The sequence below is a fragment of the Mya arenaria genome, chromosome 6 (assembly GCF_026914265.1).
Source record: "Mya arenaria isolate MELC-2E11 chromosome 6, ASM2691426v1".
Lineage (NCBI taxonomy): Eukaryota > Metazoa > Mollusca > Bivalvia > Myida > Myidae > Mya > Mya arenaria.
Window position 1 is genome coordinate 62,437,044 of NC_069127.1, and position 111,773 is coordinate 62,548,816.

A 111,773-nucleotide genomic window follows, 5' to 3' on the forward strand; every position below is an offset into this window, starting at 1 on the left:
CGGATCACATGCACACTCGATTAACAGTATTCTTAAAGTTGCACTCTCACAGAATTCTAGTTTGACACTTTTTGTCTCAGAATCGGCTTATTTTGGCATTCTTTAAATTAAGACCTAATATATATATCACAAAGAAAACTTCTCCGAGCCAAAATATGATAAATGCAATCGAATCCTGTGTAAGTTGTCAAAGTGATCAATCTGTGAAAGTGCAGCTTTAACAGTGAAAAATAACTTCTGCTAATGCTATATATTTTAAAATATATTTGCCATTGCAATAAAGAGATATTCACCTACAATATCATACATAAACACCAAAGAAATATCAAAGATTTAGTAATGTTTGCAACACAACAATGTATTTAATAAATCTGATATTAAATATGCAACAACTGGTGTTATATTCCAGAACTGAAGCTAACATCATAGAGGTACATCCTTCCAAGAATCCATCAAAACAACATGCTGAACAACTTCAAGAACTCTCTTCAAAAGACCACACTTTCCTGAAATAAATAAAAGATGCCAATATTAAAATAAATCAGTTACATGTATTGTTAAATATTTTAATACTAGCTGTAAATGCTACTGCCTTTGATGTTTGCTTTCTACATGTATATCATAATGAAATATTGACAAGATAATAGCTAATGTTTTGTGGTTGTTGTTTTTCTCTGGACAAATAGTCCATTACTTTTGTACAGCAAAGTAAAACTAAATGTAATAAAAAGCTTTAAAATAGGTCCTACCGATTATTTGTAAAACTTGTCATCACTGGTTTTCTCTTCCGGTTGACATTGCCTGGACTGGCAAATATCGTGTGTGTGTGGGGGGGGGGGGCGGTTTCCGGTCTTATGCTAGGTCCCCTGTGGCGGTAGGCTTGTTGAAGACAATAATAAGGGGACTTCCTTATCTCCATCAATCAGAATACTTTAATGGTGTCAACGGTAAATAGCAGGAGACCCTCCACCAGCCTTAACCGGTAAATGGGGGGATGGTAGTGTGTGTGGGTTAGAACCAGCTGCCCGGTCAGCTTAGTTGGTTAGAGTGCCGGGCTAGTGTTCTGGTGGTTGTGAGTTCGAGCCCCACACCGGGGGCACTTTTCCTCCCAGGTCTACTTTTACAGCCAGTGTGTGAACATGTTCCACAATTTCTGTAAGAACAAAAATCAAAGCATGTGAATGTTTGAGCAATGCAAAAGTTACAGATTGGTATCACCCACGATTGTCACTTGTCAACTATTACATTATTATTCATAAGGGAGAGTGTTCAATCGCTTAGAACTGAAACTTTTTATGCATAACCCCAATAAACTATTTCTGCTCATACTATAGAATACAAGGTTATACTGTATAGCTGGCATGCGGTCGGTGGAATTACCGAAAACCCGAAAATCCCCGTAAATACCGAAAATCCCTTCCATTCTCTGAGGTATATAGCGTTTTCTTTAATACGCCCGGATTTATTACTTTATTGTGTTCGAATGTTGTATGCCGTAATTGTTGGAGGTTGGAGAGGGGTGGGGAAGCCTGGGGAGGGTGGGGATGGGGTCGTGGTGACTAAAACCCGGGACCCCCTTTCATTTTCAAAAGTTCGTACAAAAGAAGAGTATGCGAGGAGGTTCTTACGCCGTTCCTTCAAAACTGCATTGTGTTTTAGTGGGTTGTATGCTGTATATCTTGGTGGTTGGAGAGGGGTGGGGGAGTCGGAGTAGTTGGGGTGGGGCAGGGAGTGATTAAACCCCGGGAACCCCATTCATATTTCTAAGTACATACACAAGAGTATGCAGTATGGTTTATAACTGTATTGTGTTTAAGTGGGTTGTATGTCGTGGTTGAGGTTGGTTGGAGAGTGGTGGGGGAGTCGGAGGAGGGGGTGGTGGCTACGAAGAAGTCTCAAATACTACTTTCACATATCTCATTTCAAATTGTAGAGGTAAGGGAGGGTAGGGTCGTACCTTACCGTATACAAAAAAGTATGCGAGGGTGTGTACGCCGATATTTAATACTTCATTTTGGTCGTCCTGTGTGCCAAGGTTGTTGGTGGGTGGAGGGGGGTGTGGAAGTCGGACGAGGGGGATGGCTAAATCCCGGGATGTCCTTTTAATTTCATATATGTTAATGTTTTAACGACTAGTTCAATATCACATTTCATTGTGTTTGGTTGCTATTCGTATTTTAAGTATATCGTATATTGAATGTTTTAAAGGTGTATTATTTGTTATTGATATTTCCTGTAAAAAGTTATCCGTTTATTTCGTTGTAAAGCGCCTTTGAACGTGTGGTTAAAAATGGTGCTGTATAAGTTAATCGATAAATAATAATTGTGTATTGTGAACAAGTTGTGTGTCGAGAAAGGTGAATAATTGGTATCAAGCGGGAGTTGATTATATTCAAAGTCAAAGTCAAACACGGTTTATTCTCTCATACCATAAACATGGCAAATGAGGTCCTATACAAAACATATATACATTGCGGCAGATATAATGTAAATTTTAACTACAATTCATATGATACCCAATACGAGTATCGGACGGTCATTCACATGAAGCCAGAAAACATTATAGTCAAATCACAATGAATAAGGTTGTATCAATAGTAGAAATATTACCTTTGAATCACTTGTACATAAGAAAAAGAATATCTAACAATTGTGTGCCTAATTTATACAATTGTTCTTATGTGTATCATAACGATTTGTATGTGTCTCAACTGTTATGTGGAATCGCTTGGTATGTTTCATTGCACAATCTCGCGAAGAAAGAAATGCAAATTGCACAATTTCACATAAATACCATCACTGTACCTAAATAAGAATCATCAACATATTTTAACATTTGTCATGACAATGATAGGAAAGTGTATTTAATGAATAAAGGCTTAAAATAAGATTTAATATCATAAAGCATACTATTTAAATTCATACATGAAATATTCGTCTCAATATCGATATGGACATGTCATTGTGAGATATTGGTCCATGTCTGTTATCTATCAGTAATGACACCCCGCTGTGACAGATTCTTATCGTGCGGTCAGTACTTGGAACCATGCTGTCACTGATGACTATAATACGATGTGTATTGAACCCCAATGGCGGTCAGGTTCAAAACGGGATGCTCCTGTGAACCAGAAATTAAATCTTGTATTTACACAAAGGAGTATTTGAAGATAAACTTTAAATATTCACTAATAATTATAATAGTTTTGTTCATCCTCACCTGATGTGAATATTTTTTTGAATGTATTTATGAATCTATTTCATATTATGTATAACCTATGTCATACCATGTGTTTGTTTATTTATTATTCATTTGTGGTTAAGAAGATGATGTACGTTGTACAAGTCTTAATAAAATATCTGTTCTGTTCTATTTACACGAAGGTAACAAGTAAGAGTACGCGTGTATGAGAGAAACATCTGAAGTCGGAATATTTATTTCTTAATGCAATGCAGTTCAAGAGTACATTGAATGTCAGTGTTTCTATTTATATATATATATATGTATGTTTTATCAATTATATTCGTATTGTTCTTGGTATAATAATAGTACAATATAGATTTAGTGAATACATTTTAGGAAAAGCGTTGTAAGCATTTGCTTTTAAAAAGAAAGGCGAGGAATATTTGGGGAATAGTTGAAAGCGAATATGGATTTTAAAATTGGCTAATTAAAGTCGGAACACCTTGAGAACGTGATATGTTAAATTTCACGTGTTTGAAAAAAAGGGTGTGAATTCGCAGTACCTAATGAAAGCGCTTGTTGATATATCAAAGTTAGAACCGTGTAATGAGTGTTTGTAGCAGAATTAACACCTTGGCATGGCTTGAGCACAATCGTCAGATTGTCAGTATATATAAAGGTGTGTTCAAATATATTGCATGTATGTTGTGTTCATTCTTGTTATTAAAAATGAAGAAAGTTGCAATTTTCGGGGACAGTCACGTCTGGCGACTAGGCGCATTCTGCAATGAGGACCTCAAGGTGCGTTGTTTTTTCATGTTCACTCACTATGAGTAGTATAAAACTAGGTGGAGCGATCTTTATAAAATAAAGATTTGGCTCCTTTTGCTGGGGAGCGATCTTTGCTTTTTGCTATCGTATATGGTCTATGGGAAATAACTCGTACAATGGAGTAAATAGGTGTATACAAGAGTGATGTACCTGTGAACTATGGGTTCTCGGTTTAGTGTGTCATATGAAGATGGGGGGAGGGGCGTACTTTTGTCGAGAGCCGTTACGGGTGATATGATATGGTTTAGTCATTTTTTTTTTTATAAATGAAACGGTTGTTTATGTTTTGGCTTCATTGATGCCGAGTTTGATCTACCGTCAGTACTACGCGGTGTCAGTATAAACACAATAGTTGGTGTATGGGAAATAACTTTTACATACGAGTACATGTGTCTTGTTTTTAGAGCATTATTTTCACTTTACTTACTCATAAGAAGAGAAACATTATATAAGCTTTTAGTTTTTCAATTTTGTTTTTAATGAAATGCTTAGTTATACCTATTAATATGTGTGCATTATTGTGTTTTGTATATGTGCTTACATATGTTTTAAAAGGTTTGTATTTACTTAATAAAAACAGCTCAAACTAAACTTGTTTTGGTTATACAAGTGCGTGTTAGACATGACATACTTTTAAAAGTATATTCGACCTACTATTAAAATAATTTAAATATTATCTGATATTTCACACGTTTTCGGAAATGACTTGTATTATAAAATTAATTTATGAAATAGCGATACTGACATTCATAATAATTGTGGGTCATGTATCATTACTAATCTGAGTTCCAAATCAGAAATATATGTAAATTATATTACTGTTTATGAAAGCGTTATTATATCATTAAATAAAATTGTATAAGTTAAACATTATATGGTATAATTTAAACATTACATTACCATGAGAATTAAACATCTTCGTTAGATATGAAAGTATTACATTTTAACATACCATCATTTTGAAAAGTCACTATGATAACCCTTTTTTAATTGAAAAATAAAATTGTGTTATGATTACTGGATGTCTCACATTTATGATTGTTAACCTATATATTTTCATCAGTCTACATTTAACCTTTGTTAAGTGAGGATGGCTAACCAACATTTTAGCATTGTGTTAACACAGCTTTTAAAGTGCCAGGTGGAAAACAGCCTGCTTTGCCACAAGGTGTGTTTTTGTTGTTGTTTTTTACGATTTATCAACTTATTTATTATATTAGAATTAAAATATCGTTTACGTTATTTTTTTTTTTTAGGAAAGACAATTACTCAGTAAGCTAGTTTTAGTATACCTAATATGATGATATTAAATTTGTGGGAATTTTGATATGTTTATCTTTTTTTTTTTTATCCGATTTGGTATTTGGTGGTTTGCCTCTTTAAGTTGTAAGCTTTTTATTGTAACTTTTTTAGAATGCTGCCTTAGAAAGAGAGATTGGTTCTTTAAAAGAACAAAATGCTGTTTTACAACAGCAAGGAACAATAATTGAACAAGTAAGTTGATTTTGCTGTTATTGAACCGACTTTGTGATTATAATTTGCTTTACTGAATTATTTAACAATTTCAAGTTATTTTTATTTTACTTCATGTGTGACATTTGAAAACCCAATTTGTTATGTCAAGACAGAATTAAGCCATAATGCATTGAAATACACACATTGACCAATTTAAATTTACAAGTAGAAAATTGTTTTGCAAACCACAACCAGATTCTTAATGTTTATTGCTGTTGTTTTTCAGTTAGAAACCGTGAGATCTCAATTATTGGGGATTCAACAATATATGGAAACTCAAAGGGAAAAGGAGAGGTGGGTTTTTTAAATATTTTTATTAAGGATGATACCTTTAGGAAGTATAACATCTTTTTAAATACAACAACTTAAATCAAACTTAAAAACAGTCAACAAACATTAACGTGACAATAAACTTTTGTTTTAAAAAAATACCCTTTTATACCGAATAATACTGTTATTGATAGAAAATTGACAAAAATGGATGTGATTGATTTTAGAATTAATGAAAAAATATTTACATTGGTAAAGGATGTAAAATGAACATGACAATGTTATGAGGTAAAATGTTGACATGCAAAAAAATATATGATGGGATATATGAGGTAGAATATATACGACATACAAAATATATGAGGTAGTATATGAGATTATATTAAAAACAGAATAGATATGAAACCGCATAAAATAAGGTTATCAAAAGTAAAAATACCTATGATAATTATTTTTACATCCACAAATATAAAATACATGAAATGTGATTCTATTGCAGTATCCAGAAGAACAAAACCCGAAATGTCTATCCGGTATGTAACATCATGTTATATTGAAAATAGAAGTTCAAAATTAGTTTTCAGTTAAAAAAAATTAAAAAAAAATGGATCATACATGAATACAAGATTAAATCAAGAGCAAGTTAGAACTAACACTGTAACTATGCATATGTATAACAACAGAAATAACACTAATGAAAAAAACTATCAATAGGAACAAAATAATACAACAAATAATTTTAGTTTTTAAACCTAAATAAGCGATCACGAAAGGTAACTGACTAGAGAAGCAGTCAATAGTTACATTGGCGTTTGATTTGAATTGACAATTTCCTACTGAGTGATATCCCTTTTCGAGCAGAGAAAATCTGTGACACCGCGTAAGACAACTAACTTGAATTGAGCTTATTATCGGTTTATTTTTGATAAATAAACATGTTGCGTGCATTAATGTAATATTGTACTTAAGTTTTACGAAATAACTTTTTACATTTAATAAATGTATCAGAAAATTTACTGTCTGTTTCTGTGATTTTCAATTAATCTTAATATGCAAATCATTTTGCAGTTTTAGCTCTTGTCCTTTTACTTATAGGTTCTTGTTTGTTTTTTCAGAGTCTTCTTCCACCCTATCAATGCGTATGTACCTCAAATACAACAGGAGACAGGAGGGATTGACGAGGACTTAGGAGGTATGGAGGAGTGACGAGGAGGCTTTAATGAGTTTCTAGTAGTGTTTTCCAAGCATTTGAGAAACGTGAGGGTTGCATTGTGCCCATTCCTTTAACAAATATACTTGTGTCGAATTAAAGTCAGTGTACGGCGAAATACCGTTGACAGATCTGCATTTATAATGGAACCAAACGAGAACGAAATTCGTCTATATTCGTGCCTTAAATGTAGGTACTTTTTCTTTTCCAGGAGGAATCTGTTGCACCATTTACGAGTATGGCATACCTGCGCGTATTATTCCTACACATGTATATGCTGCGAGCAAACGTTTCAGGATCGGAAAATATTTTTGTTGCATTTGAAGAAAAGACTTGGTACAAACCCGCGCGGTTAATGATGCTACTATAAAATCAAGTGTCATGAAGTTTTCAACCTCAGTGAGTGTTTGGATGACAAGTAGTCAAGTCGTACATTATTGGTAAAAAAATGGATCTATTGGATACACGAAAATATAAGATGAGGAGTAAATTAAAAAGCAGTGCCTCTCGAAACAGACATGAGCCTCTCTCCAAAATGTATATACGGATGGTTCTCCCGGCTGAACAGACGACAGCTATCGCCAAAAGCATGATTGACCGTCAGTCGAAACCTAAAGGGACTTGGATTGACTTGGAATTACAAAGAATGAAAGAAGCCAGCAAAAAACGAAAGGGCAAAGTGCTCAGTGCGGGTGTTATCGGTAATAAGGGCAACAAGAAACCTAGAAAGGTGGCACCATCTAGACAGAAAACGCCTAGACAAACTTCAGAAAAGTCCGAAAACATCGTTACCATCGGGCAGGTATAAAGCTGAATGTTTCACTCACTCTCCTCCTCATTAGCGCTTAAGGATTTTGTTGCGATGCACCAGTGTGATATTTGTTTGAAAAGTTTCGGAAGACGCGATAATATGTTGCGACATAAAAGGTCTGTGCATTCAAACGAAGATTCGGATGAAGACGCTATGTCTGACGTTACTGACCAAGAGGATATTTTTGGATCTGTTGATGAAAACGAGTCTGAAAACAGCGACGACGACATGTCTGTAACCTCGGAGAACTCTTCGGGTATTGATCCTTGGCAAGAGGTTGTCCATGAGGCTTTTCAAGAGTGTCAATCGCAGTACGAGGAGGAAGTGCGTGAACTTATGCAGGATGATACCGACCTTAGTGAAAGCGAAGCCAAGAAGGATGTCTTTGAGAATATGCGAGGTACTTACAGAAAGGCCCTGATGAATAGTCTTGGGGCAAAGCTGATGTGGTTTGACTCTATCAAGCGAGATACCATCTATAAAACCATAAAGAAAACAGTTAATCAACTTAAAGACACCGAGGACTACGACGAACAGGAAGCCGTAAAGTACGCCATCCTTAAGCGGAGATTTCTGTTCGATAAGGTCTTGGACAGTTACGACGTTCCTCAGTTGGATGCAGAGCAAGAGGAAGAAACAAAACAGTGAAAATCATTTAAAGATACTTTCGTTCGGACTAGAGTGCTTTGGGAATTTATTTGTTTTCAATCCTTACACAATGCAGAATACAGACGCCATTTAATTCCATAACACAATTGTATCTGATAGTTTTGCAACACTTACTTGTTTTGAAGTAAAATAAATGTCTTTAATGATGTAAAATAAAATGTCTTATAATACGAAACGGAGTTGTTGTTGTGTGTTTTAGTTGTAGTTTTATTTATGTTTTAAGCGTTTTCCATATAGAAACAAGCCAAATGTTGATGCTGGGTATCAACGACGCCGCCAGATCAGTTAAAAATAATAATGATTGCATTAAAATATTATGTTGATATTGTATTCAGTCATATAGTTTGTAAAAAGGTGTGCTTAAAATTAAACATCTCAACTGTCCAAATAATGAACTCATTTCATTGTACCGAGCATTAGGTTTAAAACTACAATTACTACCAAATTTAATCAAGTAAGTTTTTTATCTGGTTACAATTCATACATATTACATAAGTAATATTCTCGATGACATTTTATTACCCAGCTTGTATGTCTAAAGGACTGGTTACGTTCTATTTTTATGCCTATGTTATATGCGTTTACTAACACATTCATTGTGTATGTCATCTGCAACAGTGCAAATCCATCTTCGCCTTTGATATCTGCAACACTATATCTATAATATGCGTTTAAGTCTGCGCCCGTAACCAGACTGCTGTAAATGTGCCTTTTCGACTGGTGTTTCGAGTTCTTTTTCAATCCTAGTTTGACTATTGTTATCAATTTTAAAATAAAGCGAACTGTGCTGATTATATCCTTGTACAACATTGCTTGCCATTTTTTGGTGAAAAATATAGAGAGCCAATAGCGAGAAATGTCTATAATACTTCCGACCATCGTGAATTAAAACTCTGCTAGCAATCAAGCGATCTCCGTCTGATTGTTTCAATCGAACACATCCATGCTATTTGATAAACTCAACGCTCACATATTTTTGTTGTATTTTATACCTGTTTTTATAATACTGATACTGCATATTTTCTTAGTTCTTACTTGAAGATAAAAAATATCAAGTTACCTTCTGTTTTGGTTTTCTGATTTTCCTAAAGGTATAGAATGGACACGTCTAAAGAAAAGGGTAAACCAATCAGGTCTCGCTTACAGATCACATAACCCTACATGGGGGGGGGGGGTTACCTAAATGTAAAGAATGGAGAAGCCTAAAAAAGAGGTCAACCAATAAGGTCTCGCTTACAGTTAACATGATCCTACATGTTCCCATATGAAATTTTCGTCGGCCCGGAACTACGTTGACTAATTACATGTAAATTGAATCCAATGAATAATTAAGAAAATAGAATGTATGCAATTTAAGTTAAATATGTTGTGCTGCTCTAACGAGGTCATCCTTACAGACATATTGATATAAATATATAGTGCTTAAAGATAGATTTAGGGTTCTTCAATACATGTTTCGTGGAATGCATACGTATGACAATACGAAACATCAAGTCTGTTACACGCTTCACGTTTTATATAGTTCAATATAGCGTATTATAGTCAGGTGTGGCTATACAGAAAAGATGCGCTCTGTTGAACCCTTCTTTATCTTTATAAGTCCGCCATCTTTATTTATTTCCTTCCAACGGGAAACGAGGCTCTCCCCGAACACTTAAACAAGATCCTGACTCCTTCCTCCATCACTCAGAGGGCCTCCTGACCCCCTCCACAAACTTCCTTAGTCACTCCATGGGGCCTCCTGATACCCTCCTCAAACCTCCGGAGTCACTCCGAGGGCCTCCTAATACCCTCCTCAAACCTCCGGAGTCACTCCGAGGACCGTCTTACCCTTCCTTGAGCCTCGTTTCCCGTTGGAAGGAAATAAATAAAGATGGCGGACTTATAAAGATAAAGAAGGGTTCAACAGAGCGCATCTTTTCTGTATAGCCACACCTGACTATAATACGCTATATTGAACTATATAAAACGTGAAGCGTGTAACAGACTTGATGTTTCGTATTGTCATACGTATGCATTCCACGAAACATGTATTGAAGAACCCTAAATCTATCTTTAAGCACTATATATTTATATCAATATGTCTGTAAGGATGACCTCGTTAGAGCAGCACAACATATTTAACTTAAATTGCATACATTCTATTTTCTTAATTATTCATTGGATTCAATTTACATGTAATTAGTCAACGTAGTTCCGGGCCGACGAAAATTTCATATGGGAACATGTAGGATCATGTTAACTGTAAGCGAGACCTTATTGGTTGACCTCTTTTTTAGGCTTCTCCATTCTTTACATTTAGGTAACCCCCCCCCCCATGTAGGGTTATGTGATCTGTAAGCGAGACCTGATTGGTTTACCCTTTTCTTTAGACGTGTCCATTCTATACCTTTAGGAAAATCAGAAAACCAAAACAGAAGGTAACTTGATATTTTTTATCTTCAAGTAAGAACTAAGAAAATATGCAGTATCAGTATTATAAAAACAGGTATAAAATACAACAAAAATATGTGAGCGTTGAGTTTATCAAATAGCATGGATGTGTTCGATTGAAACAATCAGACGGAGATCGCTTGATTGCTAGCAGAGTTTTAATTCACGATGGTCGGAAGTATTATAGACATTTCTCGCTATTGGCTCTCTATATTTTTCACCAAAAAATGGCAAGCAATGTTGTACAAGGATATAATCAGCACAGTTCGCTTTATTTTAAAATTGATAACAATAGTCAAACTAGGATTGAAAAAGAACTCGAAACACCAGTCGAAAAGGCACATTTACAGCAGTCTGGTTACGGGCGCAGACTTAAACGCATATTATAGATATAGTGTTGCAGATATCAAAGGCGAAGATGGATTTGCACTGTTGCAGATGACATACACAATGAATGTGTTAGTAAACGCATATAACATAGGCATAAAAATAGAACGTAACCAGTCCTTTAGACATACAAGCTGGGTAATAAAATGTCATCGAGAATATTACTTATGTAATATGTATGAATTGTAACCAGATAAAAAACTTACTTGATTAAATTTGGTAGTAATTGTAGTTTTAAACCTAATGCTCGGTACAATGAAATGAGTTCATTATTTGGACAGTTGAGATGTTTAATTTTAAGCACACCTTTTTACAAACTATATGACTGAATACAATATCAACATAATATTTTAATGCAATCATTATTATTTTTAACTGATCTGGCGGCGTCGTTGATACCCAGCATCAACATTTGGCTTGTTTCTATATGGAAAACGCTTAAAACATAAATAAAACTACAACTAAAACACACAACAACAACTCCGTTTCGTATTATAAGACATTTTATTTTACATCATTAAAGACATTTATTTTACTTAAAAACAAGTAAGTGTTGCAAAACTATCAGATACAATTGTGTTATGGAATTAAATGGCGTCTGTATTCTGCATTGTGTAAGGATTGAAAACAAATAAATTCCCAAAGCACTCTAGTCCGAACGAAAGTATCTTTAAATGATTTTCACTGTTTTGTTTCTTCCTCTTGCTCTGCATCCAACTGAGGAACGTCGTAACTGTCCAAGACCTTATCGAACAGAAATCTCCGCTTAAGGATGGCGTACTTTACGGCTTCCTGTTCGTCGTAGTCCTCGGTGTATTTAAGTTGATTAACTGTTTTCTTTATGGTTTTATAGATGGTATCTCGCTTGATAGAGTCAAACCACATCAGCTTTGCCCCAAGACTATTCATCAGGGCCTTTCTGTAAGTACCTCGCATATTCTCAAAGACATCCTTCTTGGCTTCGCTTTCACTAAGGTCGGTATCATCCTGCATAAGTTCACGCACTTCCTCCTCGTACTGCGATTGACACTCTTGAAAAGCCTCATGGACAACCTCTTGCCAAGGATCAATACCCGAAGAGTTCTCCGAGGTTACAGACATGTCGTCGTCGCTGTTTTCAGACTCGTTTTCATCAACAGATCCAAAAATATCCTCTTGGTCAGTAACGTCAGACATAGCGTCTTCATCCGAATCTTCGTTTGAATGCACAGACCTTTTATGTCGCAACATATTATCGCGTCTTCCGAAACTTTTCAAACAAATATCACACTGGTGCATCGCAACAAAATCCTTAAGCGCTAATGAGGAGGAGAGTGAGTGAAACATTCAGCTTTATACCTGCCCGATGGTAACGATGTTTTCGGACTTTTCTGAAGTTTGTCTAGGCGTTTTCTGTCTAGATGGTGCCACCTTTCTAGGTTTCTTGTTGCCCTTATTACCGATAACACCCGCACTGAGCACTTTGCCCTTTCGTTTTTTGCTGGCTTCTTTCATTCTTTGTAATTCCAAGTCAATCCAAGTCCCTTTAGGTTTCGACTGACGGTCAAGCATGCTTTTGGCGATAGCTGTCGTCTGTTCAGCCGGGAGAACCATCCGTATATACATTTTGGAGAGAGGCTCATGTCTGTTTCGAGAGGCACTGCTTTTTAATTTACTCCTCATCTTATATTTTCGTGTATCCAATAGATCCATTTTTTTACCAATAATGTACGACTTGACTACTTGTCATCCAAACACTCACTGAGGTTGAAAACTTCATGACACTTGATTTTATAGTAGCATCATTAACCGCGCGGGTTTGTACCAAGTCTTTTCTTCAAATGCAACAAAAATATTTTCCGATCCTGAAACGTTTGCTCGCAGCATATACATGTGTAGGAATAATACGCGCAGGTATGCCATACTCGTAAATGGTGCAACAGATTCCTCCTGGAAAAGAAAAAGTACCTACATTTAAGGCACGAATATAGACGAATTTCGTTCTCGTTTGGTTCCATTATAAATGCAGATCTGTCAACGGTATTTCGCCGTACACTGACTTTAATTCGACACAAGTATATTTGTTAAAGGAATGGGCACAATGCAACCCTCACGTTTCTCAAATGCTTGGAAAACACTACTAGAAACTCATTAAAGCCTCCTCGTCACTCCTCCATACCTCCTAAGTCCTCGTCAATCCCTCCTGTCTCCTGTTGTATTTGAGGTACATACGCATTGATAGGGTGGAAGAAGACTCTGAAAAAACAAACAAGAACCTATAAGTAAAAGGACAAGAGCTAAAACTGCAAAATGATTTGCATATTAAGATTAATTGAAAATCACAGAAACAGACAGTAAATTTTCTGATACATTTATTAAATGTAAAAAGTTATTTCGTAAAACTTAAGTACAATATTACATTAATGCACGCAACATGTTTATTTATCAAAAATAAACCGATAATAAGCTCAATTCAAGTTAGTTGTCTTACGCGGTGTCACAGATTTTCTCTGCTCGAAAAGGGATATCACTCAGTAGGAAATTGTCAATTCAAATCAAACGCCAATGTAACTATTGACTGCTTCTCTAGTCAGTTACCTTTCGTGATCGCTTATTTAGGTTTAAAAACTAAAATTATTTGTTGTATTATTTTGTTCCTATTGATAGTTTTTTTCATTAGTGTTATTTCTGTTGTTATACATATGCATAGTTACAGTGTTAGTTCTAACTTGCTCTTGATTTAATCTTGTATTCATGTATGATCCATTTTTTTTTAATTTTTTTTAACTGAAAACTAATTTTGAACTTCTATTTTCAATATAACATGATGTTACATACCGGATAGACATTTCGGGTTTTGTTCTTCTGGATACTGCAATAGAATCACATTTCATGTATTTTATATTTGTGGATGTAAAAATAATTATCATAGGTATTTTTACTTTTGATAACCTTATTTTATGCGGTTTCATATCTATTCTGTTTTTAATATAATCTCATATACTACCTCATATATTTTGTATGTCGTATATATTCTACCTCATATATCCCATCATATATTTTTTTGCATGTCAACATTTTACCTCATAACATTGTCATGTTCATTTTACATCCTTTACCAATGTAAATATTTTTTCATTAATTCTAAAATCAATCACATCCATTTTTGTCAATTTTCTATCAATAACAGTATTATTCGGTATAAAAGGGTATTTTTTTAAAACAAAAGTTTATTGTCACGTTAATGTTTGTTGACTGTTTTTAAGTTTGATTTAAGTTGTTGTATTTAAAAAGATGTTATACTTCCTAAAGGTATCATCCTTAATAAAAATATTTAAAAAACCCACCTCTCCTTTTCCCTTTGAGTTTCCATATATTGTTGAATCCCCAATAATTGAGATCTCACGGTTTCTAACTGAAAAACAACAGCAATAAACATTAAGAATCTGGTTGTGGTTTGCAAAACAATTTTCTACTTGTAAATTTAAATTGGTCAATGTGTGTATTTCAATGCATTATGGCTTAATTCTGTCTTGACATAACAAATTGGGTTTTCAAATGTCACACATGAAGTAAAATAAAAATAACTTGAAATTGTTAAATAATTCAGTAAAGCAAATTATAATCACAAAGTCGGTTCAATAACAGCAAAATCAACTTACTTGTTCAATTATTGTTCCTTGCTGTTGTAAAACAGCATTTTGTTCTTTTAAAGAACCAATCTCTCTTTCTAAGGCAGCATTCTAAAAAAGTTACAATAAAAAGCTTACAACTTAAAGAGGCAAACCACCAAATACCAAATCGGATAAAAAAAAAAAGATAAACATATCAAAATTCCCACAAATTTAATATCATCATATTAGGTATACTAAAACTAGCTTACTGAGTAATTGTCTTTCCTAAAAAAAAAAAAATAACGTAAACGATATTTTAATTCTAATATAATAAATAAGTTGATAAATCGTAAAAAACAACAACAAAAACACACCTTGTGGCAAAGCAGGCTGTTTTCCACCTGGCACTTTAAAAGCTGTGTTAACACAATGCTAAAATGTTGGTTAGCCATCCTCACTTAACAAAGGTTAAATGTAGACTGATGAAAATATATAGGTTAACAATCATAAATGTGAGACATCCAGTAATCATAACACAATTTTATTTTTCAATTAAAAAAGGGTTATCATAGTGACTTTTCAAAATGATGGTATGTTAAAATGTAATACTTTCATATCTAACGAAGATGTTTAATTCTCATGGTAATGTAATGTTTAAATTATACCATATAATGTTTAACTTATACAATTTTATTTAATGATATAATAACGCTTTCATTAACAGTAATATAATTTACATATATTTCTGATTTGGAACTCAGATTAGTAATGATACATGACCCACAATTATTATGAATGTCAGTATCGCTATTTCATAAATTAATTTTATAATACAAGTCATTTCCGAAAACGTGTGAAATATCAGATAATATTTAAATTATTTTAATAGTAGGTCGAATATACTTTTAAAAGTATGTCATGTCTAACACGCACTTGTATAACCAAAACAAGTTTAGTTTGAGCTGTTTTTATTAAGTAAATACAAACCTTTTAAAACATATGTAAGCACATATACAAAACACAATAATGCACACATATTAATAGGTATAACTAAGCATTTCATTAAAAACAAAATTGAAAAACTAAAAGCTTATATAATGTTTCTCTTCTTATGAGTAAGTAAAGTGAAAATAATGCTCTAAAAACAAGACACATGTACTCGTATGTAAAAGTTATTTCCCATACACCAACTATTGTGTTTATACTGACACCGCGTAGTACTGACGGTAGATCAAACTCGGCATCAATGAAGCCAAAACATAAACAACCGTTTCATTTATAAAAAAACAATGACTAAACCATATCATATCACCCGTAACGGCTCTCGACAAAAGTACGCCCCTCCCCCCATCTTCATATGACACACTAAACCGAGAACCCATAGTTCACAGGTACATCACTCTTGTATACACCTATGTACTCCATTGTACGAGTTATTTCCCATAGACCATATACGATAGCAAAAAGCAAAGATCGCTCCCCAGCAAAAGGAGCCAAATCTTTATTTTATAAAGATCGCTCCACCTAGTTTTATACTACTCATAGTGAGTGAACATGAAAAAACAACGCACCTTGAGGTCCTCATTGCAGAATGCGCCTAGTCGCCAGACGTGACTGTCCCCGAAAATTGCAACTTTCTTCATTTTTAATAACAAGAATGAACACAACATACATGCAATATATTTGAACACACCTTTATATATACTGACAATCTGACGATTGTGCTCAAGCCATGCCAAGGTGTTAATTCTGCTACAAACACTCATTACACGGTTCTAACTTTGATATATCAACAAGCGCTTTCATTAGGTACTGCGAATTCACACCCTTTTTTTCAAACACGTGAAATTTAACATATCACGTTCTCAAGGTGTTCCGACTTTAATTAGCCAATTTTAAAATCCATATTCGCTTTCAACTATTCCCCAAATATTCCTCGCCTTTCTTTTTAAAAGCAAATGCTTACAACGCTTTTCCTAAAATGTATTCACTAAATCTATATTGTACTATTATTATACCAAGAACAATACGAATATAATTGATAAAACATACATATATATATATATAAATAGAAACACTGACATTCAATGTACTCTTGAACTGCATTGCATTAAGAAATAAATATTCCGACTTCAGATGTTTCTCTCATACACGCGTACTCTTACTTGTTACCTTCGTGTAAATAGAACAGAACAGATATTTTATTAAGACTTGTACAACGTACATCATCTTCTTAACCACAAATGAATAATAAATAAACAAACACATGGTATGACATAGGTTATACATAATATGAAATAGAATCATAAATACATTCAAAAAAATATTCACATCAGGTGAGGATGAACAAAACTATTATAATTATTAGTGAATATTTAAAGTTTATCTTCAAATACTCCTTTGTGTAAATACAAGATTTAATTTCTGGTTCACAGGAGCATCCCGTTTTGAACCTGACCGCCATTGGGGTTCAATACACATCGTATTATAGTCATCAGTGACAGCATGGTTCCAAGTACTGACCGCACGATAAGAATCTGTCACAGCGGGGTGTCATTACTGATAGATAACAGACATGGACCAATATCTCACAATGACATGTCCATATCGATATTGAGACGAATATTTCATGTATGAATTTAAATAGTATGCTTTATGATATTAAATCTTATTTTAAGCCTTTATTCATTAAATACACTTTCCTATCATTGTCATGACAAATGTTAAAATATGTTGATGATTCTTATTTAGGTACAGTGATGGTATTTATGTGAAATTGTGCAATTTGCATTTCTTTCTTCGCGAGATTGTGCAATGAAACATACCAAGCGATTCCACATAACAGTTGAGACACATACAAATCGTTATGATACACATAAGAACAATTGTATAAATTAGGCACACAATTGTTAGATATTCTTTTTCTTATGTACAAGTGATTCAAAGGTAATATTTCTACTATTGATACAACCTTATTCATTGTGATTTGACTATAATGTTTTCTGGCTTCATGTGAATGACCGTCCGATACTCGTATTGGGTATCATATGAATTGTAGTTAAAATTTACATTATATCTGCCGCAATGTATATATGTTTTGTATAGGACCTCATTTGCCATGTTTATGGTATGAGAGAATAAACCGTGTTTGACTTTGACTTTGAATATAATCAACTCCCGCTTGATACCAATTATTCACCTTTCTCGACACACAACTTGTTCACAATACACAATTATTATTTATCGATTAACTTATACAGCACCATTTTTAACCACACGTTCAAAGGCGCTTTACAACGAAATAAACGGATAACTTTTTACAGGAAATATCAATAACAAATAATACACCTTTAAAACATTCAATATACGATATACTTAAAATACGAATAGCAACCAAACACAATGAAATGTGATATTGAACTAGTCGTTAAAACATTAACATATATGAAATTAAAAGGACATCCCGGGATTTAGCCATCCCCCTCGTCCGACTTCCACACCCCCCTCCACCCACCAACAACCTTGGCACACAGGACGACCAAAATGAAGTATTAAATATCGGCGTACACACCCTCGCATACTTTTTTGTATACGGTAAGGTACGACCCTACCCTCCCTTACCTCTACAATTTGAAATGAGATATGTGAAAGTAGTATTTGAGACTTCTTCGTAGCCACCACCCCCTCCTCCGACTCCCCCACCACTCTCCAACCAACCTCAACCACGACATACAACCCACTTAAACACAATACAGTTATAAACCATACTGCATACTCTTGTGTATGTACTTAGAAATATGAATGGGGTTCCCGGGGTTTAATCACTCCCTGCCCCACCCCAACTACTCCGACTCCCCCACCCCTCTCCAACCACCAAGATATACAGCATACAACCCACTAAAACACAATGCAGTTTTGAAGGAACGGCGTAAGAACCTCCTCGCATACTCTTCTTTTGTACGAACTTTTGAAAATGAAAGGGGGTCCCGGGTTTTAGTCACCACGACCCCATCCCCACCCTCCCCAGGCTTCCCCACCCCTCTCCAACCTCCAACAATTACGGCATACAACATTCGAACACAATAAAGTAATAAATCCGGGCGTATTAAAGAAAACGCTATATACCTCAGAGAATGGAAGGGATTTTCGGTATTTACGGGGATTTTCGGGTTTTCGGTAATTCCACCGACCGGTGTTACGCGCATCATCAAGTCGTAAAAATTAAATACAGTATGGATTTTGATAAACGACAGTGTGGATTTAGGCAGGTGCGTGTTTACACAATTACGTCATTGACATCTGTGTAAAACACATGAGTACACCACAGCGAACAAAATTGCTGGTTTGTAAAACCTTGGAAGAGGCTTTAAGGAAAATCCAGGAGCTGGAAATGCAAGATAATTTGTGCCTGACTCTAGTACGAAGAATTTTGGGAAGACGGTATTAAATATTTCCATAATTTTATGCATTATTTAACTATTGATGCTTGCAAATCATTTTTTTCAGCAAAGCACACAGTGATTTGGTGGGAATGAGCTGAATTTTGACCTTTACAAAATTTATTGACATTTAACCTAAACTAACCTAAACAAGTTAAACAAATGACAATTGGCTTTATAATGGTAGTCCTAGTTGGGCCTCATGTTCTACAGCACTGTAGTTTATCAAATGACCATATATCTTTATACTGGTAGTCATAGCTGGGGGACACGTTCTAAAGCACTGTAGTTTATCAAATCACCATATATCTTTACACAGGTGGTAATAGCTTTGGGACACTTTCTAAAGTACTGTAGTTTATCAAATGACCATATATCTTTTAACAGGTAGTCTTAGCTAGGGGACACGTTCTAAAGCACTGTAGTTTATCAAATGACCATATATCTTTATACAGGTAGTCATAGCTCGGGGACACGTTCTAAAGCACTGTAGTTTATCAAATGACCATATATCTTTCTACTGGTAGTAATAGTATTGGGACACATTCTAAAGCACTGTAGTTTATCAAATGACCATATATCTTTATATAGGAAGTCATAGCTCGAGGACACGTTCTAAAGCACTGTAGTTTATCAAATGATCATATATCGTTATACTGGTAGTAATAGCTTTGGGACACGTTCTAAAGCACTGTAGTTTATCAAATGACAATATATCTTTATACTGGTGATCATAGGTGGGGGACACATTCTAAAGCACTGTAGTTTATCAAATGACCATATATCTTTATATAGGAAGTCATAGCTCGAGGACACGTTCTAAAGCACTGTAGTTTATCAAATGATCATATATCGTTATACTGGTAGTAATAGCTTTGGGACACGTTCTAAAGCACTGTAGTTTATCAAATGACAATATATCTTTATACTGGTGATCATAGGTGGGGGACACATTCTAAAGCACTGTAGATTATCAAATGACCATATATCTTTATACTGGTAGTAATAGCTTTGGGATACGTTCTAAAGCACTGTAGTTTATCAAATGACCATATATCTTGATACTGGTAGTCATAGCTGGGGGACACGTTCTAAAGCACTGTAGTTTATCAAATGACCATATATCTTTATACAGGTATTCATAGCTGTGGGACACGTTCTAAAGCACTGTAGTTTATCAAATGACCATATATCTTTATACTAGTAGTCATAGCTGGGGGACACGTTCTAAAGCACTGTAGTTTATCAAATGACCATATATCTTTATACAGGTAGTAATAGCTTTGGGACACGTTCTAAAGCACTGTAGTTTATCAAATGACCAAATATCTTTCAACAGGTAGTCATAGCTGGGGGACACGTTCTAAAGCACTGTAGTTTATAAAATGACCATATATCTTTATACAGGTAGTCATAGCTCGGGGACACGTTCTAAAGCACTGTAGTTTATCAAATGACCATATATCTTTAAACTGGTAGTCATAGCTGGGGGACACGTTCTAAAGCACTGTAGTTTATCAAATGACCATATATCTTTATACAGGTAGTCATAGCTGGGGGACACGTTCTAAAGCACTGTAGTTTATCAAATGACCATATATCTTTATACTGGTAGTCATAGCTCGGGAACACGTTCTAAAGCACTGTAGTTTATCAAATGACCATATATCTTTATACTGGTAGTAAAAGCTTTGGGACACGTTCTAAAGCACTGTAGTTTATCAAATCACCATATATCTTTATACGGGTAGACATAGCTGGAGGACACGTTCTAAAGCACTGTAGTTTATCAAATGACCATATATCTTTATACAGGTAGTCATAGCTGGGGGACACGTTCTAAAGCACTGTAGTTTATCAAATCACCATATATCTTTATACTGGTAGTCATAGCTGGGGGACACGTTCTAAAGCACTGTAGTTTATCAAATCACCATATATCGTTATACTGGTAGTCATAGCTGGGGGACACGTTCTAAAGCACTGTAGTTTATCAAATGACCATATATCTCTATGCTGGTGGTCATAGCTGGGGGACACGTTCTAAAGCACTGTAGTTTATCAAATGACCATATATCTTTATACTGGTAGTCATAGCTTTGGGACACGTTCTAAAGCACTGTAGTTTATCAAATGACCATATATCTTTATACTGGTAGTAATAGCTGGGGGACACGTTCTAAAGCACTGTAGTTTATCAAATGACCATATATTGTTATACTGGTAGTCATAGCTTTGGGACACGTTCTAAAGCACTGTAGTTTATCAAATGACCATATATCTTTATACTGGTAGTCATAGCTGGGAGACACGTTCTAAAGCACTGTAGTTTATCAAATGACCATATATCTTTATACTGGTAGTCATAGCTGGAGAACATGTTCTAAAGCACTGTAGTTTATCAAATCACCATATATCTTTATACAGGTAGTCATAGCTGGGGGACACGTTCTAAAGCACTGTAGTTTATCAAATCACCATATATCTTTATACAGGTAGTCATAGCTGGGAGACACATTCTAAAGCACTGTAGTTTATCAAATCACCATATATCTTTATACAGGTAGTCATAGCTGGGGGACACGTTCTAAAGCACTGTAGTTTATCAAATGACCATATATCTCTATACTAGTTATCATAGCTTTGGGACACGTTCTAAAGCACTGTAGTTTAACAGATGACTGTATATACTCCGGTACATATCTATACCTAACACTGGTTTATATGGCAGGAAGTATATTGTCTTCAGCTGTGTTCTTATTCCACTGACCATACACATTTATATTAGAGATTTTGACTGGACTTTACCTTAAAAGCTCTGTTTTTTTATTAAATTCTCTTACCATATAACTCTATAAAGGTGACTTTCTCATGCACTGTAGGTCAATTGACAGATGTTCATTTTTTTTAGATTTGGCCTAAAAAGACCTGTAGCAGTTAACAAGCTATTAGATGCACAATAGCACAAAATGACCACCACCACTATCACCCTAAAGTGTGTGCTTGGTGTCTGTCTACACATGCTTGCTTCTGGAATGTTGAAGAACAAACTGTGTTGAAACGCCAACTGGTAAGACTGTGCTTTGTGTTTGTAATTTTGTATGATAAGACATTTATTGTTTCCGCCAGGCCTAAAGGAAATGTCTATGAACAAGTACAGGTCTATACACAAGTACAGGATTGAAATATAAACAACGATTTAAAGAGTATTGAGTTGATGAGTGAGAACAAAAATGATATACCCATGTACATTTACATGTTCAATAAATAGTGCATCTCATACTCTGAATAATAATTCATTTTGCTATTAGGAGTTGGTTATGGACCTTTGCCGCCCTTCATCCAGAGCCTTCCACAGAGATGGCAGATATATCGCTGCCTGGACCAACAGTTGACCATGCCGTTGAGTCCATGATATCAGTAGCAGCCATGAAAACATCTACAGAATTACATCTGCGGCCGTGGCTATTAATGGATACATTCTGCACCACTTCCATGTGTAAGAATAGAACTTTCCAAGACCTCAGCATAAGCATTTCTGTATTTAAAACGAAAAATAATTAAAAATAAACAAATAAAGTTTTAAATAATTATATACAGGCAAAGTAAATTATATAATTTGTTTCATGAATGTGTTGTTTTTTTAATTGCTGTTAAAGCAACAGTGTGCACCAGATGATCAAATTGCAAGTTTATTAAGTTTAGCAGTTATTTCATATTTTTCCATTCAAAAAGATTACTGGGTATGTCTACCTAGTAGAATTAATTTCTTATGCGTGATTGGCTAGTCGATGTTATCACATGATATAACCAAGTTAGGTGTATAGCTTTAATATACCACTTGATTGAAGTAAGCCTTCGTAGCACAGTTGATACAACACTGGACTTCAATTTCGGTGACACATTTTTTTTTACATGTTTGTACTTTTTTTACAATTATGACATAAAAGCGTAACACATTCTATTAAATAATTGTCCTGAGATATGTTACAGAAAAAAAAACTTTTTTAGTTCCAATCTGGTGTACAGTCCCTTTAAGGCCTTATACCGTACTTGTAGACTTATTGTTTATGATAGTCTGTTTAATCATTTTATTGTATATGGGCAACATTTTATGTAACATCACTTTATGTAAAAAGTAAGCCTTCGTAGTACAGTTGATACAACACTGGACTTCAATTTTGGTGACACATTTTTTTTTACATGTTTGTACTTTTTTTACAATTATGACATAAAAGCGTAACACATTCTATTAAATAATTGTCCTGAGATATGTTACAGAAAAAAAACTTTTTTAGTGCCAGTCTGGTGTACAGTCCCTTTAAGGCCTTATACCGTACTTGTAGACTTATTGTTTATGATAGTCTGTTTAATCATTTTATTGTATATGGGCAACATTTTATGTAACATCACTTTATGTATTTTTTTTTATAAAAAGTCACTGTGAATATAAACAGTTTTCAAATATGTACATTAAAATTGCAGGCTGTCAGTTTGAAACGTCTCTACTCTGACAGAAGGAAGGGAATGAATACCCAGGATTGTTCCTCAGGAAAATCTCTTCAACAGGCTGTTGTCAGTTTGCATGCTCTTTGGATGGAATTACTCTACCTTGGCTTGCAGAGAATCTGTGATATAAAAGACCTCTTTTGTGCTGCATTGTGTCATTAATTTATTGTATTTTATATGTATTATGCCACTATTGTAAAAACAAATGGGCATATGTTTTAGCGTATGTTTTCAAACAGACACATTTATATTTCAAACAGACACATTTATATTTTTGAATAATTTGAAAATACATTTTGTAGGTTGACTTCAATCCATGAAACATTAATGGTAGGTTATATTTGACCAGAACATGACAAGTATTGTTTTCGGAGTTTTTTGGTCGAAGGTGAAGGTAATGGCTAACAGTGGTTATTCTGCACAATGAACCTTGAATTCTTTGACCTAGGACCATTAATATTTAGTGATTGATATATCAGTCCAACTCATATGTGAAAGGGACATGATGAAATTGAGCAAGAGCTTATTAGCATTGCAAATTATTATTTGTTCATTTTTAGCTCGACTATATGAAGAATAGGTGGGCTATACTATCATTAACAATTCTGCGTTAAAGTTTTCATTTTATGTAATAAAATCAAGAGTGTTTATCCAATGGTAATCAAACTTGGTCAGACTATTTGTCGGCATGTTATCTTGAAGATGTATGAATATGGGTCATCCCTGGTCAAATTCTAGGTCACTAGGTCACATCTTAGAGAAAATATTTCCATGTCATAAATTCAACATTTTTTTCATATCTTTATGAAACTTGGTCAGAATTTTTGTCTGCATACTATCTTGAAAGTTTTTTAATATGGGTCATCCCGGGTCAAATTCTAGGTCACTAGGTCAAATCTTAGGAAAATCATTCCACATCATAAATTGAACAATTTTTGTCAAATCTTTATGAAACTTGGTCAGAATATTTGTCTGCATAATATCTTAAAAGCTCTATAATATGGGTCATCCCCGGTCAAAACCTAGGTCACAAGGTCAAATTTTAGAAGAAAGAATCCCACAGTCATAAAAATTCATTAATTTTAGTCAAATCTTTTTTAAACTTGGTCAGAATATTTGTCTACATGTTGTCTTAATCATTTGTGAATATAGGTCACCTCAGATCAAAAACTAGGTCACTAGGTCAAATCTTAGGAAATACTTTCCTGATGTCATAAAAAAAATCCATGCTTACCAAAGCTATCCATATCAGTTAATAACTAAATTCAGTTGTTATTTTATAAACACACATCCCAATCATGAATTTCAGATCTAACCATATTTTTCAAAAATTTAAATTTTAATTAACTTTAAAAATATTTGTGTACATGAAATCTTAGATGATAAAGTGTGTCATCTAGGGTCAAAAACTAGGTCTCTGGGACAGATCTTTTTGGAAAAGCTGATGTATTTATAAAATGTTCGTTTTTCCTCACACAAATGGAATAGTTTCTGTTGATCAGGTTATTTGTATGAATGATATCTCCGATAAATATAAATATGGGTCTTTTTGGTTAAAAATACTAGGTCATTAGCTCAAATCCTAGGTTTGCAAAATTGCATTGTCAAATAGAAAATCAAGCTTTGCCGCGTTGGCGTCTTGTTATTTTTTTTATTTTGACAGGCACATTTTTATAATCTTAACCAAATCAAACCTTGTTTTGTCACATTGTGATTCTTATTCACTTTTTTTATTTAATTGTTTTATTGCTTTTTACAGGCACATCACACTATTATTGTATTTACGTCCAATTCCAAGAGGCGTAGTAGAGCGCACTGTTTTACGACAGCTCTTGTTAACCTGTAAAGTGAAACCTGGTTATAAAAATGACATGACTGTGTCATTGTGTTGGCAGGCCAGGAGGAGGGCAGCATCAAATACATCTACAAACTTAGTATACAAAGTATTATAGAATTGCTTTCGGGGCCCATAGGATCAAGGTCACTAAAACAAAAAAATATTGAAACTTAATCGCACAACAAAGGCTTAATTAATTAGGTTTGTCTGTCAATCATTGAAAACTTGTTGTTTTTTTTGCATTGCAGCATTTCATGCTTAATTTTTATTTTGTCTCTTTATTGCATATTACCTTTATCATTATTGTATTCATTTCTAAGACAAAGCAGCATATAGTTGAGGGCACTGCCCCATGACAGCTCTTGTATATCCTAAAAAGAATACAATAGTGATATACCCTGATATAGGTAGTTTTGGTACATTATCACGGTTTTAATTTTAGCTTTACTGGCCAAAGATCAGAATATCTGATGTGATGGTAATGTGTACGTAGTATGTGCTTCCTAGCGCCTGTAAACAATTGCTTGTGAACACCATACAGTCTTTAGTTATGATTGTATCTCAATAAAACAGTATTTAGATATCCAATAGAGCTCGGTTCCTTTCGAAAACCAGTCAGATCTGCCCATGCATGCCTAGATTATAGGCCTTGAACGTCTGTGCGACTGTAAACAATTGCTTGTGAACATGGTACAGTCTTCAGTTTTAATTGTATATAGATGAAACTTGCACAGTATTAAGATATCAATTAGAGCTTGGTTCCTTTCGAAAACCAGATCTGCCCATGCATACCTAGATTATGGGCCTCAAAAGTAAAAAAAAATGCTATTTTTAGCCAAGTCTACATGAGCGAAGTCTATTTTTAGACAAGTTTACATGTAAAGTCACAAATTCATGTGAAAAATTGTTCAAATTAGGCCCCTGGGGTCATTATTGGCCACGCCACTGGGTTCACCGGTTTGGTATACTAAATTGGGAAATGTTTGAAAATCTTTATGTCTGAAACAACTATGCAGACCCTTGTTATTTTGAATAAGGATTATTTTATTGGTCTGCTACCATGGTTGTTCAAATTATGCCCCTAGGGTCAAAACTGGCACTGCCCCCAGGGGTCACAAGTTTTTTAAGAAATATTTTCAAAATCTTCTTGTTTCAAACCACAAGGCTCATATCTTTGATATTTGTTGTGGAGCATTATATGTAGACCGTCTAGCAAAACAGTTGAAATTATGTGCCCTGGGCCGGGCCACCATCCATTTTGTCCTTTTAAAGCTACAAAAATGAAAATTTGACCAATAGTACAGTTTTGTAGCAAATTTTATTCTCCTCAGATGACCTTTACTTGGCACATATTAGAATACTAGTAGTTCATGCAACTAATCTGCTTACAACACTTTCTGTTCTCAGATGTTAAATGTGCAACGTTTTAAGCTAACTCAAACACAAAACGTGAACAATATGTTTGTTGGCTATTATACATACATGCTCTGGATCAAAAATAACCACATGAGCCATGCCACTAGAGCATAGGCACTCATGGGCCTCTTGTTTTTTTTAGAAAAAAAGCATACTGATCAACCCTATTTATTTTAGAAGTTAGCTGAAACTAAGAACTTTTTTTTACCTTACTTTTATATTAGATTGTGTATTGCTAAGATTTTTGCTTAAAGCTCCATTTAAGGTAACTGTTCATCTCAAATGTAACAGCTTTTGCCTTCAAACTTTTAAAATTTCATTGAACCAGTGGGTTCATCATGATGCACATCTGTAAATGTTTCTCCCTAATATGGGCTTTTATGTTTGCAAACAGAACATTGAACAATTGGCTTTCTGTGTAAAGTAAACCCTGTCCAGAACATTTGTCAAATTGCTGTGTCAGCACTTGTTTGAATGGATTTATTTTATTTTCATATTATGATTTCAAATAAAGTATTTAAAAATGTTGATTTATTGTATGAAGTGATTACTATAATCCTTATAAGGTCAACAGGAAGCTTGAAAAAGTATCTGTTACATGTATTAAGGCATGATTAAAATCATTTTTCCATTTTGCAAAAAGCAGATGGTTAATTTATACCACCTTCAGGTAGTCATGATGAACTCTTCAAAGATATCCCAGGTAAAGGTAGTCACGATAAACTCTTTCAAGTTATCCCAGGTATGCATGGTCACCTCTTAAAAGATATCCCAGGTATTCATGATCACCTCTTCAAAGATATCCCAGTTATTCATGATCACCTCTTCAAAGATATCCCAGTTATTCATGATCACCTCTTCAAAGATATCTATCCCAGGTAGTCATGATCACCTCTTCAAAGATATCTATCCCAGATAGTCATGATCACCTCTTCACAAAGATATCCCAGGCAGTCATGATCACCTCTTTAAAGATATCCTAGGTAGTCATGATCAACTCTTTAAAAATATCCCAGATATTCATGATCATCACCTCTTCAAAAATATCTCAGGTATTCATGATCACCCCTTCAAAGATATCCTAGGTAGTCATGATCAACTCTTTAAAAATATCCCAGATATTCATGATCACCTCTTCAAAGATATCCCAGGTAGTCATGATCACCTCTTCAAAGATATCCCAGGTAGTCATGATCAACTATTAAAAGATACCCAGATATTCATGATCACCTCTAAAAGATATCCCAGGTAGTCATGATCCCCTCTTCACAGATATCCCAGGTAGACATGATCAACTCTTAAAAAATATCCCAGATATTCATGATCCCCTCTTCAAAGATATCCCAGGTAGTACGGTAATGATCAACTCTTAAAAGATAACCCAGGTAGTCATGATCAACTCTTTAAAGATTTCCCTTTGTAACCATGCAGTTGTTGCAAGCATACTTTAAAGCCCTGGTGAAGGGGAGATCAATGCAAACTGAACATGGATGGTTTGTGTGGAAATGAGCCCACTTTTTTGGTAGAAAGTTCTATGTGATTAGTTAAACAACAGGTCAAATTGCAGATGATGTTAGCAAAATGATGCATGAAGTTAAATGACAGGCCATAGCTGTCAGACTTGAAAGGAAATTCACTTGGTGGTTTAAGCGTGAACAAAAGCCAAGATCAATCAATGCTTCAGACCCTTGATCTATGTATTCCAGGGTGATTTGCAAACGAAAGTGTATAATAGTTACTGTGTACTTTCAGGAGAATTAATTTGTGGCACAGTTCACATAAGTTCCGCTTATGTTGATTTTTCCATGCAGATAAGTAACCATACTTGTATGAAAAATTATTTCTCAATTTCACCAAGCATAGAAAACTACCAACAATGGAAGTGTTTTTTGTCACAGACTCAATCATGTCATCTAAAATCCACACAATTCTTTCATATTTTTTCAATATTTTCTTCAACTTTGGCCCATTTCAGATGAACTTTTTTCAAAGCACAGTAAAAAAGACCTTTATCATATAGTTTCTTGTAATTCCTCAGGTGAATCCAAATCTGTTTAACTAGTAGTTGCTTCACATAATCCAACCTATTTTTGTATATCTTCTTAATCCAATGTTCTTGTAACTCCTCAGGTGAATCCAATTGTTGAGCTAGTAGTTTTCTTCACATAAACCTATTCTTGTAGATCACTTTCTTAATCCAATGTGACCTTTTTTCTCTAATTCCATGTCTTCATTAAACCAAAAGTTACCTATTTCTTAACACATCCAGTGAAGACTTTCTTTTAAGTCTTTACTGATTCTAACCACATTTCTTACACTTGTATAGATCCTGAGTTTTATCTGTAGACTTCAAATCAAACAACTTTTTTTTCATAGTTTTCCAAACATAACATGACCTCTTTGCTCCTCAAGTGTATCCAGGTGAACATCCAATTTCAAGTCATGATTCCAGGTGATCAGTTGATAAACTGCATTGCTTAAGATTTAGAACTTCACATCAGCTGTCACCGCCATAACTACTCATATGAAGCATTGAAGGCTGGGGCGTAGCCAGCATTATGCACTTACGCATGTGTGTAACATCAATTTGAAAAATGAAAAAAATAAATATGGGAAAAAATGGCATCAAATTCAAGGGCTAAGCTAAATATTGATATCAGAATAAAGGGAAGATCAGCTATAGTAAGCATTTTTTCTCTGTGTTGGATAGCTTACTGAGCCTAAATCAATCACTTGGTTACTACAAGGTCGGCGGCCCCGAACCTATAAATCCCTCCAAATACACATCAGTGCCCAACATGTTAGTTCTATATTTCATTTTTTTTCCTTGGGGAGCCCCCCTACAGCTACAGGGATATTCCTCCTTCAACACCATCCCCCTTTCGTGCGTAACATTCAGTAAAGCCTGACTACGCATCTGGAAGGCATATACCAAGTAAACTGAATGCAGTACTTAAAAGTGACTCGCTTTTGTTTTTGGACCAAATATTAGTTTTCCCGGTAATGCATCCCACGCCAGGAAAAACCAAAGTGAACAGTAAAAAAAACAGCCGGCTAGTCAACACAGCCACCGGGACTTTAACAAAAATGGTGGATATGTTGGCCCCTTATGGAAACATTCATTATATCACATGATACATTGTCAATCAACCAATCAAACAACACATCAGCCGTAATTAATTTTGAATACACGTTTGAAATTGTGGTCTTCAACATTATTTTGCTAAAGGGTTCCAGCTTTTGCTATTTTTGTTTTAACACTCCTTTCCTTATGATTTAACACTTAACAAATTACGTGTCCCCCAGCTATGACTACCAGTATAAAGATATATGGTCATTTGATAAACTACAATGCTTTAGAACGTGTCCCCCAGCTATGACCACCAGCATAGAGATATATGGTCATTTGATAAACTACAGTGCTTTAGAACGTGTCCCAAAGCTATTACTACCAGTATAAAGATATATGGTCATTTGATAAACTACAGTGCTTTAGAACGTGTTCCCCAGCTATGATCACCAGTATAGAGATATATGGTCATTTGATAAACTACAGTGCTTTAGAACGTGTCCCCGAGCTATTACTACCAGTATAAAGATATATGGTCATTTGATAAACTACAGTGCTTTAGAACGTGTCCCCCAGCTATGATCACCTGTATAGAGATATATGGTCATTTGATAAACTACAGTGCTTTAGAACGTGTCCCCCAGCTATGATCACCAGTATAAAGATATATGGTCATTTGATAAACTACAGTGCTTTAGAATGTGTCCCCCAGCTATGATCACCAGTATAAAGATATATGGTCATTTGATAAACTACAGTGCTTTAGAATGTGTCCCCGAGCTATGACTACCTGTATAAAGATATATGGTCATTTGATAAACTACAGTGCTTTAGAACGTGTCCCCCAGCTATGATCACCTGTATAAAGATATATGGTCATTTGATAAACTACAGTGCTTTAGAACGTGTCCCCTAGCTATGACCACCAGTATAAAGATATATGGTCATTTGATAAACTACAGTGCTTTAGAACGTGTAACCCAGCTATGACCACCAGCATAAAGATATATGGTCATTTGATAAACTACAGTGCTTTAGAACGTGTCCCCCAGCTATGACCACCAGCAAAGAGATATATGGTCATTTGATAAACTACAGTGCTTTAGAACGTGTCCCAAAGCTATTACTACCAGTATAAAGATATATGGCCATTTGATAAACTACAGTGCTTTAGAACGTGTTCCCCAGCTATGATCACCAGTATAGAGATATATGGTCATTTGATAAACTACAGTGCTTTAGAACGTGTCCCCGAGCTATTACTACCAGTATAAAGATATATGGTCATTTGATAAACTACAGTGCTTTAGAATGTGTCCCCCAGCTATGACCACCAGCATAGAGATATATGGTCATTTGATAAACTACAGTGCTTTAGGATGTGTCCCCCAGCTATGACTACCAGTATAAAGATATATGGTCATTTGATAAACTACAGTGCTTTAGAACGTGTCCCCCAGCTATGACCACCAGCATAGAGATATATGGTCATTTGATAAACTACAGTGCTTTAGAACGTGTCCCAAAGCTATTACTACCAGTATAAAGATATATGGTCATTTGATAAACTACAGTGCTTTAGAACGTGTTCCCCAGCTATGATCACCAGTATAGAGATATATGGTCATTTGATAAACTACAGTGCTTTAGAACGTGTCCCCGAGCTATTACTACCAGTATAAAGATATATGGTCATTTGATAAACTACAGTGCTTTAGAATGTGTCCCCCAGCTATGATCACCAGTATAAAGATATATGGTCATTTGATAAACTACAGTGCTTTAGAATGTGTCCCCGAGCTATGACTACCTGTATAAAGATATATGGTCATTTGATAAACTACAGTGCTTTAGAACGTGTCCCCCAGCTATGATCACCTGTATAAAGATATATGGTCATTTGATAAACTACAGTGCTTTAGAACGTGTCCCACAGCTATGACCACCAGTATAAAGATATATGGTCATTTGATAAACTACAGTGCTTTAGAACGTGTAACCCAGCTATGACCACCAGCATAAAGATATATGGTCATTTGATAAACTACAGTGCTTTAGAACGTGTCCCCCAGCTATGACCACCAGCAAAGAGATATATGGTCATTTGATAAACTACAGTGCTTTAGAACGTGTCCCAAAGCTATTACTACCAGTATAAAGATATATGGCCATTTGATAAACTACAGTGCTTTAGAACGTGTTCCCCAGCTATGATCACCAGTATAGAGATATATGGTCATTTGATAAACTACAGTGCTTTAGAACGTGTCCCCGAGCTATTACTACCAGTATAAAGATATATGGTCATTTGATAAACTACAGTGCTTTAGAATGTGTCCCCCAGCTATGATCACCAGTATAAAGATATATGGTCATTTGATAAACTACAGTGCTTTAGAACGTGTCCCCGAGCTATGACTACCTGTATAAAGATATATGGTCATTTGATAAACTACAGTGCTTTAGAACGTGTCCCCCAGCTATGATCACCTGTATAAAGATATATGGTCATTTGATAAACTACAGTGCTTTAGAACGTGTCCCCCAGCTATGACCACCAGTATAAAGACATATGGTCATTTGATAAACTACAGTGCTTTAGAACGTATCCCCCAGCTATGATCACCAGTATAAAGATATATGGTCAACTGTTAAACTACAGTGCTTTAGAACGTGTCCCCCAGCTATGACCACCAGCATAGAGATATATGGTCATTTGATAAACTACAGTGCTTTTGAACGTGTTCCAAAGCAATGATAGCTACAGTCATATGATTTACAGTCAAAATACTTCAAAACGTAATGGATGTCTTAAATTTCAGTGTCAAAGTTGGATGCTTTTCATGATGAACATAAATAAAGGATTGATAGGTATTAAAATTAAAGGCATGGACCTTTGTTTACACCTTCTAAAATACTAGGCACAATAATGCGATTATAGGGAACTTTCGCCTATTCAAAAACCGTTAAAGACTCAGAAGCAGCTGTTTATATGGAGTACTAAAATACTAAATTATACTGTATTAGCTAAATCTAAATCAAAGATAAAGTACAGTGTAGATCTTCCTTTATTTCTTAATTGTTTGATTTACCCAAATTATTTCATAAAATAATCATGGGAAAATGTGGCAACTACTTACATTATTATTTTATATAAACACAATCAAAATTGAGTTCATTTTGACAAGAGAAATTTATGATAAACATTGTCAACCTTAATACTTTGCTGCAAAGGCAAATTTTTCTATTTACACAAATATCTATGACGTAACTAGACCATCCAAGCACCTGCTGAAATCCGTACTGTCGTTTATCTGGCAATACTACAATCCGTACTGTACCTTAGGCTAACCTCATCAAGTGAGTGAAACATCTTTTTTCAATTGTTAGTTAACTTTATAACAATATTTTATCGTAAAATATATGTTTAAAGGTGTTATCTTATCAGTATGATACGGTCATGACCAGACGTTGTTTACTTCGATTGATTTTTGAGAGTGTCATATGTTTTCGCAATGTCTGACCCGGAAACGGAAAATTTCATTAAAATGAAGATACAGTGATGGTTTCTACAATTATGATGTGCCCATTAGCTGTTTATATAAGAAACTATATACTTTTCTTTAAATAGAAATTTATTTCATTTTTTATGCTAATTTAAAGAATTATTATATGTCAACACGACGAGTTTTCGGAGACATTCAGTGTATCCTTGTAAAAATGAACAAAACAAGATTTATGTTGGTCAGCTGTTATGTTTAGTCTAAAATAATAGACGTGTTATACGGGATTCTTCCAATCCCTAACGTCTAAACGGGAATGTGCAAAAAACGGGGGTGTTTTAAAAATATTGAAATTGTTTTAAGTGAAGTATTTTATGGTTGAAATTGATCATAAAGAGTTAAATTCATATTTTACCATGTAAGTGAAATGTTATTTTGCACTAAACAAGCATTTAATGCATTAAAACAAGTTGTTTACCTTTCCAATAAAACGAAAGTTGACTGACACAGAAAACAATTATGCGAAGGGGAACAACTCCATACAATCGTAATAACTCGGCCTCCTCCGACAAAGCTTCGAGATAGACCTCGTTATACAATCGTAACAACTCGGCCATGGCCGAAATGTTCCTAGCGATTTAAAACTGTGCCCTGAAGCCTTGCAGGTGCCCTTCATGTATATATCGTTATGTTTTGACAGAATGAAATGAAAAAAAAAGCCGTCAAACTCATAATTATAAGTTGGATATTTATTTTTTGTGTACGGAACTAATATAAAATAACATTATCTGGTAATATTTCTTGTTTTTATGATATTTTATAGACTCTATATGCTTTAACCCGGAATCCTGATCGGAACAACTACCCACTTTTGATACTAAACAATTTGTACGTGAAGGATTTGCCATATCAAAAATCTAAAAAAAATCCGCCAACGTACAATTATTTGGACTACTGTTATGTTTAAACACCAGCTATTCGCCAGTTGTTATTTTTTAATGGTTTAATTTATTAAAGCTTATGTATCTACAAAAGCAGTGCATAAAAGCATTATGCTTAGCATACATCTTAGTCCAAATAATTGTACGTTGATGAATGTTAGCTTCAGTCTTCAGAGACGGTTTTTATTTGGCGACTCTAAGCGTCCATGTCCCACCTGTTGGTTTTCCTAGCCAAGAATGACAGAGCCCAGCGCTAAGTTTATTGAGCGGAAAGATAAAGGGCACCTGCTAGGTAGTTTAAATTGGTGATGCTTTGTTGACAGATCAATATGAATTAGCAACCCCTGCATTGGAAAAATGTCTTCCGGGCTTGTTAATATTCTGAATTTTATATAGCAGGGCTTGTTAAAAAAATTGATGCCAAGCAAAAGTTTAAGAATTCAGGCTTGTTCATCCAAAAGTCTAATATCGACGACTGGTTTCATGAAACACTTATGCACCAGCCAATTGTAACCACGTCCCCCCGGTCCAAGGGAATAACCGGGACTTTGACTTTCAAACCAGCAAACCCCGGGTATAATCCCCGCCTTGTGGGGACGAACTGATTGTTAAACGCCGGCCAAATGCCCCCGCACCCCAGAGACTCTATATAAGGCCCAATCTCCGCTAAATTTGGCGTTATGACTAAACTATCGCGATCACCCGGCCCTGCGGGGGCACCTGGAAAATAAAAACACAGCCCTTTTCCCCGGCTATCCCCGGTATACCCCGGGGGGCCGAGGTTACAATTGACTGGTGCATTAAGTGTAATAAGAGAAAGGTATTGTCTAAAAATAATTCAAGTGTAACCTTTGTGGTTTAATTTAACAATGCATTGTTGTTAAGCTTTGCATAATTGTAGTCTGTGTTAGTCAAGTTTCGTTTTATTGCAATTTTATGCTTTTTTGTGCAAAATATATTTGCACTTACATGGTAAAATATGAATATAAACCTTTATTACCTATTTCAAACATAAAATTCTTCTCGAAATAAAATTTCAATACGTTTCAAAAACCCCCTGTTTTTGCACAAACCCGTTTAGACGTTAGGTATTGGAAGAATCCTGTATAACACGTCTATTTTTTTAGACTAGCATACAATCATGCTTGTAGCTAACAACCATGCATGAACTTCATCAAACACGTGATTACAAGAGCCGTCGTACCAACACAAACTAGTACTACTATGAAGTCTCACCATATATATAGAGAAGTCGCCCCGCATATGGATTATATACGGTAGTACATATTATTTCTGTCAAATTTTACAATATTTATTGGCTATCTTTTTTAAAGGTATTTTATTGATTAAGAATTTATGATGGTAAATTAATATAAAGTCTATATGACAAGCTACTTATATGAATCTACCCATACCGCCTATATAATACATATGTGAGGCGACCTGTCCGTATATTGCACGACTCTGCACGACTCGTATTGGTGCGAGTTTGTGTTGGTACGACTTCTGTTAGCAAACTTATAGCCCTCTGAAAAATAAACTACAATATGATTTGAATAGGTTTTCAAGACAACCAAACCCTACCGACAAAGAATCCTGACCCGATTATGTATTTTTTATGTCAGGTGACTGTGAATGCAAAATTATTCTGTTTAGGGTACAGTGACTAATCTTAACTTTCTAATGTTAATGTTTAAGTCAAGTGTGGTCATTAGGAATTAAAACAATCAAAATCAAAAATAATATAGATCTATATGTCCAAAATTTACTGTCGCTTATGCTCAGAAGTTGTATGTGAACTGATGTGATGTTAAACACTTATCTTTAAGATACATGGTTGTTTTGCAGTCAGATTTATTGTTAATGTAGCAGAAGTCCAAAACAATATCATATTTAACGGCGTACATTTTGTTTAATTTCATCTTTATAAAAAAACTCCAAATACGATTGAATGTTACCACTAGCCGGTTGAAAGCAAGATATGATATAATGTATATTCTTTATTTCTTTTCAAAAACAATCTAAGAGTCTAAATCAGTCTTTACCATGTATATCCGATAAAATACATAAAATTCAACTTAGAGTGACTTACTGTTATATATAACAGTTAAACAGTATATAAAGAGCAACAGCTTTACAAGTACAGCCAATATCTAATCAATTGATTGTAACCAATAATTGACTGTAAAATAGAATACTGTTTAAAACAAGGAAGCATAAAGGAAGCATAATTAAAAAAAAAATGCAAAATATAACTATTATCAAAGTAGAAATGAATGTAAGTGATGATGTGCCATATAAACATTTGCATTCACATATTCTAGTGGAGGCATAATTAATTATTTTATTGCAGACAAAGTTTTTTTCTTGGCCAATTCTTACCTGATTTCTATCAAATGTTTTTTCATAAATAGGACAATCTAAAGGAAAATATTGTCGCACAATTTGGGGAAAATACATACTCACCTATTTTACATGTATAACAGGACATAACTTTGTTGGCAGAAAGTTATAGTTCAGGCCCCAGCATAAGGTGTTAACCAATGATTTTTTAGCTTGACTATTCAAAGAATAAGGAGAGCTATCATAGTCACCCAAGCGTCGGCAGCAGCGTCGGCGTAACCACTTATATTAAAGTTTGTGTACCACCTCAAATATTTTCAAACACCATTGAGGTAACTTTATCAAGCATTTTGAGAAAATTATGCCCCTTTTTCATCATAGAATTTACGTTAAAGATTACGTACCACCTCAAATATTTTCAAAGTCCATTGACATCTGGCTTTGAAACTTTGCATGCTTGTTACATGTTTTGTTTACAATTAAAATTACTAGAAAGTTTTTATTTGCCGTCAGTGCAATTGGTAAACTCCAAGGTTGCTCTGTTAAATTGTATTGAATTGTCCCCTGGTTTGAGAAAGCATAAGTGATTGAAGATTTTTGTTGTCTATGATACGCTTGAAATATGGTGTGTTTTTCTTAACTAGGAGTTGCAAAGTGTTATAATATTGGTTGTCAGTGGGTGTGCTATAAAGAACTTCCAGTAAACTTGCCTCAAGTTTTATGAGACAAAACTGGTTGAAGTGCCTAGCTTAAATGAAATTTTATACCAGAGATATTTAAGAAATAGTTTTATATGTGTTGTTCAAGGGTAATAACTTGTCCTCAATTGGAGGTGTTTGTGCTAGAATTGTCCTCAGTTGGAGGTCATTCACACTGCACTGTATTCAGTAGTTTTTTTCCCATGTTAAATACCATAATGTATAGTCTTGTTCTGTTTTTGATGCTTCTGTCACTTTCAGTGATGTGATGTTTTTGTATTGCAGATGGTCAGTGCCATGATGTGAATACTGATGATGTGGATGCTGATGATGTGGATGATGATTATGTGGATGCCTCCGGATTGAAATAGGTACTTTAATCTTTCTTATAATATAAGATGAATGGGTGCCTGTTATTGGAGTAATATTTCAATTATTTTTTGTTCTAGTATAAGCCTAGAGGAATATAGTTTTTTTCTTAACTAGAAGTTGCAGTGTTTTGATATTAGTCTTCAGTGGGGTTTCTATCAAATACTTTCAGTAGAGGTCCCTCCTATCTAATGAGACAGAACTGTTTGAAGTGCCTAGAGTTAAAGGAATTAGATACTAGAGACTTATACGAAATAGTTTTATGTGTTGTCCAAAGGTAATAACTTGTCCTGAATTGGAGGCGTTTGTGCTAGAATTGTCCGCTAGAATTGTCCTCAGTTGGAGGTCATTTACACTGCACTGTATTCAGTAGTTTTTCTTCTATGGTAAATACCATAATGTATAATCTTGCTCTGTTTTTGATGCTTTTGTCACTTTTCAGTGATGTGATTTTTATACCCCCCAAAACAAAGTTTGGGGGGGGTATACTGGAATCGGGTTGTCCGTCTGTCCGTCTGTCTGTCTGTCTGTCCGTCCGTTTTTTTTTGTCCGGGATTCATCTTTGTCGTTATTGAACAAATCTTTTTCAGACTTTCAAATATTAATGACCATGATGTAAACCTGTGCCTCCGTGGATTTGGTCAGAGTCGCATGATCCTGAGTGGAGTTGTGGCCCCTTAATGAGTTAAATTGGGCAAAATTAGCTTTGTCCAGGATTCTTCTTTGAAGCTATTGAGCAAATCTTTTTCAAACTTTCAAATATTAATGGCCATGATGTAAACCTTTGCCTCCATGAATTTGGTGGGAGTCACATGATCCTGAGTGGAGTTGTGGCCCCTTAATGAGTTAAATTGGGTAAAATTAGTTTTGTTCGTCCTACTCCTTCGTCATTTTTGAATGAATCTTTTTCAAACTTTTAGCCATGGTGAGAACATTTGCCCCTGTGATTGTGGTTGGAATCACATGATCATGTCTCCAGTTATGGCCCCTGAATAAGTTAAAATAGGCAAAAATTATACAGCTTTGTCTAGCCTAATCCTTGGTCATTTTTTCTCATTTTTTCTATAAATCTTTTTCAAACTTTCAGATGTCAATGACCATGATATGAACTGTTGAATATGTGATTTGGTGCACCTGTATTAATCAGAATGTTTGCATGGCCTTAAAAAGACCTTTAATTGATTTTGTCCTTAAAAAGACCATCAAAAGTCCTGAAGTTAGGTGCATACAGGCCTTAAATTTGTTACAATATTCGCTTTGGTGGCCTACTCCTTTGTCATTTTTCAATATATTTTTCTCAAACTTTCAGCTATCCATGACCATGATGTGAACCTTTGTATATGTGATTTTGTGCACCTGTATTATTTCCTTGGTACTCATGTGTGGGGGGGAGGTGGTGGGGGTGGGTAAACAGAAATTGGGTTGGCAGACTGTCAAATTCACCCGTCCACCTTCATTTTGGAATATCATGTCAGGAGTCATGACCCCTTTATGGTGAAAATGAGAGAAACAGGTTTGTTATCTCCCCTGAGGTGGGTGGGAGTGGGGTAATATTCGCTTTGGTGGCCTACTCCTTTGTCATTTTTCATCATGACCCCTTTATGGTGAAAATGAGAGAAACAGGTTTGTTATCTCCCCTGAGGTGGGTGGGAGTGGGGTAATATTCGCTTTGGTGGCCTACTCCTTTGTCATTTTTCAATGTAATAGGTATTCTAAATAAACTAAATAAATGTATTGCCTTGTGCTTTCTAATGATACCATAACTAAGGCCAGGGCAAACAACCTAGACAGGGAAGGGTTGGGGGTATTCGTTAGCCTTTGGCTTACAGTTCTAGTTTGTATTGCAGCTGGACAGTGCCATGATGTGGATACTGTTGATACTGATGATGTGGATACTGTTCATACTGATGATATAATGCTGATAATGTGGATATTGATGATGTAGATGCCCCGGATGATCAACCAGGGACTAATAGATGTACGCTTTTTCACATACCTTTCTCTTATATGTGATGAATGGTTGCCTGATATTTAAGTAAAATTGCAATTTAATTTTGTTCCATTATAAGCCTTGAAATTTAGTTTTTTTCTTAAAGGTCTAACGGTTGCAAAGTGTTAAATATTGGTCGTCAGTGGGTTTGCTATAAAACACTTTAAGTAGAGGTGTCTCCAGTCTTATGAAACGGAACTGACTTTGAAGTTCTTAGCATAAAAGGAATTAAATGCTAGAGATATTTATGAAATAGTTTTATGTGTTGTTCAAAGGTATTAACTTGTCCTCAATTGGAGGTGTTTGTGCTAGAATTGTCCTCAGTTGGAGGTCATTCACACTGCACTGTATTCAGTAGTTTTTCTTCCATGATAAATACCATAACGTATAATCTTGTTCTGTTTTTGATGCTTTTGTCACTTTTCAGTGATGTGATGTTTTTGTATTGCAGCTGGACAGTGCCATGATGTGAATACTGATGATACTGATGATGTGGATACTGATGATGTGGATGATGATGATGTGGATGATGATGATGATGTGGATGCCTCCGTTGATCAACCAGGGACTGAAATAGGTACACTTATTTTCTTATAATATGAGATGAATTTGTGCCTGATATTTGAGCAAAATTGCAAAAAATATTGTTTTATGATAAGCCTTGGAATACAGTTTTTAGCTCGATTATTCGAAGAATTAGGAGGGCTATACTACTCACCCCAGCGTCAGCGTCCGGTTAGAAATTGCAATTTAGGGCAAGTTGGGATTTTCACTTAGAAGTCCAATGCATTCATTCAATTGACTTAATACTTAACATAGTTGTTCATGACCATCACTCCTTTGAGGTTACATAACTCCATATTATCCTTAATACAAGTTATGGCCCCTGATTGACTATTGAACTTCGGTTTAAGATTTAGGACAGGTTGGGATATTTATTAATAACTTCTATACCCTTTGTTCAATTGACTTAATACTTCACACAGTTGTTCAGGACCATCACTCCTTTGAGGTTACATAACTCCATATTATCCTTAATACAAGTTATGGCCCCTGATTGACTTGGGTTAAACTTTTAGGGCAGGTTAAAGTTTTAGGGCAAGTTGGGATTTTCACTAATTAGTCCAATACTCTTCATTCAATTGACTTAATACTTCACACAATTGTTTATGACCGTCACACAATGAGGTTACATAACTCCATATTATCCTTAATACAAGTTATGGCCCCTGATTGACTTAGGTTAAAGTTTTAGGGCAGGTTAAAGTTAAAGGGCAGGTTAAAGTTGTAGGGCAAGTTGGGATTTTAATAAGAAAACGTCTATACCCTTCATTCAATGCCCTTAATACTTTGCATAATTATTGACGACCATCTTAGAACAAGGAACATAACTCCATTTTAACCCTTAATACAAATTATGGGAATTTTTTTTTTTTCAATTTTTCTTTTTATATCCTTTGAAAGGCACATTTTTATATATATTCTTAACCACATTTTCATAAAGGGAAAACCAGTTATTTGAATGTCGACTTGCGTCATTGTTCGGGCGGCTGGTGGGAGGCAGCGTCAAAGTCACCTTATGAATGGAATAATTTTAGCTAGGTTTGAAATAAATAGACCAAACTTGGTATATAGGAAGAGTTTATAGAGACCTTTTTTGAGATTGTGTTTTGGGCCCCTAGAGTCATGGTCTAGGTCAATGTCACTGTTTCTAAAAATAGAAATATGCTTATACTGAATAACTCAAGTAAAGGTTGACATAGTGTGACCAAACTTGGTATATAGGACAAGTTTATGCAGAGCTTTCATGGATTGCCTTTCGCCCCCCTAGGGTCAATGTCACTGTTACTAAAAATAGATTACTGTGTAACCGAACCTCAACAAGTGGTAGTAAGCCGCACGGGCGGTTACAAGAACCCTCAGGTTCGACACAGGGCAAAGGCAGGGAGGTTGGGTGTGAAGAACAACTGAGATGTTTGCATTTTTTTATACAATCTATTCAAGAATTCAAGTTCATTAATTAAATTCAAATGGAAGTAACACTGTAAAAACCAAACTAACTATGAAACTAATAAATGCCTTAGACATACCTAGCTGCTCAGGCAAGCCACAATGCAACTTTAGGCTGTAAGTTTGAAACAATTCTGTCAAGTGTCAAAAATTGACAAACACAGTATAAAAAATAAACTCCAAGTAATTTATTTCTAACTGTCAAAAATCAGAGAAATTTAACATCTCAGGTACAATAATCAAGTTTTTAAATTGGAAAACCTATATGAAAAAATGTGAGTGGCCCACAGGGAATCCACGCCTTACCTTACAGAGCCCAGGAAAGTAAAAATGGTGAAGGTACCGTCAGAGGACAGATAACTTACTGAAACTAATTCAGTCGGTCTTTAAGCAGTAAGAAAAACCAATCCAAATAAAAGTAATGAACTTCAGTAGCACAGGAAAATGTAGTAACAGTTATGGTTGACATACTTTGACCAAACTTAATATGTAGGAAGAGTTTATAGAGGACTTCCATTGGATTGTGTTTGGGGCCAATCGAATCAAGGTCACTGCTACTAAAAATAAAAATATGCTAAGTACTGAATATCTCAAGTAAGGGTTGACATAGTGTGACCAAACTTGGTATATAGGACAAGTTTATGCAGAGCTTTCATGGATTGCCTTTCGGCCCCCTTGGGTCAAAGTCACTGTTTCTAAAAATAGATTACTGTTTCAGTTATGGTTGACATACTTTGACCAAACTTAATATGTAGGAAGAGTTTATGGAGGACTTCCATTGGATTGTGTTTGGGGCCCATGGAATCAAGGTCACTGCTACTAAAAATAGAAATATGCTAAGTACCGGTACTGAATATCTCAAGTAAGGGTTGACATAGTGTGACCAAACTTGGAATATAGGACAATATGCAGAGCTTTGATGGATTGCCTTTCAGCCCTCTTGGGTCAAAGTCACTGTTACTAAAATTAGATTACTGTTTCAGTTATGTTTGACATACTGTGACCAAACTTAATATGTAGGAAGAGTTTATGGAGGACTTCCATGGGATTGTGTTTGGGGCCCATGGCATCAAGGTCACTGCTACTAAAGATAGAAGAAAGCAGTTGAAACTGAATCTCTTCTGCCAATCATTAAACACCTGGTTTTGTCACATCCCGCTTCTTGTTCACTTTTTTAATTTGATTGTTTTATTGTGTTTGATAGGCACATATAACATTGTTATTGTTTTCACTTCTAAGTCAAAGCGGCGTAGTCAAGCGCGCTGTCTTATAACAGCTCTTGTTTCTTAACTAGAAGTTGCAGAAGTTTTTTTTATATTGGTTGTCAGTGGGTTTTCTTTAAAATACTTTCTTTAAACGTGCCTCTTAAAGACTAAATTGTTTGAAGTGCCTAGAGTAGGATGATATTTGAAACAAGAGATATTTATGAAATAGTTTTATGTATTGTCCAAGGGTAATAACTTGTCCTCAATTGGAGGTGTTTGTGCTAGAATTGTCCTCAGTTGGAGGTCATTCACACTGCACTGTATTCAGTAGTTTTTCTTCTATGGTAAATACCATAATGTATAATCTTGTTCTGTTTTTGATGCTTTTGTCACTTTTCAGTGATGTGATGTTTTTGTATTGCAGCTGAACATTGCCATGATGTGAATACTGATGATACTGATGATGTGGATGCTGATGATGTGGATGTTGATAATGTTGATGCCTCCGTTGATCAACTAGGGACTGAAATAGGTACACTTATCGTTTTTATAATATAAGATGAACGGGTGCCTGATATTTGATGTTTTCATGTATAGATTTGCCCTTGTTGTAAAAGAATTAGCTTTGGAATGTAGTTTTCATAATGGGTTCAAAGTGATTGGAATGAAGTGTCTTCATTTGGACATCAATGGGTGTTCGACCAAATTCATTGTCTTTTGAGGTGATGACTACATGTAGAAATTTGCTTAACAAATAAGAAATTCAAACCACCAGAGATATTAAAATCAGTTTGACATCATTCAAGTCGTAGGTTGAAGGTCATTTCACAATCTTGGTTGTACATCATTGTATGTAAATAACATTATCATTAACCGAAATGTTTAATATATGTACCTGTATGTGCTTACAATTAGTAAAGCTGAATACTTTTTTTCAGTATTATGCTTACCACAGAACATAATCAAAATACCAGAGGTTCAAAAGACAAAATACTATGTCATTTTGTTGCAACATGTCTCTTTTAGCCTAGTTGTGTAGAGATAGTTGTGTGTGTGTGTTTGAGATAAATTATCTCCTGTATTAAAAACACTACACCTTCAATATTTCATAACCTGTACTGCATTTTAAATAATAGGCATCAAGGAAATTTGAAATACCTGAGATCTCAATACAGGCATGGTGTCTAATAAAAGTAACTGGCCTCCATTGGAGGTGATATTTTTAGAAGTCCTCAGAAAGAGGTTTTGTTAATGTCCATCAATTTCATTCAAATAATACTCGTCGAGAGACACCTGTTTCATTATTATAAATAGCATTAATTGTTAGCGTTAAGAAACATAGCAGACCTATTTGCGTATATAATATATATATTTTTGTCTCCATAGGTCAACTCGAAGCAGTCGTAAATGCTGGGATTGGCACAAACCATGTAAGAATCATATTGAAATTTGTAGCAATTAGAAATTTCTATTCTTAAAGCAAATTTGATTTAAAAAGTGTTGTTTCTGTAAAGGAGTAAGTGCACTTTTGTGATCAGGCTTTTCTGTTGTCTTTCTTAGTATACATTTAATTTTGTGTAACAACCATACTTGTAATCTTAAAAAAAAACTATTTAGTGTTTAAATTACCAGAATGTGTGTCATGTTACTGATCAGTGTAAAAAGTTACAGTGAAAATATCTAATTGTATTTAACAGAAAGGCCTTGAATTGAATTTCTACATATCAAATAAAATCCTGAAGTCAAACATATTTAACATGGACAACAATGTATATTATATAGCACTGTAAGACTGTTGCTCAGGTCAGTGCTACAGAAAAATGAGTTTGCTTACCGTGCCCATTTTATTGTACAAATTCAGAAATCAAATAATATAAAGGTTATCAGTGAAAACACATCATCTTGAATACAGGTCATATTTATATATTGACTTGCAGAGGCACTGTTGCTAATTCCTAGACAACTTCAATTGATAAAACATGTTTTAATGTAGGATTATATGTTTTATGGTTATTTGTCCTATAGAGGACTATCAAGAAAACACTTTCATATTTTAGTGCTCAACATAGATGAAAATATAGTGATTTTTTTGTCTATAAAATAGCCTTATTTCTGTGTTTTAGGAAAAACGAACAGCCACAGTCAGAACACCTTGGAGCTAGGCTGAAGAAGACGTGGTAGAAAATGGCCTTAAAAAGTGTTTTAAGCTTAATACTCTTGACAAAAATAATTTAGAATGTCTTGAACTTATAAAGAAGTATCCAATTCTTGCCAGGCGATCAAGGACAATGGTGAAAGGGTACATTAGAAAAATGCAACTGGCCTTGCAATAGGCTCATCAAAAAGCAAACAATTAAACAAATAGATACTTTAAATTATAGAATAGACTAGATTGCATTTTGATTTAAGCTTTATATCTGAATACCATCAGTGATTGACATGTTCTTTGGATATTGTTCTATTATTATTTATTTTTTAACAATTAAAATTTTGAAATTGAATATGGTAATAACTTGTCCTCAATTGGAGGTGATTTTGCTAGAATTGTCCATGATGTTTGTGGTCATTTACACTGCAGTGTATTCAATTGTTTTTTTTTGTTCCATGGTAAATAATGGTGTGTGGTATTGTTTTGTATTGAATGCTTCTGTCATTCAGTGATGTGATGTTTTTTGTGTTGTTGGATAAATTGATGAAATGCAAATGAAATATCATCATGTATGAACATGTCAAACAAAAATGTATTAACTTTCTTCTGTTTGCTATCAAAACGTTAAGTATTTGTTTGGCTGAATTGTATCTAGAGTCAATGAATGAAGATTTGTTTATTACTGAAAATTGATATGCATTATTTTTTGTAAAAGAAAATTTTTCAGAAAAAAGTATCTTGGTATTGTGATATGCCTTGGCACCTGTCAGGGCTGTGGGCATCATGCAGTCTTTTACCTAGGACAGTAACTAAATCTTTTCATATTTAAATAAAACTTGGTTAGGATGTTGCCAGGGACAATATGCATGTGTACATCAAGGAGCATAACTCTGGCTTTAGTTTGTATTGAGTTATGCCTCATTTTCGAAGGAGAAAAAAACAGACGAGCGCTGGTGTTTTCTTCATGGCGCTCTTGTTGACCTTGGCGAGATCAAGGTTCAATGTTGAAATAAGATATGCCTTGTAAGTTATTTTAACTAACAGGGGAAAGTCTGACAATCAAGTTTAGACTTTAATAGCTTTAATAGTGATTGTTGTGTAAAGTGGACTTTCAACATATTTTATCATATAAATAGAAGTATGAATTCTGCTCTTTGGAGCTAAAAATTATCTACTTTCCGGCTATTGATAATTATGTACTTATTTCACATATCCGAGCATGTTATGTATCCATTTGTCTACATTATACTGATTACTTAGTATTGATATATTCGTATTTAATACCTGTCTTGTAATGATCAGCTATATAAATATATCCATCCATCTGAAGTTTCTGTTAATTGACACTTAACTATTACAGTATTACAATCGGACCAATAAAATACTTCTGAAAACTTTACTGACTTGCTGACATTATCCTTGATGTATATGCAAACAGATATTAGTGTCACATCCTTAAAGTGCAAAGGAGTCATTTTAGTTCCACAAGATGATGCGTTGTTCGCATTACATTATAATATTAGTCCCATGTAACACACTGGGTGATTCAGTTTTTTCAACGCAGTCGTTATCGCACGCTGAAATAGCCATTGAAATTAAGGGCAGTTAGTATGACTATCTGTTTTACTTCCATATAAGAGTTACAATATGCAGAGGTGTCATTTTTTTAGAAAAGAAACAGTGAGAAAGATTTTACCAGCTTGACCTATAAACGCACCGACAACATTTCTGTTCTGTAGTACCGTACGAATTCGCTGGATTGATACCCTTCGGCGTCGCTAAATTAGGCATTTTTCATGCATCAAAAATGCAAAAAGTATGGTCTGATCATATATTCAATGAATAGCAACAACAACATAATAAAAGCATTTCACAAATACATTCAAACACCCTTTCCAAGTTCCATCCATTTGAAGGCAGCCAGAGCCTACTCGCCGAAGACAAAAAATATTTCAAGCAGCAAAGAGCCTCAACATTGCTTAACACTGGTGGATAGAATTTCGTTTATGGACCAGAACTAAGATACATGACGGGCTCCGCGTGGTGGAAATTAACTGACGAGTCCGGATGGAAGGGCGTGGTGGGGGGGGGGGGTTGAGTAGGGGCCGAACAAATCAATCCATGTGTTCTTCTTACGATCATATCTAGGAACAAAAATAGAAATGAAGTTTACAGTTAGGAAGATACCAAGCGGGGTACCTTTCGAAACAAACACATCAGGCGCAAAGGACTTCAAATGACATTTGGTCCGCGGAAGGGTTGGGCTCGTGTCACGCCCGTGTGTCCCCTCCGGTCGATATTTTTTTTCAATTGTAAGCATTGAAAGACTCGATTTCCAGTGAGTTCAGGTTTTGTTTTCATGTTTTTTTCTCTAAACCTTTTTACGTTTCAAATAGTTGTGAAATCTAAAACTAATATCGTTTGGTAACATTTATTCACTGAGAAAAAATTGCTAATATGATAAAACAGTAATACACATGTTATGGACACGTTTGTAAGCACACATTTAATACTAGTATTTTCTATTTCTGTACCAAATACAAACAGTCACAAATTAATAAATCACACACATTAAATTCATTTTAATCAATTAGAGTAATCATGCCATGGTGACCTGTATATTCAATATCGTGTCAGACATGTATTAATCTATATGCGCGTAACTTCATTTGAAATACAATTTAAAAAAAAAAATTGGTATCAAATTTTGCGGCCCAATTGCCGTTACTAGCTAGAATATTGGGACCGCGGCTGAACAAACTGAGAAAATCTCGAACAAACATTACATGATTTTTCGAATAAGTGTAGAGCACTCGAACAATGGATTTTTGAAAGTAAAAAATGGGTTATTTATCTGCCTATAGTCGAGGCTGATATTTCTTAGCATTAAAGCGTCTGCAACCCTGCTATTATAATGAAGAGAACTGGTTATTAATTTGCATTATTTTAATAATCATACATAATTATATGCATGAATTTACATTACATGCACCCTGACGATGATTTACCAAGATATCGCTCCATTAAATAAAGTAACCCTTTGCCATGACACTGATATACATTGGAGGATTGTACATAGTTTTATTATACATTTATGCCTGGGTTCACCATAAGTAGAACACTGAAGTATTTTAGGCTTCAGATAATGTCAAAGATTCTAATGCTGGAATTTCTGATGTTTTAAAGCACAGAATCTACGGTTTTGGGTCACAAAGGGTAAATTTTGGTAATAAAAATAATAACTTAAAAAAGATTTGCCGTCAAACATACCCTTTTTTAAAGATGCACTCTTATACCCATGTAAGATTTACCATAACTAATACGATTGTTTAAAAATACCAAAAAGGATGAATAAATGTCAAAACAATGGTTCTTATGAAGGATACCGAGTTATATTTGAAAGAAAGTTGCAGAAAACACGGTATTCCAACCTGATACGACTATTGTTAATCACAGGAAATCTTTTAGCATTCACCAATCATTTAATATTTTTTTGCGTTTTTAACCATTAAATACACGATAACAATCGTGCTATCAGTAAGTTATACTTTCCATATATGTATTATTTAGTAAGTAGTTAAAGATTTATCGCTTAAAATGTATGTTTCTTATACATGGGTATGAGTTGATTTTGAATAAGAGTGTCACTTTAAGGCAGGTGACCGGAGAAAGAGCCTGTTTGCCTACCTAAAACTTATACCTTTTAAGTTATTATTATGGTGTAAATATTTGCAATAAATACACATGTATCGACTTCGTATATAAACACAAATCAATCGCGGTACTCGATAAATATGGTATAAGCCAACCATCACAAATTTCGTGCAACGCAACCTATTACAGTAATCAATCGGAACACCTCGGCCGTCGTTTTATGGCGGAGATGGTCAGGGTGTTCCGATTGTAAACTAGTGTAAAATGCGGCCCAAGTAAGGCCCTATGATATTTGTATACGGAAAACACGGCCCTTTCGGGGATCCTGTATAATGTTAATTATTTTTTAATTCATTGTTAAATTTCGTTCGAGCATTCCGACTGTAAACTTATTTGGTAATAGTGTGAATAACTGTATAGGGTAAAACACCGCCCTATTGGGTGATATACGACTCTATAGATATATTGAAAAAAATCTTTATTCATTGAAGTTCGGCTTATGAAAAAGAAAACAAAATGCATAAGAAATTCCCTACCAATACAGCTATCAAAGTACAGTATTAAAATGCTTTAAAATATGCAAGTTTGAAAAATGACCGTAGATTTCACAGTCTTTGGCGACAAAGTTTTTCAAATGAATATCCCATGGTCCTATTTGTTTTATCTAAATTTATTTTCGAAATTAAGAAAAAGTTAAGGAAATATATTATTCAAAATCGTAGAATGCTGGCGAAGTCAACCATAAAGAAGAATATTTATAAAGTTGTCATGGATCACGGCTATATTTATGCTAGCTATTCTTATGCCTTGGCCTAAAATGATAATGTTTCTATTTGTGTGAATCAATTCCTAATCACCCACTATTTAGGAATTAACTTTATGATTGCCTTTGTGTCGTTCTATTTTCGGCATTAAATTTAATATCTTGTATTTCTTTCCCGCTGTGCACTTTTTTATGATATTGCTTATTATGATGTCAAACGTGTTGGAAAATAGCTCATTTGTTAATACACGTGTATTACAAATAAACATTTCTTGCCTTGTTCTGGTGATGCAAAGGAAAGTGCCGGTGCTTTAAAGAACCAAGCGGTTGCATGCTTCGCACACGGATCTCTTGTCACGGATCACTCTGTTTCTTCAAATGTTCATATAAATTGACTGAGAAGTGCAGTCACTGCTATCTCATCTTACTAAGTTCATTAACCACAACACATGTAGTGATAGCATCATGGCAGTTCAAAGTCATAATGCAGCTAATGATTACGGGCAGAACTTGATTAAATAAAAATAAACATAAGCGAAATCTAGCGAAATTCCATTGAACTGTTTGATTTATATACGTACAACGCCTTATCTGGTCAATTACCTAATTGATTTACTAAGAATAAGTGTCCGCCCAGTGTTATCTTGTATATTGACAGCATAGTCTGACCAAGCGCTTCAAAGACCACGACCCCAACCAGTGATACAGCTCTTCAACGACCAAGTCTGTCTTCACACGACCAGGCGCTGGAACGAACATGACTCAAACCTCGCTAGCCTATGTTTCAACGACCATGACTCCAATCCCGCGACCTAGCGCTGCAACAACGTCACTCATCACACGACCAAACGTTTCCACGACCATGACTACATTTCCGGATCCTAGCGCTCCAACGACCACGTCTCTCATCACACGACCCGGCGTTTCAACGACCATGACTACAATCCCGCGATCTTATGTTTTAAAGACAATGTCTCTCTTCACACGACCCAGCATTTCAACGACCATGACTCCATTCCCACGTCCTAGCGCTCCAACGACCACGTCTCTCATTACACGATCCATTGTTTCAACGACCATGACTCCAATTTCGCAACCTAGCGCTCTAACGACCACGTCTTCCATCACACGACCCGGCGTTTCAACAACCATGACTCCATTCCAGTGTCCTAGCGCTCCAACGACCACGTCTCTAAATGCACGACCCAGCGTTTCAACGACCATGACTCCATTCCCGCGACCTAGCGCTCTAACGACCACGTCTCTCATCACACGACTCAGCGTTTCAACAACCATGACTCCATTCCCGCGACCTAGCGCTCTAACGACCACGTCTCTCAATGCACGACCCAGCATTTCAACGACCATGACACCATTCCCGCGACCTAGCGCTCTAACGACCACGTCTCTCAATGCACAACACAGCATTTGAACGACCATGACTCCATTCCCGCGACCTAGCGCTCTAACGACCACGTCTATCATCACACGACTCAGCGTTTCAACAACCATGACTTCATTCCCGCGACCTAGCGCTCTAACGAACACGTGTCTCATCACAAGCCGATGGTTTCAACGACATTGACTCCTATCCCGCGACCTAGCGCTCTAATGACCACGTCTCTCATCAAACAACCCAGCGCTGTAACGACTCTGACTCTAACCCCGCAACCTAGCGCTCAAACGACTACGTGTCTCGTCACGCGACCCAGCGCCGGAACTACCATGACTCCAAGCCCGCGAGCCTGTGTTTCAACGTCCATTACACCAACTCTGCAATCTAGCGCTCCAACGGCCACGAAACGAGTCCCATGGACCAGTGAAAAAAAAACACAACGGAGAAACAATGTCGACTTTGACAGAATAATGAAATCGAAATTGAAGGTCCATCTAGAATGAACATACTTGATAATGTGCATCCTGAACAGATTCTGGGATTTAGAAGTTGTTATTTGTCATAAACAAAGAATATCGAGGGATATATGTGGATCAAGGAAGCAAACATGTAAGAATGACAGACGGAATCTGTTAAAAAACGCCATGCAGAATGTTAAACAAATGAACCAATGAGGTCGGTGTGACCCCCGTTGGGTTCTTCGTTGTCCGAGTATATTTTTTTTCTTAAATGAGGGTTTACAGTCAAATCACACAACGAACAGGTTGACGTATAACGTTTCCCGAACAACCGCTTTGTTTTTTTTTTTCAAATTTGCCTGGTAATAAATTGTCCTCATTTGGAGGTCGGAGGCAGAATGTCCTTGGTTGGAGGTGTTTCGTTCGCATTTTTTGGGTGTGTCAATGTCCCTGGTTGGCGGTGTTTTGTTAAAAAATGTTTACGTATTTAAACCTCTACCCAGATAGCTTTAAGTCCGTTTAACACATTGACGTAATTATTTTTCAAAATTACACCCTGGAAAATGGTGTCCTCATTTGGATGTGAAATGTTGCGTGTCCTCAGTTGGCGGTGCTTGCAAGTATGCGTGTGTGTGTGTGTGTGTGTGTGTGCGTGTGCGTGTGGTGTGTGTGTGGTGTGTGTGTGTGTGTGTGTGTGTGTGTGTGTGTGTGCTTCGTCTACCTTTTATTCCTTTGTATGTTATCTGCCTCCTTTTATCTGTGTGTGAGTGGGTGTGTATATAAGCACATGTGCGTGCGTGATCTCCCTCTAAATCAGTGTGTGTACATGCTTGTTCTACCGCTATATTTCTCTTTGTGTTTCTTTGCCTGTGCTTATGCATGCTTCTTCTACCTCTCTAACTGGAGGTGTATGTTCTATTCCTCTGTTGTCCTTCTTAGTGTGTCTGTTCTATCTATTTCTATTCGTTCATCTTTTTTTCTCCCTCTATCTTCCTCTGTCTCGTGTTGCCATTCACAGTCTATCATATATGTTATAACTTGATACCTGATTGTATAAATATTATGTATAAAACCAATAAAATGATATAACGTTGTACCATTTGCAATTGTATTTCATCACTTGGCCATTTGCATAAGATTTAAGGTTCATGATTGCTTCTTGGTTGTCACCAAAAAGAGCAATATAAGGGAACATTTAGCCTCCCTACTTGGAGTTAAGGTGTACACCATTTCACCACATTAAAAACGTATACATGTAAGTACGGACCCATGAACAGCATCATTTTAAACAAAAATGATAAGGCCCTTTTAAGGGATATGAAGTGATGGTAATACTACAGTTGCTGATAGACAGACGGACAAAATGTTAATAGAATAATGCCATACATTTATTGACACCACACTCAATTACCACATTGTAAGAACAAATGTCCTCGGTAAACCTCTTAAATATCGAGTCAAAGATGAGCCTATCTAGACCTGCCTACTGCTTGTCGCCTTATTGAAAGCATAATAGAGACATTCTAGTCTTTGTATATGTAATGACCTCAGTCTTCTGGCTCTCTCCTGAGAAGAAATTAATGCGGACGATCTAGTCTCGAACTGAACAAATAATAACATCCGTCTACTGTGTCCCCCTAATAGGCATAGGTACATTTAAGGGAAATACTAGACGTGAGCTGATCATAAAGTGACATCCACCTGCAGGTTGAAGCCATAGGAGACATACTTTTATAATGACATACCAGACCTCAGCTGAACATATTGTGACATCCGCCAATTGGTTGTCGCCTTGCACAATACATTAAAGAGACATTCCAGGCTTAAACTGTAAATATAATGTCGCATGGGAAGACTCTAATACGGAAGCTATAGTCTTTAACTAATTTCACAATGACCTCCGCCTACTGGTTTTCGTCCTAATAGGCTCATAATATGGACATACGAGACTTCAGCTAAACAATGACCTCCGCCTTCTGGTTGTCTTCCTAACAGGCTCATTATATGGGCATACGAGACTTCAGCTGAACAATGACCTCCGCCTTCTGGTTGTCTTTCTAATAGGCTCATTATATAGACATACGAGACCTCAGCTGAACACTGACCTCCGTCTACTGGTTGTCGTCCTAATGGGCTCATAATATGGACATACGAGACCTCAGCTGAACAATGACCTCCGCTTACTGGTTGTCTTCCTAATAGGCTCATAATATGGACATACGAGACCTCAGCTGAACAATGACCTCCGCCTACTGGTTGTCATCCCAATAGGCTCATTATATGGACATACGAGACCTCAGCTGAACAATGACCTCCGCCTACTGGTTGTCATCCCAATAGGCTCATTATATGGACATACGAGACCTCAGCTAAACAATGACCGCCTACTGGTTGTCGTCCTAATAGGCACATAATATGTACATACGAGACCTCAGCTGAACAATGACCTCCGCCTACTGGTTGTCGCCCTAATAGGCACATAATAAGGACATACGATACCACAGCTGAACAATGACCGCCTACTGGTTGTCTTTCTTATAGGTATAGAGGACAATGACCTCCGCCTTCTGGTTGTCGTCCTAATAGGCTCATAATATGGACATACGAGACCTCAGCTGACCAATGACCTCCGCTTACTGGTTGTCTTCCTAATATGCTCATAATATTAATAAGGACATACGAGACCTCAGCTGAACATTGACCTCCGTCTACTGGTTGCCACCCCAATAGACAAATAATAATGACATACTATCCCTCGGCCGAACAAAAAGTGATCTTCGCCTTCTGGTTGTCGCCTTATACAATATATTAAATGGATATTATAGTCTAAAACTGTATATCTAACGGCCTCCGTTTACTAGTTATCGCCTTAAACAATACATAATATGGACATTCTAGACTTCAACTGTATATTTAATGACCTCCGTAAAACGGTTGTCGACAAAATAGGCACATAATATGGACATAATAGACATCGGCTGAACATATAGTTACTGTCTACTGGCTGTCGCCTTCTACAATACATTAAAGGGGCATTCTAGTCTTGAACTGTATATTTATTGTCCTCCGTCTACTGGTCGTCAAATTGGAAGATCCTTATACGAACGTTCTTGTCTTGAATTACGGACACTACGGACCATGGACATTACGGACCAGATTTAGGGACACTACGGACCAGATTTAGGGACATTACGGAGCAGATTTAGGGACATTACGGACCATCTTCGGAATCTTACGGACCATGATTTAAACATATTTTTTTTAAATATTCACTCATTAGTTTTTAATTTGTTAATAAATACATGAATATAAGTGCTCAGTATGACATTATATATTCCATAAAACTGTGAAAAATCCCGTGAAGTTCGAATAGAGCATTGGTACAATATAAAATCTTGTGAAAGGTGTTAAAGACCTATGCATTTATAACAATTATGTGAACAATAATGAACGAAATTTGAATGATCGGCAGTTAAATCAGTTAAAAGCAACAGAAGAAATATTTTCCAAAAATGTTTATTTTCCAAAATAAATCGAGCAGAAATATTTTCCAAAACAGTTTATTTACCAAAATAAATCGTACTCGTCCCTGAAAAAGAATTACACATTTTTAATGTCCGCGATTCCGTTTTATATAACTATTACATACATAACAACATTTACTACTACTTGTAACCTTTTATGTAATTCCATTTGAAGGGTTTTATGGCTATTCTTTTTATAACTATTACATAAATAAAAACATATAACCTTAACTACTACTTGTAACCTTTTTATGGAAATTATATCCCGAAAATAAAAGTAAAGGACCATACTCTTGCTTTATATTAAATAAACCATGTGTGTTTGTTGCAATTCTTGCAAACTGATGTTTAAAACTGGCAATTTCTGTTGCCGTAATTAATGTTTATTAGTTATAATTGTACCCGTAATTATCGGCGGTATATTACAGAAGAAACAACCTTTCAATTAAAATAGATGAAACGGAAAACAATCAAATATGACGATTCAAAGTTTATTTCAGAAAGCAATCGATCACATATGAAAACATTAATATTCACATTTACAATTATAAGATAAACACATATTTCGTTCATTATTATTCAAATTATTATAATATTTTATTAAAAATACATTGATGTTTAACATTGGAATTTCCTGGGATTTTTTAGTTACATTATAGATAATTTTCATACTGAGCACTATTATTCAAGTATTTATTGACAAATTTAAGACCAATGAGTGAATGAATTAAAAAAACAACAAATGTTTAAAAACATTATAAATGATGGTCCGTAAGTTTCTGAAAATGGTCCGTAATGTCCCTAAATCTGGTCCGTAGTGTCCCTAAATCTGGTCCTTAATTAATGTCTGGTCCGTAATGTCCATGGTCCGTAGTGTCCGTGACCCCTTGTCTTGAGCTGAACACATAATAACCTCCGTCTACTGGTTGTCGCCATAAAAGACACAGGGACATACTAGACTTCAGCTGAACATAATGTTACCTCCGTTTACTGGTTGTCGCCTTGAAAGACCCTAATACGGACGTTATATAGTCTTGAACTGAACACATAATGACATCCGACTTCTGGTTATCGCCTTGGCGGACCCTTATACGGACGTTCTAGTCTTGAACGGAACTCATAATGACCTCCGTTTACTGGTTATCGCCTTAGATATATAAATAGTGACCGCCGCCTACTGGTTGTTGCTTTATAAAATACATCATACGGACGTTATAGTCTTGAACTGAACGCACACATAATGTCCTCAGTCTACTGGTTGTCTTCATTTTACGGACCTACATTTTAGGGACATTAAATTATTGAATTGTATATTAAATGACCTCCGCCTACTGGTTGTCACCTAAGGAGACACAAACATGGGGAACAAAGCCTGAGCTGAACATATAGTGACCTCCGCCTACTGATTGTCGCTTTAAGAGACTTTTTGAGGGACATTTAAGGCCTGCGCTGAACATAATTATTATGACCTCAGCCTAATGGTTATCGACTTAAGAGAAAACACTTGGACATATTAGGCCTGAGCTGAATATAAAAAAACCTCGACCTGCTGATTGTTACCTTCGGAGACACTATAGGTTTGAGCTGAGCCTATATTGACCTCCTTCTACCGGTTGTTGTAACGTGTAATGGTTGTCCTTCTATACGACACTATAGGGGATACGATGACGAATATTGTTTTTCTACAGTATTGACAAAAAATCACGGTGACATTTTGTTATTTTACCTAGAATGCATTTTTTTAAATAAAGATGTTACGGGTTGCGAAATACAACGTAAATGGACTTTCTACGTTTAGCTATACGTCTATATGGTTATATTCTAATAAGGCCTATATGTACGCACAAGGGGCCGTATCTAAATTGGTACAGTACCTAAATATGGAACACCCATTATAAAAGTGTTTTTCCGATCGAGATCAGTTTATTTACAATTTCAATCAATAAAGAACATGATTAATAACACTTTCTAACATCAGGCCAAGAACAGTAACTATGACAAAAGTTGAGTAGACATTTGCTACGTAGTTTTATAGTTGAGAATAACCTAACCACAATACAGTACGGCATCGCTTTTTCACAATTTTTTTTTAATATTCATAGCTCCGCCCAAACTACATATATATATGTACTGGATGTCGGATAGCACTGGCCAGACCGGAATGGCGACGAAATTAACATGCCTGATTGCAGTAAATGTATACCCTTGCACTCATTGTGCATTGGGATTCAAAGAAATAAAGTGTGTAGAACAAGGACAACCGATAAAATACCTTATCGATGAGTTACATGGCAGATAAGAAGATGTTGACTGCCAGGGAAAAAAAACAAAAAAACAAAAAAAAAAACAAAAAAACAAAAAAACCTACCTACCGACCCAATATTTTTTGGGCATGTAACCAGAAACAAACCATTTCTTTTTTTAGGCCTAAACATTCTTGAAAAACATTCCTCTATGCCATCAATTGAACCTATATCAATTGTGTTGTCAATAATGTTTAGCCTTGCTGGAGAATGGTTGAAGATGCAATGTTCGTTTATATTTACAATAAACGTTGTTTTCTCAATTGTTTGAACATGTGCCATAAAAATGAAGGATATGTTCATAACATAAAATGTACTATCGTCTCTCCCTGATTTTAATATAGCTAAGCTGTGTGCTTTATTTGAGAAATACATAAGTTTTTTTGCTTTTTTATAACTCAGATTGAAATCACCGCCCATAATTACTGGAATGTTGTATTTTTTAAACCAGTTGTCCAGGATTTGCAATAATCCTTCCAGCAATTCTTTTTTTTCATTCAGTTTAGCTTGTGTATAGGGACCATGCCATGATATACAGACAAAAGCTGGTGGAAGTTTAGGATCTCTTCTAAGGTTTGCCATTTGTGATATGCAAAAACGATGTTTAGCTATGACAGGGCATCCCGTAATGTATTCGCTAACTGAATACATTATCTCTGCAAATTCACCGTTGACAAACATACCTTTAGATTTTATTTTTTTTTGTCCGTTTTTAAAATATAAACTTAAAGGACAAAATAAGCTCAGCGTGTCATAAAATTGGCTTGCACTCTTTGGAGACTCCCCTATATTTTTATAGTTTTGAAATTCCTCCTGAAAGTCCTGGTCTGGTATGAAATTTTGGAAGAGGATAAGATGAGGCCTTTCTCCGTTCAGAAGAGTTCTGATGGCCTCTTTTCTCTTAGTTGCTACATCGAGAAGATCAGGCTGGTGTTTTCCACTGGCATTCATTGTTATTATTGTTATGGGTCTTATTGCAGCCATTTTGATCTGAAAATGAATCATTGTAAACTTCACTTTTAAGCTTATCGGTGCACAAAGGGTTTAAGGATGTCTTAAAAGGGGACTGTCTGTTTACTTTCATATATTATATAGTCTGTTATCTGTTGTCAACATTTTCCTTCAAATAACTCCTTTAAACAAATTCTCCTCCTAAACCACAAGGTCAATTGCAATCAAATTGCTGAGAAATGTTCCTTAGATGGCCCTTTCTCAAATGCCGTAGACCACGTAACAGGTTGGTTAGTAAAAAACTTGGTGGACTAGGGTAGTGCTTAGTTTTCATGATTAGCTCGACTATTCGAATAATAAGGAGAGCTATCCTAGTCACCCGAGCATCGGCGTTGGCATCGGCGTAACCACTTGATAAAATTTGCATACCACCTCAAATATTTTCAAATTACATTGACATCTGGCGTTGAAACTTTGCATGCTTGTTCACAATCATGCCTCCAACCTGTACACAGGAGAAGGTCACTGTATCACGCATTTTGACAGAATTACCAACATGTACACAGGAGGAGCCTTTTGACAGAATTATGCCCCTTTTTAGACTTAGAATTTACATTAAAGTTTGCGTACCACCTCAGATAATTCAGTATTTTATATTGTCAATCACTGAGAATAGTCGAGCGCTCTGTCTATTGACAGCTCTTGTATGACTATATGGAAAACTTTAATCTTCTCCTCAATTACCATTTAAAATTTCAAAATAATTTCACAGATATGTTGCTAACATGGTGCTTTATCATAGAACTTCAAGTCATTATGGTTTATGAAAACAAACATTGACGAAAGAGGGCACGTGTTGTTTCCACCATATGACTATTTGCCTAAACGACTCATTTTTTCCTCACGAGCCACTGGCATGATTTCAAAATATGTTTTTTGTAGATGGCCCTTTTAAAATTCCTTTATGCCTATTGCTTCCTAATAATACATGGCTGCCACGGGTGGGGATTGTTTTGACTGACTCATATGTAAGAGAAACTTTCAAATCTCCAAAACCATAAGACCTTGGTCCTTTTTAAAAAAAATATATATCAAAAAAATGAAAAATATACCTTTTGGTGTTTTTTTTTTCAGACCTCTTCCAACCGACCGTTGCCGCTAGCAGTACCAGCTGATGTTCTTGATGTACTAATCGAGAACCTGTATACAGATGATGCCACAATTATTGCAGGTACCATAATTATTCTATATTGTTTGGGAACTTTCAACAGGTACCATCTTTGTTCTAGTATATATGTACTATTCTCTTGCTTGAGCACTTAAAGTTCTTCTAGTCTAAGAGAAGCTTTACACAGATGATGCCAATATTATTACAGGTACCATATTTATTCTACACATTGGAACACTTTCATATTAGAGCATACAATTTTGCCACATTAAGTTCTACTAGAGTATAAACAGATGATGCCAAAATTAATGCAGGTATGGTATTTGTTTTAGTTTTGGGTAAAGGACCTTGGCCACATATAAATTTACCAATCATAATTCATAGAATGGGACGTATTATAGTTATACCCCCGACTAATGAACTATGATTGGAGGCTCATGTATATTGGAGTCACCCTGTGGTTGATTGGTTCGTTGCAATTTTTCTTGTCCAGAAAATTATTTGAAAACTTTTGGATGGAATCAAATTAAACTAAATACAAGATAGAACATAAGGAGTGGATTGTATAGTGTACATAATCAGAATTCACCATAGCTCTGTTTTAGCAAATAACAGAGTTATTACCCTTAGAACTCTATTTTTCTTGTCCGCAGCATTACTTGAAAACTACCAATTGAATCTACTTAAACTAAATACAATGATAAGGTACAGAGAGAGGAAATAAAGTGTACAAGAACCATTACTTTATTCTAGAAAACTATAGAGTTATTGCCATTTGTTTTTGTTTTTTTGTCAAAGTTTGTCTGGACAATAACTTGAAAACAGCTAGATGGATTTAATTGAATCTTCATACAATTATAAAGCTAAAAGAGAGGAACTGCAGTGAAAACGAACCATCACTATAATTTAGCAAATTACAGAGTTATTGCCCTTGTTAATTTCTTCTTGTCCGGAGTGTAACTTGAAAATAACTATATGGAATTTACTTTATTATAACTTCATACAATGGTAAAGCACAATTAGATGAAATGCAGTGTACATCAACCATAACTCTATTTCAGCTTATTACTGAGTAATTGCCCTTTGTTACTTTTTTGTTTTCCCCAATAACTTAAAAAACTACTGGATTTAATTTAATTAAACTTCATACCATGATAAGGCACATTTGGAAGTAGTGCAGTGTTCAACAACCATAACTATATTCTAGTGAATTACAGAGTAATTGCCCATTGTTACTTTTTATTGTCTAGAGCCGTGTACAAAGACCATATGTCTGTTTTAGTTAATAACATATTTTTTTCCTTTTTAATATGAACTTACTGCGATTAAAAAACATGTAACAATTTGTAGTGGCAATAAGCAGTAAGATGAATGAAAATAAACTAACACTGAACAACTCAAAAAGGTTTATAATGTTTGGCAGTAGATCACATTTAAATAAATGTTGTGCTAACAAAATAGACATAGCTGGTGACTTTTGGGAGTTTGGTCATTCAGTATTATAAGCTGGTGACAAAGTTTGGTCATTCAGTGTTATATGTGTTACTTAGGTGCTTGCTTTGCTAAATTATCTTAGCATTGAGGGTATTCATGTGCTTTTTTAGTCATTTTGAACTTGGATTACTGCATTACTATACTTTTTGGCAAAAAAAATAATTTAGTAAACAAACAATTTTGGCAACTTTGCAAACATCTGGATGACACAAAGGGCTATCATGGTGCATTTAATGAAGGGGCCATAAATTCAGGTTTTCCAGTTAGCTTAGTAGTTAGCACTTTCACTTTTCACTAAGGCATTAGATGATCAAGTTAATTCCCTGCCTGGGCGCATAAGAGTTTGGTTTGCGGTCACAAGACAAGTGGGTTTGCTCCCAGTAGAACTCCAGCAATACAAGACTACAGGCTCGCATAACTTCCAGCCAATGAAAGTGACTAATATAAGGTTGTAATATTTTAGTTCACAATCATTTTAATGTAAAGAACAATTTCTTGAGTAAGATCCTTTCAATAATTTTGAAAATGAAAGGGTGTTGGAAAAGTTTTTAACAGTCACAAACTTCAGGAATGATTGACATGATAATCCGTGTTGTATTTTCAGAATGTGCAGATGCTGAGAAGCTGTGTAACATTTTGGTAGTTGCCGACCAAATGCTCAGTGTGAGGCTTAAACAGATGTGTGAGGTTGCAATTGTAGCTTTAGGTAAATTATGATTGTTCAAAAAAATTGCAGTTTTGTAATAAAAGATTTACTGTTGAAAATGTTTGTGAATAAAAGTAAAAATTAAGTCAAGGCAGTTTGATGTGCCTGCTCATAACGAAATTAAATAATCTCAATTTAAACTCATTGTGAAAGACTTGTAATCAACATGAAATTAGTGAGAGAGTCCCCCTTTAAGAAAATCCTTTTCCATAATTCGTCCCAAATACTGGATACAACTGCCATAAACAAGTCTTATTTCTCTGAAATGCTTAGAAAATCTATTTCACATATTAAGATGTCAGATAACTTTTGAAAGGTGCTGTATTAAATGCTATTCTTCTTGCAGTGAGTATGAAGAATGTGGGGGAGTTACTGGAATTTTCAAGTACATACAATGCCGGTCAGCTTAAAGCTACATGTCAGCAGTTCATCTCCCTCAATTTAGCGTCACTTTTGGAAGGAAGGTTAGACTCTAGTAAACGTAATGCCGGTTAGCTTAAAGTTACATTCCAACAGTTCATCTCCCTCAATTTAGCGTCCCTTTTGGACGGAAGGTTAGACTCTAGTATATTTAATGCCAATCAGCTTAAAACCACCAGCTAACAGTTCATCTCCGTCAATTTAGCATCACTTTTGGAAGGAAGGTTAGACTCTAGTAAACTTAATGCTGGTTAGCTTAAAGTTGAATGCCAACAGTTTTTCTCCCTCAATTTAGCGTCGTTTTTGTAAGGAAGGTTAGACTCTAGTATACTTAATGCCAGTCAGCTTTAAGCATTTATGTTCATAATATATCCAACTCAATAAAGCATCACTATTGGAAGGAAGGTTAGACTCTAGTACATTTTATGTTGATCAGCTTTAAGCTACATGCCAACAAGTTATCTTCCTCAGTTTAAATGTAGCTTCACTTTTGGATCTTGTGCATTTAATGCCGGTCATCTGAATCTAGCTACTCTTTTTGGAGGAGGGTTAGACTCTAGTTTGTGTCTGAGGTTTTGTTTTTGTGCAAATACTTTAACCTTGACCATAAAACCCAAAATACAATTAAACTTTCAAGACATTTAAATGAAAATTGGTTCAAATATTGCAGTATAATTTTGATACACACATTAATAGCAATACATTGTCTGTAAATAATTGTTAAATACTATACTATTAGATATGTTTATTTGAAAAATATACTCTTTGTTTTCCAGGTATTTAGATGTTTTAAAGCGATGAAGTGATAGCTGATTTAACACAGTATTACAGACAAGCAGTAAGTCAATGGGTATTGTTAATTTGTTACATTAATATAAAATTATTAAAAATATATATGCATCATATAACTGGTAGGTCCCTTATACACTAAGTTTTGCATTTCACTAACAGACAGACATTTTAACAGATTTATGTTAAAAGGAGGCACAAATTTCAGTAATATATCAAAATAAGTATCCAAGAGTTACAAGTTTTGGGTTATACACTTCACCAAGAATTTAAAAATGTTAAGTCTATTTGCAATATGAATTGCTATCTGCATACATTCAGTTATTGAGACAATTTTCTAAACAGAAGTACTTGAATCGGAACTTATATCCAGAGTGAGGATGCCCATAACACACTACTCTCACATAATGTATAGTTTGAGGTAAAAATAAAGGATTCTTGTCACATGACTCTCATTTGATGCCAATGCGTCTATGATAACACCAGTTATTGCAACCTGGATTCTTTCTATCTTATCATATTAAGAAATGCAGCTTTTTTATGGTTTTAGAACATATTTTTGCAGAACTTATTATAAATGTAAAATACGGTTAAAATGTTTTGCATTTTTTTAATTAAATATAAATCTTGAAATCAATTTCCTTTGAATTTATTCATAGACTTCTTTAGTCAGGTAGAGTTTATTCTATTGACCAAAATAGTAATTCAATCCTATGCACTAATATTTTTTGATCAGTGCCACAAAACTTTAAAAATATATCATATTTACATAAATCTCTCCGCTAGTCAATCATCGATTATAGATTGCAGCTAAGGTTACTGTATACAATACCCGTATGTTTCAATGAATAAAACTTTGGTCCCCTAATGTTCAAATATCTTGAGCATAGAAATGTAAAGTAAGCGGTATATTTTCATTCCTTAAACTTGATTTTATAATATGAAGTTGTTCATGATCATTGGTAAAATAATTGCCTTTAAAAAAAACCTTCCCTGGGGGAAGGCACTTTTAAATTATGCCATCCCCCTACAGAAGCCTATTTATTGCAATACATCTTAAGACGGGTGAGGCATTTTTTAATAAATTGTGAGACTGTCTCTACAAATTGTTGTAAACTGCATAATATTGTAATATGGACACAGAATTGTGTTGTATACTGCATTATATTGTGACGTGGACACAGAATTGTGTTGCATACTGCATTATATTCTGACAAGGACACAGAATTTTGTTGTATACTGCATTATATTGTGACGTGGACACAGAATTGTGTTGTATACTGCATTATATTGTGATGTGGACACAGAATTTTGTTGTATACTGCATTATATTGTGATGTGGACACAGAATTGTGTTGTATACTGCAATATATTGTGATGTGGACACAGAATTTTGTTGTATACTGCATTATATTGTGATATGGGCACAGAATTTTGTTGTATACTGCAATATATTGTGATATGGACACAGAATTTTGTTGTATACTGCATTATATTGTGACGTGGACACAGAATTTTGTTGCATACTGCAATATATTGTGATATGGACACAGAATTTTGTTGTATACTGCATTATATTGTGATATGGACACAGAATTTTGTTGTATACTGCATTATATTGTGACGTGGACACAGAATTTTGTTGCATACTGCATTATATTGTGACATGGGCACAGAATTATATTGTGACGTGGACACAGAATTGTGTTGCATACTGCATTATATTGTGACGTGGACACAGAATTGTGTTGCATACTGCAATATATTGTGACGTGGACACAGAATTGTGTTGCATACTGCAATATATTGTGATGTGGACACAGAATTGTGTTGCATACTGCATTATATTGTGACGTGGACACAGAATTGTGTTGCATACTGCAATATATTGTGACGTGGACACAGAATTGTGTTGCATACTGCATTATATTGTGACGTGGACACAGAATTGTGTTGCATACTGCATTATATTGTGACGTGGACACAGAATTGTGTTGCATACTGCATTTTATTGTGACGTGGACACAGAATTGTGTTGTATACTGCATTATATTGTGATGTGGACACAGAATTGTATACTGCATTATATTGTGATATGGACACAGAATTGTGTTGTATACTGCAATATATTCTGATATGGACACAGAATTGTGTTGTATACTGCATTATATTGTGATATGGACACAGAATTGTGTTGTATACTGCATAATATTGTGATATGGACACAGAATTGTGTTGTATACTGCAATATATTGTGATATGGACACAGAATTGTGTTGTATACTGCAATATATTGTGAGACAGACACAGAATTTGGTTATATATTGAAATACGGCACCATACACCCATTAAGGAACTTCATACATAATCATTTCTAAGGGGCAGCCCAATACACCCATAAAGGAACTCCATACATAATCGTTTCTAAGGGGCAGCCTCATACACTCATAAAGGAACTCCATACATGAACATTTCTAAGGAACAGCCCCTTACACCCATAAAGGAACTTCATACATAATCATTTCTAAGGGGCAGCCCCATACACCCATAAAGGAACTCCATACATAATCGTTTCTAAGGGGCAGCCTCATACATTCATAAAGGAACTCCATACATGAACATTTCTAAGGAACAGCCCCTTACACCCATAAAGGAACTCCATACATAATCGTTTCTAAGGGGCAGCCTCATACACTCATAAAGGAACTCCATACATAATCGTTTATTAGGGGCAGTCTCATACACTCATAAAGGAACATCATACATGAACATTTCTAAAGGCCAGCCCCTTACACTCATAAAGGAACATCATACATGAACATTTCTAAGGAACAGCCCCTTACACTCATAAAGGAACATCATACATGAACATTTCTAAAGAACAGCCCCATACACTCATAAAGGAACATCATACATTAACATTTCTAAAGAACAGCCCCATACACTCATAAAGGAACATCATACATGAACATTTCTAAGGAACAGCCCCTTACACTCATAAAGGAACTCCATACATGAACATTTCTAAGGAACAGGCCCATACACTCATAAAGGAACTCCATACATGAACATTTCTAAGGAACAGCCCCATATACTCTTAAAGGAACTCCATACATGAACATTTCTAAGGAACAGCCCCATACACTTATAAAGGAACATCATACATGAACATTTCTAAAGAACAGCCCCATACACCCATAAAGGAACTCCATGCATAATCGTTTCTATGGGGCAGCCTCATACACTCGTAAAGGAACTCCATACATGAACATTCCTAAGGGGCAGCCTCATATACTCATAAAGGAACATCATACATAAACATTCCTAAGGAACAGCCCCATACACTCATAAAGGAACTCCATACATGAACATTTCTAAGGAACAGCCCCATACACTCAAAAAGGAACTCCATACATGAACATTTCTAAGGGGCAGCCTCATACACTCATAAAGGAACATCATACATTAACATTTCTAAAGAACAGCCCCATACACTCATAAAGGAACATCATACATGAACATTTCTAAGGAACAGCCCCTTACACTCATAAAGGAACTCCATACATGAACATTTCTAAGGAACAGCCCTATACACTCATAAAGGAACTCCATACATGAACATTTCTAAGGGGCAGCCTCATACACTCATAAAGGAACTCCATACATGAACATTTCTAAGGGGCAGCCCCATACACTCATAAAGGAACTCCATACATGAACATTTCTAAGGGGCAGCCTCATAAACTCATAAAGGAACTCCATACATGAACATTTCTAAGGTACAGCCCCATACACTCATAAAGGAACTCCATACATGAACATTTCTAAGGAACAGCCCCATACACCCATAAAGGAACTCCAAACATAATCATTTCTAAGGGGCAGCCTACACCCATAAAGGAACTCCAGACATGAACATTTCTAAGTAACAGCCCCATACACCCATAAAGGAACTCCATACATAATCATTATTAAGGGGCAGCCTCATACACTCATAAAGGAACTCCATACATGAACATTTCTAAGAAACAGCCCCATACACTCATAAAGGAACATCCATACATGAACATTTCTAAGGAACAGCCCCATACACTCATAAAGGAACTCCATACATGAACATTTCTAAGGGGCAGCCCCATACACCCATAAAGGAACTCCATACATGAACATTTCTAAAGAACAGCCCCATACACTCATAAAGGAACATCATACATGAACATTTCTAAGGAACAGCCCCTTACACTCATAAAGGAACTCCATACATGAACATTTCTAAGGAACAGGCCCATACACTCATAAAGGAACTCCATACATGAACATTTCTAAGGAACAGCCCCATATACTCTTAAAGGAACTCCATACATGAACATTTCTAAGGAACAGCCCCATACACTTATAAAGGAACTCCATACATGAACATTTCTAAGGAACAGCCCCATATACTCTTAAAGGAACTCCATACATGAACATTTCTAAGGAACAGCCCCATACACCCATAAAGGAACTCCATGCATAATCGTTTCTATGGGGCAGCCTCATACACTCGTAAAGGAACTCCATACATGAACATTCCTAAGGGGCAGCCTCATATACTCATAAAGGAACATCATACATAAACATTCCTAAGGAACAGCCCCATACACTCATAAAGGAACTCCATACATGAACATTTCTAAGGAACAGCCCCATACACTCAAAAAGGAACTCCATACATGAACATTTCTAAGGGGCAGCCTCATACACTCATAAAGGAACTCCATACATGAACATTCCTAAGGGGCAGCCTCATATACTCATAAAGGAACATCATACATAAACATTCCTAAGGAACAGCCCCATACACTCATAAAGGAACTCCATACATGAACATTTCTAAGGAACAGCCCTATACACTCATAAAGGAACTCCATACATGAACATTTCTAAGGGGCAGCCTCATACACTCATAAAGGATCTCCATACATGAACATTTCTAAGGGGCAGCCCCATACACTCATAAAGGAACTCCATACATGAACATTTCTAAGGGGCAGCCTCATAAACTCATAAAGGAACTCCATACATGAACATTTCTAAGGTACAGCCCCATACACTCATAAAGGAACTCCATACATGAACATTTCTAAGGAACAGCCCCATACACCCATAAAGGAACTCCAAACATAATCATTTCTAAGGGGCAGCCTACACCCATAAAGGAACTCCAGACATGAACATTTCTAAGTAACAGCCCCATACACCCATAAAGGAACTCCATACATAATCATTATTAAGGGGCAGCCTCATACACTCATAAAGGAACTCCATACATGAACATTTCTAAGAAACAGCCCCATACACTCATAAAGGAACATCCATACATGAACATTTCTAAGGAACAGCCCCATACACTCATAAAGGAACTCCATACATGAACATTTCTAAGGAACAGCCCTATACACTCATAAAGGAACTCCATACATGAACATTTCTAAGGGGCAGCCTCATACACTCATAAAGGATCTCCATACATGAACATTTCTAAGGGGCAGCCCCATACACTCATAAAGGAACTCCATACATGAACATTTCTAAGGGGCAGCCTCATAAACTCATAAAGGAACTCCATACATGAACATTTCTAAGGTACAGCCCCATACACTCATAAAGGAACTCCATACATGAACATTTCTAAGGAACAGCCCCATACACCCATAAAGGAACTCCAAACATAATCATTTCTAAGGGGCAGCCTACACCCATAAAGGAACTCCAGACATGAACATTTCTAAGTAACAGCCCCATACACCCATAAAGGAACTCCATACATAATCATTATTAAGGGGCAGCCTCATACACTCATAAAGGAACTCCATACATGAACATTTCTAAGAAACAGCCCCATACACTCATAAAGGAACATCCATACATGAACATTTCTAAGGAACAGCCCCATACACTCATAAAGGAACTCCATACATGAACATTTCTAAGGGGCAGCCCCATACACTCATAAAGGAACTCCATACATGAACATTTCTAAGGGGCAGCCCCATACACTCATAAAGGAACTCCATACATGAACATTTCTAAGGGGCAGCCCCATACACTCATAAAGGAACTCCATACATGAACATTTCTAAGGGGCAGCCTCATACACTCATAAAGGAACTCCATACATGAACATTTCTAAGGAACAGCCCCATACACTCATAAAGGAACTCCATACATGAACATTTCTAAGGAACAGCCCCATACACTCATAAAGGAACATCCATACATGAACATTTCTAAGGAACAGCCCCATAAACTCATAAAGGAACTCCATACATGAACATTTCTAAGGGGCAGCCTCATACGCCCATAAAGGAACTCCATACATAATCATTTCTAAGGGGCAGCCTCATATGCCCATAAAGGAACTCCATACATAATCATTTCTAAGGGGCAGCCTCATACACTCATAAAGGAATTCCATACATGAACATTTCTAAGGGGCAGCCTCATACACTCAAGGAACTCCATACATGAACATTTCTAAGGGGCAGCCTCATACACTCATAAAGGAACTCCATACATGAACATTTCTAAGGGGCAGCCTCATACACCCATAAAGGAACTCCATACATGAACATTTCTAAGGGGCGGCCACATACACTCATAAAGGAACTCCATACATGAACATTTCTAAGGGGCAGCCTCATACACTCGTAAAGGAACTCCATACATGAACATTTCTAAGGAACAGCCCCATACACCCATAAAGGAACTCCATACATGAACATTTCTAAGGGGCGGCCCCATACACTCATAAAGGAACTCCATACATGAACATTCCTAAGGGGCAGCCTCATACACTCGTAAAGGAACTCCATACATGAACATTTCTAAGGAACAGCCCCATACACCCATAAAGGAACTCCATACATGAACATTTTTAAGGGGCAGCCCCATACACTCATAAAGGAACTCCATACATGAACATTTCTAAGGGGCGGCCCCATACACTCATAAAGGAACTCCATACATGAACATTCCTAAGGGGCAGCCTCATACACTCGTAAAGGAACTCCATACATGAACATTCCTAAGGGGCAGCCTCATATACTCATAAAGGAACATCATACATAAACATTCCTAAGGAACAGCCCCATACACTCATAAAGGAACTCCATACATGAACATTTCTAAGGAACAGCCCTATACACTCATAAAGGAACTCCATACATGAACATTTCTAAGGGGCAGCCTCATACACTCATAAAGGATCTCCATACATGAACATTTCTAAGGGGCAGCCCCATACACTCATAAAGGAACTCCATACATGAACATTTCTAAGGGGCAGCCTCATAAACTCATAAAGGAACTCCATACATGAACATTTCTAAGGTACAGCCCCATACACTCATAAAGGAACTCCATACATGAACATTTCTAAGGAACAGCCCCATACACCCATAAAGGAACTCCAAACATAATCATTTCTAAGGGGCAGCCTACACCCATAAAGGAACTCCAGACATGAACATTTCTAAGTAACAGCCCCATACACCCATAAAGGAACTCCATACATAATCATTATTAAGGGGCAGCCTCATACACTCATAAAGGAACTCCATACATGAACATTTCTAAGAAACAGCCCCATACACTCATAAAGGAACATCCATACATGAACATTTCTAAGGAACAGCCCCATACACTCATAAAGGAACTCCATACATGAACATTTCTAAGGGGCAGCCCCATACACCCATAAAGGAACTCCATACATGAACATTTCTAAGGGGCAGCCCCATACACTCATAAAGGAACTCCATACATGAACATTTCTAAGGGGCAGCCCCATACACTCATAAAGGAACTCCATACATGAACATTTCTAAGGGGCAGCCTCATACACTCATAAAGGAACTCCATACATGAACATTTCTAAGGAACAGCCCCATACACTCATAAAGGAACTCCATACATGAACATTTCTAAGGGGCAGCCCCATACACTCATAAAGGAACATCCATACATGAACATTTCTAAGGAACAGCCCCATAAACTCATAAAGGAACTCCATACATGAACATTTCTAAGGGGCAGCCTCATACGCCCATAAAGGAACTCCATACATAATCATTTCTAAGGGGCAGCCTCATATGCCCATAAAGGAACTCCATACATAATCATTTCTAAGGGGCAGCCTCATACACTCATAAAGGAATTCCATACATGAACATTTCTAAGGGGCAGCCTCATACACTCAAGGAACTCCATACATGAACATTTCTAAGGGGCAGCCTCATACACTCATAAAGAAACTCCATACATGAACATTTCTAAGGGGCAGCCTCATACACCCATAAAGGAACTCCATACATGAACATTTCTAAGGGGCGGCCACATACACTCATAAAGGAACTCCATACATGAACATTTCTAAGGGGCAGCCTCATACACTCGTAAAGGAACTCCATACATGAACATTTCTAAGGAACAGCCCCATACACCCATAAAGGAACTCCATACATGAACATTTCTAAGGGGCGGCCCCATACACTCATAAAGGAACTCCATACATGAACATTCCTAAGGGGCAGCCTCATACACTCGTAAAGGAACTCCATACATGAACATTTCTAAGGAACAGCCCCATACACCCATAAAGGAACTCCATACATGAACATTTTTAAGGGGCAGCCCCATACACTCATAAAGGAACTCCATACATGAACATTTCTAAGGGGCAGCCTCATACACTCATAAAGGAACTCCATACATGAACATATCTAAGGAACAGCCCCATATACTCATAAAGGAACTCCATACATGAACATTTCTAAGGGGCAGCCCCATACAACCATAAAGGAACTCCATACATGAACATTTCTAAGGAACAGCCCCATACTCTCATAAAGGAACTCCATACATGACCATTTCTAAGGGGCAGCCTCATACACTCATGTAGGAACTCCATACATGAACATTCTAAGGTACAGCCCCATATACTCATAAAGGAACTCCATACATGAACATTTCTAAGGGGCAGCCCCATACACTCATAAAGGAACTCCATACATAATCATTATTAAGGGGCAGCCCCATACACTCATAAAACTCCATACATGCACATTTTGGTTGATTTCACATGCACATGAATGTCTTTTTTTTTTCAAACAGATACCAAACATGTCAAGAAGGATGATTACTCCTTTTGATGAGAGTCCAGACAGGGATTTTCTGGAAAAGCTTGGCAATGAGCTAGGTATAGACTCTGAAAGCACCCCACATGGGGCCCCAAGTGAACCAAAAAAATCCAAGTCCAAAAGAAGAAGAAATAGGACTAAAAGCTCTGCCGAAGACGGGGAAAAATATGGAGACAGAGGTCTGAGGAATTTGTCCGAATCCGACAGAGGTGTGGTTGATGCTATAGCAGAAAGACAGTTGGAAGCTGAATTAACATCACAAGACAAAAGTTTAATTGAACAGCTAGATGTTGTAGAACCTTTAAAGGAAGGCACCCAAAAAGTGAAGGTAAGTACTTGATGAATAAGAGTAAATCACTTGCAGTACACTCAACGAGTAAAACCCACTTTCCGTTTCCCTCCGCAGATTTTTGCTATCGCGGCCAACACAATGATTTTATGGACTGTCCCCGTTCCTCGGAGTTTGAATTTAAGGCCCTCGGAGGGTGATCAGTCAACCGAAGAATAACGAACTCGGCGTTCCTCGAAGGGGTTAACTCCGCCAAACTCTGTGGACACTAGATAAGAATCTACGCTAGTTATATTTATTTTATTAAAATTTTCAACCGATTCAGCGGCTCCAGTAAATTGCTATTATTCTTTTTCCTCTGCCTGTATTGCATGAAGTTAGCTTACCATAAGAATGCAGTCGTATTTCACTAGTTGCACATGCATCTTATAAACGTGTTTTTGCTAATGACTGATAAACACATTTCTTCCGAGAAATTCTAGGTTACACATTTTCGGAAAGACAGGAGGTCAAACACGCGTTCAAAGTTCACAGCGCATGGTTTTGAAGGCCTTCTTGCCTCGTTTTCTGTGGAAAATTCCATGAAACGTCATAGCTATTTTTAACCACCAATAATAAATAGCATATTCAACATTGTATTGATCACGCGCTTGACGTCAGAGGTCATGGTTCAGAATCGTGTAAATAGTCGGCTGCTTTAGGATGCAATAACTTAGTGGATATACTTTAATGATTCAATGTTTATAAGTTAAGACAATATTCAATTGGCGTTTACGGACATAAATACAAATTAAACGTTGGTACATGTAAGAATCTTTTACGCTTAACAATGTGCATAAGCATAAAAATAAATAACTTCTAAACAAGAATGATTTCTTGCTTATCTGATTAGACTCGGAGTTCCGCCACGGGATCATAAAATCGGACGATTCTCAACGCTATCGTTCATATTAAACTCGGCGGTAAGCCAGCCACTCGGAGAAACTGGGGGGGATTTTAGCGAGGGCAACAAGTTTACCCTGGGAGGAAACCCGCGAACATCGACTTTATCCCTCGGAGTGAGCGAGGAAAGTGGGTCTAACTCATTGAGTGTACTGTACGAAGCTATGTTTTGCCCAACAGTGGGTAGTGAGGGGGGTAGGGGATATTTTGTTTGAGTTTGAGTGCTATTCCTGGCATTTTAGCGAGATTAAAAGGCCTGGTAAGATGGCCATCTGAGAAAAGATTTTGTTCAATGAACTTTCAATTCCTCCATTATCTCTGACCCCAGACATTTTGACAAAATTGCTTCGCTCCAGGATTGGAATTTGACATAAAAAATTAGTATGTCATATTGCTTAAGATTTACTGTTGGAAGAGCTTAACATCCAATTGAAGAATGTTTAAGGATGAATTCAAAATATTGGAGTTAATATGCCATTATAACAATTATTAGAATACAACCTATATTTTCAGCCAATGAAATTGCACGTAATTTAGTACAAGGCTTAATGAGTAGGAATTTCAACTAAGGTGTTTAAACGCTCCCCTACTGCCACTCATCCGATACACACTACCTGCATCAGATTTTGCATTTAAAATTTGTCAGCTAATGAGGTAGTACTCTTAAGACAGTTAGATGACCTGAATATTTTTTTTTAAATGATTAAGAAGGGCTCATTCACTATGCTCACTCCACCCATTCTTAATCACTTAAATGTTACTTCATGTCATTTAAATATGACATTATACTAAAAATTAATAAAAGTAAACTATAAACTTCTGCTACTAATTCTACAGTTGTTTTTTTCAAACCAATTTGGGGCCGAAATTCAGCGCTTTTCCCAAAGCTAAAACATTTACCTTTTTCTCCAAATGAGAAAATGAAATTCACATTTGATCTTTTAAAAAATCACCCTAGTTTTAGTTAAAATGTCGAATATTTCCAATTAGAATGGCCTGGCCCCATGCTTAAATGGTTGAGAAAGAAACACTGTGCTTACTAATAATGCCACTGCTACTACTACTGCTTCTGATAATGATACTGTTATGATAAGAATAACAATAGTAAAATAATGATGAAAATAATAATAATTTAATTTTATATATATTACCTCTAAGCATTTATATCTCAAATAAATAGTATGAAAATTAATTTCTACTCACAATTCACGAAAGCAAACTGCGTCTTGTCAGGATCAGCAAAGTTTTTCAAGTGATCAATCTGATCGATCGCCTGAATATAAAGCTTTATGTACATTGAACAAAGTAATTGATTGGTCTTCATACATTGGGGGAGTTTCAGTTATGATTCCGATAATCGAACTATTCAAATTGTCATTCTGGCTCCTCATATTTCATTTCTTCTGTTACTGAAAAGAAATATATCAAAGGAAACGAGGTACCATTGCGGGTATATCAGATAATTTATTAATCCTTTAGAATATATCTACTCTTTGAAAATGCTGGTTAGATAAACTTGAAAGTTGTTAAAGTCTGTATAACTTATATGGACATGTTTTTGTGATTAATGTTTAAGATATTACCATGCTTGTCTTGCTTATAAATTATTCTGTGTGGGAAATTTTTCAACTTAAAATAAGACTAAATTAACAGAAACATTAATCACAAAAAGTATACTTTATTCAAAATATTGGACTCAAAATTCACTTAAGCAAAAAACAATAACACAAAGAAACACTTAACAAGTAATTCTAGCACAATTAAAACAAAGTAAAGATATTAATGAGAGATTAATGCAGTCAGAGGCACTCAAGTCAGAGATACACACAAGTCAGAGACACGCAAGTCAGAGATACACAAGCCAGTGACACACACAAGCCAGTGACACACACAAATTAGAGACACACACAAGTTAGAGACACACACAAGTCAGTGATACACAAGCTAGAGATACACAAGCCAGTGACACACACAAGCCAGTGACACACACAAGCCAGTGACACACACAAGCCAGTGACACACACAAGCCAGTGACACGCACAAATTAGAGACACACACAAGTTAGAGACACACACAAGTCAGTGATACACAAGCTAGAGATACACAAGCCAGTGACACACACAAGCCAGTGACACACACAAATAAGAGAAACTCACAAGTTAAAGACACACACAAGTTAAAGACACACACAAGTCAGAGACACACAAGTCAGAGACACACAAGTCAGAAACACACAAGTCAGAGACACACAAGTCAAAAGTACACAAGTCAATGACGCACAAGTCAGAGACACACAGCTTGGAGACACACAAGTCAGAGACACACAAGTCAGAGACACACAAGACATAGACTCAGAGACACACGAGTCAGAGACACACGAGCCAGGGACACACAAGTCGGAGACACACAAGTCAGGAGCACACAAGTCAGAGACACACAAGAGTCAGAGACGCACACCAGTCAGAGACACACAATTCAAAGATACACAAGTCAGAGACACACAACTTGGAGACACACAACTTGGGGACACACAAGTCAGGGATGCACAAGTCAGAGACACACAAGTCAATGACGCACAAATCAGATATACACAAGTCAGAGACACACAAGTCAGAGACACATAAGTCAGAGACACACAACTTGGAGACACACAACTTGGAGACACACCAGTCAGAGATACACGAGTCAATGACACACAAGTCAGAGACACAACAGTCAGAGATACACGAGTCAATGACGCACAAGTCAGAGACACACAAGTCAGAGACACACAAGTCAGAGATACACAAGCCAGTGACACACACAAGCCAGTGACACACACAAATTAGAGACACACACAAGTTAGAGACACACACAAGTCAGAGATACACAAGCTAGAGATACACAAGCCAGTGACACACACAAGCCAGTGACACACACAAGCCTGTGACACGCAAAAATTAGAGACACACACAAGTTAGAGACACACACAAGTCAGAGACACTTAAGTCAGAGACACACACAAGTCAGAGACACTCAAGTCAGAAATACACAAGCCAGTGACACACACAAGCCAGTGACACGCACAAATTAGAGACACACACAAGTTAGAGACACACACAAGTCAGTGATACACAAGCCAGTGACACACACAAGCCAGTGACACGCACAAATTAGAGACACACACAAGTTAGAGACACACACAAGTTAAAGACACACACAAGTCAGTGATACACAAGCTAGAGATACACAAGCCAGTGACACACACAAGCCAGTGACACACACAAATTAGAGAAACTCACAAGTTAAAGACACACACAAGTTAAAGACACACACAAGTCAGAGACACACAAGTCAGAGACACACAAGTCAGAAACACACAAGTCAGAGACACACAAGTCAAAAGTACACAAGTCAATGACGCACAAGTCAGAGACACACAGCTTGGAGACACACAAGTCAGAGACACACAAGTCAGAGACACACAAGACATAGACACACAAGTCAGAGACACACGAGTCAGGGACACACAAGTCAGAGACACACAAGTCAGGAGCACACAAGTCAGAGACACACAAGAGTCAGAGACGCACACGAGTCAGAGACACACAATTCAAAGATACACAAGTCAGAGACACACAACTTGGAGACACACAACTTGGGGACACACAAGTCAGGGATGCACAAGTCAGAGACACACAAGTCAATGACGCACAAATCAGATATACACAAGTCAGAGACACACAAGTCAGAGACACATAAGTCAGAGACACACAACTTGGAGACACACAACTTGGAGACACACCAGTCAGAGATACACGAGTCAATGACACACAAGTCAGAGACACAACAGTCAGAGATACACGAGTCAATGACGCACAAGTCAGAGACACACAAGTCAGAGACACACAAGTCAGAGATACACAAGCCAGTGACACACACAAACCAGTGACACACACAAATTAGAGACACACACAAGTTAGAGACACACACAAGTCAGAGATACACAAGCTAGAGATACACAAGCCAGTGACACACACAAGCCAGTGACACACACAAGCCAGTGACACGCAAAAATTAGAGACACACACAAGTTAGAGACACACACAAGTCAGAGACACTTAAGTCAGAGACACACACAAGTCAGAGACACTCAAGTCAGAAATACACAAGCCAGTGACACACACAAGCCAGTGACACGCACAAATTAGAGACACACACAAGTTAGAGACACACACAAGTCAGTGATACACAAGCTAGAGATACACAAGCCAGTGACACGCACAAATTAGAGACACACACAAGTTAGAGACACACACAAGTTAAAGACACACACAAGTCAGTGATACACAAGCTAGAGATACACAAGCCAGTGACACACACAAGCCAGTGACACACACAAATTAGAGAAACTCACAAGTTAAAGACACACACAAGTTAAAGACACACACAAGTCAGAGACACACAAGTCAGAGACACACAAGTCAGAAACACACAAGTCAGAGACACACAAGTCAAAAGTACACAAGTCAATGACGCACAAGTCAGAGACACACAGCTTGGAGACACACAAGTCAGAGACACACAAGTCAGAGACACACAAGACATAGACACACAAGTCAGAGACACACGAGTCAGGGACACACAAGTTGGAGACACACAAGTCAGGAGCACACAAGTCAGAGACACACAAGAGTCAGAGACGCACATGAGTCAGAGACACACAATTCAAAGATACACAAGTCAGAGACACACAACTTGGAGACACACAACTTGGGGACACACAAGTCAGGGATGCACAAGTCAGAGACACACAAGTCAATGACGCACAAATCAGATATACACAAGTCAGAGACACACAAGTCAGAGACACATAAGTCAGAGACACACAACTTGGAGACACACAACTTGGAGACACACCAGTCAGAGATACACGAGTCAATGACACACAAGTCAGAGACACAACAGTCAGAGAAACACGAGTCAATGACGCACAAGTCAGAGACACACAAGTCAGAGACACACAAGTCAGAGACACACAAGTCAGATATACACAAGTCAGAGACACATAAGTCAGAGACACACATCTTGGAGACACACAACTTGGAAACACACAAGTTAGATATACACATGTCAGAGACACACAAGTCAGAGATACACAAGTCAAAGACACACAAGTCAGATATACACAAGTCAGAGACACACAAGTCAGAGACACACGAGTCAGAGATACACAAGCCAGAGATACACGTGTCAGTGACCAGGCGTCAGTGACACATGCGTCTATGATGCACGCCTCAATGAAGAATGAGTCAGAGACGCACATGTCAGAGACACACAAGCCAGAAACACATAAGTCAGAGACACACATCTTGGAGACACACAACTTGGAAACACACAAGTTAGATATACACATGTCAGAGACACACAAGTCAGAGATACACAAGTCAAAGACACACAAGTCAGATATACACAAGTCAGAGACACACAAGTCAGAGACACACGAGTCAGAGATACACAAGAGATACACAAGCCAGAGATACACGTGTCAGTGACCAGGCGTCAGTGACACATGCGTCTATGATGCACGCCTCAATGAAGAATGAGTCAGAGACGCACATGTCAGAGACACACAAGCCAGAAACACATAAGCCAGGCACACACAAGTCAGAGACACAAGTCAAACACACTCAGGTCGGAGACACACAAGTCAACACACAAGTCACAAAGACAGACTACACATACCAGTATTAAGACATTTTAAGACTCGACTTATGTCTCATGACCATAAAAGTTAACATTTGCTGATACATGCACTTTTATGTTTAAGAACTTTTAAGTTAAAGAATAATTAATGTCAATTTTAGACCTTTATACATTGGTCTGGTTTTATGGAATGTGCGGTATTAGTTAATTTCCCCTCCCGCTGTGTTTTCTCTGCGGGGGCATGACATGCAATAGGACATTTAAAGTAATATAATTATGATATTTGGACCAATTTTCGTGGATTTTCGTAAGTAATTATGCTTGATTGTAAACTTTCACTCAGGCTGTTCATAATCATTACCCCCCATTACTAAAATAGGGTAAAATTACAATGCCAGTCACTTAAATACAGGCTTATCTACTAGTAATGGAATTTGATACATCAATACCTTATGTTTGCCTATATTTCAGATCCATATTTTTGAAAGGTATGCTCACAGAACAAGAGGATCGTGTTTTGTAGATTTTCTAAAACTCTATAGAATAAATAGAACATTCCAGAACATCTAAACATATCGTGATAAATGTATTCTTAAAGCTGCACTCTCACAGATATACCTTTTTTATGACTTTTTTAGTTTTTGTCATGGAAAGAGCAAATTTTTGCGTAAATATCTGCAAACTGTGAATGATAAAAAGTTGCTGACAAAAAATCAGATCGCAGATTTGCATATTTCCATTTGAAAATAAATGTTTTATGGCTTGGAAAAATGCATAAAACATTAAAATTTGAACTTTAATACATAAATCTCAATCTAATTTTTTGTCAGCCCTCTAACATAACTGGTTTGTTCCAAGACAAAAATTAAAAAAGTTGTCAAAAGTTCCTTCTGTGAGATTGCAGCTTTAAAATGTTAATGGGGAAAAGCATAGTTTAATGAATCAAGGTCACGTAAGAATGAGCCAAGATTATTAAACCAGAAAAATTTAAATTTAAATATATATATATACCTAACACTATCCTATTTTTAGTGCCCGATTTACCCTAACCAACAATCTGAATCGAAATGTCCGGTTAAAATAAAATGAGTTGACCAATAGAGAAAGTGTGAAAAAGGGTTTTCCATGCCAAATTCCATGTTATTTTAATTTCAATTCAATATATATGCATGTTTCCTATGTTTTGATCTGAAACATTATACAACTATCTGTCAGGTGGCAAAATTTTAGCTACAAGCTATGCTTTCCATGCTTGTTTAAGGTTGTTAACACTCGAAAGAAAACAGCTTCAGCTATGCCACCCAATGAGATATTCACTAACATGATATGGTTTACCAGGAATAGTGACAGAAACATGTGTGACAGACAAGTACTAACATGATATGCTTTACCTAGTCGAATAGTTACAGAGACATGTGTGACAGACAACACAACATTAAATCAAGTGGTTTTCAAGAACTTGGATAGCTCTTTTTTAGCTTACCTGAGCATGAAGTGCTCAAGGTGAGCTATTGTGATCGCCCTGTGTCCGTCGTCAACAATTTGACTGTAAACACACTAGAGGTCACAATTTGGGCACAATCTTAATGAAACTTGGTCAGAATGTTACCCTCAATAAAATCTTGGACGAGTTCGATATTGGGTCATCTGGGGTTCAAAACTAGGTCACCAGGTCAAATTAAAGGGAAAGCTTGTTAACACTATAGAGGTCACATTTATGACTGTATCTTCAGGAAAATTGGTCAGAATGTTTATATTTATAATCTTTAAGTAAAGTTTGAATGCAGGTCATGTGCGGTCAAAAACTAGGTCACCAGATCAAATCATAGGAAAAGCTTGTTAGCACTTCATGAAACTTACCGTAAATGACTGGGTATTAGACGCGTTTTTTTCCCTCAGATTCCGATGCAAAAAATGCCTGCGTACTGGTTGACGGTACATTTCCGAACAGGGCACAAATCTCGAACACCGGCTAAAACACGCATTTGTTTACCGTGATTGATCATTTGATGATCTAGATCAATACAGAGGCTTGCCTTGGTCACACTTGCGAAGTTTCATCTTGTTTTGTTAAGTATTTTTCTAAAAAATGCCATACAATGTTTATACGCTTAAAGATCAAAATGTAGCACATGGGGGGATGACGTCAGAGGGCGCATGTGCATCTTTAGGTTTTGCAGTTATGTTGACCTACATTCAAGATATTTATAAATAGAAATCAAGGTTTACATTTGGAGCGAATGTTTTAAAAAAACCTTGGAAACAATAAATCAGCTAAGTGTTTATATAATATAGCATACTTTTTAATTATAATTGTATGACCATGTATTTTCGCTTTTCAAGTGTTCGGTATTTGTGCCCTCCTTAGCATAATTTGAAGGGTGAATTACTGTCCATAAAATGAACGATTTTCGACATAAAATTGACGAGGTCGTGAATCTGTACTTTGACAGCTGTTTTCACATGAACCAAAGATGTTTCATACGAAAGTTTAACTTACTACAACATAAACTCTCCAAGATAATTGTAAAAAACTTCAAAAAGTGTTCGGATTTGTGACCTTAGCCAGTATAATACCCAGTAACAATTTTTTGAACTTTTTTCTGAGGTTGATTTCAAGCCAAGAGTTTGTTTAGATTTATGTAGAAAGGGATGTTACTGGCGTCATATTGATTGATTATATACGGGTTAAAACGACAGTTGAAGATCGCTATACGGTATATCGTAAGACGTTTATAATTTGAACAAAAATATTTTTCGATTAAATATTTTGTTGATTAAAGTTATTCAATATTATTTTTAATAATAAATTGAATTGAACAATAATTATGCCCCCCTTCGAAGAAGAGGGGTATATTGCTTTGCACAGGCATGTTGGTATGTCGGTCGGTCGGCCAAAGCTTGTCCGAGTGATAACTCAACAACTCCTGGACGTATGGTCATCAAACTTGACATGAAGGTTGGGCCTGACCAGTAGATGACCCCTATTGATTTTAGGGCTCATCGGGTTAAAGGTCAAGGTCACAGTGACCTTTAATGGTAAAATAATTTTAAAGCTTGTCCGAGTGATAACTCAACAATGCCTTGACCTATGGTCATCAAGCTTGATATGGAAGTTGGGCCTGACCGTTAGATGACCCCTATTGTTTTTGGGGGTCATCGGGCCAAAGGTCAAGGTCACAGTCACCTTGAATGGTAAAAGGATGTCCGAGTGATAACTCGACAATGCCTGCACCCTTGGCCCTCATTCTTGACTTGGAGGTTGGGCCTGACCAGTAGCTGACCCCTATTGTTTTTGGGGCTCATCGGGTCAAAGATCAAGGTCATAGTGACATTGAATGGTAAAAGGTTGTCCGAGTGATAACTCAACAATGCCTGCACCCATGGCCCTCATAATTGACTTGGAGGTTGGGCCTGACCAGTAGATGAACCCGATTGTTTTTGGGGGTCATCGGGCCAAAGGTCAAGGTCACAGTGACCTTAAATGGTAAAAGGTTGTCCATGTGATAACTCGACAATGCCTACACCCATGGCCCTCAAACTTGACTTGGAGGTTGGGCCAGACCAGTAGATGACCCCTATTGTTTTTGGGGGTCATCGGGCCAAAGGTCAAGGTCACAGTGACCTTGAATGGTAAAAGGTTGTCCGTGTCATTACTCGACAATGCCTGCACCTATGGCCCTCAAACTTGACCTGGAGGTTGGGCCTGACCAGTAGATGACCCCTATTGTTTTTGGGGGTCATTGAACCAAAGGTCAAGGTCACAGTGACCTTGAATGGTAAAAGGTTGTCTGAGTTATAACTCGACAATGCCTGCACCCACGGCCATCAAACTTGAATTGGAGGTTGGGCCTGACCAGTAGATGGCGCCTATTGATTTTAGGGGTCATTGGGCAAAGGTCAAGGTAACTGACTTTGAACGATAAAAGGTTGCCCAAGTGATAACTCAACAATGCCTGCGCCCATGGCCCACAAACTTGACTTGGAGGTTGGGCCTGACCAGTAGATGACCCCTATTGATTTAAGGGGTCAGAGGTCAAGGTCACAGTGACCTTGAGAGCAAACTCGACAATTCCTGGACCTATGGTCATCAAACTTGACATGAAGGTTTGGTCTGACCAGTAGATGACCCCTCTTGACTTTGGGGGTCATCAGGCCAAGGTCAAGGTCACAGTAACCTTTAACGCAAAAAAGTTAACAAATCTTCTCCCAGTGATATCTCAACAATGCCTGAATCTATGATCATCAAACTTGACATGTAAGTTGGGCCTGACCAGGAGATGACCCTCATTGATTTTAGGAGTCACTGAGTCAAAGGTCAGGTTCACAGTGACCTTGAATGCAAAATGTTTCAAGTGATAATTGGACAATGCCTGCACCCATGGCCCTCAAACTTGACTTGGAGTTGTGTCTGACCTGTAGATGACCCCTTATGATTTAACCCTTTAGCACATAGACAAGTGGCCAGATTACACCTCCCAGTCAATAACCATCTTACTGATAAGCAGTCCTTATCTGTATAGGTACTTTTCAGGATATTTGAAAATGAGCAAATGAATACAGCAGTATGACCTTAAAATCCAAATAATTGTTTCCAAATCTTTTTTATGTGAATACATTTTTTATAGGTAATTAATTTATCTAATAAATGGTGTCAATGATGAAATATAAAATTCTTTTATTTCATCTGTGAATGCATTTCCAAGATGGAATTGTAACATTTCTTTGAAATGTCATAATTGCATTAAATCAAAGGGTAATAATATGCTGGGATCGATCTAAATTTTATTACCCCTATCATAAAAAAGACACATCTGGATTAAAAAGCCGACAATTGATGTTCTTGTGTACAATACACAGAAATGTGGCAGGAATATCCGGTGTCATCCAGCTGAGAGATCCAGTCCAGAGTGTCTGTTTAACTTTATTACCCCCTCATAAAATTCTTTACAAAAGGAAAGCCGATAAATGTTTTCCAAGTAATGAATAAAAAGATCTAAATCATCAAACGCTTGCACAAATGTTGTTTACTTGACCTATTTTACGACCGGAACCATGCTGGCCATCGATTAGCTCAGCAGAAAATTTACTCATCATTTTCTCAGCTACTTATTGTTTCTATTGTTTGTAACACAAAATATTATCTACAAATAATTATTATCTTTATTGATTTCAATGGTAAATTAAACTGACATAATAATTTCATTGATTTACGCATCAATATTTTGGGGGAAATTCCATACTGTACAGTACTGCCATTCCTCGAGGTTTTATTACGTCACAGTAGGATCTCACACCTGTGATTGGCAGTATAAATAATGACCTTCAAGTTTTAGCAGACAACATTTTCGAGGGCAAATCAATACACAAAAGGTTAATCTTCAGCTTTATAAACATCCAGGATATTGTTTACAAAAAGAAAGATGCAATATTGAAGTATTGAAATGACCCTATTGAAATATGCGGGAGATGCGTTTACATCCAGTAGTGTATAGGGTCGGCCAGATGCGTTTACATCTGCTAATGAGCTATGTCGGCCTTTCTCGTATACATGCCCTAAAGGGTTAAGGGGTCATTGTATCAAAGGTCAAGGTTACTTTGACCTTGAACGAAAAATGCTTGTCTGTGTGATAACTTGTCAATGCCTGCACCCATGGCCCTCAAACTTAAGATTTAGATTTTTGGTGACCAGCTGATGACTACTATGGATTTTGAGGTCATAGAGTCAAAGGTCATGGTCATAACACACTCTATCCTCAAACTTTGAATGGTCATAATCTTAAAACTGCCTCAACGGCATACAATGTTAGCGACAAATCAGCTGTCATTTCAGTCCATGCATATTTCATTCAATTGTCCATATAATCCTGACAACATGGCGCTCGGGGGGGGGGGGGGGGGGGGGGGGGGCATAATGTTTGACAAACATCTCTTGTTAAACTTGCATATAAGAAAGCAAAGTTGGTTGGGCACTGTAAAAATATTTTTTGTCAGTTGTATGATAAGGTGTGAAAAACTCACATTGCCTTTTGTTCTGTTTAACATACCAATATTACAAATTGATGCGATAATGGTCTTGTTTTTTTCACACATTTACGCCAACTTTATTCTTTTCTGTAGGTGTTGACATTTTGAGAACAAACCCGCACAATATAAGGTTTACAGTATGCATAACTTAACTTCATTCTCGACAGGTTATCGTTTACGATATACTGTCAAAAAGAAATCTTACATATTTTCATAAAAAGCACCTTTAAATGCTATCCAGAAACAAATGGTCACAATCAGTTCTTTTAAGTGCCTTTCCTAACATAAAACGAATTAAAATGAAACACATTTTGCATTATCATTGTATGGTTTTAAAGATAACCATCGCCATTTTCACGAAAAAAAATATTTTTCGTCACTGTCAACAAACATGGTGGCCGAAATTGATAGACGTTTTTGACATATTTTCTATGTGTCTTTTAACCAAAAACATAGATTAAAAGTTTTTTTTCTCTGACTTTTCACAGAATTTTTTTCCTGCGTCTAATACCCCCTATCGTCTTATAATCAGTCGTTTGCGGTAGTCAGAATGTATATATTGATTAGCTCTAGGCCATGTTCTAATCTGGGTCATGTGGAGTCAAAAACTAGGTCACCAGGTTGAATTTAAGGAAAAGCTTGTTAACACTCTAGAGGTCACATTTATGACTGTATCTTCATGAAAGTTGGTCAGAATGTTTATATAAATAATCTTTAAGTCAAGTTTAAATCTGGGTCATGAGCAGTCAAAAACTTGCTCACCAGGTCAAATCATAGGAAAAGCTTGTTAGCACTCTAGAGGTCACATTTATAACTGTATGTTTATGAATCTTAGTCAGAATGTTTATATTCATTAGCTCTAAGCCATGTTCTAATCTGGGTCATGTGCGGTCAAAAACTAGGTCACCAGGTCAAATTTAAGGAAAAGCTTGTTAACACTCACTAGAGGTCACATTTATGACTGTATCTTCATGAAAGTTTGTCAGAATGTTTATATTAATAATCTCTTCATCAAGTTTGAATGCTGGTCATGTGTTGTCAAAAACCATGTTAACACTCTAGATGCCACATTTATAACCATATGATCATGGAACTTGATCAGAATGGTATTCTTGATGACCTTTAGGTAGAGTTTGAAACTTAATCAGAGGTAAAAAACCAGGCCACTAGGTCAAATCATAGAAAAACTTGAATTGGATCAGGTGAGCGATAAAGGGCCTTCAGGGCCCTCTTGTTTCATAAAATTTGAATTGGATCAGGTGAGCGATACAGGGCCTTTAGAGCCCTCTTGTTCCATAAATTTGTCATGTGTAATAATATGCTAATGAATTTTACAATTCCTCAATGCCCCAACATGATCAACTATATTGTATATGCATATCTGCAGCTTTCCATAATGATTAACCTCCAAGTGTGACCTTAAACTTTGAGGTAGGGCTGTGGGTCTTGCACGCGATACATAATCCGTATGTACCAAAAAAAACATGTTTGGTACATAAAGATGACGTGTCAGATGCAATACATGTGTCCCTACCTTTTATGGAATCACTCCTCCACACTTGACGTCAACCACCATGGAGGCTGGCATATGCTTAAAGTTTGTGATAGCTCTTACTGAATGTAGACGTATTAGTTATTGCATAAACCATTGAACTGGAACTGGATGGCTCCACCGTGGCATTTGTCATTTACTGTGACAGCTTTAATTTATACCTAATTTTGTTACCTTTATATTGTAGGTAAACAGAACATCACCTCCTGGCAGACATGAAGACACTCGAGCATGCGTTGATACCATTATCAAGAACAGTGGAGGTAACAACAGCAAATCCAGTGATACCACCTGTACAGAATCAAGTGGCAACAGCAACAACTTAGGCATCAGCAAATACAATAACAACACCAACCATAATAGAATAAATAACAGCAATAGCAGCAGCAGCAACAACAACAGCAGCAGTTACAGTGTTGAGGGTGGGATAAGCACAAGTAGAAGCCTGCGTGATATAATCCTGGAAGAGGAAGCTAGGTCAAATAAGAAATTGTCCAAGCAGTCTACCAACAGGTAGCTAACTTAATAGTGCATTGATTTAAACATGCGAAACACAGTGGAGCATTTTCTGGACTCAATTTTAGTTATTGCTTTACATGTCCTAGTATATTCATTTATTGGGCTGCAACATATTACTTAATTATCTACTTACCAGAGTCCCACTAATAATCATTGAGACTATAAGCTGATTGTAATGGTTAATGTATTAGACATTAAACAAAATTTAAAACAAGAATCTGTTGCCCCCTTTGAATAAATTTGTTTGATTTATGATACATGAGCTATATACTAAAGACCCTGTTTTGTGTCCAATGACGTCAAAATCAGATGAAGGCAGCTCTTCCTAATAAGGGAATTCATCTATTGAAAAATATATTTAATCCACGTCTGTGTATTTTGGTTTATTTAAGTTTGTCATAGTACATCTTTGCACTATGAAGTGCTGAAATTAGCATACAAAAACATATATTTTGCTGCTGAAGTAATGCATATTTATTTTTTTGTTCAGTAAAATGATTGAAATTAATATTTTTCCTTTTGATAATGGCTGGATTTCCAGTAATTTAACTTGCCTTCCCTTCAGGAACAGAGGATATAATTAAGGTAATTTATAATTTGCTCAAGTGCTCATATGTGATACTCCTTTATTCCAGTGAAATGAAAGCCAAATTTTCCTGGCGGGATGTAAAGAAACAGCAACAGAACAGACAGAAAGGTCAAGGTCAGGAAGAGGTCACCCATGAAGGTCAAAGGTCATCCAATGAAGGAGGTCAACCTTTACAGAAGTTTTGTCCTTGGTAAGAGTTATACAGTGTATTTGAATTGCAAATATTTTGTAAGAAGCTGTCACTCAGTGTGTGACCATGAGTTTTGGACATTGTTGGAGTTTTTTTAGTGAAAAACAAGTGGAAGTTAATTAACTATGATGAAGTAATTAGCTCCTCTGTTCATCTGTATTTAGAAGTTAAAACACTGATGTATTATAATAGCCTTGGTGTCACAGCTGGTTGCATTTAAGTACAAATACTTCTAAGGCCATATAAAAAAATCCATAATAATAAAAAATCCATAATATTATTATTTAACGCTTGGTACACATGTTGCCAGAGCCAATAACTAAAACGCACAGCCAATAACTATAACCCACAGCCAATAACTATAACCCACAGCCAATAACTATAACCCACAGCCAATAACTATAACGCACAGCCTATCACTATAACGCACAGCCAATAACTAGAATGCACAGCCAATAACTATAACCCACAGCCAATAACTATAACGCACAGCCAATCACTATAACGCACAGCCAATAACTAGAATGCACAGCCAATAACTATAACGCACAGCCAATAACTATAACCCACAGCCTATCACTATAACGCACAGCCAATAACTAGAATGCACAGCCAATAACTATAACCCACAGCCAATCACTATAACCCACAGCCTATCGCTATAACGCACAACCTATCACTATAACGCACAGCCAATCACTAGAACGCACAGCCTATCACTATAACGCACAGCCAATCACTATAACGCACAGCCAATAACTATAACACACAACCTATCACTATAACGCACAGCCAATAACTAGAATGCACAGCCAATCACTATAACGCACAGCCAATCACTATAACGCACAGCCAATAACTATAACGCACAGCCAATAACTAGAATGCACAGCCAATAACTATAACGCACAGCCAATAACTATAACGCACAGCCAATCACTATAACGCACAGCCAATAACTATAACGCACAGCCTATCACTATAACGCACAGCCAATAACTAGAATGCACAGCCAATAACTAGAATGCACAGCTATTACTATAACGCACAGCCAATCACTATAACGCACAGCCTATCACTATAACGCACAGCCAATAACTATAACGCACAGCCAATAACTATAGCGCACAGCCTATCACTATAACGCACAGCCAATAACTAGAATGCACAGCCAATAACTATAACCCACAGCCAATAACTATAACCCACAGCCTATCACTATAACGCACAGCCTATCACTATAACGCACAGCCAATCACTATAACGCACAGCCAATCACTATAACGCACAGCCAATAACTATAACGCACAGCCTATCACTATAACGCACAGCCAATAACTAGAATGCACAGCCAATAACTATAACCCACAGCCTATCACTATAACGCACAGCCTATCACTATAACGCACAGCCAATCACTATAACGCACAGCCAATCACTATAACGCACAGCCAATAACTATAACGCACAGCCTATCACTATAACGCACAGCCAATAACTAGAATGCACAGCCAATAACTATAACCCACAGCCAATAACTATAACGCACAGCCAATAACTATAACGCACAGCCAATAACTATAACGCACAGCCTATCACTATAACGCACAGCCAATAACTAGAATGCACAGCCAATAACTATAACCCACAGCCAATAACTATAACGCACAGCCAATAACTAGAATGCACAGCCAATAACTATAACGCACAGCCAATAACTATAACGCACATCCAAAACTATAACGCACAGCCAATAACTAGAATGCACAGCCAATAACTATAACCCACAGCCTATCACTATAACGCACAGCCAATAACTAGAATGCACAGCCAATAACTATAACCCACAGCCAATAACTATAACGCACAGCCAATCACTATAACGCACAGCCAATAACTAGAATGCACAGCCAATAACTATGACCTAAATAATGGCTGCATTATGCCACTTTTTCAACTAAAACAAACTATATCCAGCGTTGGCTTTCACTTGAAGGCATACTTGTTTTAATTTGAAATAGAAACATCAGACCAAACATACTTGGTGTGGCACATTTTAGGCCATTTTTTCCAGCAGATGAACTATATTAAGGTGTTCAAAGGTCAAGTTGACATTGTTCTGAAATTCTGTTTCACATCAGTAACTAAAGAATTCTGGGGCCTCTACATGTGGTCTTGACACACGTATGCATGCACGCACACACACATGCTTTCACACTGGCACACTCATCATTGACCTGTCAGCACCACAATTAATGAATGTTTTTTGATGATCTTTATGTATTGCTTCCTTGGTGTATCATATGGGGTCAAAAACAAGGTCTCGGATACTTGTCTTTAAAACGCTAATGAACTTATAAAATATTCCTTTTTTCTGTTGATCTTCATGAAATTTGATTGGGTTTTTTGTATGAACAATACCTCTGATAAGTGTAAATGTGTGTCTGTTAAAAAAACTAGGTCAATAACTCATATCTAAGGTTTGAATAGTAACATCATAAATTAAACAATCCAGCTTTACTGCGGCATTGCTACTGCATAGGCAACTTGTTTCTATTTAAGGTTTTTATTAAAATGAATCCTGGCAAAAAATATCTTAATGTAATATGTCAAGTTTTCACAAACAAACATGTTCAAAAATGCCCAACAATTTTATTTAAAAGTACAACAGACATGATTTGTCATCTTGCAGGAACTTGGAATGTTCATACCTAGCTCTTTAAAAATGTTTGCGATCAATATTTTCAAACTGCATGGGAAGGTTATCTGTCCAGATAGGCTCAAATACATCTTTAAATACTACACAAAAGGTTAGTCTCCCTATATACACGCACACTGATCCTTGTTTGTATTGTCATAGGGGTTCCTCCACACCAGAAGTTTGTCTCCCTAAATAATGCACACTGTTTGTTGTTTATATTGTAATAGGGGTTCCTCCACACAAGAAGTTCATTCATTCCGTAGTGTCATTGAACAAGACAAGGCTACCTCGGGAAGTCAGCATAAAGACGCCCTTGCGATAAGCGTTAAAACACCCAAACCAGCGGTCAAAGGTAGCCCTGTCTCAAGTAGCCCCGCGTCATTAAGGTAGGCGGATTTATGGTGTTTTAGTTTAATCATTCTCCTATTATATAATGTTGACAAGTTGTTAATATGCTTGTCTGTTTTTGGTAGAAATAAAGTGAAGGCATTGTCATAGCCTTGCTGTAGTTGATGGCGTCATAGTCGATGGTATACATAACTTTAAACATTAGCAATAACTCAAAAAAATGTATTCACAATTTACAGTTAAACTATATACAAATTGTTTTAAATCATCTCTGACATAAGTTTCATACAAGAATCATTGAGGTGAGCTCTGTTTAAACATAATTTTGACCTAATAGATGTACTAAATTGTTTACCATGTGTATGATGACTATGTTTTTCCTTTAGTTGGGGTCTGCAGCGTAGCAACAGGAATCAGGTCACTACTGGCAGCCCAACACTGAAAATAAACCCTACAAAAGGCGTAACTAGTCCGCAGGCATGGTCTTCTGCTGGGCCTACAAGCCCCGAGTCTCCAGAAAAACCCTGGTCAGGGGAGATCATCCAGAGTCCAACAAGTCCAATTTGCAGTTTCTACGACATAGTGAAAGACGAACAATTGAAAGTGGACACGCTCACAAGGGCATCTAACAAACCACTTGCTTTGATTCAGGTGGGAAAACCTTCAGCTCTGATTGTATCCAATAAACTTAGTTATTTATTCAACATAAATATCAAACACTGCAACATTATACTATGTCATACTATTACATACATAATATATTGAAGCGGATTAAAATAAAAGCAGATCTTATATCGTTAAACTACTTAGATTGATCTTATCCTAAGAAGTTAAATCTTAGTGTTATGATTGGACAATAAAATTAATTGATCTATGCCCTGAATGGAATTATTCAGACTTGTTTCAGGAAAAAGTATGACCATGTGAAAAAGTTCACCAGACTTAACAGTTAATTATGATCATTTTTGTCAATGAAAATGGTGTTTATGATAAACATAATGAGATGTTTTATTGCTTCATTTTCTTTTGTATTTGAATTCATTCAAAATGTGTTAAGACTATAAATATAATAACCCATATTCTCAGTGTTTTTGAAGCATTGTGCATAAATTATTTCAAAGTAACTATTGTTTTCGTTCCTACCATACATGCATGAATGATTTCTATTGTCTACTATAATTATGTTTAAAAAAATGAATTGCATCCTGTTATTAAAAGCATCCCTGTATCCTTTAGTCATAAATACGATCCCGTATTCCTGTGTGTTCCAGATTGAGGAGCAGGCAATTCAGGACCTGTTGATCCACTACAAGGCTGCTGACAGCGTTGAGGAAAGGATCACAGTTGAACGTGTCGTAACTACTGCTGCTACACCACTGTGGAAACGGGAAAGACTTCAATCATCATGCTCCTGACTTGATGACTTCTGGCTGAAGATTGTTGAATGTTTACTGATGATTTAGGAAACAGGAGACTATTTAGTCTGATAATATCTCCCCTAATATATTGGAAGACATATTGTTTTTGCTGGAGTTGTCTGTCTTTCTGTCTGTCAGTTACAAATGTTGTCCGCTCCATAATTCTTGAATTGCTTCAAGGATTTTGATATAATTCACCTAAAATGTTCACCATTATTGAGACTCTATGGAGAGCATGTGACACTCAGCTGGGTTCAAGGTCAAAGGTCATATGATTTAAATATGACTCTTTTTCTTGTCCAATTTTCACCATATTGAGACAACATGCAGAGCAGGTACATGTTGCAACCATTTTGGTTCAAGGTTACACTTACGATGTTAAAGGTCATGACTACCTCTGTGTCAGCTCAATATCTCTTGAGGATTTGCCTTGCCTCAAATGTCCACCAAATTGACGATGTGCAGACTTTCAAAATTGATGATTACATAATTTCCAAGATCTTGTTACTCAGAAGGTATTCTTCACATGCAGATATTATCGAAATATGCCTGTAGCCAGTGGAATGCTTAAGTTTTAATTGATGAATTCATTAATCATAGTAAAATGTATTATTGTAAAAGCTGATTTATATAAATATGCTCCTATTGTAGAAATACAATTAGTCAGATTAATTGTCTTGATTACCTTTTGACCAAGGATTGTTAGATGTTTGATGGCTTAATGAATACATACTGATGGATTGTGTTTAAACTTGGCTGATGCTCCTCTTCGGAAGCTGATGCGTGTGTCCAGCCTTTCTCCTTTCTTCAACCCAGGCACAATGTATTTAGACTCAGTGTTGTTTTCGCTGTTTAGACGAGGCAGAATTTGTTCATCATTTTCAAAAGGCTTGGCCTGATCCACTCCAAGAACAGTTTTATTAGTCCCAGATCATCAACTCAGAGATAATAACGAGGTGGTGGATATTGTATATGAATTGGATTTTGTTTGTTTTGAGATACGATGGACTTTTAATGTTACTCTGATTATTTATTACTGGTTTCAGGGGGTTAAATGTTCTCCGTATTACCTGACTTTGTAAATATGCATGTTTGGCCTTTCTGCTTTCAAATGAGAAAAGTGGAGGCATTGTCATAGCCTTAATGGCATTGCTGGTGAATACCTCAGGCAGTTATTAAAACAATTAAAATAGGTTAACCTTATGTGTGCAATTGTACCAAATAAAACTTAATCCATCTTAATTATTGTATTAACCTAATATGTGCAACTGGCCCAAACTTCTCAAAAAATCTTAGGTCCCTTATAACAGGATGAAGCTGAGCACATTATTTTTGATTTTGTATCAATTGTTTAATAATCTCTTTTTAAAGAGTTTTGAGGCTATTAAAGGAAATAAAACTTACGAAAAATAAGATTAATTACTTGCTGTTTCTTAAATTTATATTATGAAAGTAATATTGCTAAATGAAATAAGTTACTCAAGTGAGTTATGCTGATTTTTTTTTCGAGAAATTGGGGCTAAGTACGGAATAAAAGTAAACATATCTTAATGATTGTATAATGTTTACAATAAATAATAAGCTCACTTCTAGCAAGTCCCATAAATTTGGCTAAAATATTTCTTGAGTTTATGCCCCTTCCTCCAACCTTCAAAAACAGACTAGCTTTAAACAAAGGGGGCCGATTATAGGATGTTATGTGACATTGCTCAATGAAAACATTAGTTGTTAGAGGATTATATTAGTGCTACTTCTCAATTGATGAACATTGGATCTTTCTGTGGAGGATGAGTTTTGACAAATACATGAATTTGTGTATGTCAGTGTATTGATTAATCACAAATTCAACCATGGTGTAAGTTGGTTTTAGAAAGGGGCATGCCGAAATGAGAACCTAAGCAATATGTCTGGCCTCACTTTCATGAACAATATATTTTTAGCTCGACTATTCGAAGAATAGGTGGGCTATACTACTCGCCCCATCGTCGGCGTCTGCGTCCGGTTAAAGTTTGAGGGCAAGTTGGGATTTTCACTTATAAGTCCAATACCCTACATTCAATTGACTTAATACTTCACGCAGTTGTTCAGGGCCATCACATGATGAGGTTAGATAACTCCATATTATTCTTTACACAGATTATGGCCCCTGATTGACTATGGAACTTGGGTTAAAGTTTTAGGGCCAGTTGGAATATTTATTAATAACTTCTATATCCTTTGTTCAATTGACTTAATACTTCACACAGTTGTTCAGGACCATCCCACAATGGGGTTACATAACTCCATATAATCCTAAATACAAGTTATTGCCCCTGATTGACTTAGGTTAAAGTTTTAGGGCAGGTTAAAGTTTTAGGGCAAGTTGGGATTTTCACTTAAAACTCCAATATCATTCATTCAATTGACTTAATTCTTCACACAGATGTTCAGAGCCATCACATAATGAGGTTAGATAACTCCATATTATCTTTTATGCAAATTATGGCCCCTGATTGACTATGGAACATAGGTTAAAGTTTTAGGGCAGGTTGGGATATTGTTTAATAAGTTCTATACCCTTCATTCAGTTGACTTAATACTTCACACAATTGTTCAGGACCATCACCCAATGAGGTTATGGCCCCTGATTGACTTAGGTTAAAGTTTTAGGCAAGTAAACGTTAAGGGCAAGTTGTGATTTTAATAAAAAAAAATTCTATACCGTTTATTAAATGCACTTAATAAAATTCAAAATTATTTATGACCATCTTACAACAAGAAACATAACTCTGTTTTAAGCCTAAATACAAGTTATGGCCCTTGAATATTTTTTTTTTTAATTTCCTTTGAAAGGCATATTTGTATATTCTTAACCACATTTTCATAATGGGAAATCAAGTTATTTGAATGACTTGCGTCATTGTTTGGGCGGGCTGGTGGGAGGGCAGCATCAAAGTCACCTTATGTATCATATAATTTTAGTTAGGTTTGACATAAAGAGACTAAACTTGGTATTATTACATCGTTATTGTATTCTAAGTCAAAGCGGCGTAGTCGAGCGGCTGTCTTACGACGGCTCTTGTTATTCTATTATTATAGTAAAACTGAGTAAATTTGCTATAAACATTTAAGTATTATATCCATCTTTTGAATGATCAAGTAATGAGTTTTGAATTTAAAAACATATTTTGTAGTTTTAGCAGGTCTATTTCTTTTTGAAGACAAAAAGTTGATGTTTATTGACATTGCCAGCCTTGTTGTGAGAAATTGTTAACCTTGACCATAATAAAAACAACAACAAAGATTCAAGATATTGGAGTGAAACTTGGAACACATGTCAACAGGGTCAACATGCAAGGCGCACAACTCTGGTTTCAATAATTGTCGAGTTATCCCACCTTTCGAACTGTAAAAAAACAGACGAGTGTTGAACTGTCTATTGTGTAGAAAAGTTTGTGGTTTCTGTTACACTATGTTATTAAGTGCTGTAGTTTTGCCATCTGTGTGGCATGGGATATGTATATGTATATACCGATCATGTTGTTTGGTGGCATTATCTAGTGTCACACTTTTATCTCATTGTCTAAATCGAATATTTCCCAAATTTGCTCACATTGTTTATGGGCATGCCATATATGGGTATGCCTGCCAAATTTTTAATCATTAAACAGCTAGATTGCATTAATCACTCTTAGTTAATTTTATTTAAAATAAGGCGCATCAAGCAGGTTGCCTAAACATTGTGTGTAATATTTGTTTATCAGTATTGTTTTAAAGATATTCTGGAGGTGTTCACAATGCTGAACAGTGATTTGAGACTTTGATTAACATTGTTGTAATCTGTTTTATACGATTTGCAATGTGCTATGAGAAAATAAATAATGAAAACTATTTTTTCTGCGTTAATAACTCACCTGAAAGCTAATCCCTGTGTCCCAACGTTCTTCAGGCATTGATTTAGAGATATTTTCAACTCAATGTCACAATGAAATTGACCTTTGACCGACTGGTCTCAAATTCATAGGGTTCATTTACTGGTCATTACAACCCTGTCTACCAAGTTTGACATTCCTGGGCTCCAGCAATCTTAAGTTATTGATCAGATAACAGTTTTTTAGCTCATGATCACCATGACCTTGACCTTGAATCCACTGATCTCCAAAAAAGTATTTGTTAAGAGTGGACATGACCAACCTGCCTACCAAGTTTGAGGTCCATGCAACTGTGATCAAAAGTTATGATAAGAAACCATGTGGATGGATGGACAGGCGGTCTGGATACCTATTTGTAGCCATTTAAGGGCATAAAAGTTCTTAAAAGATTCACCTGCCACATTATCCAAATATTTGCATATATAATCAGTAAAATTTAAGCTATAAAAAACACATCTTATCTTGGGTTGGAGAAAAGAACATCGAAATATCTGCCCATGCTTGAAATCTTAAACTCCCAGATGATTCGTGTAACTTCAGTACTTCTGACAAAGAATCAGATATATCAGATGAAAAAGCAGCCAGCCTCATTAGAGTCAACATGGTATTTTCTGTGATATGACCTAGTGACCTAGGTTTTGACCCGAGATGACCAATATTCAAGCTTGATTAAAACGCAATCAAAACAATCATTATAATAATGTCTCGCAATTAACTGGTGAACAAGAGTGACACTCACAAAATATGCCCATCAATAATTTCTTGGATTCTAAGACAACTTACTGTCACATTGGCCCTTTGAGAAGCAAGCTTTTCAAGAAGCAAATGATTTGGCACAATATGGCATTAACAGTAGAATTTTTTTATTTTAATTCGAGGGTTTCGAGTCAAAAGGTGCTAAAATGTCTATAATTTTCATAGGCACTTAGAACCTTTGGGGACCAAGCCCTTGATATTTACTGAGGGTTTCATGCAAAATTGTATTTACCAAGTACTTCTGTATTTCAGGGAACTATGGCACATTCTTCAGTTATCTATAGCAATTGTTCTGTCAAACTATGGTGTATACTTAAGCAAATATTCAGTCACACTGTGGTCTCAGGAAATATTCTTCATACCACTGCATCAAACCTAAAGTCTTGTTTTATTTTATACAACATTATTTACACTGTTCCTTTTATATAGGTCATACAACATGAAATCCCAAATCATGCCCAAAGACGATCAACGTGTTCGGGATTTGAAAAACAACATTCATGTAAAAATCGTCTCCAAGAGATGATTCATCCTTAATCGTACCCAAGAGACAATCAGTGTGTACTTGGCAAAGCATTTATACCGGCAAACATTCTTGGTCAAGATTTTATAGCTACAAACATTTTTAGCAAGTTTGGTGAAGGTCAGATGAGAATTGTTCAAGTTAGAGAGTAGACAAAGCTTAAATGGCAAGGGCAGTAATCCTGAAGTGCTTCGGGGCATTTGGCTGATTATCATACTTGACCGATTTATTTTACCAACAAATATTTTCAGCAAGTTTGGTGAAGATCAGATGATAACTGTTCAAATTAGACAGTGGACAAAGCAAAAATGGCAAATTTTGACCAATTCAAGGGCCATAATCCTGAAGAGCCTGGCTGGTTATAGAACTTTGCCAAGAATATATACCAACAAACATTTATAGTAGCAAGTTAGGTGAAATTCGGATACAAACTGTTCAAGTTTGAGAGTAGACAAAGCTAAAATGGCCAATTTTGATAAATTCAGGGGGCCATAACTCTGGAGTGCCTAAAGCGATTAGGTTGGTTATCGAACTTGACCTAGATATTTCACCAACAAACACTTTCATGAAGTTTGGTGGAAATTGGATGAGAAATGTTCAAGTTAGAGAGCAAACAAAGCTAAAATGGACAATTTTGACAAATTCAGGGGGCCATAACTCTGGAGTGCCTATAGCGATTTTGGCTGGTTATTGAACTTGACCGAGATATTTCACCAACAAACACTTTCATGACGTTTGGTGGAAATTGGATGAGAAATGATCAAGTTAGAGAGCGGACAAAGCTAAAATGGCCAATTTTGACAAATTCAGGGGGCCATAACTCTGGAGTGCCTAAAGCGATTTGGCTGGTTATCGAACTTGACCTAGATATTTCACCAACAAACACTTTCATGAAGTTTGGTGGAAATTGGATGAGAAATGTTCAAGTTAGAGAGCGGACAACATTGTGGAGCCGCCCGCCGCCCGCCCGCCATGGGTGTTCCCATAATACAGCCATCGTAAGATGGGCGTATAAAAAGCTGCCTTAATTGTATAAATTAGATTTCTCAAGGTTGACCTTATGACCTACTTATTTAAATGAGAAGAGTTGACGCTTATTAAAACTAATTGGGACTTCATGACAATCATTCTAATCAAGTTTGAAAAATATCAGCTCATAAAAGCAGCCTATTTCATGAGAAAGTTTTCTGATGTAAGGCCTTTGAGCTTGTTTGTTTTTTAGATTTTATCAAGACAGACTATCTGACCAATTTTCAGCATTGGAAATTTAAGAATTGGAATTAATTTGTGGCCTTCTACGTACAAAAAGACACTTACATTTTTGTTTTGTTTTATTAGGACATAACATATTTAACTTATCTACACTTTTATAACAAACATCATTGGTTGATTAAAACAAACACAAGTGGATGAATTAAGAAAATGCAAATGATAACTCAAACAAACCTGTATTAGCACATTCATATTACAAAGGTTTCATATAAAACAAATACATGTACATTATATGATGAAATAATTACCAAATACAACGCATAACACAGTTCTAATGATAAATATGTGTGCACAGAGCTATAATTCATAGTTATTAAACAATTGTCTAGTTAAAACACACTAACACAGAAATTATATTGATTGTGGAAAGAAACAATGTAGTACAAAAAGTGAATGTAAAAATTGTACAAAAAGTTTACCTGATAAGAATGTGATACAATATTTTACCTGGTAAAAATGTAGTGCAAATTTACCTGGTAAAAATGTAGTACAAAGCTTATCCAGTAAAAAGGTAGTACAAAAAGTTTACATGGTAAAATATGTGAATTCAAACAGTTTGCATGGTAAAAATGAATAGTACAAAGTCAAAAAGTGAACATGGTAAAACAGGCAGTACAAAAAGTGAACATGGTCAAGAATAACTTACATGGAATGATAGGACTAATCAGTTAATAAATAGAAACATTTGAACTAAAATAAATAAGGTAATAAGGACCTTAATAAATTGACCTAATGACCCCAGAATCTATTAAGGTTGTCAACTGTTGTTGCCGACGATGACAACAGACAATGTAAGACCTATTTGTCTGCCATGCTTTCCACGCAGGCATGCACATCCTAAAGTAAATCAACATATGACAACTTGCATACAAAATTTATAAAACATTGAATATATAAAACAATCAGCACATATAAGTTTCTAATCGGTCTTCTTTTCATATACATTTCAAACATGAACTTGCTTTATTATGTTCAGAATTGAATTAAGATGTGAATTCTAAATATTCCGGAAATCGGCCATGAGCTCTTACCAACGATAGAATTATAAAATTTTGGTTTTCGTTACCATGGGAACATTTATAGTAAAACATAAATTACACATACTATAATAATTACAATGTTATCCCCAAAACAATATAATCTTCTAATAAGTACTTAATCAGCAAGGAGACATTAGAGTTGTACAGAAACATTCTCTGGTTGAGTCCTATATTCAAATTGAAATTTTTTGCCTCATTTATCTTATATGGGGTGATGGAGCAAATTTTTGTACCAAGGATTGCAGGGGCTAAAAGAATAGGGATGTAACCTATTATCGATGAAATATGCGATAAACATGTTTTTGACAGAGACTGGCTCACTAGTATCCCAGTAACAGTTACTGAAAATGGTTAAAAAATTGGTCCGAAATGAGTTCATTTTTTAATAATTTCGGCCCAAAACAGCTTAGTCAGTAAAATATGTAAAAATTGTGATACACAAACCTTGTTTGTCATTCACACATCCCCAAATACCCTAATAAAAGTGACAAGATAACCTATTCTGTAACTGGTTAACACATTTTCCAGGCTCCTTCACAATTTTAGGGTAAAAAGGCCTGGTCTGAATTTCTGCAAAAAGTTTGAGCAAAACAGGCTTAACTTAGTAAATTCAGTCAGCCATTTGACCTACTTTTTAGTTCCTTTGATTTGATTTTTTAAGTGAAAATGACGAGCTATTGTTGTCACTTGATCAGCATCATTGTCGTAAGGGTTGCGTTTAGGTCACTTACATGCAAACTATCAAACCCTTTTTAACTTAAAACCTAATAGGTAGTGATGAGTCATCATTAGTGGTCTAAATTTAATGGCTGCGCTTAAAAGAAAGAAAGTACGTCAAAAGGTCGCAGTCAATGTCATCAAAGGACTATATCATGACCCTAAATCTTGATGAAATGATCCATTTATTTTTTTTTGGTTTTGCTTTTGCAGATAATTTATATTTCTGCAGCAAAATGTACAGCCACTGGATGGCTGTAAAAAGATGTATGACAAAATTAACTTATGCATTTACTGCAAAATGGTATCTGATACAAAAAACTCCAGGCACCTTTTGACCCATAAGGATTATCCCAAATTCTTCAAATTAACCTTCTTCTGAAAAAAATCCAAGGAGAGGTCTGCTTTGTTCAATGAACTAGAGAACGAAGGAAACTTTAGACACAACATAGAGGTTATCAGAAAAGGAGAAGGCCTTTTCATTACTGCACAAAGAGAAGATATTGAAGAGGAAGAAAAGCACCATAGCTACCATGACTATGTACCCTGTAAGAAGTACAAAGGATTTTACCTGAAAAAAACTTGTGTGGCATCATATCCGTTCCTGCAAACTTGCCCCAGTAGCGAATGCTATAAAAACAAAGAATGCAAAAAATGATGTCAGAAGAGGAAACAAGAGGCCCATCAGGGCCTATGCTCTACTGGCATGGCTCTTGTGGTCATTTTTAATCCAGATCGACAGACACTTCTGGTCTTCGGCCAATAAAGCTAAAAATGGTCTTTGGCCAATAGAGCTAAAAATCAACCAAACTCTACTGCAATTTTGATCTCTTTTAACAACGTCAAGAGAGTGTATAAAATAAAACCAACTGCACAACCAAAAAACAAGTTGTCTCCCTTTAATCCTAGACTAGGCTTCACATGTAGACTTGGCTATAAATAACATTTTTTTTATACTTTTAAGGGCCATAATCGACAGGAGCCGAGCTCTGATGAATATCTAAATAGTGTACAAGTTTCACTGAGATACAATCAAAACGGAAGACTGTATCATGTTCACAAGCAATTGTTTATAGACCCACAGATGCAAGGACGCACATACGACGTACACATAACCATCGCATAAGCTCTTCTGGCCTTTGGCCTGTTGAGCTAAAAACCCTTCTTGTATAGTAGTTTAAATGCTGCAAAGAAAAAAGCTGCTGATGCAATGCTGGTGAGATGATGACGTAATGAGAGTTGTGCAAAAAGATTCTGTTATTAAGCTGTTCAGTTCAATGCAGGTTTGTGCATTAGGAGAAAAGGCCATACAGAAGAAAAACGACACAGGGTGTGTCAGAATGCTAGGACATTAACTAGGCTGGTGACTAAAGCTAGTGATCATGTGCCACTGATAAGCTCGAACAAGCTTCTCCATAAAGATAACTTTGATTTGGTTGCAAGTCACACATTGAGTTTGTCTAAAAATATACACACTCTTGCTAAAAGGATAGGGTATCTGTTGGGTCATTGTATTATGATTAAAAATGGATATTCAATAAGAAGCAATTTAGATGCAATGAAAGAGGAAACCAGGCAATTCAAACTACTGTTTGATGCTGAGTGGAAATATCATGTCAATACACCAATGAGGAAGAAGAAAACTGCATGTGAAATAAACAAACCGCAGTCTTTACCAGAAACTAGTGATCTCGTCAAATTCAGGGATTTTGTTAAACAAACTATTGAGCAAGAACCAGAAGTGCTGCAGGCTTATCCTAATCCAAAAAGTTTTACAAAACTTGCAAAAGCTACCATGTGCAGATTATATATAAATTTACAACAAGAGGTGGATTGCAGAAGTTGAGGACTTGTCGCTGGAAGCATACCTGAAAAGGCCAAATGGACAGGAACTTAAGAATTTCAGGCATATGATTGTCGGAGATTGAGAAGAAGTTTGCAAAAAGGCAAGTTGGTGTACCTGTATTTTGGGGGAAAACAAAAACTTTGCTGGCCTATCTGCTGCTACATAAATGTTGGTTGTTTTCTATATTTTCGTTTTGGAGTGATTACTAGTCGATGATTTCCATGGATATTTAAGCTCTACTGGTCAAAGGCCAGAGAGTTTATGCCATGGCAAATTGATAATGGGCCCAGATGGGCGCTTTAGGGCCACATGATCCTCTTGTTTAATTGTACCAATACGAATAGATCTCTGATTTAATATCATAATGGGCGGTTTATAAAGTGTATTTGTGCCAATTACCCCCTTATCTGTAGTTCTGGTAATAATAATAAATAAATGAAGTCTTAATTGATAGATGCAAAGTAGTTTAATATTTTCCTATGAGTCTTTTAACAGCCACCATATTCCAAGTGTTCTATGAATGATAGGGTTCTGACATAGACCCTTAGCGAAAAACTATTCTATTATTGAACCAAAGCTATCACAAACTTGGGTTTGTAAATAGGTTGAAGCCACAGTAACTAAAGGTTACTCTTAGATAAAATGGAACAAAATGTCTTGTCATTCTATCACAGTTTTTGTGTCTTTGTCTTTCAGCATTACTGTAATTCTGTCATCATTTATGCCCATATTGGCAAAAATCCTTCAAATACAGCATAATCAAAAGAAGGCGTATCTCTGATAAAATCTTTATTTTTATAAAAGACTTCATTTTTTTCTCTTGGCATCAGACACATTAAAAAGGAGAAGGGACATTGAATGCCTGCAGAAGACCAAATGGCCCTGCTATGGCATACGATTACCTCCCTTGCCAACACTGCAAAGGATTTTTTTCATTCGAAACAATTGTGGAGCCTGATAATGCCAAAACATGCCATTTAAAACCCAACGTCCATATAGACTCAGCTTATAATTTTGTAAGAGAAGCAAACTGTATGTTGGCTCTTTTTCTGCCTAGAGAAGATGAAGAGACTGCCTACCTTTATGAAGTAATCGGAAAAATGAAAGAAACTAAAGACAGTCCAGGATTGAAAAAAATATGTGCGCGAGATGTACAGATAAGGGAATTTGGAGTTCATCAGCTTAATAGAATAGGACCAAAAGCTGAGCAAAGGAGGACGGATAAGGACAATGTAAGAACAAAGATGAGATGTCTAGCAGGACTCCTTTCAAAAATGAATGAAAAGGAAGTATTTGATCAACCCTTGTACTATTATATTTGTGCTAGTAAATTCGGAACTGTTGTGAAAGCTATGCAGGAACTCTTTCGAGAAACAGGTTCAGCACAAATGGCAGTAACATTAGAACATTATCTTAAGCAGACGAGCCTTTTGAAAGCTAGCCTTAAGCACTGCAAAATGCAGAAATCAAAAACAAGACCGATGCTAATGAATTCACTCAAATGTGTTGAGCACAATGGAATGCAAAGGTAGCATGTGTTGCCAACAGAAGTAGACGACTAAAGGAATTGAATAATAGAAGTGAACTGCCAATGGCAGAGGATTTGGTTTCCCTTAAGGACTTCCTGGCTAGTGAAATTAAATCTATTATATTTTAGACACGAGTCCCTCCCATGGAGATTACACCTACTTGGCACACTGTTTAATATTCTGACTTGTATTATTTAACAAATGGCGAATTGCTGAAGTCCACAAACTCAGATTTGATGATTTCAACAACAGAAAAAAAGGTGATGAGTTGGACACTAATACACTGAAATATACGATTCTCTGCCTGTCAATGAAAAGGCCATGGTAAGAAGGTTATGATTTAGACACTTTTAGTCGTTTTTTTTTTTTTTAAATCATTAAGACATATACGAACTTGTTGACTTGGATACTGAAAGTAGTATTCTGTTTGACAAACTGACATGTATATCAGAGTCTGTATGCTATTTATGGTGAATGTTGAAAAGTGGATAAGTTTTGTACGGTAAGCTGTCAAATGACATGGCCCAGGACAAAGGGCTGCAAGACACTGTCACCTATTTCCGGCCATGAAAGGGCAGCACGGCGTGGCGCCCAGCAGGCCTTCCAGCAGCCATTAACAAAAAAGTAGGAGGTTTTCTGACAGAAAAGAAGGAAATAGTAGGATTATTTTTTGCAAAAAAGTAGCAAAAGTAGGAATATTTTTGGTTAAATATGTAATTATTAATAGCTATTAATTAACTTACCTAGAGGAGATGTTTTTAATGCAAAATCATACCATTCTATATGCCACATATTTTAGTGAATGATGCATGGTCGGTTTCTGTTGCTGAACTGTGTGGGTAAAAAGATGATGCACATCAAAGTGGAACATGTTGCCACACCTTTCAACAACAGAAACCAGCCAGTTTGACATCTTTTGTTCATTTTCTGCAAATAAAACTTGCACAAAAATCAAACTTTAATATTTTTGTGGACTTTATTTTTAAAAAAAGTAGAAATAGAAGGAGTTTTTTAGAAAAAAGTAGGAAAAAGTAGGAAGCTGTTAAAAAAGTATGGAAAAAGTAGGAAAAGAAGGAACGCTGAAAGGCCTGCGCCCAGGCAAAACTACCTAGACAAATAACTTAAGTGTAATTGATTCATTCCACTTACAACTGGTGACCGCTGTATATGGGAAAATGCTCTGTACCAACATTCATATGAACAAGAATTTATGTTTACCATTAATTTATTTTGTGTGACATGCAATTTAATTTTATTTCATGCATGGTAAAGCACAATGAGAGGAAGTGCCCTATGGTACTTTTTCTTCCGGAGCATGACTTGAAAACTACATAATGGAATTTAATAAAACTATTTTCTGTCATGGCAGCATTTGGAGTTATTAATTCACCTTCGGTGATAACTCAAGTTTTAATCTCATTCCTGTAGCATAAACATCGTTATGTTTTCAGAACAGAGCTGATAGAAGTAAGAGGGAAATGAACTAGGGGTCTACGAAAGGATTTCATAGGTTGAAAGATTACAACATTTGCTAGCAGTTTGTGCACTGGCTGGGATATTGCCAGCAAACAAGTATCTGTTTGCAAGAACAGGAACAACGCCTTAAGATGGTTGTGAATCATTGAGCGTTATCACTGATGTCTGCCCAGGTCTTCAGTTTCCAGAACGCATAAGGTGAAGAAAACTCAGAAAGTACCTCACAATGTCAGTACTCAGGTAAATAAATCTTTACTTGACAGGTCTGTCTTTCTATTGATTTTGGCCCCAATCACCTTTAAACTAAATATTTTCCCCAATTGTGTCAACTTCAGTTGTCCCTTTTATGAACAAAAAAAAAAAAAAAAAAAAATAGTGATCAAAATCTCATACAAAGACAATGTCATAAATTTAGCTGGAAATATGTTTGAAATTTTGGACGAAAGTCACATTCACACAGACATGTAAATTTGTCATGTATCAAAGGATAAATATTATACAAAGACTAAACAAGCCTCAGATATTGTGGACAAAAATCACATTTCACAAGGACTTGTAATTTTGTCATGAAATGATAAATGATTTACAAGTTTAAATAAACACTCACTTTGACACGGACAATCAAGCCTCAGAGACTTTGGATGAAAGTCACATTCACACAGACTTGTAATTTTGTCAATCACCACAATTTAAAAGGGCGCTTCAAAATGACTATTAGTGATTCTTGTAGAATGTTTCACAATAGCTGGAGGAACATTCAATTATTTATTTTATTTTATTGGAAAAATGATTGTTCCTTTCCTTGTCAATCAAGAATATTTTTTTTATTTTGGTAAAGTGGAAACTGTGTGGTCCCCTTGTATGATATCCTTTTTTATTTCAGATTTAAAGATGGATGATCAGGATATGTATTGGAGCAGTCTACCAGGACTCTCCAAAAAAGTGAAGTGGCCGGTTAAGTTGATTGACTGGGAAGATGGTGAGACTGACAAAACAGTAACTGTTTACTGCAAATGTGATGATGCACATTCTTCATTTTAGGAAATGTACCCCTATCATCAAATTGGGACAATTTGCTTCTCTTTTTTGAAGTGAAAATGCTTTGAAACCAACATAGATTTATCAATATATATAAATGACCTCAAGGGAAACGTAAGGTTTTGTGCATGATTTGTGTACTTGGGACCGAGAATATTGCTTGACCCCTCGACATAATTAGGTTTCGATGCAGCGCAAGTATATTTTATATGAAAATAGAAGGAAAAAAGTTCGGGACCAAGCTCCAACCTCGAAGGAACGCCGGTTCTCGAACAAGCGCTTGTTGGAACGACCGCAGTTTTACTGTATAATGAAAATGGTGGCTAAGCGGCACTCTATAATATTTAAAAAAGGTTTAGGATAAACCAAATGTCTTGAATATGTTTTTCATCAGATTATTTTCTGTTTGTTTAAGGTTTACAAATATAACTGTTTTGCTTACTCGTGTTAAATTGATCACTGAACATTAATACCTAAAGATGGGAATGAATGTTCGAAATTTTACAGAAATGTTATTTTCGAATAATAAGTTACTTATTGGTTTTCATCATCATTTTTTATCAAGTTGTAACGAAAACCACAAATTATAGCTACTTGCATAATTACCCCATTTTGTGTTGGCCAGTGTTTTTAGCTCACCTGAGCTTTGCAGCTTCTAGCATGCTCTTTCATCCGTCATCCTTAGTCAGTCCTCATTTTTGGTTGTTTACTCTAGCGTGAACATTTCTTAAGCAATCTTAATCAAACTTCAACACAGTGTATATGGCCGCAAGAACTCGGATGAGTCCGCTTATGGTCTTGACCAGTATGTTCAGAGTTATACTGACATTATTATTCTATATAGAACTGTGATTTTATACAAGTATATAGAACTTTGATTTTCAGAAAGTCTGATAACATCTCAAAGAAATGATTTTTCTGAAATCAATTTGGTGTTTTTATGTCCATTTCAGCAGTGGTACCTGATGAGTTTGAATTTGAGGATGAGGATGATAATGAGAGTAAAGACTCCCAAAGAAAGAAAAAAAGAAGGAACATTGGAACTCGTGTTAAATGGTCTCCTCAAGAATAATGGCAGAAATACAAAAATACTTTAAAGACACTTTGACAGCTCTCCGTCATTGACTTTTGAGGTTCACTCCGAGTCAGGTCTGAACATGAGCCAGACAAGGCAGTTGCTAAACCAGTCAGAGTAACAGCTGCTTCTGTCAAGCCCCTTATACCTGAACCACTTTCTGGTGACTTTTAAGTTTCCACTCTGGCTCAACTTATAAGTATTCAATTCATCAGGGTCGTTTTTTTGATTATCAGAAGGCTTTTGATTTTGGTGCCATAATGGACGTTTCTAATGCAGTCATTCATATCTTCTTTTTTAACCATTGGTTTGTCTGCAATTTCACACATTTTCCTTTTCACATCATTAAGTGATTCAAAGCCTGGTTCATCTAAAGACTCAATTGACTGATTTAGGTTGTATGTTTTTGGTGGTTTCATATCGCACTCTCTCTTTCTCTTTCCCTTTTAACGTCATTCACAGTCTGATATCCGGGATCTTCCAAAATCTCCATTTTATTTTCATTATCACTCTTACTACCTTTATCAACAAGTTTAGCTTAATCCTCAGCTACTGATTCAAAGTTTGGAACAAATGCTGATTCAAAATCATCTTTAGCCTCATCCACTGATGCATCAGCAAACCTTTCCTTAATCTTCTGTTTCACATCTTGCATTGACTCATATCGCGGGTCTCAATCTGGACTTTTCTGACAATCGACAACTTCCGCCTTTACATCAGGTTGTTTTCTTCTCACTGGCAATTTTTCGTAACCTGGATCAATAAAGTTTAGATCAGGTGGTACAACTACTTGTCTGTCCACATCCATACTGTCCAAGTCTATAGCACTATCATCTTCAGCCAAATGTTCATTCACAATTGCACTTTCTGAAAAAGCCCTGCATATAATTTATAGCTCAGGACAGCCTTACATAAATAAATAAAATTATGATACAGTTGAAAATATGTTATTTGACATTTAATTCAAATAATGGACCTTTATATTTCAATTTAGAAATTCTGGTTAAACTTTAGCATGAAACTACATTAAAATCCATATCTCTGTAACCATTTGATTTATTGAATTGAAACTTCATACAAGGTTTCTCAACCATTACACTAACTGAACTTTTTAAGTAAGATAAGACTACCATGCATTTAATGCATGTTATGGCTCTTTTTTTACTTAGAAATTATATTCATGACATTTTTCTTTGATTGTTTTTGTCAGGCACATATAACATCATTAATGCATTCATTTTTAGGACAAAGTTACGTATAGACGAGCCCGCTGTCCAACAACAGATCTTGTTAGTAGTAGCATTTGTGTAATGGTCCTTTTCTTTCCTTTTGCCTTTCAGCACATCAATATGTACGAGTGTACGACAGTCTGAAAAGTGTGTGTGAAGAACTTGCATTGAAGGCTCCAAGCAGAATAACAAGTGTGTCAATGAGGAAGTATATGGCAACTCTTACACAGGTAGAATATGTATCTATAATCCGTTGACCTTAAGCTCATGTCTTTCAATTATTAATTTCAAAGTTCAAATTTTAATTCATTGACTATAACCAATTTTTGAATACTTGCAGTGGAATAAATGATAGTAATAACTTAATTTGAATTGCAGATGTTAAGCTAACATTATTGTAGTTAAACCATTTCTGTCAAAAGCTGTGATTTATCATGACCTTCTATGTAGAACATCATGATTGGGCGTGTACTTGATAGTAGTTAAAAGGATTTGTCTAAACCAGCTCATGTGTTGTATTGGCTTTGGTTAACTGTTTAGTTACGAGTTCACTTTTACATCAGTTGTCCCTTATTTCATTGCAGAAATGGTGGACCATGTTGGGGAACCAGAAAACAAACGTCCGTCTACGAAACCTGTTCGCCAGAAATGGACATCAGAAGAGGAAAAGGAACTCAAAATGTTGCTCAGCACAAATTTCAAAAACTTCATATGTCCAAATACAAAGGAAATAAAATGTGCAGTCAAATTGAGTGAGAAAAATAAAGGACTAGTGCACTTGAGAAGAAAGTTAGCAATATGATTATAAAAATGAAACAAACCAGGGTTATGTAAGAGTGAAAGAGCATGAATTCATTCTAACCAAGGAAATGAAGTTTAAAGGAGTATATATACTAGGAGTAAACTTGTTGGTTGCTTGTTTGGTCTGTCTGTTAAAAAAGTAGGTACTTTGTGGCTCAAAAAGTTGAACTACTTTAACAGTTTTCCAAATATCAGAATAAAACTGCAGATTTGTAGATTAGATTTATAAGACATACTTTCTATGTCCATATCTTAATCAGACTCAGAGTTATGGCCCCCGTTTTTTTCCGTTATATATTCTTTCATATGGTAGTTAGTCACTATAATAACTAATTCTGCAGTTATAAAGATATTACAATATAACTCTGCACATATGTGTAGATCTGCATTGAAGATTTGTGAGACATATTTTTTGTCTGTATCCAATTTGTAACAGTGCTTGGAACTTTGCCTTTTTTGCTGTTACACAAAAACTCCCCAAAACTATGACTTTATGTACTTACAGGTGTGAATTCTTGTCATGTTTGTAAAGTTACCGATATTCCAAATACATTTTTTGTACACTGGAGAAGTAGAAGACATCGTTTTTACTTTCACATATTCTTGAAATTTTATTAACACTTTATTTATTTTTTTACTTACATTATTTGTGAGCCCAGGAATGAGTGGGAAGATTAATAACCTTTAGTGACAGTTCAAGTTGTGTTGATAATGCATGGGAGAAGTTCAAGACATTTTAAGTTTAATACCAAGTTTTTTGTCCCTAGAATTGGGTGTTTTTTCTGTTATATATTATTTCACTTTAATAGTAGGTACTTAGTGGCTTAAATTTCTACAGTTTTCAATGTATCACAACTTACATGTATGTAGATAATTCATTGTAGATGTACTTGATGTTATATCATTATAATATGTGTTATTATTGATCATAGTTTTATGTCATCTCTATCCCCTAGTAATGGAATATCTCTGCAGTCACTTATTATAAAATAGTTCCCAGTGACTCATTGAATTTTCAATAAAGATTGGTTAAGGTTTTACATAACCATACCAATATTTTTCAATGTTTCTCACATCTCCATGTTGTTCATGTTTCATTACTTTAATTATTCTATCTAGGCAATATGCCCACAATTTGGTAGAAGGTTTTCACCATGTATACTACAGTTTGTATGCTCTTGTAGTTTTTGCAACTACAGTTTGTATGTGTTTATAGTATTGTAATAAAATTTTCTTTTTACTTTTGATTAGTTTATTTTCTCTTATGTGTTCTCATTATCACTTGAGAACTTCAGTTTATTTGGGTACAATGTTTTTAAACCTTTGAGAACCATTAGAAGAGCTTGATACCCAGCACTGACCGTCACTCCAAAATTACTGGCCTCGATTTGTGTAAATTAAGAGTTGAAATGCTTGGATAATTTTCTCTAGGAAATCGGATGTATTAACATGATATACAATGTACAAGAAGACCTATAAACATATTACATGTATAGATGTGAAAACATCGGAGAGAAGGACACACTTCTATCTTAACGACAGAGCCGAAGAATATTTCTATTACAAAACTATTAATTTTAAGGCACAAGTAAATAAATAATCAGTTTAAAAAATTAATAATTGCTTAGTTATTTATTGGCCCTCTGTCAGACATAACTAGCCCATAAGTTATGTGACCCCTTCATGAAACGTAGTAGAACACAAAACTGAATGCCCTTTATTATTGGCCCCATGTTAGATGGCCTTTAGTCTTAAAGAAGTGGCCCTTTGTCAGACCTTATTGGCCCATAAGTGTGGTGGCCCTTTTATGAAATGAAGTGGAACACAAACCTGAAGGCCCTTTATTATTGGCCCCTTGTTAGATGGCCCTTAGTCTTAAAGAAGTGGACCGTCTGTGTTTACAAATGAGCATCAATTGGGTATTTTGTGCGCTGGAATATGGTTTATTGGGTATATTTTACTTGTTAAGTACACCTTGCTGGGTATACCAAATATTTGTTCCATAAACATGTCCATCACTTGCTGGGTACGATGTCATGCATCATATATTACCAAACAAAATATTGGACAATTACCGTCCGTATAAAGTGTCCGAGAGACTCCGTGTTAACAA

General features: G+C 36.1%; 3 protein-coding genes and 3 long non-coding RNA genes across 8 annotated transcripts; 4 read left to right on the forward strand and 2 right to left on the reverse strand.

Moving 5' to 3' along the window:
* Positions 1-5,384: 5,384 nt before the first annotated feature.
* LOC128237271 (uncharacterized) lies at positions 5,385-6,333 on the forward strand. The gene is made up of 3 exons (XR_008261548.1): positions 5,385-5,509; positions 5,757-5,824; positions 6,300-6,333. It is a non-coding gene; the product is annotated as an uncharacterized LOC128237271 (long non-coding RNA).
* A 7,794-nt stretch (positions 6,334-14,127) lies between these two features.
* LOC128237272 (uncharacterized) lies at positions 14,128-15,076 on the reverse strand. Its single transcript, XR_008261549.1, has 3 exons — positions 14,952-15,076; positions 14,637-14,704; positions 14,128-14,161 (listed from the first exon to the last, which is right to left on the reverse strand). It is a non-coding gene; the product is annotated as an uncharacterized LOC128237272 (long non-coding RNA).
* A 4,135-nt stretch (positions 15,077-19,211) lies between these two features.
* LOC128237268 (uncharacterized) lies at positions 19,212-27,632 on the forward strand. Its single transcript, XR_008261544.1, has 4 exons — positions 19,212-19,343; positions 22,254-22,412; positions 22,654-22,841; positions 23,828-27,632. It is a non-coding gene; the product is annotated as an uncharacterized LOC128237268 (long non-coding RNA).
* Positions 27,633-34,855: 7,223 nt separating this feature from the next.
* On the forward strand, positions 34,856-46,781 carry LOC128237961 (ciliogenesis-associated TTC17-interacting protein-like). The gene is made up of 6 exons (XM_052953537.1): positions 34,856-34,910; positions 39,974-40,006; positions 40,470-40,595; positions 43,658-43,765; positions 44,620-44,663; positions 45,357-46,781. The coding sequence occupies exons 1-6, from the start codon at positions 34,856-34,858 to the stop codon at positions 45,393-45,395; spliced, it is 405 nt and encodes a 134-aa protein (XP_052809497.1). The 3' UTR covers positions 45,396-46,781.
* Positions 46,782-56,878: 10,097 nt separating this feature from the next.
* LOC128237264 (uncharacterized) lies at positions 56,879-74,827 on the reverse strand. The gene is made up of 3 exons (XM_052952630.1): positions 74,622-74,827; positions 59,544-59,631; positions 56,879-58,470 (listed from the first exon to the last, which is right to left on the reverse strand). The coding sequence occupies exon 3, from the start codon at positions 58,462-58,464 to the stop codon at positions 57,451-57,453; it is 1,014 nt and encodes a 337-aa protein (XP_052808590.1). The 5' UTR covers positions 58,465-58,470; positions 59,544-59,631; positions 74,622-74,827; the 3' UTR covers positions 56,879-57,450.
* Positions 57,328-96,335, forward strand: LOC128237262 (homeobox protein 5-like). 3 transcript variants are annotated; one of them, XM_052952627.1, is made up of 12 exons: positions 57,328-57,418; positions 57,982-58,053; positions 59,566-59,662; positions 61,698-61,799; positions 62,146-62,263; positions 62,996-63,057; positions 72,162-72,515; positions 86,870-87,195; positions 87,837-87,980; positions 90,909-91,067; positions 91,416-91,680; positions 92,301-96,335. In XM_052952627.1, the coding sequence occupies exons 7-12, from the start codon at positions 72,171-72,173 to the stop codon at positions 92,442-92,444; spliced, it is 1,383 nt and encodes a 460-aa protein (XP_052808587.1). In that variant the 5' UTR covers positions 57,328-57,418; positions 57,982-58,053; positions 59,566-59,662; positions 61,698-61,799; positions 62,146-62,263; positions 62,996-63,057; positions 72,162-72,170; the 3' UTR covers positions 92,445-96,335. The 3 variants fall into 3 exon arrangements, with proteins under 3 accessions (XP_052808587.1, XP_052808588.1, XP_052808586.1); XM_052952626.1 differs by lacking the exon at positions 57,328-57,418 and adding an exon at positions 57,636-57,707; XM_052952628.1 differs by lacking the exon at positions 57,982-58,053.
* The last annotated feature ends 15,438 nt before the right edge of the window (positions 96,336-111,773 follow it).

What these genes read in the sequence shown, in the direction of transcription:
- LOC128237961 (XM_052953537.1), top strand. Translation starts at nt 34,856, where the DNA reads ATGACAGAGCCCAGCGCTAAGTTTATTGAGCGGAAAGATAAAGGGCAC. An exon ending in AGATAAAGGGCACCTGCTAG is followed by an intron (nt 34,911 to 39,973) that starts GTAGTTTAAATT and finishes TTGATGATGTAG; the next exon opens with ATGCCCCGGATGATCAACCA. An exon ending in CTGGGATTGGCACAAACCAT is followed by an intron (nt 44,664 to 45,356) that starts GTAAGAATCATA and finishes TCTGTGTTTTAG; the next exon opens with GAAAAACGAACAGCCACAGT.
- LOC128237264 (XM_052952630.1), bottom strand. Translation starts at nt 58,464, where the DNA reads ATGGCTGCAATAAGACCCATAACAATAATAACAATGAATGCCAGTGGA.
- LOC128237262 (XM_052952627.1), top strand. Translation starts at nt 72,171, where the DNA reads ATGTCAAGAAGGATGATTACTCCTTTTGATGAGAGTCCAGACAGGGAT. An exon ending in TCCAAGCAGTCTACCAACAG is followed by an intron (nt 87,196 to 87,836) that starts GTAGCTAACTTA and finishes CCTTTATTCCAG; the next exon opens with TGAAATGAAAGCCAAATTTT. An exon ending in TTACAGAAGTTTTGTCCTTG is followed by an intron (nt 87,981 to 90,908) that starts GTAAGAGTTATA and finishes ATATTGTAATAG; the next exon opens with GGGTTCCTCCACACAAGAAG.